Below are 114,403 nucleotides of genomic sequence, written 5' to 3' on the forward strand. Positions count from 1 at the left end.
AAATGGAATAACTCTGCTAATATGTGAAAACATTGAGAGTAGTACATTTGTGTGAATTTTTATAATACACCTACACGTATTCATTCTCCTATCAAATTGCATCCAAAATTAAACTACAATGTTGTCTCGTTTTAAGTCCGGCTGCCTTGTTTCGTTAAAAGTACATTTCTATCCCCACTACTTCTTTCGTAGTCGCCGCAGCGAGTGCGCGAGACTGTGCATGGGCGAAAAGCCACTCGACAGCGACAGGCCATAAATTTCGGTCGAAACAACAGCGATATCGTCTTACCGAAACAAGAAAGGCAACCAGACTAGCATACAGTTTTATTAGAAGTTCAGCTTGTCCCCCGAGCTTCGTACCTATTACACAAAACTGTACTTCAATTCGCAGCGTATCAATGTCACAAATGGCGCGGCATTGCCTAACTCAGGATGACGCGATCATTATCTTCGCAGTCTCCTTCCTCACCAGCTCCAGCTCGCCGATACAAGAAGAATAACTGCCTCGCCTCCCATTAATAACTCGAGCGTCGTCCACTCTCGCCGTCCGCTTAAAAACGGACTTCCCCAACTGACCCAGCCGCTCACCATTCGCAGTGTATGTAACTGGTTCAGCCCGCGTCCCGGCCGGGGTGGCGGCCCTTTTGTGCGTCGGATTGATCGATGACGCCGATGACTTTCCTCCCCTGCTCGCGTTTCGTGCCCGCATTACGGCGACCTAAGTTATGAGGAGCGCGTGGCGACGTACAGCTCGAGCTTCTGGTGTGTGACAGCCTTCATCGTCAGATGCGCGGGTACACGGTCGCGCGCACACACGCTCTCGTTCGTACGGTGGATATTGTCGAGCGAACTAGCGAGGCACGGGCATTCAATTGTCCGCTGTGCCGTCATTGTTCGCGCCGGGTAATGAAAAACATTCGCGTAACGCGCGCACCCCACCGTCGCAACTTAAACGTAGCCCCCATTGTTTCACACGACATCCGATAAAAAAAAAAAAAAAAAAAGGAAAGGGAAGCCTTCCTCCACTCGTTACGGTGCACGAGGGCGGGCTGGCGGATCGCGTGACGAGCGCTGGACACTTTATATCGAACGGAATGCCGTCCATTATCGTCGATCCTCGTTTGAATTGCAAGGAACGCCGGCGAAAAGTCGAACGAGAACGGAACGTCTAAAGTGCCTCGCGATTACGCGAGCCCGGAATTAGGGCAACGGTGGAAATCCACCCTTGCGAGAGGGGAGGAGGGCCGAGGCTTTTAATGCTGCTCGGGTTCGCGGCGCAGGTGTACGGATTTTGTTAATTTCGGGATTTTAGTTTGGAGGGGACTTGGATGTTGAAGGCGATCTTCACTTTCGGCACGGACATCGCATTCCTTGCTACCCGGAGCGGCGCGAGAGAAGTGGAGTTGTAGAATGTTCGTTTGGAATTTGGAGTCTTCTTGGTTCCGAGTGGTGTTTAATGGTTGTTGGTGGTGGGCCATTTTTTTGTGCTGCTGGTGTGTGGATTCTGATTGCGCGGTCAGATGTTTGAGTAATGGTGGAGAGCTTCTTGTATGGAGGCTGGTGTGAAGTGGTGGTAATTCAATATAAGACGCAGATATAGGAAGTTTATTAATTTTGGGCTTCGTGTTGGAAGGCAGAGAATTATCTCTGAACGTCGATCTTCACTTTCTGTACGAAGCTCACTTCTTTTATATTCTTCAGGGTAGTAGGAAAAATTGCAGTTCGATCTTCCTTTTTAATGGTGATTAATGGTTGCTGCTAATATTGACTTGTACTACTGATATTGGATTAAGGGTTTATACCTAGTCAGGCGGCCGAAAAGAGGCGAATGTTTGCGATTTTTTTTTTGAAAAAACGGAAGCGTATATTTTTGCAGAACCGTTTGCATTTAAAAGAGCAACATTTAAAGAGCATTTGGTAATTTTTTCGTGGAAAAATATTTCTGTTTATAATAAAATAACGACCGACATCCAAGAAGCCTTATTATAAATTTGGTTTTGCGGTGAGCACTGCCATTCGGGACCAGATTATCCAAAATCAAAAACAAAAAAGATTTCGTTAGTATATTAATGTGTCCTCTAATTAATTGAGGGAATTTCCGAAATATTAATTGAAAACAAAATTGGGGCTATTTAAAGTTGAAATCCTGATTTTATCGTGCAAAAATTACGCGAAAAAATCAGAATTTTAACTTTAAATAGCCCCCACTTTGTTTTAAATTAATATTTCGGAAATTCCCTCCGTTAATTAGTGGATATACTCGCAGAAATCCCACAAACACATACTACAGTTCTACTAAAACCATAGATTACGTGAAACTGGCACTGTTATTTTGGAAATCGAAATAGAATTGATAAACCAAGTCGACGACGAATTATTTCTCAAAATCCTTCCCTCGTCAACCCTCTTGAGAGCTGTTACACCAAGATTGCCATGGTGGCAGTTTTCCTTCATGTCCAGGGTGTTGCAAGTTTTGATCGTCTCTCGTATTTTCTAACACTATCAGGGAAACTTCTACTTCCGAGGAGAAAAATAGTCGCTTGATTGCTGCATCGGGATTTAAAGTTCAACTTTTCGTATATCAGATCACTGGAGTACCAAACTGCTAAGGTGGTCGGCGAATTCTTTATCCATATTACTCGAAGTGTTCGCCATTTATACGTCGACTAAGTAGTCTCATGAATGTGATTGTTCTTGATTACGTGGAGGATTCAGAAACTAAAATAATACGACAACGTGGTGTAATTAAAACACGGAGACGTAAGTGTCTCACTTTTAATGCTAGGAAGAGAAAATTGGTTAATTGGACTTATGGGTCTATAATTCGAACTCAAACCTCTTATTTATCAGATAATTATTGTAATCAATAGGGCTGCCTTATTTCTTAATAAATTCTTTCTCTCTAAGCCTAGTATTCAAGTGTCTGCAGAAAATCACAAGGATATCCTTGATTAAACTATTAAATATACAAAGCAGAGCCACATTACAAAATCTTAATTCAAAAGCACTAAACTAGTAGCTTTAAAATCTACCAGGGTTGTCTTCGTACACGTCCATTCGTCTTCAGAATAATTTTTCCTCTTCAATTGGTTTTCGTAAAAGAAGCCAAATCTTACAAAATTATTATTACTATATATTAATACAATTAATATTACTTCTGATCGTAAACTAGCATACCGAGACACAGAATCATCAACTCACTAGTATTAGCAACATTCAACTAAATAGACTGCGGATGTTTATGCAAATGCCTATATCGATATACAAAAATTATTTCACATATTGCAAATATGCTTTTTTAAAAGGCATATGCACCAATGTTACATATTTCTTTTATATCTATCTCACTGTACTTGGTTGCGATCATAGATGAATTATCGAGCCGTTACGCGACATTAGTGATAACTACCAGTGTTGATATCATGCGATAGAATAAGTCATTAGTAGAGACTAATTATTCATTCATACCATCGCCCGATACACATAAACAATTTCGATAAAAGTAAAGAGATTCGGCCATTTTTTCCACTTAACACCCGAAAATAGTAAAATTATTAATTTTCACTCTTTACTGTATTTCTGCAAATAGGCAGTCGAAACTTCTAATATAAATAATGTTTTCCAATAGCCACAAGTTGCTCACAATTTAACATTTATTAAAGCACATTTACAAATCCTTCCAGTCACAATAAAGAAATTGGGAACAGTCGGTCTACCCTTAACAAATTCAATAAAAATAAACACGACATATTTGCATTTGCTTCTTGCAAATATTACGCGCGTAAACATCCACAGTCTACTTATTAAGAACCCTCGATTAAACCATCAATTCATAATCCAGATAAATCAAATAATACAGCAGCCTCCAAAATCTAAAAACAGCAGCGCCACTTCTCCTTATCTGCATCTCTGGTCCCCAAAAAACATCGCAGCAGCAGAAAATGGCTCTTCTTCGTGCAACCAGGCTGGAACACGATGCATCCGCGTTTCAATCCTGCTGCAAACGCGTTCAAACCACCTCCAACAAGTCGAGCCTCCCGTCCACACAATCGCGCACTCTCTTCCCAGTGCTTAAGTCAATTTCGAACAAATTCCCGCCATCAAAGCCCGACAGCGCCGTCAGAACCGCAGGCTAGGCCCTTCAATTTTGCATGCACGCGAGGACGGGAATAGCCGGCACGCCATTGAAAAATATCGGTGAGCCGAGCGAAACGACGCGGAAGAGTTTACATCAATAGGGATTTTATTGGCCACCATTCGCGTATCGGTGTCCATGAACCAGAGGTAAAATCCCCCAAGTACGGGCGTAAAATCTGCGCGTTAGATTCGCAGCGCGTTGCGAAGCATCAGGGCCGCTGGTTCTTACAGAGCACGAGCCATAATGGTCCCTGGCCAGTTTACAGGCTCTCACTCCTTTTCCTCCGAAGCTCCGAGGAGTGGCGCAACTAGTAGCAAGATGGTGTAACTCATTTGCTGTTGCTGACGTTCAAGATTGGTCGCAGGCTGCTGACGCTAACGCTGAAGCTATGGAACGTAATGCTCCTTTCTTGGGAGATTACAATCTATTGTACGAAATTTCATAGAACAAATAGACTTGGCGAGAACTCGCGATCCCACCCCCTCTGCATAATGTTTTCGAACGAGCAACGCCCAGGAGGTTCCATTTACCGAGCTCGGGGGTGGAATGGGTCAGGAGATCTTCGTTCTCACGCGGTCCCGCAGGAGGGAGAGCCGGAGTCTCATTACCCCGGGCAAAATTCTCGCGCTTTCCGCTAAACGTCCGTTTCGTGTTAATGAACGACTTATCTTCATATTTGCTGTCACCGCGCGCGCCCGGCCAGGAGCTCGTTTACGGAAGTTGGCTAGCCGCTAACTATACCGGCTACGGAATTAATTGAGACCTCCTCGCCGGTCTATCTTGTTATCCGAGTAAATTCTGGATTCGTGTAACTGCTCGTCGGTGTCCCGGAACGGCGAGCCCGCCCGTCTAATTAGAAACGGGGAAAAATAAGGATACCGAGGGGAAGACGGTGCTCGGTCATTGCTTCGAGTATTCGTTGCCAAAAATTCCACCTACACCGCAGTACGCCATTTTTTTCGTACGTAATGGAGATAGTTAGGGAAAGCATAATTACTAATTAGGTCATACTGTCGACGTTTTGATGAGTGAACTGTTTAGTTCACGTTTCGACTGTTCTGTGGAGTCGATGAGGAGTCAGTTGATATAAAGGCTCCTTCATAAGTTTATAGATTGAAAAGTGTTAGTTAGGCTGAAATTTTTAGTATATCTGGGCCTAGTTATGTAGAAAGCTACCAACCCTCGATGATCTGAAACTGACAAGGGAAGTTAGGCACCCTGGAAATTCGGAAAATTGTGCAACTTTTTGTGGAAGTAGAATAGTTCGTGCATAAGACAAACCTGTTTTTGTTGGTGCCATATTGCGGCTTTAGGGGGTGATATCAACCCCTGGAACAAGGCAGAATGTTCTTTTATTTTTAGGAAGATCTCGAGAACGGTGAGAGATATTGGAAAGAAGTTTAATGGAAAGTTGCATATATTTTTATATCGATAAAACTGTGTGAAAGTAATTATCGAAGTAAGGACTGGTGGCGGGGGTAACTTGAAAAGTATGGATTTCTAGATAATTATTTTTACGCAGTTTTGTAGATATAAAAGAAAAATGCAAGTTTTGTTTATACTTCTTTTTAATATCACTCACCGTTCTCGAGATATTCCACGAAAAAGAAAATTTGCCTTACGCATGACCTACTCTACTTGCACACAAAGTTGCGTAATTTTCTGAATTTCCGGGTGGCCTGTGTTAACTTTTGGGGAAATTTAATTTGAAGACTTTAATTGTTAAAGAAGAGTAGCTTTATCTCTGTTGGGTATATTTTATTTCGCGTTATTTTACAGTGCTTTTTAATGGGTCATTTAATATTATAATTAATATTATTTCTACTTTTCTGTAATTTTTATTTTTTAAACCTAAAATGAAACTATGGCTTGGTAGTTTTAATAACTGTATAATGTAAGAGTTGTTCTACGGGTTGATAACTTTTTACAAAATAAAGATAACAAAATTTGTGGATTTCTACTGTGTTTAAATATATTTTTGTTATTTTAAGGGTTGGTAACTTTCTGCATTACTTTTCCGAATTGTCCCATGCTACTTACAGTAATGCATTGGATGTATAGGTTGCAGTACTCAGAAATTTGCGAGCAAATTAACTGGATAGTTTTATCTGTAATAATTAATAATTAGTATGCTATTATTATATGTATGCTTGGAATAATTATATCAATTTCAGTTGAACTGCCATTGCAACTCGATTACAGTTTCGATCTACATACTGGCGAACTCAGAATAATTGTGACCCCAATTTTGTAGAAAACCTTTGAGTAGTACACCCTATGCGCTTTACGCACAATGGCACAGGCTCTACACTGGCTCTGATCAGAACGGGAACCAAATTAATAAACGAAATCAAGATCCCCACTTAAGATCTACAGCCCTCGGTTGCTCTCATCTCTCAACGCAATGGATGCTTGCGATAGAAAGCGTTCAGAACTGAAGAACCGGTGTCTCGAGAGGTATAAACACTTCTCCAGACAGTGGACAGTACTCCGTCTGTGGATGGAGCGGCTCTTCTCCTCGCAATCGCGAAAAGAAATTGGCGAGCTTCAAGCTAACCACGGGAATTAACGGTGACGCGAACGCTCGTTCGGTCACGGAGCAAACTGGTCGATCCTTAATCGCGTAAACTGTTCCCGTTCGTGCAACCTCGCGAGATTATCGATTAAATTACATTGTCCAGCGTTGCTTTCCTTTTCCGATTGCGTGACAAGATTGTCAGCTCTTGCGTCCCAGCTAAAGCCTACGCAATACGGAAACGTTCCTCGACACCTGGAAGCAGTCGCAACGCCGAAAACACGGTGCTGTTGAATCCTTCTGAAATTCTCGTGGCGAATCGATCGCCTCGTAAGCCGCGTTAATCGCGCGAAATTGGCTGGTTGCGAATACCTACTTATTCGCGGGATGTTCCATATTCCCGTCGAAACATCCATTCCCCAATGATAACAGACGCGTTTCGTTTTTACGAATCAACGTTATTCCTACAAAATTTAATTACCTTTAACGTATTGCTTGTTTGTTTTTCTCGCGGGATTATGCAGCGCTTGATTTTTAACGTATTTGTTTGGTGAAATGGGATTCCGATTTTCTGTATCTTTGAGCTTGGTGAAATTCATCGGTATATCTGTGCAGCACAGTTTTCGTAGTAAATCTAGGTATCGAGGAAAGGAATTTTAACTCTTTTTTACAGTGGGAGCGATGGTATAAATTTTCAGTGGAACTTTGATACATTTTTAAGTTTTCACGCTGGTTTCCTTAAGTTCAACAACTTTTACATGAAACGTTGTTTAAAATGAAGTCCACGTTCAGTGATAAGACAATATGTGAGTAGATTTTATTTATCCATATGTGTTAAACTGACAGGGAGACGTGAAGTTTTGGAGAATAAGTGGAATAGGTCTGTATATGGTCAGACGCACAATCCACTGTGCTGGCAAGTAGTACAATTTTTTGTGACTCTTCGTACAGGAATCAGCTTAAAAACTAATTGAAATAAAAATGACTTACATTAATAAGAATCTTCGAAAAATATTTAAGCAGAATTTTAATGAATTTCATTATATAAATTCTATATTTCATGCTACGAACTTTAATAATCAAATTACGCTGATATTATTAATAAATTTTTGACGTACCTTTCTCCTATTATCGAAAAAGTAAGAATATTGTATTATTTTCTGCTGCATTACGGAATCTCTAATACCCAATTTAGAAAATAATAAAAATGAAATATAACCAATCAGTATGCCTAGAAAAAATTTCTTTAACTTATAATTTCGAGGATTAACCCTCTGCTCCACACATCCCCATGTTGGGTTCTGGATTTACTTCCCCTCATACTGACTTACAGGTGGAAGTGAGTGTGCAAAGGGATGCAGGGCTCCCAGTTTCCCCGTAAAAATTCTTAATAACTCAACTGATTACAGAAACAAATAAACGCCACTACTTTGCAACGCACTGTACAGAGAGTATTCAAATCCGATGAGTCGATTGGCAGCGGGAGAGATGGCAGGGTGAATTAATCAGTCACTGGGTACAAATCCATGTCTCGTTTATTAAGAAATACTGTATCGTTCCGACAATCGCGAAATGGTGTTACGAATATCATGGCCCTTTAAGCTATTACGCTCCGACGCAGTCGCCTCGCAGTCGCCGACTCCGTATCCCGTCGAGATGCAGCCGAAGTCGCGACGCCACGAAAGGATGTTACCGCCTCCGCGTTACCGATCGAATCGGATCACTTTCATCCACACTTTCATTACGTCATCGCTTGCGACACGCAGCTCGCGCTATAATATTCTCTCGTGTTAAAACAACGTACACCGAACGTTTAAGAGAAGTAAGTACAACATCAAGGACTGTTTGTTTTTTGTATTTTTTTTTTTCAAAACGATTCACATCAGACGACCCCCTCGGTCTCCCCCTCGTTCCGCGATCGCGTCGGATCGTCGCGTCGGCTTCTCCCAGCGGAACGAAAGCCACCCCTTCGATCGAACCACTCGCCACCGATCGCACGCCGCTTGCGCCGGGGACCGTGAAATTTCGCGGGCCGGTTAATTAAACGACCCCTGGATCGCCGGTCGCGCGAATCGACCGCGCTCGTTCCCGCCCGGCGATCAATCCCCCGCGGTGCGCGTGACTCCTGATCGCCGCTGTTGAGGGGGGCCTTTCTTTTCCCCTTGACATCCGCGAGCGGTTCGCGCGTCACGACAGAGAGAAGACGTAGACAAAGAGACAGAACACAGAGACACAATGGATCGCTCGCTGCGACGCGTATCGACGCTCCCTCGCCTCCTCCACCCCGTCCCGCCCCAAAGGATCGTGCAGCAGCGGTCCCGTCGATCTTCCAGCGGGAAGATCCAGCGGATTCAACGTCCGTGGGACGCTGGATGGTCGTGCGCGTCTGGCAGAGAGGACGCCCGGGGCGTCGGGGTCGCGGCCACTCGTCTCGCAGCTGTCTTTCGTTTCGACGGCGGTGCAGCGGCCACCTACCGGTCCCAGAGCAGCCCCGCGCAGACCAGCAGGACGAGGAGGCGCAGCGTCCGGTGGAACGACGGCGGCGACGGGCCGGCGGACGCCAGCGCGTAGGCGTAGGACGAGTAGCACTCCTTGTACGACTCGGGGTTCAGCCGGGTGACGGTGCAGTAGTGGTGGAGGGCGCAGACCCCGTTCAGAGGGCCGCCGCAGCCCCAAATCTGCTCGACGTCGCGCGGCAGGAAGACCGTGTTCGCCGCGTAATATCTGCGTGGACAGAGGCGCGGCATGCGCGGAAAAGATAATCAGCCGATTAGCCGGGGGGGGGGCAGGGGTATAAGCCGCGAGGAGGGGCCCTATCGAGGATCGTAATTAGCATCGTAATGGCGCGATTGCGTTGAAAAGGGTAGACAGTTATCAGCCGTCAACCGGCCCGGGAATTATCGTGCCGGATAATTACTCGAGAAATATGGAAATTATTAATCCACCGGCGGCTAGCCAGGATGCGATCGTGTAGGTATCTCACGCAATCGCCGCATCGGATCATGTAAATGCTGCTGGACGGTGTCGAGCACTTTGCCACCCTGCGCACAGGGGAGGGGCAGGGAGGAGGGGGTGCAGGTGTGCCGCGTTGCAAGGGGTTACTTTGTCACGGGCAATTTGTGTCAGACATTTGTTAGCTGGGCCTCGGGGCCGGAGGAAGATATTTCAAGGCTCCTCGCGCGGGGAGGTTGCACGTTTCGCGTTATTGCGAACGGGGGTGCGGATATTCCCGGTGTGCGGAGGAATGTCGAAGGGAGTTTTGGGGATTATTGGACGGCAGGAGTTTTTGCAGAGTTTTGGGAGCTTCGGAGTTCTTGGGGGTTGTGTGGAAGGAGTTTTGGAACTTTGGAGGTTTTTAGTGTTAAGGGGACATTCTCATTAAAATTTGTGAGAAAATCGATTTTTTGGGATATTATATCTGTAGTACAGTATCTGGAGAATACTCAGTAAAAGTTGTAAGACGAAATTCGTGACGGTATAGATTCTGTAACTATAGAAGTGACTCGACCTCCGAACTAGGGTTATAACGAATATTTGAATAATCTAAGTATTCTATGTACCAAGTCAACTTAAAACAGAAAAGAAGTTATTTAAGAATTAAAAGTTCGATAAATAACTTTTATTTATACAAGGCAACAGTTCCATTCGACCCCTGACAGGGACGCACAAATTCGTGCGTATAAAATTAGGGTGTGGAAATGAAAATAATTACGAATAGGGTTGCATTTTGTGACACGACTGAAATATCATTTCTGGTCTCCTTGATCGAAAGCTACGTAACATTTCTGGGCGAATATACGATCACGGTCAGAATTCTTACCTCAGGATTCGAATAATCGAACTGTCCAAATAATTTTCAATCTGAATAATTCACTCGAATAATTCGAATATTAGAATAATTCTAACTATTCGAATGGTTCGAAGTATTCGACTAATTCGAATATTCGAATAATTCTAACTATTCGAATGGTTCGAAGTATTCGACTAATTCGAATATTCGAATAATTCTAACTATTCGAATGGTTCGAAGTATTCGACTAATTCGAATATTAGAATAATTCTAACTATTCGAATGGTTCGAAGTATTCGACTAATTCGAATATTAGAATAATTCTAACTATTCGAATGGTTCGAAGTATTCGACTAATTCAACGTATTCGAATTTCGGATCGTACCGAATACGAATCTAAACGTTTGAGAAACCCATATTTATAGAAGCCAATCTGAAAAGGCTGACAGTAATACAATTTTAACTAAAAGCAACGACTTATTACAATTCTCGTTGCCTGAAAACGATTGCTCCGAAACAACACACCTTAGCCAAAGAAATTAACCATCCCCTCACGGACACCGTCCTCCACAAACCTTAAACGCAATTCCACCCAGCGCCAGAAACCCGACAGCAAAAAAAAAATACCTCCCATAACAAAGTCGAAAAAATGTCGAAACATATCGCGTTAAAACGCCCAGAAGTAACATTCCATTTTCCCGCAAGCGGGGCGCTCTAATTCGCCGAAGTCAAACGCAGATGATCGATGACTCTTGTCCGGTGATACGATCACGGTCACGCGGCCACCGCCCAGCACGGGGGACGAGAGAAAAATTTGTCACCGACAGAATTCTATACGTACCTGACGAAAGCGTAATCATTGGATTGCGTGAATCGGTCGGCCAAGTCGTGGAGAGTGATCGCCGTTATTTCCTGAAGATCGTAGTACTCGAGCATAGAGTACTCGACCAACCAGTTCGCCTTCCCGTTTAAATTCGCTTCCGGTAGATTAAGATAGTACTGCGTATAATCCAGGACCTGAATGCGACAGAGAACGGGGTTTCGGGGGGGGGGTTGGGACGTGGGAGGGGAGGTGGGCGGGACAGGGTAGCGCATATATTCCCGGCTCTTTCAATCGAGACGTCACATAAATAGACTTTCACAGACGTACGAGGATTATGGAAGCTCGCGAGCGTTCGCCCACCTACCTGTCCGGTATTAGTTTCGAACTTGTACAGCCTTAAACCAGGATTGTTGGGCCCTCCGGGCGAGCTCGGCGATACACTGGGCGCCATCATTATCCAAGACACAGGCAGACCTGGCAGGCACGTATATGACGTTTCACGATCGCAATCAATTCGACGAATTCCTATTATCCCTGTTTATAAAGCGCCAGACCGCGCGGCCTTAATGTCACCGATGTACGGTCTACGTATGCGCGGATGTGAATAAAAAAGTAGGGGACGGGACGTTCTAGAAGCGCATCGACTGTCGTAGCGTGACCAATAAAAGAGGCCTGTAAAACGGGCAGGGAAATATTCCGCTACTAAACGGCACACGCGGGGAATTTATTGATTATCGTTTCTTGGCTGCTGGCATTCGCGAAGGAATTCCTTGGGAATATGAGTCGACAGGCGACCCAATAGATATACCTCCCTGTATTTACATCTATTCGCACGCTGTCGCTGGCTCGGGTGTCCGGCGAGAAAGCTTTCGACGATTTTTATTCTAATTTAGGCTCGCAGCAAGTGTTCGGGGAGTCTAAAGGCTCTAGGCACGATTTTACTATTTATCAAGGCGCGGAGAAATAATTGCATTGTAAACTCTTAAGATATGTCCATTTGGGATTCCCCCGTGAGTTCTGTCCCAGCTGATTTAGATCTTCTTTCAACCGCAAGTCGTTGAAACCCCCCGCATTACCACATTCAAAGCGGCACGGTTACGCAAATAATAATCCCGACGAGGCTGAATGCGCTTCATGGATCTCGCTGTCAACGGGTGTCCGTGACAAGTTTTAATAAAGGAATCGAAGCGCCCAGTTCCCCGCGCTACCCTGTGCCTGAAATAGGACACGCTCGAGCTCAGCCAATACACGCTGTACTCGTTAAAAAAAACCTCAAATAACGGCCACGTTTCAATCTGCCAGCGAGAAAGTCACAATAAAACAAAGCCCACCGGGGGGGAAAATAGGGACGGGACGATATTCCAGAGCGCGTTAGTTTACGACTGGCCCTGCGAGGACATCGATTCCATTTCGATGCCGGCTAGATTAAACGTGCCCCGCGAAAATTCCGAGTTATTAAAGCTCGGACCGCGAAGGAAACCGACGGGGATGCCGCGGGGATATGCTGTAAAATCGGGGAGAATGTAGCGTGAAGCGAGCGTAAGTTACACGGGGGCGACAGAGAGGTGGCCGCTCGGCGAGGGAACCGCAGAGTGTAAAAGGTTGGCAAATCGATTCGACTGGCGGTCGATTCAGCCCCGATCCACTGCCTACGGGCAAGAAAAGAGCAGAGACGTACCTGTATCGCTGTAAACCACGCGGAACGTGTCAGAGTGCCAATGACCGAAGAACTGACCGCGAATGATGTCCGAGTGGAGGGCGACCAGTTTCAGATACTTGGCGTTGTGCCTTTCGCTGAGAGACGCCGCGCCGCTCACACGATCGTCCACCCCTGGTGGCGTGTGGCCCACGATGTACACCTGCGACAATCGTGCCACACATTTATTATGAAGAGGAATGGAACAGTGGAACGTAGGATGTAAATGTTGGTGGGTGTGCAGTAGAAACTTGGGAGCCTGAAATTTGCAATGCAAGTGGTTGTTTAAAATCTTTCCGCTAAACAGTGTTTTAGTTTTTGGCGTTGAAAAATTTATTTCAAAAGGGCACTACTTGTTGGTTAGTAGGGGAAGGACGAAGCTCGTGTTTGTCGTAGTTTTGCTGAGAGAAATTTATTTGGGGTCATTCGGGGGAATATGCCACGGTTGACTTTAAATCGCGATGTCTCGCAAGTGTAAGCAGAAACAGGGGTAAATACAATAGTTATCGAAAGTGGCATATTACCCAAGTGGTGGGTAAATATGCCCCAAGGTCTGAGGTAATATATGCCACCACCTATGAGTGGCGAACTAATCACTCAAATTTTGGAGAATCGACAATATTTTAAATTATTTAAGCTGTTAGTAACTAGTAATAAATATTTCAACTCAATGGAATGTAAAATGTATTTGAAAAATATAGCTACTTCTTTCAAACTAAACAGTCTCCAATCTCTACGCAGTCTTCATGGACCCACCTTTTGCAACAAGTAGTTTTTACCCAGTCACATTTAGGTCAATTTTTTATCGTAATAATACAGTTGACATATTGTACAGTAGTTGCACATTTTCTGCATCACTCGAATTGTCATAAAAATTATCTACGTTCTCAAAATTTGTTCTATATTTTAGTACGAGCCACCTTCACCATTCGAATGGCTTCCTTTAAACTTTCTTCTGACCACGCAGCACGGCTTGAAGTTCGTAGATACTTCTTAGGCATGGTTTTAACACGAAAAAACAACCCGATTGCATTAAATAGAAGGAGTTATAAACATGTGGCATATTCCTCCACACGGTCATAAAAAAAAGGAATGAAAATCTCTCCGCAAAGTACATAGTTTTAATGAATGTGTGAGAGGATATAAATTCGTTTGTTAGTATACTTTATCATAATCTACTGAATTTTTGTAGAACTGTTCACACAAGTGTATAATCTGCATTCTAGTTAACGTGGAATTAGATCAAGACGTTACTTTTACAGCTTACCAGGATTTACTGAAAATAAAAAAAGGTAAATGCCAAAATCTATCGTCGTCTTAGCAATTACACTAAATTGAACGTAATTAGTGCAAATGTAATGCCATCTGTGGATTATTAAAAAAATTATTAACAAGCGACATATTACTCCGAGTGACGCGAAGGAGATTGTTTTTATGAAAGGGGAAAAATTGAAAACTTTAAAATAAATTCAGAACCAGTTAAATGATGACTTAAACCCCGCTTAATTTCACGCGAGCTAGATTATATTTCAATTTCCTCAAAATCCCTGACGTCGACCGCGAAGAGCGATTGATTTGGCGTGGAAGAAAATGTTAAACAAATATCTAAATAATAAAGGAAACGTGAAATCGACTAGTTTCCCGTTCCAAAAGCAACTGTCAAACTTAGGCGAACTAGTTTTAGCGCTTTAGCCTATTTCACCAGCCGTTAAAATCGATACTTCCCGAGGATTTCCCGTATCTCCTACCATGAACTCCTCAATCTATCAAGTTCATCGACGTTATCACGTGCGTTCCGAGCAATTGGTTGCGTCTAGCGCCGCGAATCGAGAGCGTAAAATGCGAGCAGCGTCCCAGCGTGGAGCACTCTCGTTAGCATCCGCAAACGGAATATCCTGAGCATTATCCACGCCGCGGAATCGGCTTAGGATACGAATCTACTGCGTAAGGAGGCACGAGGCAGCTAATGGAGCACGTACACGAAATTAGACGTAGCTCACGATGATCTCGCAACCCGGAGGCTCCTAAGCCAGCTGGTTGCGTTCGCCGAGGCGTGGCACGAACGAAAGGGAGCGAGGGTGCAAAGAGCGGAGGAGGACGGAAGCAATCGTACAGGGGAGGGCGATGAAGATAAAGTCACCCAGAGATCAGAGATGAAACAGGCTTAGCGAGACGACTGGAACAGCTGAGAAATAAAGAACAAAAAAAGAAGCCCGAAGATCCAAAAACCTGGGAAATAGGGGTTCGGCGCTAAGTGTCCCAGGGATAGCATAACAAAAGGGGTCCCCTTTGCGCAAGAATAAAAGGAAGTAGCGAAAGGGAGACTGTTGAACGAGAGGGGAGGGAATGGAAGAATAAGAGAAGGTGGAAAGATACACAGAAATTGAATCGTGGGGGACAAGAAAGAGTAGTTGTTCAAGGGACGGTGGAGTGGGACGTTATCGGGGTGGATAAAGAAGGAGAGCTCGTTAAGCAGATAAGAGAAAAAAGGGGAGGAAAAGTTCTTTACCATTCGCACGGAGATTCTTTCTCAACGAATTGCACCGTTGGGAACAAGTAGATTTCTTTAAACGGTGAATATCGCCGATCGGCCAGCTGAGGAGGGGGCGAAACTTTGTAGGCCGAAAGAGATAAGTGTTACGCGGTTCGGTAGGCACGGCTAGGTACCTTCCGATATTACGATCCCCGGCTCTTTCGTATCGCGGAACGTTTCGCCGATCAGTTTCTGCCGGGCAGCTGAATTTCACGTGGTGGCGGCTGGGTATTGGACGTCGAAGAACTGCGTTTAACGAGAACGTTTTTAACTTCCACGCGAAGTTCACGGGAATTCGCAGCTCGTCGCTGAGGCAGCAAATTCCGGGACGCTTTTCTTTTCGCGCCCCGATATTTAATATTCATGGCGGGATTTTAGTAAAGAGTTTCCATTTTTTCTGCGGCGTAGGGCAAAGTTCAACTTTGTTAGAATATATAAAGTCTTTTGTTCGCTTCGTTCCAAGGACCTTTTCCGAATAATTTCCACGGTTGGAACAAATCTTTGTTTTCGAAGGGTGGAGCCCAGTAGGGCAAGCAATTAATTCCTTTATTTCTACCCTTAATGATTGATCTGCAAGTTTTAAAAAAATGTATGCAGTAGAGCTAAAAAGTACTTACTACGTGCATTTTGAAACATTTGAATATCTTAAGTACTTGTTGAGAAAAAAAATGGTAAAGTTTAGGGTTGTTATCCCCATATCGTTAGGGAACGAAAGGGGGTGGAGATCTAGAATTTCCCTCAGTGTGTTTTTAGGCATTATTTGGTATACATAAATACTAAAATTGGTGCTGGGACTTCTCCCCTATGCTTATAATATTTATGCTTGAATATTTTTATAAAATTGCTGATAAATTTGTGTATATTTACGAAGCTTACATTTGTTTATGCGAGGAAAGAATTCATAAGAAGTGGATGTGCACAGTTCAATGCTGTATGGTGTATATATCGTATTGATTAGGTTTGAAACTGGGAAACGCGTATTAAAGCACACGTACATAAGTTTTCCTTGGGGCTTTTGCTACTTGCAAGTTCAGCAACAATTTTGTATTCCCAGTACGTATCGTTCGATGCATTCATCGCCTTCCGAACAACTTCCATCTCCCCTTTCAAGAACTTCCGTCCCGGCCCGAACATATTGGCCCCGTTCGCGTTGAATCGAAACGCTTGTATATTAGAAGAAGCCCGAAAAAATCTGGTTTGCAGCGTGAAATTGAACTATTTCAAGCGCAATGCATGGAATCGATACACGTTCCTGGAGCTTTTGCGGCTTCTCTGAGGTAAAGGGAAACTGGCGCGGGATTCCGTGACACGCTGTTCACCAAAAAAGCTCATTTTTTTCGTTCGAAACATGCAACGGTTCCTAGCAATATCGAGAAATTAATATCTGCGAAATCGTGTGTTACAAACGAATGGTAATGGATTGGACGACTTTTTTTAAAAACAGTCGTTTCCGATTTCTGGTTCCTGCGTTTTAATTAACAAAGTTCCTGAACTTGAATGAACGAAACAAACACGTTCTTATGCACGAAATCAGGCTGCTGGTTAATTAGTTTTAATTATTTTCAGATTGGGCTGATATATTTCTCTGTTCTTATCTATCTATGGTTTAATGTAAAATGGTATCTTGGTAATCAAAGATATTTCATAGAATACAGAAGGGAAGATTTAAGAAATTTTTAAATCAGATGACAAGATTTCTGCAGGCTTAAAAAGTTTTTGTGAACCTGAATAATTTTCAGTCGAAACGATTTTAAAGATAATCCATGTATGAAAAGTTAGGGAGAGGTGTTTCAATCATATTGGCTTGCAGAGAATGTCTGATCATAGACAATCTAATTTCCCTTCTTCTGCGACCATTGGGCTCTTACAATCTAGTAGTACGAGTCAACAATTTCTGCTTCGACGTTGTTACATACAGAATACTGCGACGATGGTTGGACAATTTGAAATAGAATAACTCCTTGTCAAAGAGTAAACACAAATTGTGGAATAAGTTTTTCTCAATCGGGGCTTCCTTTTCGATATAATTGATTTTGATTAAATAAGAATTCTTTTCGACAAGTTTGCAGTGGTCTCCTATACGTTAGTACTGATGCCACTAATATTTTAAAATATCAAACCGACTGAAAATACTAGTATAATATGCACAAATGAAGTCCTTGTAGAAAACACTGTAAATACCAAAAATAAAATTCGCCATTGGAAAGTAGAACATTTTCCGATACTTTTTTTTTAATTTTGGCACTTACAGTGTTTTCTACATAGACTTCAAACATGTGCGACTATTAATAAAGTGCAAGAGTACCTACTCGTCATATTTATAAAGCCTATTTTCTAAAAAATGAAGTCAGAGCTCTAAAACCAAGTTATTTTCAAATCTGAATTTATTTCGCATAGGAAATCACCTAATTTCAAGTATACCAGCCATAATGCTACACTCGGTATATAATTTAACATATTCGTCGTTTAAAAATCGTTTTAAATAGTAGCTACTTGAATTATAAGAATTTCAGAAAGACAAACATTGCTATCTCAATAAAAATAATTTTAAAAAATTTCTTTCATTTGTAAAGATTCTTTGTACAGTGGATTTTGTGAAATAATTTAATATATTGGGAGGGTTACTTTATATCTAACAGTGCTTATCATTGCGGAGTAGAATCTCAAAACTTAAATCATGTTATCTGGCAATGCTCAGAACATGAAGACGTAAACTTAATTCTGTTAAAACTGCTCGTCAGATGCAAGTATTACCTACCACTGTGTGTTAGCTATTTTCTCTACGAATCGGATATCAAAGGTCTAGAACTTATCTTCAATTTTCTTAAGAACTGCAATGTAAGAATTTAACTACTGCCAAGTAAAACATAAATATTAAACACTAAATAGTGTAAACGTGATTATGTAAATTGGTAGTTTATTTCTAAGCAATTTATAAACTATATGTATACTATACTTGCTGTATAAGTCACATCTGGTTTAAAGCGTTAAATAAATAATATTCCGAGGATAATTTAATCAAATTGTATGAAATTATTATTCTACAAGAGACTACCCGAGGAAGTCAATATAAAACATGACAGCAGTTGCTAGTATAATGATTAGTGTACCCATATGTAATCGAAGAGAGAGACAAGATTGAAATTCTTGCAAGCCTGAGCACTCACCTTTCCACGGATCCTGTACATACAATTTGCGACACAGGCATACAATCCAAATGGGGGCGCAGCATGCTTTCAAAGAATTTGCATATGATAGCAAGGTTTACATGTCCGTGCTTCCGCATACGTTCATAGCAATCACTGCAGACGAACGACGCAGAGAAAACCAAGGCTGAACGCCCGACAAATACGTGGCTCAGGTGTTACACAGAAGAATGGAATATCGTTTACCTTCAGCGAAACACACTTCGGTTGTAACATCTATTTTAAGTATACGGCACAACACTTGTAAGTACACTTAAATAGAATAATAATTTCTCGATTAGATCCTAGAAATAGCGACCCTTTCTACTTCACCGATTGCTCCCTTTTCATAAACAAAAATTCAATACTGATTTATCTCGTTTTTATCCTTAATTATAGCTTTCTACAGCAATAGAAACTCCACTCACGTATCTATACGTGCCAAACCGATGTCAAAGTACGAAATCAGCAAAATCTTTTTATGTATATTTAGCATCAGTCTGAAGTGGGGGTTGATAATACCCCGAATCAGACTATTCAGTGAAATTGGCGCAGAAAATTCGAGAGGACTGAAAAGTTGAAAGCTAAATTTTGCTTTTCATAGACACTAAATAAATAGTGGAAATTCCTACAAAGAGATGCAGGACAAGCTCGAATAGAAAATTTCTACCATACAGTGAATGATCGAGCTCAACGTTGATTTGAAATCGTGAGTTTTACATTGGTGGGCAGAAAAATCACCGCCACATTCAACCGAGATCGCGAACGATTCGGGCGACAATGGTATCGTTGATTGGTCAGGCGTGTCTAAACGGCTCGTAATTTGTAATCGTATTATCGGCTTCTCGGGAATCAATTGATTCACAAGCATGTCGCTGGGATCGTTCCTGACGGCCTACGAGACCGTTCAATGCGAAACCCTTACGAGCCAACGCTGCGCCAGTGGCAGAGGAGGTTTGGGGTGAAAAGGATTATATCTGTCCAGGGGAAATCGGATTTCTATCTTCTGTTCAGCTGGGTACACACGGCCCGCAGGATTTCGGCGCATTCTACGTGGGGTCTCTGAAGATGCTGCGCGCGGTGCTATCTCGCGGACGGCTGGAAAGGATTTATCGTTGTTCCAGGGTTAAAAAGCTGACGCGCGGCTGATTCGCTTGTCAATTATCGTTGTTAATCCCATTCCTTCCTGTTCGTGTTCTTGCACAGCCCGTGGAGCTGACGTCGCGTTTCAATTGCTTTTTTTTTTGCACATTCTTTTGCTCTTCGTCCAATTCTCTGTCAGATTATGCGTTGAATGGAGCTTGTTTAAATTTGCGAACGGGTGTCGATGGATTAGTACACTTTTTTTCTAGTAAAATGTATAGGTACCACCGGAGTAACAACCTGCATTTCTATAGTGTAGGGGAGACCGGGGCTGGTTGACGCAGGGACAGGTGGAAACAGACGATATTTGTTTTTAAGTAATTAATTCAAATCAAACATGAACATAATTGAAAACAGAATAACGTATCAACTACTAGCCCCGCAGCGGGGTAAATTGATACACTTTGCCTTCGTACAAATAACATTTTTTCATTCATTTTGTATGTATTTTGTCAAGTTTTCGCTTACTGGATATTAAAGAGGAAGGGCTAAAGTTTATTTTGGCATATTTGTTAATAAGCGATTAATTCAAATAAAAATTACAAAAATTGAAAACAGAATAACGTTTCAACTAGCCCCGGTCCCCCTATCTATCCTGATAAAAAGTGTATTTGTGATAGATTTTGTTGGATATATTTTACTGATATTAGCAATTGCGAGATGAAACACTTCTAGCTTAATTGCTGTGTTATAGGTAACAATAGTCGTTCGCGTAACTTCATATTCAACACTGACATAATAATTTCATATTACCTAATGAAATTAACTGAAATTTTCTGAAATTGCTGGAAGGTTAAGGTTAATCAAACGTTATCTACACCTGTCAGTTCACCAACTACTACGAAACATTATCTCAGAGACACGGGGAGCATTAATTGAGACATTGAGGGTAAAAACAGCCTAACCCACATTTTTTGTGAAATTGAGTTAGTAGCAATAATGTATTCCAGCAGCCTGTACTAACCATATAAAACAGGAAAACTTAATTTCTTTTCAACGTGGGTTAGTCCGTTTTGGCTCTTAATGCCTTGCTTAACCTTTGTACAGAATTTGTAAATTTACACAGAAAAGTAAAGGTTCAAATTGACCCAATACATATTCACAAAAAACGAACATAAAAAAATAAAACACCGTTCATTTAATTATTACGCTCTAACACTCTAAGAACTGATTAAAATTCAACAATACAAAAAATTAAAAAAATAATTATCCACGCTTATTAGTTGTTTAAGAAAATAATGGAGTTTCAGTCGAAATAAAGCAATAGTCAAGGAGGAATGAGGATTTATGACTGAATTTCGTGCAAAAATGGCCCAATTCCCGTACAAGTGTTAAACTAATATTTCACTAACTTCCAATTAAGACCACCCTTCCTGTCATTCCCACACCCTAACGCTGTTCCCAAACACTGCAGCATCCCAGACGTACACACTCCAGTCGGTCGATCTCGCTGCCAGCCGTCCGCGGACAAAATCCTCGAACGTGGACAGTGTGATCCCTTCGGTTCGACCACCCCATCGAGCGTATTCAGCGCGCGACTCCGGGACGTGTTGTTTTTACCGCGGTGCGGTGAATTTTGATGACGATAATGCCCCCTCCCCCCTGCCCCTGTCATTCGATTCGACGCGATTCACGGGCTTATGCGTAACGGGGTGACAGAGGTCGCTTTCACGTGCACGCGAGATATTTTAGCGCGCCGTGAGGGGAGGGGGGCGGGCGATGTCAAAGGCGAAGGCGCGCGCGAAAAGGGCGGTCTATATACGATCGAGATCAATGGGGTATCGCCGTGCAACGGTCCCGGTGTATGGATCTTGGTAGCGTGTACGGAATTCAAAGTCCTTCCATAATTTATCACCGGGTGGTAGCACCCAGCCCTTGGGGGAGGGGCCACTGAAGGATTCGCCTCGTTCTAAACGCCTCGGGGCTGTAATCGATAACCGATATCTCGAAGCGCCCCGTTATCCGACAACCGATATCATCGAGATCGCGACGCTGGTTCACGAGGGGCCGGATACCACGATGCAAAGAACCGGGGACCGGGTCGTAATTGCCCCGTGGAATAAATTCGCGGCCGATCTCATTCCGTTTGGAGGAGCCAGGGGTTCATAAAGTCTGTCGCCATCCACCCTCCTCCCAGCCGGGTCAGGCTACAAGCTGGAGTTTCTTTCAGCGGCTACGACCATATGAAATAGACGTTTGTTCCGGATAGATCGATCTCGCGGAGAGGGGGGTGGGACTCGTTTATTGGAGCCCAGAGCAAATCTTGGGGGAGGCTCGCCTTTGGTCGACGAGACCCGTTGCCTGGGTTACCATTCGGCTTCTACGAAATCATTTCGATGTATGGGGAAAGGATCCTCTCAGGGGGGGGACAATTAAGTGTCGAGATGGCGATTAAAGTTTGTCGCGGGGAGTGAAATGATTGGAGGTGGTCGCGAAAGCTGTGGGAGGCATGTCCCTGGCATTGCTTTGTGAACTGGGAAAGTACACGCTTTCAACTGTTATATCCTTATGCTAACAACTCCGTCTCTATGAAGTCGTTTGAATGCGCAGGGGATGGATGCTTTGCGGGAGACAATTAAGTGTCGGGATGGCGATTAAAGTTTGTTTTCGAGAGTGAAATGATCGGGGAGAACGGCGCGCAAGTTGAAATCACCGATAGCTGTGGGAAGTATGCTCGTAGGATTATTTCGTGCTCTGGGAAATAAGGTGAATGTCCCAATTTCTGATCATGTCCCCACTTCTCATCATTTCGTATTTTTCTTATTATTATGTGCGTTACGTTTGTACTGTAGTTGCAACAATATACACTCCAGGACAAAAAGATAGCACACCTTAAGAATTACTCAATTTCTGTGTATTAAACATTACAAATTAAATTTTTGTTATATACATTTGTCAGACTGCATGTATTAACACATATAAATTAAATGAACTTAACTTTTAACAACGGATTCATTTTTATTAAAAAGAACAGAAATATTAAGGAAATATAGTGGGACAAAATGATAGCACATTTGTTATAAAACTAGGAATATGAACAAAGTAATTGGTGATATTGAATGATCAATATTTAGTGGCACCTCCTTTACATTTAATTACAGCAATCATTCGTTTCGGCAACGATTTATATAGTTTTTTAATGTTTTTTTGTTTTAATTGTTCCCACTCATCCTGAATACATTGTTTTAAATCATTCACATTTTGAAACTGTCTGCCATTTTGGTATACTGCTCTGGCAAGATTTCCCCAACAATTTTCAATAATATTAAGATCCGGAGATTTTGCTGGCCAGTCTAAAAGTCGATTTTTTTTGGTAGAAAAGTACTGCTTTATCACTTTCGCAGTATGCACGGCAGCATTATCTTGTTGGAAGATATATTTATCTCCGGCAATTTTTGTGGCATACGTATTTATTTGTTGATCAATCATTTCGAGATACATTTTGCTATTCATTCGGCCTGTAATGAATTTTATTTCCGTTTTACCACGATACCCAATACCGGCCCAAATCATTACACTACCGCCTCCCATATGGCGACGGCTCAAAAATTGTTCTTCCTTTCTTAAATCGTGGTAATAATAAGTAAATCCATCGGGTCCGTCCAAATTAAATCTCTTTTCGTCCGTAAATATCACTCTACGCCATTTTTTTTTCATATGTATATTCTTTTCTGCAAATTGTAAGCGTTGAAGTTTATGAAGCTCTGTTAGACACGGTTTCTTTTGCATTTTCTTTCTTATTAAATGTTTACAGTTTTGTAAAACACGTCGAACGTTCTTGACATTAGTATTTACTCCAACATTTTCAGCAATTTGCCTCGCAGTCATCTTTGAATTGGATGCAGCTCTTAATATTGCACGTTTTTCTCGAGCTGTTAAACTTTGTGGGCGTCCACAACTCTTTTTTTTCCCGTAGTTGTCAGGATTTTTTAATAAATTCATAACTGCCTTTCGACTTCTATTAACAACTTTGGATATTTGTGCAATTGAATACTGTTCTTCTTTTAATTTTAATACGGTATGTATTTCACTTGCATCCAGTCTCTTTGCACGGCCCATTTTCAATACTTTATTGTATTTTCTTAATAAATAGACACCACTGATTGTTAGTGCACACTTCGCTAACCTTTTTTTACAATAAATGTTAGTCACTCAATAGTTTACGTACAACTGAGGAGCGTAGATTTGCTATTTGTGCTATTGTTTTGTCCGACTTCCGACCTACGATGTTTATGTTTACATTCGTATAACTTTGTCGCAATGGATATTGTGGACGACATTCAACACGTTACACTTGCTACCATGCCCAGAGTTGCTGATATAAAAAAGTATGTATTTCTTTCAGTTTATAGTACAGAATATTAAAAAATATAAAATGTGCTATCTTTTTGTCCCGGAGTGTAATTCTAAATTATTTAAACAGTTTTCAAAATATTTTTCATGAGCAGACATACGAACATTTAGAGGATTATGTATTTAATTAGAGATTACTAATAGTTAACAATCTTGAAATATCTTTCTTAAATAGCTTTTGAATCGGTTGATTTATTATTAAAGAATTAATCAAGTACTCTGCAAATTTTCAAACAAATTTTTTACACCTTCTTTATGACGAGTTACCTCTTAAATCAGCAGAATTTGGGACACTCACCTTAACATGGTTTTTACCTTTGCTAGCTGTGTCTTTACCCTAGTTTTTACCCTTTTTTATTACCGGTTTACTGTTAATACATTAATGGTAGCAGCTGCGTAGGTTGTGTCACGAGATATGATAGTAAATATAAAACGTTTCCATGATATTCAGGCGAAGGGTATATATCACGTCTATTTATTGCCGTCCATAGCACAGACAATATTTTTAAGAGCACTTCGACGAATAGCGTAAAAAGAAATTTATGCTTCTACCATCACTGCCTTAGGAGAAGAAATAAAGTTATAATTTACAATCTGTAATATGTCTCTCAGGATGCACATTGAATACGTGTGCAGGTGAAGCCACTTTCGAACGCAACCCTGATTGAAGTGACGTTTTTAATAAAAATCTACCGAATTCTTGTGATTCGAATATTTTCTAGGTTTTGCGTTGCACTCGTAGCGACGCGGTTTTACAGGTAAATGATGTCTTTATGTAACAAACTGATAGGGAGCTGCAGAACCTTATTCCTTTTTAAAGTTCAGCTGGAGTTTAAGTACTTCGGGCTTACTGGGCCGCGCTAGTTTTTGTATTGTTTCCCGTAACTTATAAGCGTGGATATTAAATATCGATCTACGCGCAGAATGTTCGAAGAAGTACCATCACCTTTGAAAAGTAGTTCGATGGTCATAATAAGTTCGAGGAATGTAATATTTCAGAAAATTATTGGTAAATTCAAGACGCAGAATTTTAAATTCTGGGGATATTAAACAGGACTAAAATGAAATCCCTCTCTTCCATTCGAGCCCTGTGGATGCAACAATGACTCAGGTGCACGAGTTTCAACTTGCAGCACAAGAAGTTGCGAGCAATTTATTTGTTCATTGTGGTTACTTAAAACAACCTCCAACTACTTTAATTATGCAAGAATATTATCAACCAATTCCATCTGCAGTTTCAATTTAAATCACCCTCTTTGTTACGTATTATCATCTTGGCTAGCTATATCTGCTGGATTAGCACACGGCGGAGTTTGTTTGGCTTACACGAAAACTTGAAGCAGACCCTCCAAATTGAAGTTGTATGAACAGGAAGTTCCTATACTGTTTGATCAAATTTTACTCTGATACTTCACTAATCATATAGATAAGAATTTCTCTCCTCCTCTATCTCCGTTAAATTTATAATGAAACTACCCTCTTAGTACAATAAAGACGTTAATAATAATAATAACACCAAAATGTCGTACAAACATAGATCCACAGACCTATACACGATGACGCGCATCCCGTCGCTCTAGACGTTGTCCTATTCTACTGATTCCATTCGTTCGCCCATATAAAAGCTATATTTCTATAGTTTCATAGTTCGATATATAAATATAAATTATGATTCTTCGGAAAACGTTGTTATTATTGCCGCTACAATATGTTATTCACTTTATTTATGAATTAATATTATTATTGTTATCGTTATTCAACTTTTCACTGCGACTGTCTAGCATCCTATCTGAGCGATGATAAATAATATTCTAGCACCCTATCTGACCGAGCAATAGTGAGGTTTCCAATACGCAATCTCAATTAAAAAATCGGAACAAAAGATAAAAATATTCAATCTTCAACAAGTTAAGACCTCTTCCAAAGCAGAACCGATATTGAGAAGAGCTCGAAAGCACGTAACACTTCGACCGGAAGAAAAAAGACAAGAGTGTGTGAACAAGAGCCCACGCCATCCACCTCCAGAGAAAACGTGGACGGTAGCTCTGCAGACAGTTGGTTTTGCAAATTATGCAGAACTGCATTCAAGACAGATATGCGACAGTGTGTCATGTGTTTCACCTGGATACATGAGGAATGCGCTGGACTCGCACCTGAGGTCGAAGATGTCTTTGTTTGCCCGAATTGTACATATTAAATAGACTTTATTACCTGCACTACAGGAAATAAGGCCAGTTTACAAGGTTTTTAAAATCCCATTAATTTCCGTATTTCTTGTGTTCATATATTGTTACAAATATTACAGAGTATAGTTTAATGTCCATAGATTTCTACAAAAAAAAAGTTTTCAAAAATATGCACAAGTTTTTTTAAAAAAAAAAAATTAAAGAACCTTAAGGTGAGGCTTATTACCCGAACTTACCTTACCAAAAATTTGTTTATCAGAGCTATTAATTAAACCTGCCAGAATCTGAAGTCCCTTTCAATCCTTCCCATAAAGTAGCTCCAGGCCACACGTACTACAACGATCAGCTAAATCACAATACTCCACACGAGACGCCCCGAAAAATAGCGTTCGACGGGCACACGTCTGCTTCACGCGGCGTTACAATCATCGGGCTGTCGCACAAACGTCGAATGTTTAATGCCACCTTCGTACCCTCATAGACGCTTCGGAGAAAGCGGATCCGACGGCTGTTTTCCCGACTATAAAGCCCCGTGGCTGGTGGTTCTGCTATTGACTGATAGCCTGTCGTGCCGATAACCGTGCCCCGTGTAAATAATTTATCGCGACAGAGACCAAAATGGAGGAAACGAAGCAGAGTCGATATTGATACTGCGCGCCGTCGTAGCATTTTCATCCCCGGAAATTGACGTTTCGCCGATAAAAGTTCCGCGCGAACTCGTCGTTACGCCGACTGGATTTCCTTCTTGTTCATTCGAATCTCGCTAGCTCCTCCAAACGTACACACACACACACACTCTCTCTCGACCCTTTCCTATACGGCTGGCTTGATCCTTTTAATTATCGAGCCCGTAGCTGGGCAAAGAGAGAACCGTTCCTGCAAGTTAAATATACTTAACGGCTCAGTTACGCTTCCACCCTTGGAATATTCGCAATAATGTTCGCGCCCTTTGTCGGGGCGGCGACGTATCGTCCCTTTGCGCGAGACGAGGCGGGACCCGGCGACGAACGGAAACGCGAACAGGAAGACGCAAATAATACCCGTTTCGCGTAGTTTCCGTAGCTCGTCCTATATCCCTCCCTCTTTGTTTGCTCGTTAGAATTCCCCGCTTTAACGAACACGTCTGCGCTCGCGACGTAACGTTTGATAACAGAGGGTCGGTATCGTCGCCGTGGCGGGGAATTCTTTTCGCCCCCTCACCCCCAGTCCAACTCGCCGAGGATGCTCGTCCGAAAGGGCTGCTCCAAAGAAATGGCAATTAAAAGTTTACAGTCACCACTTAGTCGCGGGAGTTTCACGAAGAACGCCAGTCAGCTCGGGAAGAAATTTCATAATAAACGTCGATTTACGTCCACGTCGCCGTGTAGGGGAAAGAGCGCCCCGCTATCACTCCACGTTCCGCGAATTCAGACGCATCGAGGGGCCGAGTGGGAAGTTCGTTCACCAAGAATGGAACACGGGCAGGAATGCAATCATCCCGTGGTGCACAGATATGTTAACGGTCTGCGTTCTCTCTGCGTCCTCGGGACAACCTCGCTGCAGTTATTTTAAGAAAGGAAGAGATTTTTGTCTGCGGGGGCGACACGAGTGCTTACAAATTCTCCGTTTGCCCCGGGTCTTTCGAAACCTCCTAACAGCGCTGGTTCTCGGAATTATCGATTTACAATTCTCTTGGGACATTCGTAAGTCTCTGATCCACAAGCAAAATGTAAAGAAGCTCGGTTTCTTGGTCACGGGAAAAGGGTCGTTCCCTTTAAAGAGATACCTTTAAGGGAACTAGAACGATTTCCATGAATTACAAAGCTCTTCGAAACATCATATTCCCTTGCGTTGCTGATTCAGAGTTAGTCTCCTATGGTAGAGATCACTTTATAGTGAATAATTTTTAATCAAATCTCTAATTGATACGAAGACAAAACTATTTCCCAAAATTAACACCCACGTTAAAACAAGTGCTTCAGAACACTGAGAACATTTCCAACAAATATCTCACACCTTCGCAACCCCTTTAGCAAACCCAATGACATTTAATATGTAATATTAACAAGAGTATCATTCTTGGTAAACGTATCAAGAAGCCCAGGTGAAAATTATCAGAAGCGCTAGAAAGGCTCGCGAAAGCGGCGAGTAATGCGGTTTTAATTTCGCAAGGGGGATTAACTGATCGTTGCCTCGGCTCCGCGAAGGCACGGGCAACCTTTAAACGGCGGCTAGCCGCTGGGAAACTTATTAAAAGGGATAAAATTCGACGCGCAATCTTGTCGGTTTACGCGATGGATGGTGCCCGGGATAAACAGAAGTTTCGGGAGCGGCGAGTTTAATAGTGATATATAACTCGGGGGGTAGCTGGATATTATTTGTCCGGCCGCAGCGCCCGCTCGGGGAAGGATAATAAAAGCAGGGGAAACAACAATGCACGATAACAGCGCGCTTTAGGAGGTTAATATTACAGATTGAGGAGGATCGAGCTTACCGTCTCCTTCTTCCTCCGTGCATTCTCGATGGTCGACTGGAACCAGGACCATTGGCCGTAAGGATCTTGCGTGTTATCGATCGGGCTGCTTCCTGTGCGCTGCAGCATACGGTTGTCGGCTGTGTTCAACCACAGATTCGTGTTCAGGAAGATAATTCGATACTTCTCCGAGCGCTGTTCTATCGTATAATATCCGGCTGTAACAAGGGTTTGGAATCGTCGAATGAGTCTTCAGCTTGCGCTCCGCTTCCCGTTGTTTCTGTCAACGACTTTCGGATCGACGTTTTCTACGTCGGAACTCCCGCCGTTTTCGAAGTTTGTTATTTGAATACTTCATCGTTACTCGAACGTTGCGTAATCTGAATGCATTTGTAGAATATCCTCCCCTCTAGTGAAACTTCCACCATAAACGTTCAAACTAATTCGGATCGCAACAACTCCAGATGAATTTAACCGTCTACGTGTTCAATACCACTCGACCGGATCGTTCCATTGTTTATAAATTCAATTACCTTGGCTTTCACGTCGTTTTACCACTTCAGTTAACCAAGCTGCTATTGCGTAATACTCGTAATGATCTTAAAGAAAGTAGCTTCAGCTGAAGACAAGAACATCTTATTTCTCTGCTTCTGTTTCTTTTAATTATTTCTCTTTTGTACCTCCTAATTGTTTGTTCTATGCTATTTGTACTTCTTATAACTAAGGGTTTACCCTGTTGACATACTTAAATAAATAATAATAAAAATTAAATAGACCTTCGCATATAAATTCTGTTTGATAAAGTGTTTTATCAAAATATTTTATAATCAAAAAATGTCACACAAGCACTGTATTATTATTATATCATTATCATCCGCTTTAAAGATATTCATTAACTGAATAATTCCGTGCAAGGTCATGTCCTCTCCATTAAGACTGTGCCCCTAAATTTCTGCTTTCCGAGAGAAGCACACCCCCGATTTAATCTAATTTGCCCGCATTTTCCCAACGCCTTGTTTCCCATTACGAAACACGACTCTGAGCAAGCCTGCCCATAGGAACCTTTCCATTCCAACTGTACCGTTCACTCACGTCGAAGGAGTCAAAGAATAAACAAAAACGTTTCACCAAGAAGCGGCGCAAGACTGCACCGCCACCATCGTTCCCCTTCCCAGGCACGTACGCTGGCCGAAAACTCCTAATCGCGAGAGTCGTTGCACTCCCCAGAAAAATGGTCCCCGTAAATTTCAGTTATCCCGGGGAGCGCGTTCCATTTAATCCGATTTTCCCCGTGCCTTGTTTACCATTACAAAACACGTGCCCGCCCGGCAACCGGAGGCATTCGCCCCTGGCCAGCGGAGCCTCTCGATGGGGAACGCAATCAGAACGCTTCGACATATACTGCTCACCGGTTTGAAACGTGTCCAGAGCCTCCTGCGGCAGCCATTGCTGCCAGAGCACGGCCAGCTGGGAGAAGCTCACCCCGATGTCCTCGTGTCCGAGCGCAGGAAACACAAATTGTTCCTTGAACGTGCGGGACAACAGATCGGTCAAATTCCGCAAACACTGCAGCCGCTGCTCGGGGCTCATGCCAGCGGTGCGCGTCAGCGCGTCACTGCAACAAGTAGTTACAACCTCGTTAGCACTGGTTACATACGACGAGGGCTGCGAGAATTACTCCGATTCGCTGGTAAACACGAAGAAACGATAGTGCCGCGGGAATGCGTGCGCGCGCGTGTAACTACGGCTTAATCAGCAGACTGCAAAAGTTTCCACCCCGTATTTACTCAGACACTAGTAAGGTTGTTGTAGCAGTTGAGTTTGCTAGTTACTGAATGTCTTCTCTGCTAGTGGGGAGTATTTTATTGTACCCTGAGAATTTTTTTGTTTCATTCATTTTTACCGATTAGGGTTGCTTTGAGGATATTATTAAGTGCGCGCATGATTGCAGTGCGCTTTGGACTGAAATTGCACAGTAAATATTCTCGTTATAAGCGCCACGTTCGGGGCTGGCGGCGAACATACAACGCGTAGCATCGACGATCTCCCGAGGCATGCGAGAGACGACGAAGCGAGGCAATTAGAAACGTCACTAAAGATTTCTAGAAATCAGACATTTCCATCAGGTACTTTCTACCCGACGAATTACGGAATTCATAAAGTTCCTTGATCCCCATAAATTCCCAAAGTTTCGATTTCGCGCCGGGGAAACGCGAGATTTACGCGTGCCAATTTGAAACACGAAATTGAGCGGAAAGTTGGAGGAACTGCGCGGTACGAATCGAGAAGATTAAATCGCGGGATCGTAGATGTTGCGTGGAAAAACGTGACGTACAATTTAATCAGCGACGCGCGAAGTTCGAAGTGCGATTCAGCGGATGGCCATTTGAAAGATTGTCGCGATTGAACTTTGCCCGCGAAGCGAGATTTCCTTTCCGATATAAGCGGCTTTTTCTTTATTAAATTCCATTCGACTCCGCTGCGCCGCAATAATTTCACGGGAATTGTCCAGCCCCATCAATTTTCCCTGCCGTTTAAGCAGAGAAACGTCGAGGAATCTAAATCACAGCGGCTACGAGCCCGCAAAAATCAGAGCTGTGGGAATTTCTTATATATATATATATATATATATATATATATATCTGATTCGCTGAAACGTATCGCGGGATTAATGTAACGAAGCTCGAGGCACGAAATGAAAGGCTCGAGAAGCCAAATGATATGAATCGAGGAGTAGGTGGTGTCGCGTGAGCGCAAGTGTCGCTACAACTTAATCGGCAACCTGTAAAGTTTAGGTAAAACGCGATTTACTGGAACGCGCCGTTGAAGCGACAGCCGCGATTGAAGCCATTGAAGATTGGCTTGCCCTCTGTTACCAGTGAGCGCCGTTTATTTGCATGAATGCACGCTGATTCTGTGCCGTCGCGTTGATGAATACCGAATTTGTATTACATCTGCGGTGGCGATTTTATGTAGCCGTTTTCTAGCGTCGAAATTGGGAAACCTTATTCCAAAACCGTAGCCACTAATAGTCGCGTAGTTAGCGTTCCTTCAAATTTCTATAATTCCAGACCCACCGAGATTTGCCACGAGACTCACGTAAGCCAGTTGGGAACTGGTTTAAATCGAAGGTGTGGGAACCCGAGCGTTGCAAATCGCTAGAAATAAGTGGAGGAGTTGCTGAACTCGCGTGCGATTCTGCCGAAAAATATAGGTTGTCCGTGCAATAGTGCAATATCTGCATTCCGCTATAAGTTGACGATGGAACACGATATCGACGAAATGAATTTGGAGCATCTGCGAGCTCAAAATCGACCTGCAGCGAACATGCACTGTCTGATACTTCAGCTTCCTATTAACCTGAAACTACATTTCAGGTTTAACGGGAGTTCTGCTTTGTCTTTAACGTGAGTATGATCGAACGAAGCATTTCTTGAATTATTATTTACCCGAAGATGTATATTTTGTGCAGGGTACCTTAAAATTAAGGGAAACTCGATATATGCAAATTTCTAATTTTACAAGAAATTGAAAGGCCTTTAAGTAGTGCTATTGCATTCTGGGGACTCAGCTTCGAAATAAAAGCAGTTGTATAATTTCTAGTTGTAATTTCCGATCTGCAGTGACTTGTTTTTATTATTATTATTTATTTAAACGGGACGAAACCCAGTGTATACACAAGGAAGTAACGTACAATAGTGTAGAAATTTTTGTGGAAAATCGAATAAAGTAAATTATATCTTCTGTTACGAATGAAAATGAGAACATCAACTGATTGCAAATAGTGCGTTTGAATCCACGAGCGTAAGAAGAGCGATACTCCACGGTCTAAAGTTTCTGACGATTTTATAAACCAGTCGGCGAATTAAAAGGAAAGATTTAATTAATGGAATCGCCACGGAGCACAGTGGGGTGGGAGACCCTAAAAGTTGGCGAAAAATCGAAATACAAAAGAATGTTTACATATCTGATTTTTTATCCCTGGTATAGTTGAAATATGTGGGCACAATAAAACGTATAACCACAGCCTGCTACAGCTATTCCTTCCTTACCCGAGTCGGTCAAAAACAGTTAGCTGTAGGAACTCCATTACATAATTATTCCAAGCGATTTATCAAACGATTTTGTGTAGCTATTTTTTGTGTCTTCTGTGTTTTAAACTTCTGTTTCGCGATGGAGACGTCAATGTCAGGTGTTTATTTAATTACTTTTTGTTGTTATACGTTTGCGGCAGCAATCATACCTTCATAAAGTTTAATTAAAAATTGCCTCGTATAACCTTAATTACCACAGCTGATCTACAAAAACAATTAAACATTTAGTTAACTTCAAGCATTTTTATTTGCACAGTGGTCATCTCTGATTATCAAAGAACTAAGATTAACTTTCAGATTGTACTCGTTTTTGCTCGAATCCCTAAAATGTCAAGTTATTCAAAAAGATTCCGAGTTCATGAAAATAGTGTCTTTTTGCAATCAGGATATTTTGGATTAGTTTTTATTAAGTTCAGATCCCGTAAGAACCAGCAAGAGACGATTACCCCCCAAAAATCATGGATCTCTGCCCAAAGAAGCTTTAAACTTATTATTGCCTCCAGTTATAAGTCGTAATGATCATTAACACGATCACTGCATTGTTGTATCATCAAAAATAACATAATTCACTTAAATTAAATTAAATTTATTCAAATAAATTCGCAGATTGTGTTATAGAGTATGTAGAAAAATATATTAAATAATGTTAGAAGAGGAATAGTTTGTTTTATTCACTTTAAAATAATCGTTTTTAATTAAGTTATTTAATTGACATAAATTTCCACGACGCCTAGAAATTGACGCCAGCTTTTAAGGTCCTTTACCCCACTGTGCGGAGATCGCAATTCTCTAATTTAGTCTCTCATAAAATATGAACAAATTGTTGATAAATGGGAGACGTGAAAAATGAAGAGAGCCGTGGATGAAACTGCTATGAAATGCGCCGTCTGTATCCATTATTCTCCTCTGACAGTGGAAAGAAATAATAAAGACAGGCCGGGTAATAAAATTATAACAGTATTCATCAATCTTCATTACGATCCCGCGTGTCGCGAGGGCACTGCCGATTGTTCCAACAATTTATTCATAAGTGTATTAATATTCCCAATTCTGTGGCCGATGAATTGATCAAACTCCATTAAACCAGCAATTTGTACGGTTTAATTCATACAGGATACGCGGCTGGACCAATTCCGCGTCGTGCAAACACAAATGCTTACGGCCCATTGCATTCTTGTCCGTCGAGTTTGCAAATTATCAATCATCGGATTAGTGCTCAAAATTCCGCGCCCGGCATCGATCAGTTTTCGTTCACTTATCCAACCGATTCACTAATTGCTCGCGAAACAATTCGTGTAATTATACGTTCACCCAAATATCTAGGTCAAATTCCTAGTTTCACGTTCAGCATACATTAGGAGTCCTTCCACAATCGACTTATCAGACCTTCGTCACTCTTCATCTTACTACTAAACCAATTAATTATTGTCACTTTCATTAATCTCAATAGACTTGGCAGTGCAACTCGCAGGGGAAGATATCCCCAACCTGGAAATCCCAAAAATTATGAATCCTTTGTAATATGTAGAGAGGCAGATTCCTTTGCTGCCCTAATTCACTCTAAGGGGGCGAAATTAACCCTTAAAAATTCGGCTGTTTTCTGAGTCTCTGTTATAACTCGCGTATCACTTATAGCAAATAATATTCCTAATTAATGAAGTATCTATTGCCCGAAAACTTTTCTCTATCTCTAGGAAAATAGCTGGGTTTTCAGGGGTCAATTTCACTCCCCTAGAGTGAATTTGGGTAGCAAACAAAAATTGCGTAATATATGCCTATATATCCTCTAAATATCCCTAAAGTTTCATAATTTTTTGAATCTCCGAGTTGGGGGTGTTCCCTTGTCGGTTGCCCAGTGTCTCCCTCTGGTTGGCCTCGATAATCTTTCGATAAACGATATCCGTCTTTAATCCAGTTTGATTAGTAGCGTAATAAATCAGACTGTTATAATACTACTCCAATTTATTTAAAGTATCGCCATTTATACTCTTTCGTCGCGGATACAAAACGCCACAATTAAGCAACTTCGCCCGATTGAAACGATCTATCGGCCACTGATCAAACGCTTGTTAACCGTCCAAGCAGCCCCCTGATTCAATAACGCCCAGCCCGAGCCGATTATCCCCATAAGATTCGTTAGCCGAGTTTCCTGCAGCCGTCCAATTAACGTCTCAGCAAACATAATTCCCCGGCAGTATTTTTATCCGGTCTGCACGACGACTGAGGGATTTAATCGATTATGAGGAGGCCGATTCCTCAGCGTCACTTCAGGCACTGTCGCCCCCGTCGCCGCTTTCTCTAAGCGTACCTACCCCGTCCAGAGGACAAATTCGATTCCTTCGCCGCGATGCGATCTCATCGCCTTCGCCGCTGATTCGATCAAAGCCCACGGCGAGTCGCAGCTATAGTCGCCGAACTCTCCTGTCAGCTTCCTGTCGATGCGTGCCCGCCCGTTATCCATGCTGTTCCTCGTGTTCCAGCACACTGAAACATGGCGAAGGGTTCTGGGTGAGCTGGGCGAATGCCACGTGTACTCGGCGAGAGGGGCAAAAGGGACGTGGGAGACGCAGGAGCTTTGAAGGGAACACGGTCACGTCCCTTTCGTCGCTAACATACAAATGACAGGGAGTCAGGGAAAAGGGGGTGGCAGGCTTTGACAGTTTTTTTAAATTTCCTTTTAAACGACTGTTACAGGTATACCAAGCAAGTCTTCAAGTACCACGGAGTCGTTGAGGAAGCGCGATAAATGGGTGCGATATTTGGCGAGTCATCTAATGGAGAGCCACTACTATTGGTTGGCTGGGAACCAAACGCCTCTTATAGACTCTCTTGTTCCCCACTCCCTCCTCTTAACTCCTATGAATCTCAGAATTGCTTGGTAGGGTGGAATGTAGGGGCGACTGTAACGCGTTATATATCTTGAAATATATAATAGATGTTAACACAAATTTTGGATAGGTACATATGCGATGAAAAATGACATTTGGAATGCATACATTCGTGTTCTAGCAGTATCGATAGGCGATAACGTTTATAGTAAAGAAAATAATTTTTTCTTGTCGATTTAAAATTGTAAAATATATCTGCAAGTATGTGGTTTTCTTCTTTTTTAATCTTTAATTTGATAGTAAAGAAAATAATTTTTTCTTGTCGATTTAAAATTGTAAAATATATCTGCAAGTATGTAGTTTTCTTCTTTTTTAATCTTTAATTTGATAGTAAAGAAAATAATTTTTTCTTATTGATTTAAAATTGTAAAATATATCTGCAAGTATGTGGTTTTCTTCTCTTTTAATCTTTAATTTGATAGTAAAGAAAATAATTTTTTCTTGTCGATTTAAAATTGTAAAATATATCTGCAAGTATGTGGTTTTCTTCTTTTTTAATCTTTTAATATAATACTGATCGCTACTTAGCACTTTTAACTATTAAGTCGATTGTAACATCGGCAGTAGGGGTCGGTTGTACCGCAACAGAACCGAATAGTGCGACGAATTAGTTTTCACCATCAACGTGACGTTCAGATTTTAGTGAAGAAATAAATCCATCGGACGAATTTATTCCGTAATCTGTACGACCATTTCGTAAAGCTGCTCCCCGAAAGGTTTCAAATAGGGGAGAAACGGAAAAAAGGAGAACAGAAACGGGAGTCTGATATAAAGAAAAAAATTAAATAAATTATTTAGTTAATGCAGTGATTTCGAACCTGTAGGTCGCGAAGTGTTTTCTGGAGGGTCCCTCACAATTTTTTTTTTTTAATTATTAAATTAAAATTATATTTTGAAATAGGTACCTATTTTTAACTCGTTTCCTTTACCTTGTTAAAACCTTACTTTATATGGGGATGGGGGTTGCAGGTTATTTGAATATTATGAAAGAGGATCGCGACTCGAAAAAGGTTGAGAAACGCTGAGTTAATGTGTTACTATCGACCCTATGAAGTGTTGTGACCGACCCAGGGTCAGGGACTGTTGTAATACTTTCTGCACTTCTAATTTTTTATTAATAACGCGGATATTATTTGTGATACGGCGAAATTATTCTGACCCAATAATGTCAGATAAGTAAGTACCATTTTCGTATAAGAACTATTGTTGTAATAGTTCTGGCGTAATCGTATTTCAAAGTCAAAGAGTTACTATCGCCCCCGGTCTACTTTGCAACTATTGGTACTGTGGAATCCCCACAAGAGGGAGCCCGGAATAAAAGACCTCGGAGGGTCGGCCTCGGTGGAGTTGGTAAGGCGGCAGACCAGTAGGGGAGAGGTGCTATAAGAGGGACAATTTTATTTAACGCCCATTTCTGATAATATCACGACAGGTATTTAGAACACAAGTCCATTAATAGCAAGTATCTTTATTGGCCTTCAATAGAAATATCTTGCAAACTCGTTACTAATAACAGAAAATAACAATATCTTCGATTTTCAAATAAGTCGAAAATGTCCCTTTCGCGACTACAGGTAGGTAACCTTAAATGGGACATTAGACGTCACAAAAGCGACACGTTAATGAAAATAAACGAAGTGAGAACAAAATTGACATCGATTATTAAAATATCATTAATAGCACATGGAACAAACAAATTAATACACCTTTTATTCCGCATGACCTATTGGCCTATTTTTCGCAAATTTTTTACCTTGGAACCTATCTTCTTCACTGGTAGTAAATTTCTCTTCACAAACGCAGCACTTATTATTTTTTTAATTATTTGTTTATAGTATCGCTCGTTTTCGTAAGCCCATGCTCGAGTCAGAACAGTCATTCTAAGTAAGTATGAAAGGGACAGTCATGAAACGCACGTCCCAGACTTGTTATGTTGTCCCATTTAAGACTATAAGTGATATTATAAAATAACCACACAACAATGAAAATATTCAACTAAGCTTACTTGTTCTACATTATCGTTTCAGGTGAATATTGTCTCTTTTAACCATATAAGACTTAGTATATAACATTATCTCACAAACCGCCCCAGGAGACTAAGAAAAACCTTTCCTTTTATATCAGAAAAACATCACCCGCGGATTACTGATGTGCTGCAAGTGAGACCGCGGTGAAGTCTACGTCAAATGACTAGGCACTAGTGTTACCTTAAACAGGAAAGCAGCTTATACGTGCGATGCATTTAGAATTTTGGCAAATTAATAATTTGTTTCATTTAAAACCTGTCTCTTTCATAGCACCTCTCCCCTACGCAGAGGATCCGCAAGATCCGCCCGAGGACCATTTTTCCGTGGCTCCCGAGACACATACGAATTACAGAACCTACTCTTACGTTACGCTCCTCTGTTCTTTTCACTGAGAAATTTCCATCTGTCAAACTTGGATGTCCAAGCCTCGTACCGAAATCAGTTACACCTAGAATACAAGAAATGGTCCCCACGTCTATCAACACTTCCCTTCTATTCCTCTATTCAATGCGCAAACTTCACCCGTAGATTTCCCTCCCCTATCGCGGAAACACTCGCCGTCGCGGTAACCAACATACCTGCCACATTGAAACGCGCACTTGCCACCGTATACGTCGCGAAATACGCGAAGGAGCCCAAAGGCGCGCCATCTCCTCGCGGGCCGCGATTCGGTGCGCCGCTATTCCACGCGAGCCCCGTGCCAGCTAGGCGTGCCAGCTACTTTAAAACGATCGGCAAATACCAAGGGGATACAGGCTCCGTGCAGGGAACACCGGGGACCGAACATAAAAGAGGCTTGCGGCTGCCAGTTGGTGAACGGGGTGCGTGCGTGGCCCGGCGGCTTCGCGCACCGCGCGATGGATACTCACTGTTCGCTGCGTCGCCCTGGGTGGAGTACTTCGGGTCATAGTGGATGTCGGTGATGTGCCAGAAATACCCTGCAAGCAGAGAAACGACCCTCGTACCTTCTGCGTCTCGGCTTTTATTCGCGTACGTCCCCGTCGCATTTGCATATCTCCGTTACTTTTCCTACCCAGGCTGCCCTGTAAATTGACGTAACGTCGCGGCGTACGACGCGTACTTTCGCGAATGCAATCACCACGGCGAAGCTACCGCCTCCCTTTCCAACCCTCGCGGCTAGCCCCGTTGCGAGGGGGACGGAGGAAGCCGCGATGAATTTCCAGGCTGTCGAATTCAATTGCGAGACGGTCTCGATTACTTGATGCCACCGTGGATTGTTTTACATTAACTGCGCAAGCCAGCGTCCCGTGGGAAAGTGGGCGAGGCAGGGGGCCACTTTGCGAGGTACTTGGAATAGGAAATCGGGCCCGATACGGCGGCGGAATTTATCAAAACAAACGAGGAGGGCAACGGGAATACGAATGCGGAGGGAACACGCGATTCGCGATTCAGATCGCTTTCTTAGATTTTTTTAAAGGCATACATCGCCCCGTTATGCGGCCCTTTGAACGCTACTGTGCTTCGCTGATGCGTCTGGCCTGCTAAGTCAGCGAATTGTTAAATTGGAATGTGGACGTTTGTAATACAGTTACAGTGGGAAGTACGTTCGTTGTCTTGGCTTCTTTATTGACTTAACCCTTCGTTGACACTAAGGGTGTCAGCCACCCATAAGCTGATTCCCACGCTCTGTACCTTCTATATGCAAAATAAATAGCTTCTTCCTAAAGCCTACTTACAAACTATTTTTTTTTTTCTTACATCTGAACACAACTCTGTAGATTTTTAGCTTGTAATATTGAAGCTTGCAAGAGTTACAATTTGTTGAAGATATTCTTCGTTTTTTCTCGACATATTGTAATTTAGAATTTTTTACAAAAACTGCGACAAATTTTCAATCAGAAAAACTAGTGGAATACATTCTAGAGACCCCGAAATTGACCCATGATTTTTTTCATAACGATTGGATTCTGTAGATGAGAATGGCAGTCGTTCAAAAATTTCTCTGAGTGTGAGTCACCCATGTCAAAGTTGATCGAAAAAACAGGTGCGTCAACGAAGGGTTAATTCTTTATCTTAAGCATCCCCTTTTATCGTTGTTATTATGGGATTGTCTAACTTGTTAGACGTTCCACTTTTGAAGTACAGCAAGTTAGATTTCTGTCAGGCTTTTACGAACGTATCTTACTGTACTTTTATTTCCTTCAATGCTTCTAGTCAGGTGCCACGACCAACTGGAAAGTAGAAGTGACCGATCAATAAAGAAGACATGGTCGCTAAGGGGACATTTACCTCACAGGCATATGTTCTCTGAAGACCAGCAACTGTTTCAAAACATATCCTCACCCTTACTAAATAAAATCCTCCTGCAAAACATACCACGGATAAAGCCACTTTCGCGGATCAAATATACGTCCGAAAACAGATAAAGTTAATGAAAAACAATTCCCCCTAGCACCCACTTCCACGAGCGTTACACCCTGTCTATAATTTTCATCCTCCCTTCCAAGCAATGCCCCTCGCAAGTGGATACAACCAATTCGTGACAGACGTTAAAATTTTTTACCAGCAAAATTAATTCACGCCTCATCCTAACAATTTCCCCGTACAAACTCAGCCGATGCCGAAAGGAAACTTTGCACTCCTGGAAGTGGCTCGCGAAATTGGGTCAAGGTATTACTGTCGCTTCCGTAACGTTATTAGACCGCTCGCGCAGCGGCTTGTTAATCCCATCCATACTTAACCGTGCACAGTAAAGCTAACGTATGCGCGACTGTCGAATAAATTCCCGTCCCGCCGCGCTCGAAGAACATCGACCCACATCCGACAAAAGCTCCTACCCCCTCGGTTTTAATAATTGACGACTGCCATGTACGCGGCCAGTCACACGGCGCAGACCTGCCCGCGCGTGTGCACGTAACGCTCGCGGAGAAAGTTAAAGTGGCACAGTCACGTACAGCGTGCATGCATTTACCTATTTTCCCTTGAGCCGCGCACAGCCACGAGAGCAGCATCAGATAGTCGCGGATCATCATCCCGGGATTGGATCTGTAATCACGTAATGCTGGCTTGAAAAAGTCGGCCGCAGTCGGCTGGCGTCTGGCCCGACGCGCGGGAACGATAACCAGGACAATGGTAATCCCGTTGTCATTGGAATCGCGGGCCCTCGGATTAACATAATTTCGCCAAGTCGGAGAGCACGGACGAGAACGAGGCGGCGGTCTTATGAAATTTCATGAACCTTCGGGACGATCCGTCGCGGCGTGTCCCAGGGTCCCATCAGCGACGACAGCTTTCAATCTTAATCCTGAATTTCATTTGCCACCGCCTGGATGCCGACTCAGAAGAGGGCTCTGCTCGCTAGGTCACGAAGCCCCTGTCCCGTAAAACACTTTACAAGCCTCTTTTTAACTGCAACGAGACCCCGTAAAGATATCGGCGAACCAATAGCGCCGGGTCGCCGGATCGTTTGACGGCGCAACAAAGGCCCGACGCAATGCCCCGAGCGTATAAATAAATAACGCCGGGAGCAGCTTGCGGCGACGGGGAGGAGGAACGATAAAACCGAGTTTTAGGGGCGGCCGGGAGGAGGCGTAATTACGAAGGGCAGTCGGCGAAGTTGGAAATTGGAAAAATTGTGAAACTCTGGGGGTATTTAGAAGGCGCGAAGTAATGCAATAGAAAAGTGAGAATTAAATGGGGAGGGGAGGGAGATCGGGTGTTAAAATGTGATCGTTTATCACCGTGTATTTCCAATGATTCGCGAATCTTTGTAATTTTTGTAATTACAGAAATGTGACGAATGGATACTTTAGTAATTGGATGTGTTTATCGTCCAGTCTGCATGTCCCTTTATTCCCATTTTATTTATCGCGTTATTACGTCGCGATTATTATCTACGAGACCAGCGACGTTTCGTGACCGCTTGTCGCTGTTTTATTTCAAATTTTCACCCTCGATGGATTCTAACGTTAAAGCCAGATAATCGACCGCGATCATCTGCCTTTACCCTCGCCAACGCGCTGTGCCTTCTACTTAATAAACGCAACCTATCCTCTCGTACATTTGCTTTCATGATTCTTTCAAAGCTGCGTGATACAGAGTTTGAAGCACCTGTGGTAGTCTATTTTAGTTTGAGCCAAATGCCGTTCAAAAAGTCGCTAATGAATTAAAAGTGCCATTTATTCTTCTTGTCTGCAAATACTTCTAGTAATTGAAATACTGTTACTGGATAGTGGTTGGCAAAAATATTGTGTTTATTTTAAAAATGGCTTGCGGTGTTTTAAATACATAGTTGTTAGAATAGGCCACAGAAGTTTGAGTGGTAGAATTACTTGCATTTGAAGTTTAACAAATGGTTCGTCGGGGGTTGTTAAAAAATGGCAATCAGCTAAACAGGTGCCTAGTTATAAATGCAACACTATTTCATATAAGAGTGACCCAGTTGGTAATGGAAAAAATGTTTCACTTATCTTACGCGTAACTAGGTTGATTAAAGTTATTCATGAAATTAACTCGTTAGGTTTTAGTCACGAAGTGTCTCGTAAATATCTCCACACACGTCATTTAGATAAGCGTCCGCGATTCTATAATATTCTGGGTGTAAAAATTTTTACCATTAATCTCGCCTCTTTCATTAAAATCGCGATAGTCGATAAAATAAATTTATAATAGCTGGACACGGCGCAGCTGCGCTGTGCATATTGCAGCAACAATTTTATGAATATTGAAAACATTTAAATTTTATAGAAGAATCGAATTTAACCTACAAATTTTAAATTCCGCCAATGTCGTTTCAACATATATCCTGCAGCCGAAGCGTGTCATCAATTACAATTATGTATTAAAACTGGTGCCACGATGTCAGCTTTGATGCTAATGTGCATGCTACATTTAAATGTACGATATTTCATTCTTTAAATTGGAGCAATATTTTTACTGATTTCGGAAAATACTTCGCTCCTTAATTCCGTTTTTAGGTTAACTCCGCAATTTGCTAAACTTAAACTCGCATTTAGAACTAAGTCAAATGCTCGTGCAACTTCAACTATCCTTAATAACATTTATTTTTCATTAACTTCTCATGTATCGTATTAATAAGAAAATAGTCATCAAAGCTTTCCAAGACGCTCGCGAGTTTTAACATCTTGGTTATGTATTTCACACCTCTTACATATAACTACGTTTGAAGATTATTTATTAATTGACACATAGAAAAATATAAAATTGATAATACAAAGATAACCTAAAAAGTGCGCGAGCTGTACATCCACTCGAATTAGTAGTGCTACAAAAGCCCGACTCGCCCAGGGTTGCCAACTTCAAATCTTACGTTTAAGCCAAATAATACTAAACAAAAAATCAGAAAAAGCCAAATATGTTTGAAAAATATTCATAGTAATTAAATCATAATAAAAGTTCGAGATCCATATTCTCTTCGCTGGAATCATAAACATTTTTCATTGCTAAATTTTGAAGCATTTGTTTGTGATACACTAAAATCATTGCAACATTTGTTGGAGAACACTAGTTCTGCTCTAATCCTTATAATGACATCAAGAAGCAGAAGCAGAAGCTGCATTCTGCTCCTTGCCGTCCCTGATGCTGAAATATTCCAATCCAAAACTGTTCCATTTGAAATTATTAAAAAAAGTTATGTTATGTTTTATTGTTTTCCTGTGTTTTAAGCAGGATGGCGGTTTCAAGCTTATTTTTGCTTCTATTGCCCAACGAACTTATAGTCCCATTTTTCCCCTCCTCCTGTCTCCTTCGGATCCCAGCATCAGCAGCGCACCAGGAGAAAGGTGGTCTCCCATCTTTCTCCAGTACACCGCCCCGTGATGCTTAACTTCGGTGATCTAACAAGAACCGGTATTTTCCATCACGGCTACGGCCGCTGGTAAAAAAGAAAAGTTTTAGAGAAAGCATTGTAAAAAAGCCAAAAAAAGCCAAATGAATTTTCCAACGCCAACCAAGTTAAAAAGTAGCCAGATTTCTAGATTGTGGCGTCAAAAAAGCTAAGTTGGCAACCCTGGACTCACCTAACCAAACCTACTCGCGCGACAGATGGCGCAGTCGGACGCTAATGATCTTGGCGCGTATTTCAATACACACCAATCTCAAAGAGCTCTATTCAAAACACAGCACTGACTGAATTAACAAAAAATTGACAAACAGACAAATTCAACTGGCCTGGGTACATGGGATCGAACGAACCAAATGCGCGCGCGTTGTGTCTGTGCACAGCGACCTAAATAATTTCGATGCACTAAACCCCGATTTCCGCGATGCACTTTGAGATCGCGAGCTCCGCGATCATCAAACGCAGCCGCCCCTCGCGAAGATTGAAGCGCTCCTATCATCGCGACCGAGGCGGCAGGCTAGAAATTGCAAAGAAGATTCGATCGTGCCTCGGGGAGCGTCCTTATACCAGCTTCGTGCCTATCTCCGTTCGTGTAACCGCGATACATTAGCCAATGGGCCGATATGAAACACGCATCGCACGCAATTAATCGTCCGAGCTCGTTCGTTGGCCCCCTTTTTCTCCCCGCTGACAGCCGTAGTCTGCTTTCACGTAGGTACACAAGCATCGCCGAGTTTTACAGCAACGCGGCCAGTAGCGATCTAAGAGGCGGCTGCTAAATCTAACAATTAAATATCGCGTGTGATACGGTTACGTGCCGAAAGAATAAATGGACATCGACGTCTGCACGGCCGCCATGATTGCGTTATCGTTGTCGAAGTGGTGGCCCCTGGAAAGAAATTATCGGGCTTTGGAACCGCCGCGGAAATACGTGCATTAGCGCGGGCTCGCTGCCGATAAATACGCAATTTTGTTCGAATTTTCTTGCATCCCCCTGCGCAATCCAATTCTGAATGGTGGCGAGAGCGCGCTCTGGTGACGCGCGATAGCCAATGGGCGATCGTGTGCCCGCAACTCGCCGCGGTAATGGAACAGAAATGGCACATTACTGTACAGTTTAGTGGATGTGTAACCTGAAAATACCTTTATAAATGATTTAGTAAGCCGTAGTGTTTTATTTGCTATGCTTTCAAATATTTTACCAACTGGTTCTGACATTTTTTAATTAGATCCTTGGCGCTTTCTTGGGTCGAGATCTCGGTCTAGATTCTTGTGAATCGTTTGGATAATAAGGCGAAAGGGCACTTTTAATACTGTAATTAGAACCCAGCTTGAAATGCCACGGCTTGGATTATTGGTCTGCGCCTGACCACACACTGGGCGTTACTACTTGCGCGTTCTATCTAGCGAGGGAACGGTTAATTAAGAGGGAACAAAGTGTTACCGGGTGTTTGGTTGTAAAGTATACAAGAGGAAGACAAATTCGTGATCCAGGGCGATTTTGAATAATATTTATCAATAGGGTTAATACGAAAACCGACTTTTGAAAAAAACGAATTCCGAATTCCACTAATCCCCCAAAACCAGATAAACCGGTTTTCGATTTTTCACAAAAAATGTAATTAAAATAGTAAATAAATAATTGTATTTGTTTTAAAAAATTTCGGTTCAATTAGTATTATGGAATTACAAAAATATAACGAAATAAAATATACTCTATCTATACAAAACCAAATAAAAAAAAATTAAAATAACTAAAATTCGTAAAAAATATAAATCTTTTGAAAGGTGGTACCAAATTATAAAACTTTGTTCCATTTAGTATTTTTCTTTAGAAAGTATGAACTCATGAATGATAGTTTTACAGTAAACTGTTACCTACTACAATATGCTTGTGTCCGAGGCGATTTCAAGTCAAAATGTGAAGGTTTCTAATTAAACAATTAATTCATTTCTCCATGTTAATTCTAGTATATAAAATCGTTTTTTTGTCTACATTTTAAAACCGGTTTTCAAATTTTACAAATTTATAAATAAAAACCGACAAGCCCTAATGGTTAATAATACTTTCTGCAGTGTGCTTTTATGTTTTCGGGATGGAAAGTGAAATATCTTTATAAAGGACCATTTTTATGTTTTACCCACAACACAGCTTCATCAGAAGCCTGTGGGGACACTAACACTGATGGACTTCCTTTCTTTTACCCTCGTTTAAGTTGTCATTTGCTCATGGTGCTCTACTCTCCGCGGTTACAATTCAATGTTACTAATATTTGACGTCAGTGTCATTTTTGCAGACAAAATTGCTAGTGAACCAGATTGATTGTAAGACACTGTGAGCAATTTTCCAGAAAATTGTAAGAGCAATTACAATGCACTTGCAGTAATTATAATTTACCCAATTAACGTGTATACGTTAGTGTCGCAAAGACAGATTTCACGACCGAAGTTTCAATGGTGAAGTTGAACGTTACAGTAACTTGTAAAAGGGAAAACTAATCGACGGAAGCAGAACTACTCGTTAAGAGTTGATGCACGATGCCGAGCAAGATTAAACAGAAGATTAAGCCCCAGAAAGTTTCTTGGCTTAATACAAAGTGCTTTTTTTCATATAGAAAGTGTGCAGATAATATTAGAATTTTGCCTGTGAAGCAGAGCATAAAGGCTTTTATCGTCTACATCCCGACACTTGAGTAAGGCGATGGAAGTGCACGACAGTTACATGTCGATGCACGAGCATAAAGGGCTTAGAGCGACCATAAACTGACTGCAGTATTAATATCTGCACTGGCTTTGCAACTTCACAGCAAGATACTCAAGGAGCAAAATCTTCCCTAGCATTTTCAAAGCTGTTCGAACGATAGTGAGCAACGTAATACTTTGCTTCGAGGATAATTTGTACGCGAACTGCAACGTTGAATTGCTCGAGAATTTACGATGAAACATCGAACACCTGTACACTCTAACGTTCATGTAAAGTTTGTCCTTTACAACGGTGTTACCTGCCGCAGAAAAATAAATTTGAGTTAGAGTACTACGCGTGAAGAAGTAGAAAGGTAATAGGAGCTGTGTTTTACTTGTTCGATTTAAAAGTTTTTATGAATGTGCTCGCACTACTGGAATGACTTTCTGTGACATTCTCATAAAAATGGTACTTGCAGTTCACGTGGGAAAGAAACTGTCTAATCTTCCCTGGTTCAGTAAACGATGGTTCTTGGAAGTGGCATAGTTTCAAACGTTTTGTTAAGAACTTCTGCGGAAGTGTTATTCCAAACTGTTTTCGAAGTGACGTGTACAGAAAGTTTCGTTAACCTCTTTACAAAAAGATTGTGGACCACGTATTAATGATACTTGCACGATACATTCATTGCACTTCGTTAAATGAAACACATTCTGGAACGACATTGACAAACCAGATTCTATATTTTTCCTGAATGACTGATTAATGAAAAACGGTGTAAGTTAAGAATAACCCGAACAATTTTGTGAAATTATTACATGTTTCTACAGCTCGTATCAATCTGCACAACTTTTGTTGGAAACAGTTTTTAAAATAATGCACGTACCGAAAATTACAGGGAGATATGGTAGCAGTCAAGTGTGTCTGACTACACACGCACCCATTCCCCTTGCCCCCGTACACATTGCTCCTCTAGCTCATCAATCATACCTCGCTATATCTTGATGTCTGTCCCACTTAATGCATGCATTACTTTGAGAATCATTCCGACTAAACTTTGCTTACATCGCTAGTTATTAACAACGGTTTGGTTGCAAATATAAAAATAAATCCGCAATTCTATTCAAGATTTTCAAAGTTGCTCAACGTCCCCACGGTTAAAAAGGACTTCCGACTTTCTATTTCATACGAAATAAAGGAACCCTTTGTACGAGCAAGTTTAAGGGGAGGAATCCTATTCTTTAGGCTAAAAACATAGCAAAATTTGGGAATTTTTTTTTAAGAATCTAGCGTTGCGATTCATCTGCAATTTGGACCATGTTTTGATGCATCTTTGAAGAAGCTGCCGTTTTTTTTGTATTAATTTTTAACCATAGATATAATAGTTACACATTTATTCCAACTCTTCCAGAATGAAGGGTCGTTTGTTTCCATTTTCTCTTTCATATGAAATTGATCTAATCCACCACTATCACTAAAAAAACTATTTTTCTACGACCTCCAGTTTCCACTTCTCCCCCGCCAACTTTCCAAACCTCTCTATTCTAAAAGTTCGCTAGAAGCCCAATTTCAGAAGCAGCCCCCGCAGAATTTAATAACCGTCGATTCGAGGACTGAAATCGAGCGAAGTGCGCAAACCTCGCCGACCATTTATTGAAACGATCGTTCGAATTAAGATCCCTATGCTGTTCACGATACACAGAGGCGGGGGGCATTGAAACCGTATTCGGTTAGTCTGCTGGGAAACGCGTCACAGTTCACTGAATGGGAAAGCCCTCGCACGCGTCCCGTCCCCTTAATCCAGTCAGCGTCTCAATTGAAAAGCAGTAAAGCTCCGGTGGGAAGAGGGCGCAGCCATCGCGCCACTCCATTATTAACTCGCCGCGTTGGCCCCAACGGTTCGAACAAAGTACGTAATCTCCGAGTAAAACTTCGGAGATCCCTCGTATGGCAGCAGCCCCATACGTCACGATACGCTCGCGGAAAGCCGCCCAACTAATACATCATGCCTGACTAATTACTGTAAACTGCGCGATACGCGGCCCGAAAACGATCGCCCACTCCGGTACGGTAAGAACCATTCATATTACTGCCGCATCAAGCTTCGATCTACATACATCGCCACGTGTAACGAGCTCATAAATGTCTTTACGGTTGTGCGCCGGGCTAGCGATCGAAGCGATCGGCAGAGGATCGGATCGCGGAGAATAATCGTCTCCAGCTGAGCCCAGAGGAACGTGACTCGAATGCCACCGTGACACCGGGAAAAAGTAATTATTGATACTTCTCTGTGTTGATGGAAGGGCAGCGTAAACGGTTTGATCCGTGAATGTGTGTTTGGTAAAGCGATTTTAGAGTTGCTTCTGTAAGTGACGAATCGTAGAATACAGTATTGAGAATATTTATTGCATCGCTTGAATAAATATGCTATCGCTTACACCTCGCTTATTATCAGTACTGGGAAAATATTATTGCGAAATTTATTTATTGCGAAAATTTGTAGCTTGCTACTAATAAATTTAGGAGTGACGTAAGAAATATTTTTCCACTACTGTGCAAAGCTGGGAGGTGTGTTCTCGGGTATCAGGGAACTGTTGAATTTCGAGAGTTGTAAATCTTGAGAGATGAAATCGATTTTCTCGAAAACGGGGGATCATAGGGAAAATTTTTATTCCACATTTTCCATTTATTTTTCTGCGAGGATTCGCCATATGCTCGGCACTTAACCACCCCGTATATCTATCCGCTGCTAAATTGTGATATTTTTCTTACCCCGGGTATCAAATTTCCTTTCAGATATCACTGAATGCCATTCCGGTGTTAATTCTTGCCCCTAATGGATCCATTAAACATTCCAACTCCATTACACATCGCTTTCGCGAAAAATCGAATGAAAAATAGCCCCGGCAATGACCGATTCTATTCAATTCGAAGACACGCGAATGCTTTTACTCCCACCGGGGCGGGGCCTGCTTTTTTGACAAGTAAGCATCCTCGTAAATTCGTTCGTTATTTGCCAGGCGAAGTGATTCCGAAGCATCGACAGGGAAACACTCTTGACGTGCGGATCAAATTTTGATCGCGACAATCGATGGGATTCGATTTCGGCAGACGATGGCTTTTGCGGGGCAGACCTTCTATCCCCCCGCGTTCCCATTCGGTCGTTTTGCAGGAAATTATGCTCGGTTAGACTCTCCTTGCGATATAATTCCGTCGCGTTAAATCGGGACATAAGACAGCGAGATAATTAAAGCGTTTGCACCGAAACGCTCGGCAGCGCTGGCTTATTCAACAATGAGAACCAGAGACGCTATTTAGCTAATGCCCTCGACGAAGATCTTATTTCCGGGAAAATTTGTCATTAGGCGTTCTTGCTTTAAGCTGCGAAGGTTATACGCTGCAACGATGTGCGTCGGGAATTTCAGAGCTAACCGAGAAACTGGATTCTCCAATTAGAATTAAATTTCTTAAGAACGGACGTGGAGCCCGAACGTAATGCATTGAAAGCTGAATCAGAGCATTGGATATAATTCCAGAAATGCATCTAGAGGTTAGACATTGCTGTTTGCTCTTTTTTAACAGTAAAATCTCTGAACAGAAATTGAAAGAATGCTAATAAATGTGTAAGGAAATAATTGAAGATACCTTTCTGTCATTTTGAAGTGAATTCGAACGAGTGTTTCAGAATGAAGTTTACGAAATATCATCTTACCTTAAAAAATTTTATTCATTATATTCGCCTACAGTATTGGCTCTTGCAGAACGAATTTACTCGCACTGTACTCGCAGCACAGAAAATTAAAACTACCCTTCACTTATCCTTAAAAAAAAATACTTCCTAATTTTGCAAAATATACCGCAGATTTTCACTTATACGCAGAAGAAATTTAGTAAATAGGAAAAATGTGCCACATGCAAAGGTGCCACGTATGTCCAGAATTTAGCATTAAACTGAATAAAAAATATTTAAATCACGGATCGAGTAAAAGTTACTTTGGATTATTTGACGATTTTAAATTATAAAATTTTTCAATATGAACTTTAACTGTAATTGTACCTTTATCCAACGTCGAAAGTTAAATTTAAAAATTTCAGTGGACGCTGAAGTTGAACCGTTCAAATAAAAAAACTAACAACCCGGGTCAACATTATTCGACACGTGACAAATATTATCTTTTAACTTTCACTCGTCATTCGAAATTTTCTTTGAATAAAAATTTCGCCCATTTCTGCATGCGTCTGACGGGCGGGCTCTCGCGAAGAATCAACCCGTCACGCATACGTGACGGCGGGTTCCCATGAAGAATCGGCGCGTCACACATCCGTGACGCGTGGTAGCGAACGTGTTAAACTCCGTCAAGTTCCCCGTTATACGCGCCAATACGCAAACGTATGCAAATGGGGGACCAAAAGACATGCACTTCGGGTGGGGGGGAGAGGGTGGTGTAGACGTCGCGATAGGGCTCGTTTCGCGTGCCGTAAATCATAGTGGAAAGTCTCGTCGACTTTTCGACGCGTTTCGAGCGCCTTAAAACTAACCATTAATTATCGCGACGGGGCGGTGTGCGTGGCGCGGGCCCCGTGCGTGTGCCCCATTCCTCATCCGGGGGTCACGTAAATCTCGAGCGTACATCTGTCGCGCCCTGTCAAGCACGTTCGAGAAATAAATTCACGGGTAAAAAGAATCGCGACGGCGCCGGGGACCGCACGCTGCCCTACGTGTCCCAGGGAGAAATTAACGCCTGTTGAATGATCAAGCCCGGCGACGCCACTTTCTCGACGTTTCTCCTTTGAACGCATTACACCGGAGGGCCTGCGTTTCCGGGTATCGCTGCGCCAGGCCGCGCTCTACTCTTTGGCGGCCGGCAGGCAACGTTGATCGTGTTATCTTTGATGTGGCGCACCTGCGCGCCACGGTATACAAATATTACGGGGGTGTAATATTTGCGAGGCTTGATCACTTATTTGCCTCGGTGGCAATTGTTTGGCGCGGCTGGCGCGCGCCTACTACGTTCGCCGCTGATTTTCGGGAACGGGCTCTCGCTTGTTTGGCAGCGCCTGCTACTTGCGGCATTGGTGTTGCTGGGCTTCTTGACGTTTATTGAACGTTTTCCTTTAACGTCAGTGGGCTATTGCTTGGATAATACCAGTGGAAACGTATCGGCACTGCAACTGCAAGTTAATGCTACAAATTGTGGGTTGTTTGAATCCACAAAAGCCTTGGTGGCTTTTCAAATGAATGTGGTTGTTTTTGTGAATGAGGCATTTGATGGGGAAAGGGCACTTACGCCAAAATCCCACTTCCAGAAAGTCGATTTCAAAGCTTTCGTTATAGTGTAACTTAATAAAAGGTAATGCAATTAAATCCAATTTTTTTAAGCAAAATACAGAAGTCATGAATTGAAAATGATACGTGTTTTTATTTATAAGTTTCAAGCAAGTGGTTTATGTGCCCCTTTTCCGTAAATGTGGTAAATTCGTAAAAAATTGTTTTTTTTTAGATATTTGGATATAAATTCGTTCACTTACTTAGTCACACTTTTTTATACATTGCTTAAATAAAAAATACAAAATGAAGCACAACGATAAACAAAAAATGTAATGTTTTAAGTGTGTATTAGTTTCTTCGATTCTTCACAGAAAGCTGTCTTACAAATCATTTTTTTTCTATCTTAAATTAGCTTCTTTCCTTGGAGATTCGATACTCGCCTGACTTCCTATATTTCCTCGCTTGCACAAAATCCTTAATGAAACAAAAGTAAGTACATATTGCGTGACAGCGCGGCAGCGCGACCGCTCAGTCACTATGCAGCTGCGTGTCGATCACGCTACGTAACAAAACAGCATCTAGCTAATCTAAACGCGAGATAAGTAATGTCCTGGTATATTATATATAGAACGTATACCTTTGTGGATTTAAAGGATTTAAGGAAATGTGGTACACAGGCTTATCAAATGCCTCAAATATTTTCTTTCTGATGTTTTGAAGGGTTACAGTTTCAGGAGTGCTGGCAAGGGATACCTGTAAGTATGCAATCGTAGAAACACCGTGTAACTCGAAAGTCGTCCCTAGTTGGACAAAGAAAGCTGAGGTATCTTAGGGTTGGCCTGCATTGTGTGAGGAATCGTTCTGTATAATCTTAATTGGACAATTAAGATGATCAAATTCCACACCGACAGTACCCAGAACGTCATTATCTACTTGACTGTTGGCTGCGATTCAGGCGTCTAGCAATTAAGAACTACTTAATTAACTAGGGAAATAATCGTTTCCCTGATATCAACGCCGCGCCGGGTCCTAATCTAATCTGTTCGTGGATTCCATGAGAAGCCTGCTCAAAAATTCTGTCTTGGACCAGGTTTAATATTGCAGAAGATATTCTGAAAGTTGGAACACTGTCTACTTATATAATATTCCCACTAATTAGCTAATATTAAGATTGATATGAATATCGTTTAATACTTAAGGTACTGTCTCCAGTCCAAACCTAATTGCAGTAAATATATTATGACCAACTAATGTTTGAAAATCACATATAGGAAATATTTTCGCAAACAAAATCTGAAGAAATTTCAAAAGAATACGTAAAAAATTCAGTTCTGCCGGAAATACTCATGCACCTCAAAATTGGAAAACTCTTGCGGAAGTAAATCATGTATAAATTATTAATTTAAATTTGAAGTAAAAATGCTTAAATTATATTATGGGAGACGAGAAGACCCTATAGAGTATTATAATTTATTTATATTAAGTATAAATTTAATTAAAATAAATTATTCTGTTGAGAGGATATTTAAATTTATTAAACCTTAAAAAATTATATCCAATTATTTTAAATTAAATTAGATAGTTTATTAAAAATTATTAGATTAAATTACCATCGTAATATCTTGGAGAGCTCATATTTATAAATATGATTGCGGTGCTTTCATCATCCCTAATACACGAAGCATCATTTAAATAACCTCGATAAATCCCCCACCTCAAGCAAAACCTTTAAATTGCTATGTAAAATCAACTTGCCCAACGTGCTATCCTTTTCATTTCACATCTCCAATTAATTACACGCGCATGGTTCATTCGACATTTAACTAAAAGAACCACCCCGTTTTTATATTTCATCATCCCGCTATCCGTTTCATTTTTCAACATCCCCCAGCGTGATTGCATCCGAGGCTACGTTTCCAGTTCGTCCCTCACGATTTGTTCAAACTTTTAATTACGCAGCTGTAACCATTATTAATTTGTTTCGGGGGGGGGAGAGGTGACTGCCTGTACGTCGGATAAGTACGCTCGATGGTGGATGTCAGAGGGGCGGCAATAAAGCAGGTTGAACAGGGGCGAAATGACTGGGAAATAAATTCTGAAACCGGCAATATCGTCGCGACATGCCGCCCAAAAAGGCACCCGACCCTCTAATGCCCGCGATTCCGCCGATGCTAATGCGTTTTTTCCCCTCTAATTCACGTTCTACGCCCGATAACGACCCGCCGCGAGGATTCTACCCAGCCACCCTTATTCGCCCGCCTCGCCTGGCGGTTATCGCAACGGCATTAATCGATTGATATCGACGCGCGGCGTATACTTTCTTGCTCGTTGAGCCGGCCGCGTCATTACCGCGCGGAAAATCTGCCGCGATATCGAGTCTTATTAAGCGGAAACGCGTCTACATGCAAGCACACCTGGACGCTCGCCGAGGCGAACCCGATACCTCGTTGGGAGTTGTAGCGTGATTTCATTCGTTATCGCGGATTCGACTTTCTGCTAGGGCGGCTGAGTGAAAAATTTCAACGCCGTTGAAAGCAGAAGCCGGTGGAGTTTTCTTTCACCATGAAGGTTTAAGGGCTGAGAAATGCACGCTGCATTGTGTTACAGCTGAAGCTCTCAGGCCTTACATCGTAGCTTTCAATAATAATGATATTAAAATAAGTACGAGTTTCGAGACCAGCTGAAACCTAAATTTAGGATAAAGTAGTTGAAATTTCTAGGTATGACGTTCATCATCCAAAGTATCCCCTTTGTAAGTTAAGTTGAAAAACAGTGCCTGACTGAGCTTCGCCTTTGCTATTGTCTCTGTTTCCTTTCTTCTCTGATTATCTACTTGTGCTGTACAATAAAGACGTTTGATAATAGTGAGAAGAATAGTTTCATTCCAAGATCGTATCGTGGTATTCATACGCGGCCCAAAGCAACACTTGCTGCCTCTACGCGACAAAAATTTAGAAGTTTCCGCGAGGACAAAGCTCGTTCCGCCCACCCCCGGGGGGAATATTCAAACGACCAGTGCATTCGTTTTAAACCTTTACAAGCTTATCAACCGAAAAGCTGTGCTAGCGCAGAACAATGCTACCCAAGCATTTCCCCAACTTCATTCCCCAATCTCCCCTTACAGAAACTAGCAAAGAATGCGGGTATTACGGAATCCAACGATCAGCGTCTTCCCGAGCCCCACGTGGATTGTACACTTCCAGCCTGGCGTTGGTCTCTGGGCAGCGTTAAAAGGAAACGATATAGATAGATCTGGCGTGTTAGAATGCGGCGCAGGAAATTCTTCAGCCTGCCAGCGGCTCCTCCTCCTCGAGCTTCTTACCCCCGTTTCGCCTGCGAAACGGCACCAACCTGTGAATCCCGAGCCGTGCTCTAATCGCGATTCTTTTGAGCCAAGCACACCTCCCCTGCATTACCCGCTTCCCACCCCGGCTGCTCTCGAATTTACTGCACCGTCGCCGGTTAATTGGACAGCCATCTCGTGACCCATCAACGTGTTCGGTAACGTTGTGTTTTTGTTTTTTTTTTTTAGCAGGAATTCCGGTAGAGACGAGGCTCGTTGTTTACGCGGCACGCCGTTCGGGGGCGTTATCGCGGCAGCGTATCGGCAGGAATAAACTCAGAATCGCGGCGTGTTTTCAATTAAACGAACGTAACACCATCGCCGGACGGAAATAAAGCCCGCGACCGTTCCAGCGTCCCGCGTCAACGTCGGGCAGCGATGTTTTCGTTTGCCGTTTTTCCACCGGTTTTCCCTTTCTTTCGACGTTTTCACGCCAATTTCACGCCGATACGTTGCTGCACGCGTGTCCCCCGGCTCCCGCCGCCGCGAATATTCCTCGCGTTTCGCCGCCAGATCAAATATCCCCGTTCTTTCCGGCCCGCTGACAATTGCGCCGCGAACGACCGACGAGGTGCCGCTAGCAATTATCGATCGGATATTGGTGTTTGTTGATGGAAGCGTTCGCGATGCTCTTCCACGAGGGAAAGTGAAATTAAACGCGGGTGGTTTTGCGGGCCTCGCAGTGCTTCTGTGACGCGATTAGGCGCGGAGCGAGGCGCTTGGAATGTTTACGGTGATTTACGCGAATGCTACTGGGGAAGGATGGGTTGAATAAAAGTTGCGTGCGCTCAACGGGTGTGTAGAGCCAGCGGAACGGAATTTTTATAGGTGGAGGAGTTGCAGAGATTTCTGTGATTAGACATGTAACGGTGCCGTTTAATAGCACGCTGCGAGTGGGGAGTTTAATAGAGTGCAACTGCAGCTTACAGTCGAGCCATTGCGCTTAGAAAGGAACTTAGGTTGTATGGAAACATCTATATACTATGATATAACTTTGAAGTATGATATAACTTTGAAGATTTTTGTAACTATAGATAGCAATTAAAATAAAATTGAAGTTAAAACTATTTTTTGTAAATAAACAAAATGACTACTCTATATTTCTGTCTTTTTGTCCTCCTAATATCATGTATATGTCTATTATTCAAATACATTTCATTATTTAATCAATAACACTGCTAGACACATAATAATATTTTTTCCGCGCTTGAAACATGGTTTGGACGCCGGGAACCTTGAGATAGCTACGAAAATGGGAATATCGTAAACATCGATGTTGTGTGTTTTTTAAACAAACTCGAAATCAAGAAAATGAAGACTTAAACACCCCCTAACTTCACGCGAACTATTATGCATCATACTTCAGTTTCTCAGAATCTCTCAGGCCAATTGCAAGAAGTGATCGATTTGGCATAGAATCACCCAAACTATTTCAAACACGAATTCATCAAATTGATGACTTGAACCCACTGTAATTTGCCACGAACTACATCACAAGATAATTACATCCGAACCCCTCGCACAGCTTGCAAAAACAGATCGACTAGCCGTGGAATGAACCTACACCACCAAGAACCAATCCACGCACTTGTGACACGACAACTAACAAGGGAACATCCCGAACCCAGAAATTAAAAAAAAATCTGAAACTTCGTGAATATGTAGGGAATTTCCCCCTGATTACAACGCAACTTTTGTTTGCTGCCCAAATTCAATCTAAGGGGGTGTAATTGACCCCTGAAAATCCGGTTATTTTCCGATTTTCTGTTATAACTGAACTGTATAATAATTTTTTTACCTTATGCTAGATCTAATTAAAAGAAGTAATTTTTGTCTGAAAACTTTTCTTCCATCTCTTAAATTTCGCGGGTTATAACGCAAACTCGGAAAATAGCCGAATCTTCGGGGGTTAATTTCACCCCCTTCGAGTGAATTCGGGCAGCAAAGAAAAATTGCGTTGTAATCAGGTGAAAATCCCCTACGTATTCACAAAGTTTCAGAATTGTTTGAATTTTCCGGTTCGGGATTTTCCCTTGTAAGTCTCACAATCTCCTTAATCCTATGATCTCCCTGCGCCGCCAATACCTAAACGACATTATCGCCAGATACGCAATCAGTAACGCCTAACAACGTGTCTATAGCGAGAACAGCCATGCCTCAGGGTCTCGACACGGCGTTAGAATCCGTCGCGTCGCCGGATGTTTTCGAAGTCGCTGCACCGTGAAACGATTACAACTTGCGAGCACGGGGATCGCAGCACCGTTTGCGCCCCGGGTAATTGCATGCAGGATATTCGGTCGCTCAGTGCCAACTGGAAGTTTCTGACGACTTCCGTCCCCCCTCCCGTACAAAGCCCGCCGCTACGTACGTACCCCTTTGATTGGCGCCAGGCCAACTTAACGAGCACCGGAGTCATAACGTCGGTAACGGCCACGTGTCCAGCGTGAGAATTCGGGAAAAATCGGGCGAGAGAACGTGGACGAAAGGGGCGATGAGACGGAAGCCCCCGGCTGCGTGGAAAACATCGCGCGCCGAGTTTAATTATACGCCGTCCAAGTTGGGCCGAGTTGCGTATTCGAGGAGCGGCGAAATCTTCCGGGCGGGCTGGCGGAGGGGCGCAGAAGAAATTTAAATTTGACGGGGAAAGATTCATGCACGGAATTATTTGTTACGAAGCGCGATAATAATCCGCAGCTGCGGGCCGGCAGGAATTCTCGAGACGGAAGTGAGTTAAGCAAAAATTACAGGGCTCCGTCGGGGAAGAGGTTGCTGGGGTAAGCTGGCGCGGCAATAAATCAACGGTATACGTTTTCAGCAGTCGGTAGGTGGAAGATTCTTGGCGAAACCGGGGACAGATCTTGCGTGGTGTCAAACGGCTACTGATTTATTCGATAATGAGGATGTAGGCGGTGAAACAGGAAGGAGTCTGTCTAAAGAGGCTTTTAAGTTAAGTGTGTGTGTTTAAATGCATAGATTTGCACCGTGGGCATTCGGCGCTTGGGAATAGCTTATGGTGTGATTGGTATTTGTAGAGATCGGAAAAGAGTAACATCGCAGAGTCGGTGTTGGAGTTGGTTAGGTGGTTGGCCAGTAGGGTTGTTTCGATACCACCATGATATCGATACTTGTACTCGTTACTCGGATCGAAATACGTGTATCGGTACTACTCGGGTGGGGGTGGAAAAGTATCGACACTTTTCACCATTTCGCGGCGGCAGATTTTTATACATAATGCGTTTCCCTTTTTCTATTATGCTTTCTACACTAGGGTGGCCCTTATTTATACGTGCCGATTTTTGTTTTGTATTTCTTTGCTCTCACCCCCTAGAACGGTGCCATTTAATAAAAGAATAGTCCCTGAAAAAGTTTATTGCAATCGTACAACAGGAAAGGGCGCCGAAAATTTCTCAGAAATGGTAAGCCCTATCGAAAGTTTGTTCAAATAATATTAAAAGAGCATTCAATTTTCTACAATTACTGTATATATAATTTTTTCGTGCTTCCAACCAAAAAAAAAAAATTGAAAATCACAGTAAAATCATAAGTATCGATACCAAAAATAACCGGTATCGAATCAGAAGTGTCTAAACCACACTACCGGCTGCAGTACTGCATCTGAGTTACTGTGCAAGTTCGCCCTGTGATCTGCGATATTTAGTGAACTGGGGTTCCTGGAGTCAGGAATAATAATCAAATGTTAAGCTTCAAGATTTCGAGGCAATCAGTAACATCTATACAATACCTACACTGTAAAACACTGCAAATCACATTCGGATACATTCATCGCTAAACTACCAAAATACCTAATAAGAAAATATTTCGGATCTGCATCCAACACTTCTCGAAAGAACACGTAATGACCCACAAATCGAACAGCAAACGTACACCCCCAACACCCACCAGCATGCACACCACACGTGTCCTCATTTGCGCACACTTGTTTGTTGTAATTTAAATAGAGTCAGTTGTTTCGTTAAACAGGCCCGCGTGCGGCACATCGAGATCATTTAACCAACCTACATAGTCCACTCCATTTCCTTCATCCACCTCACACTGGCCGGTATTAATATAAAGAAAGACCACTCTCAGTGCCTCTATTCTCTAATCTATCAATATCATTTAACTTGTTCACTATTACCTCTGCCGTATAACATTTACTCCAACAAATAAGAGCTTCATCTGCTCTATACCCAGCTTCGTGGATCGCGTTAGAACTAACTACTCTGCCATCGCCACGCACAGTGGACCGGATTCGAGAATTCAGTGACACGTGGGTATATCCTTTAAGATATCGGAATGAAATTTGCGCCAAAAAATAGGATTCAATTATTCCTTTCTAATGATGTATAATTTAATATTTTTTACTGATAACTTGAAGTTTCCTTATAACTTGAAAACGAAAAGTTTCCCTAACATACAAGTTAAACCACTTAAGAGGGCATTAAATAAATTACCAAATAAACAGTTTCATTTTTTTTTTGGCACAATTAAGATAAAAAAAGTTTTAAAATAAATACATATATAAATGTAAAGAATAGTAAATTATACATCATTAGAAAGTAATAATTTTATCCTATTTTTGACGTAAGTTTCATTCCGACATCTTACAAGATATTCTCAAATACTCACTAACAAGGAAAGATCTCGAACCCGGAAATTGAAAAAAATCTGAGACTTTGTGAATATGTAGGGGATAACCTCCTGATTACAACGCAAATTTTCTTTGCTGCCCAAATCCACCCCTTAAGTTCCGGCTATTTTCCGAGTTTGTGTTATAACTCGCGAACTATAAGAACTGCAAATTACCAAATGATATTCCTAATTAAATGAAGTAACTATTGTCTTGAAACGTTTTTTTCTATCTCTTACAGATTGCGAGTTACAAAATAAAAACAGAAAATATCCGATTTTTCAAGGGTTTAACTTCAGCCTCTTAAAGTGAATTTAGGCAGCGAACAAAAATTGCGTTGTGATCAAGAGGAAATCCCCTGCATATTTACAAAGTCTCAATTTTTTTTGATTTTCCAATCTAAGTATCTCTAATCCCTGTCTACAAATCACTGTTTGCTGTCAACACCAAATAACACATTTGTTCTGGTCACGAACAAAATTTTTATCCGCTCTGTACTCAGATTCGCGAACTGACAATGAGTTGTACCTGCCAATGTGCTCCTTAGGGCACATAAAATCGTGTATTTGCACTGTCTCAGTGCCGGCAAAATAGCTCGGACACTCCGGGCTCGCTAATCCCGTCCCGGAGCCGTGACCCAGGGTCCTCAGGACAGATAGGGAAGCGCAAATTCCCACTAACTAGCATAGAGGCTCGGAATCGAACTTTTAACCGATACCTTTATCCAGCAGGGACGTATCTCGCTGTTAATGAGCGGCGATGTGGTTTCAACGGGGGGATGCAACCGGCCATCGTTCGCTCTCGCTCGATGTATTTCGATGGTTGCCCCGCGCCGCTGGAGTTGTCGGTAAATTTGTTCGATGTTATTTGCGCACCGTCGCGAGGAAGGTACTGTTGAAAGTGCGGTAGGTTGAAAGCGTTGTTTGATATTTAGAAACTTGTTGGGCTCAGGGCGCGGGGGCCATAGCAAATACGCTTGTGTGCAGGGTGGAGGAAGAAGATTCGAGCAACAATTCGCTTGAAAAATAATGCGAGCACACCGATGGAGCGGTACGAACAGAGCAAAGTCGTGGTGGTGTTTGGAGGCTGACAATTTCAGAGTTGTTACTCGTTCGTAACGTTCTATGTCAGTACAAAGGCCTAAACTAATTTTACGCGGCCCCGACATTTTATTAATTTAAGAAACAATCGTCCAGGTCATGTCTTCGTAATTGACTCTTTTATAAAATGAAAGAAAACTCAAAGAATAAAAATAAATTTGGAGCAGTGGAGCAGTAAAAATTGTCCATGCTCCGGGCAAACCCCATTGCTCCGCTGCTCCGCGCTCCAGCTCCGCTCCAACGCTCTGGATTCTACTACAGAAGCCTGTTCTAAGGTTGAACGAAAATATGGGTCGAAGTAGATCCGCCATCGCTATAAACCATCACCCCAAAACTGTCTCACCCTAGCATTCACCCACGTTCCCACACCAAGCAGCATTATTCACCTCTAGCGATACACCTTCGTACTCGCCACAAGAGGGCATTTCAACCGATCCCGTTGCTCCTCAACTAGCGATTCCTATATGGACCTGTTTCATCCGACCTGCCAACATCTCCCGCGACTAACGCAGGGTCTGCTAGGTAAGGAATCACCGATGAGCCTTTCTTTCCTTTCCTTATCCTCAGCTCTACCTTCACCTCCACACCTCCCACACGCTTTCCTCCTCACAACCTTTACCTGCTGATCTCCCATCAACCGTCCCTAAGAGCGCGCAGCACGCCCCTTCGCCGTGCATGCTCGATCAATGCACACGCTCGAACAATTGCGCTGGTATTTATAAAAAGCGAAATCGATACCGCGGAATACTCGGTAGCCGGTTATAAATTATGCCGCTTATCTGTCCATTCGTTACGAGGCTGTATCCACACTGTTAGCCAGCCGCGGCAACAAAAGAGCCCGGGCGAAGATAAACGTGTCAAAAATTTCTTGCTCGTTTACGAGGAGATCGCGTGTCCTCCCCGTCGCCCGGGCGTCCGTACCTTAAACGCGTCCCGTCACGTCAAGCCCTCCAAGGGACGTGGGCGCGTACCCAACAACACCGGCACGGCCCGGGGATTTAAATCTCGCAGAAATCAGGGGCGGAACACCATCGACGGCCGGTTTTCTCGCCTCTACTAGCTCCAAACAGCCGGCTATCGTCGGCTCACGTGACAATTTCTTAACTCGCTACCGCGGCACCGCTATGTTTTACAGCCGGGGCCTTGCCTTGCCTGTCTGCCTCGCCGAGTTTACGAGCGACACTTTCTGTCCCACTCCTCCTGCCATCCTGGAGCCCTCGCGCCTTCACGCCCGCCACTTGATCCACCGTCTTTTATGCGCCGGCAGCTTACGCTCCTGCCAACTTTATCGGTAATTGACCTCTGGGCAGTGCTCGGGAAACCGTGCTAGGACGTTCGCTTGATTTTCCAACGCTGGACGTGGCGCGAGCGCCTCGGCGTCCACGGGAGTGGACAGGGATGGAGGATGTTGCTTGGGTGCTGCATGCGTGGCAGGTTTTCTTCGAGCTTTAAAAGCTTCCCTAGCAAGATATTGGGGATTCTGAAGTTTTTAGGAATGGGAATGCTGGTGACGGGAATGGGACTTACGTGCCTCTTTATTTTTTAATGGAAATCTGAAGGTCGACTGAGATGATATTCGTGAATCTGAGTGGGGGAAGCTGTATTTTGGAGAAATTCAGTGGAATTGGGGGTTTTAGGTGTGGGAACAGTGTTACTGTGTTTCACACGAGGTTCGGTGAATTTGTGAGACAATGGCGGGATATTGAAATTAATTTGTTATTCGGGGAGTCCTTGTTGAAAGTGAGACGATAGGTAATTCGTGAGCAATGGGGGAAATTCTTCGTGAAACTTTCAGTTAGGAGGGTGTACCTACGATTGACAACCATTTGTCCAGTGTAGACACCGATCGATAAATTTGAAAGGATAATAATTTCTGTCAACCCTGTCAGGGTGTGACAGGGTTGACGGTATCGAGTTCGTGATCTAGTCGAAATTGTTGGGTTGAGTAGCAAGTCCCTTTAGCCTTGTCAATAGAACGTCAACTTGTATTAAGTCTGTGTAAACACTTTAAACAATATCTTCGTTTAAACTGTTCAATATGCTAGGATAATGCAAATCCTTTGAACATTTTCAGGCAAACCTCGTCAATTTTCAATTGATGGCATTGGAGTCTGACTTAGATATCAAATTTATGTAATTCCTATTCGAATATGGATATCAAATTCGTTTAATTATTATTGTTATCTTCCTCAACTTTCGCATTCTCCTTTCTTCTAATTTTCCCAAAGTGCTGTGTTCCCTCCACTCAATCATATATTTTTCCAAGCATCCTACCAAGATTCTCTCAAATGTCGATTTATTTGTGGCAAACATTTTCTAGTGGCTTCATGCGTTCAATAATAATTTCGCAAGTGACCACTGTGCAAATATGCATCATCCTTAAAAGCTGCTTAGAAAATCGACTTCTACTGATAAACGAAACCTTCGGAAATGATTTTAATAGAAGATTACAACAGCTAAATATCTCTAAATATAAGGAAGCTCGGTATTTATTTATATCACTTAATATCTTACATTGGAAGCGTGGAAAATGTGATGCAGGCAACAAGAGAAGCCTGTAATGTGTGCAGTGACAATGCGATTAACGGACACGCTACTCCAACCTAATTTAAGAAGATTGAAGAGGGTGATTTCATTTCGGAAGGTAAAGAGCGAAACAGTAGATCAACCAAGATTAACGGTGACGATATATTCACGTTAATTAAAAAGAAATCTACAGCACACGGAAAGAGTTATTGTCCGCTTGTTAAGCATTTCCCGGGTTTCAGTTTCCTTATATTCAAAGAAGTTTGGAGCGATAAATAATTTTTAACTGCGCGCGTATTAATCAAACATAAGTCGTGAGCTTGCGATTTTTCTTAAAACACGGAAATGCTCTAGTTCCAACTAAAAACACTGTGCAGAATAACAAATCATTTTACGAATAAAAAATCATAGATCTAATTTAATGCATAAAATTAAACAGAAAGCATCAAAGCACTGGTTTCACAAAGGCGTTGTCCTCAACCCCTATTGAAAATCATGGACTCAAATATTATCGACGACGCACAGTTACTTTTTGCCATTAAAGGGTTGAACTACATCAAACCTAAATATTCCTGCGCCCTTTAGCAGTAAAATCTAGTTTACCACTTTATAGGAATATTGAAAATAAAGTTGCAAACAAACTAATCCCCCAATTTGTATGAATTATTCTGATACGCTGTATAGTACGTTTCGTTTTAAACTAAATCTCCCTGAAACGAGACCCCGGCCACAGAGTCATCGAGCCACGATTTTTACGGCTTCATATTGAATATTTTTGAAGGAAAAACATGGGGACACAAGCTCTATCTCCCATCCGTTCTGGAAATGGAAGCGACGCAGGTGCGCACAAGCTTTTGATCGGCAGTGTACGTAGACAATTTAGTCGCATCGTGTCTGCATGCCCTCGCACGTACGTCGGTAATTTAGGCGTGTCAGCGCAAAATCGTCGGGGCTCGTTCGGCGCGAGCTCTAAGGGAGCATCGAAAATCGCTGGAAAATTCACGTGGTAAATCACTTTCGCTCGTGTTACGTACGAATTAACCCCGGCCGCAGATAAGGCCGCCGTGTAATCACGAAAATAGTTGCACCAGTCTCAGTCCAACTTATCGCCCCATTATATGGATTTTTTTAAGCACTTCTGCGGTAATCAAGAGGTCACGATACGCGATGGATCGTTAGGCCACCTTCCTATCGGGGAAGGAGCACGACTTGTTAGTCGTGTTAAAAACACATGGCTGCGTTTGTTTTAGTGGCTATCGTTATCAGGGATACGTGTATCGTTTCCAAGGACTTCGGCAGAGCTTGGCAATTTAATAAGTACAAGCACAGTGTTTGAAGTGACAAACAGTGGTTATCGCGGTAGCAATCGCTGTATTCCACCACACTTCCTATTGATTGGTCTCGAGTCAGTTTATCTACCTCATTATCAGAAGCAGGCAATTCGTAGACACAGCAGAAGCGATTGCGTGGTGGAATGAGAAATTTCAGTGGAACTGAATTGGTGACGTTTCTATTTGCACTACTGTAACTAAGAGCAGAAATGCACGGAGTTAGAAATATTCTTATTTTTCGTTAGAATATTGGCAAGATCGTGTTGCGAAATATGGGAAATGATGGAAAGGAGATTCAATATAGTAAGGAATTCTGTGAAACTATGTGTATGAGAGCAGAGGAACTTTGTGGAGAACAAAGGCAGTCGCAATAGAGGAGTTACATGCATCGGCAGCACGTTTCCTCGTGTAAAGAATAGAGGGAAATCACACATCATAATGGAAAAGCAGTGATTACAAAGCGGGAGACATTAAATTCTTGCTGCGAATAACAAAGAGTGAAATTTTCGAGGTAATAAATTCAAAATATGACGTTTAATATTGAAATGGTCCGTGCACTGGTCGTGCATTCATAACTCAATCGGAAATGTAACGTCAGGAGCGTGTACATGTGAATTACTGACAAGTCTGACCAAACACTGGGCGCTTCTACTTGCCATCCCGCCTGGTAAAGAAACGGTGAACGGAACGAACTAAACAGCAAGCTTTTTCTCCGCCCTTTATTCACTATTTTTCCATTACAATCCATGCGTAATCTTGACCGTGTATCAACATTATAAGTGTGAAATAATTAATTTACAAACGTAGTGCCTAAAATCACACGTCACCATTCACAAAATTCAGATCACCTCGGTGTGATCTATATTTTTCCACCCATGGGAGTGTAATTTTTTTATAAAGCACTGAATATATATTCCAAATATTATTGTTAATCCTCCTTCAAAGCTTATCTACAAGCTGTTTTCAATCTTCCAATAAATACCCACTAATATAACTTCCAGTCCCTTCCATAAATTGCAGAACACTGTAATTTTCACGCAGCATACGTTTGACCCTCTTCCCTTTCGAATACGTCCATTACTCACAGCCCAGCGTCCGCGCAAAGTTTCATTTCTCGCGGATACCGACACATTTCCTCTTCTAAAAATTTCATACGGAACCGGACGGGGGTGGCGAAGTACGAAGTACCGCGGGAATCCAGATACATTCAGATAGGATTTTCATGGCCTCCCCTATCTCAATAACTTATATTGTATTCCGTCAATCCGTCTGCGAGGAAATTCAGACTCCTCGAAAGGCACGTGGCATCAGCCACGAGCGAAACGTCTCCACGGACGAGGGAACCACACGCAGTGTTCCGAATTTACTAAACTTTGTAAATAAATAGCGGAGCGAGAAATATTTCACATGGATACTCGATAGTTTACAAGTTATTTAACAATAAATGCCGTGTCATAAATTCTATACAAAGAAACGCGAAACATTTCAATACTTCCAGCTTCTCCCTCCAAACGTTGAAAAAAGAAATAATTACAAAATACTAGATTCTGTGGTTGATTTCTGTACTAGGTGCACGCCTTGAACCTTCCCACAAAACTATTGTTTCCCTTAAAAGAACATTGGGCACGTAAAAACTTAAGGGTTGCTAGAATTATACCATCTCTGTTGTTAAGGGGAATCCTATTTTAAGGACTAAAAACATAGCAAAATTTAGGAATTTTTTTTTAAGAAACTAGCATTTCGATTCATCTAAAATTTGGTCCATGTTTTGATGCATTTTTTAAAAAGCTGCAGGTTTTTTTTTATTAAGTTTTAACCATAAATATAGTAGTTATGCATCACACCGCGCAAAATGTGTCGTCCGCTGGTGTGCATGATATTTACCTTTCAGATAATCCAAAACAGAAAAATGAAACAAACGGCGTTTTACTTTGTACATATGTAGCTGCAATTTGACGAACCAGAATACCGCCAAGTTCTATACTTTTTTGTTACATAAGAAAATTCTCGTAAAATTAGATCGCAAAAATTAAAGGTTCAGACCTTTCAGTTTAAAAACTCTCCACACCGCTCAGTAATTTTTTGTTTTTTTGCTGGTTCATCAATTTCAAGTTACATATGTATAAAATAAAACGCCCTTTCATTCTTCTGTTTCAGATTACCTGGTAGATAAGTATTACGCACACCAACGGACGACGAATTTTGCGCGGCGTGATGGTCGATCATCCATAACTACTATATTTATGGTTCGAACTTAACAAAAAAAAAACCGCAGCTTCTTCAAAGATGCATCAAAGCATGGTCCAAATTTGAGATGAATCGAAGCGCTGAATTTTTAGAAAAAAAATCACGAATTTTGCTACTTTTTAGCCCAAAGAATAGGATTCCCCCCTTGACTATCCTATACTCTCTCTCTTTAAAATCGTTCCGCGACAGTCGATGCTCCCCTGGCGAAATCGACGGCACACGGTCGACCAGGTTGTCGCGCCTAACCGCCCCTCGTTCCACTAGGCGGGCCCGCGCGTTCCGAACTCTCTTAATTACGAGCGTTCGGTGGCCCCAAGCGCGGCCCGCCTCCGTTCGCGTGCCAAAATTTCGAAATCTAATAACGCTTGAATTATGGTCGCGGGCACCGAGAGCTGCCCGCGCCCGACAGCCTTCCAATATCGTCAGAAGGGCAGGGGGCCACCGTCTGTATTCTCTCGTCGGCGGTTAAATCCGCAACGAGACGCGAGAGGCGACGCGGCAGAGGTGTTCCGCGAACGCGTTCAAAAGCCGCGCCACCGACGGCGCGAGATTTATGGCGTGTAATATCATTACGCCCAATCGTAGAGATTTCCGATCGCGACGGCTGCTGGGGCGAGCCGCTGGCTGCGGTGTTCGAGCGTCGTTTCACCCCCCTCGGTTTCTCCATCGCGAGGCAGGGCGAGAGAGAGAAAAAAAGAAGGCTTTCGAAGGAGGGAGCCATAATATCAGGCGGAAAATTTGTTCGACGAAATGAAATTATCCAGCGACGATCTCGCATTATACTCGCGGCTCTACGTGCCCGGCATAACGCATCGGCGCTTCGTCCCTCTAATACGTGGAATACGTATCGAACGGTCGTGCCGTAACTTTCACCCTTCGAGTGGACGGTATAGCTGGAATTACTTCCCGCTAGTATAGCCTATGGCTGACTTTACAGTTCTTTTACGGTACACCAATTGATTCGCTCTTCGTCAGCCGTGCGGTGGAGTACCAGGTACGCGGGCGTTTGGGATTTCGTCGTTCCCCGACGGGGGTTCGATCGTCGGAGGGATCGGGAAGCCAGATTGGCGTGCGTCGCCGGAACTGCGACGAAAGTTACACAGGGATTAGCCGAGGCTTTGATCGGACGCTAGTCGCCTGGTAAGCGACCGGCCGCTACAGATGCTAATTAAGTACGGACGTTTCGAGACGACGGGAACTTTCGACGGGGGTCCTGATAGAGCGCAGAAGAAACGGGATTAACGAGAAAAAGTTCGAAGGGGGGCGCCGTCACTCGAACGGTTTTAATTAAGGCGATGGACGCAAGCACAGCGCGCCCGACAGCAATATTTTTGCATGCCCTACATTCGCTTGACGTTCGACCGTTATTCCTTCTTTTTTCTTTTTTATCGTTCGATCAATCGAACCGTTCTTCCTTGAATTAATTCCCCTCCCTCCTGATCCGACGTAGCGAGCGGTAACCGCTCCTTCCCGAGGATCCCTCCGTCGGATACGGTAGAAATATCCATCCTCGTTGCGGATATTGCGGAAATTCGTCCCGCGGGACTGATACCAGAACCGTCGAATCGCATTGCAATAACCGTTCGGTTATTTATCCCCGATGGGTAAGCGAGTGTGCCCTACACCGGCGTGGAAGCGTGTCGGTGTTAAATACTCGTTCGCGTCGGAATCTCTCAGGCCGCGTTTCTGCTGTTATCGCTGCGATCGCCACGAAAAGGGCAATTGGCGGAGAATCGCTTTAAGCGGCGGCTACGCTCGCAGCGTAAAGAAGAGGCGGCACAGAAGTATTACTCTTAGCTGAGCGGAAGCTGCCGTCGCGAGACGGGACCCGCGGTTAACCCGCTCCAAAAGGCGAAGAGATATCTAAAGCGTAACAGCGTGTATGGACGGACGTCCCGTTCTCAGCCGTCTGCAGCAGACGGCAGCGTACAATCCATACCCGCGTGGCGTAACCGAGACGCCGGCTGTTTCATCGCTGCCAGCGTTCGCGGAGCAATCGGTACTTACGTGTTCGTCGGGGCGGTACGAGAGAGCTTCGCGGCAGACTCAATCGTAACAGTCCATAGCAGAATACACACCCATACGCGCACGCTTTTCACTTCGACGATGCTTTACTCTTGGAAACTTATAGCCTCGCCGGGGACGTGGTCGCCTCGAGGTTCGCGGTTGGAATCCTTCCAGTCTCCCTGGGCGACGCGGTCCACTGTTTTGCCGTCACTATCACCCGGCTCCGCTAGATCATTCTTCCTTGGACGAGCAGTAAAATCCTCCTTCCGTTGTTTCCCTCTTTAGAAGAGAGCCCTCTTCGAATTAACCCAATAACGCGCGACCGGAGCTGGTCGGAGCAGCGCTCGCGTAAACCACGGATGCTCGACTCGACGGTCACGATCACCGAAGTGTCGGTCGATCCGATCGATCCACCCGACACGATCAAACACTCCTGAAGTGGGGGTGGGGGTGTAACAACGAAGCGCGCCGTTCGTCGATGAACGCTCGAGGATCGACGCTGTACCGTGTGCGGCCTGCAGCTTCGCGCGAGACGAACTCAGTCTCCTCGGGGGCCGGTGGAACGCCGACGACGAGGACGCCGACGCCGGCGCTGCCGCCGCTGCCCGCCGGGGGTCGAGGACGGAGGCTCTCCCCCGGCCTCGCGGCTGCGCCCTTTCGCCTCTCTTCAACCCATTACGCTTCTCACCCGTTCGCGCGCACAGGGACCTAAACACACGTACATGCAGGACCTTATTCGCGCGGGGGGAGAGGCCAGGGGCGAGCGAGATGTAAGGCCAACACGCCGGCGACCGTGCGCGCTCGCGCTCCCCTGTAATAACGTTCCCCGCCCTTTTGTGTGTGGGTGCGCGTTGATTCTTCCCTGCCCGTCCACCCCCCAGCGTCGCGGAGCCGCGCATCCCCCTCGGCCGCAACACGTAGCCTCGCAGCCGCCCACCCTTCGCCCCGCGTGCACTTCAGGCACGATACATCATCCCATAGCTTTACGTCTTCCGTAACGTTTTATTAACCAGAAATCAAGTGCGACCCTCCCCCAACGCGGCCCCTCGCAGCGCTGCGAGGGTGCAAGACACCGCGACGACCGCGCTGGAATCTGGCTCGCCGTGTCGCGGGGTGTGTCCGGTTAACGAGCGAGCCGGCGGACAAGATTTTCGGAAGAAGGGGCCGTTTCGCCCTGCGGGTAATTCACTCCTTGCTTGGGGGATGCACGATGAGAAATCGCGTGTCCCGATCGCGAGCTGACAGAGGGGGGGACCACGTGACGGTTGACAACTGGAGGGACGGTGAGATGCGGCAGTTTTCCGTGGAAAAGGTGTGTTTTGGTGATTGGGCAATGGAAATTAGAGATGGGCAAAGTTTTATTTAAATTAATTTCGAATAGTGAATACAAGCTTTAAAAATTATTCGTCATGTATCGATAAAGTTAGTTTTTTATTCGTCGAACGTTTCTACTTCAGCGTCGAATTAATTTTTCAACTTTAACTTTAAACTCTGACTCTGACTCTGACTCTGACTCTGACTCTGACTCTGACTCTGACTCTGACTCTGACTTTGACTGTAACTTTGACTCTAATTTTAACTCTAACTTTGACTCTAACTTTAACTCTAACTTTGACTCTAACTTTGACTCTAACTTTAACTCTAACTTTAACTCTAACTTTAACTCTAACTTTAACTCCAACTTTAATTCTAACTTTAACTCTAACTTTAACTCTAACTTTAACTTTAACTACGTAGTTAAAGTTGAAGTCGAAAAATTTATTTGACGTTGAAAATGAAACGCTCGACGAATAAAACAATTAACTTTATTCGTCAAATAATCTAAAGTAAAAGTAATTATAATTTGAGCCGTTATTGAAAAAATTCTTTATTTAGTTAATGCCCAACTCTGCTGAGAATTAGGAATTCGGGTGATGAACGATCGATGGGAATTATTAATATCTTGTCTTAATGCTCCCATGGTGGCGATGGATTTTGTTGGGCTGTTTGAAGTGTTTGAACACTCGTATGAGATCGCTGAAATTTTGTACGTCGCTTGGTATCTAGTTTGTAGTAGGTCGATTAGTTTGTTACGAAGTTTAGGTCGCAAAATTTGGATAGTTCAAGAGTTGGAGGACCCAGTGTTTCTAAAGTTCAGCAATTTGATAATTGGAATACAATGATAGAGTATTTCGTTCTAGAAAATGGTATTAACTTTTCTTGTTCAGGGGTAGAGTTGGTGACGCGATGACGCCGATAGGAGGTCTTGGGGGTAGTTTTCTAAATTTTACGTACGCCATGCACGAATCCCCTGCATAAGATGTACAGGTATGCAACGCATGAATGCTGCACGTGCCCCTAATTTAGGAAACAGGTCAGCGATCCCATATTCCCTGTTTCAAATCTGGCGCTGTTCTTGCGATACTCCAATGACTTAGCAAGGGCCAGGAGGGAATGCTTTGTCTTTCAAGTCTTAATATCAATTAACAGCACTTCAGGTAAATTGCAATCTATTATAAGGATTAAGAAGAATGTAATAATAAAAGTCAAAACTACGAATAAAATTAAATAAATTGCTGCTAGGCCTTTCAACAGTTCACGCGAAATCCAAGTGGTGTATTTTAATACAAATGCGACCTATAGTGCTTCGTGAAGAATTTTTTAATTAACACAGGATAAGACGTGCTTCATACTTTGATTAAATTAAGCCTAGCTGCTCACTAGCTAAAGCCTAATTGCTTGAAAGAGATAATATCTGAGCACTTGCTTTGGGAATATAAATCACTTAGTTTAAATTCTGTCTTTTCTGAAACATTGTCATGTTTCTCTCACTAAGACTCTCTAATTCTCCAATATGTATTACGTTCTAAGTTTGACAAGTACCTCCGCCAATTACAGACGATAAAAAGTGACCATTCCGAATTTTAGAAAATGAAATACTTTCTCCTGTCAGATAATAATCTCTACTTTTACTGAACTGCAAAATAATTAAAAATTCCAGACCCCAAAGTGGCGGATAATTCATGGGCTTGTTGCAAAGCCAACCGGCTACCAGACTTGATAAATTGGGCAGCGTGCATTTTTTCTTTACATGCGAAATGCCTGGTTTGTGGCACAAGCACGGAAAATTGGTGGATGCTAAACGGTTACGATTCACGCAGGCCACTCTGTTTCACCCTGAAATGTAATTAATTTTAAAAAGTTCTCCAATTTTTAACAAGTGTTTGGAGGATCACGATTTTTGATAAAAGAAAAATACGCGTGTAAGAGGATTTCCCTAAAGAAGTGTAGCTGGATGTGCAAAGAAGCTACGAATAATGGGAAGAACTTTCAGATCCTCTAAGGATGCTTTCCGGTAAAATAAAATTTCGCCAGTTTACTGGTGCATTACAAAGAAAATTTTCTGTGAGTTGAGCGCAGAGTTTCAATCTGTCTTGGAAATTAAAATAATAGTTCTTCAAATCCCTTATACCTTACATATTACTAACGTTTCATGGATCCTTATTTGCCAGAGTGTTCAAAAGTCATTCGAAAACATTTTCTATTTGAGCTCGGTCAGAAACGTTATTACTTATTGTGTCACAGCGTAATAGTTAACTTATTTAGACTTATAATGCTCGATACTATTTTTCGCCGAATATGTGGTTATTGAAACATAAATGCCAAAGAAAAGGCATATACAATCTCCTTAAAAATCAAGTAAGAAGTAAATAAGACAGAGAAAAAAATTTACTTACACAAAACTTACATACAACTTTAGAAAACTTATAACGAGGGCTAATTTATTGCGACACATTTTTTTCACGATAAAGTTTGTCGCTTTGAATAGTCGCTTGTTTACTGATTGATACGCCCTCTTCTTCTAACTAATAATTGACAATTTAAATACTATACACGTATCAGATGATACACTATTTACTTTACAGAAATTTCGTTTAACTTTTCACGTGATCGATCGGCAAAAAACGGTGTCCAGCAATACAGTTAGACTTATTAGGAGAATTATTAAACCACGCTGACGTCTGTAACTCGATGCTGTCTTCATTATTTCAAATGATAAATTCACCCCTAAATATACGCCCACATATTAAACACCTCGTAAAGTGACATTTCCCAAATAATTCCCAATGAAACCACTATCAGAATTTCAATTTCGCGTGTCTGTCAAGCACCACTGGATGTAGGCGTCGAAGTACTCGGAGTATTTTAGTAGCTCGAAATTATCGGAAAACGAAGCTCCTTTCGTCAAGCCCAGTACCCATATACTCTGTTATTCCGAGAATCATTCAAAGGCTCGCAAAGATTCACAACTAGCGCGGGGAAATCAGTCGATCGTTGCATTCGTTCTTCAATTTCCCCCGAAGCTTTGCTCCAAAAATGTCGCGCAGCTCCACCAGCAAATTACCCCGCACATTAAACTTTGCCCGACACGAATCCACCGCGAGTATCACCACGTCGTTCCGCGCCCCCTCGTTTGTTCTAATAAAGAATTTCCCGCGGCCGAAAGACTTTTTCCCCCATCCGTCAACGAACTGCACCGTCGTTAGTCGATGCCCTCCCGCGCGAATGCGTGGAGCTGCGTGTACGCGGGTACGAGCACGAAATCGCGCGTCCTGGTAAATAAGAGAGACGCGTCGTAGATTGTGGCCGGGAAATAAACGCGGAGGCGTTCGCTGCGACGCGACTAACCGACGGTTATACAACTGCGACTCTCACACGGACGCTCCAGGACCTCCACACACCAGACGGTATTTACACGATTCTGCTGACACTTCGTTGAACCGTGTTCATCCTTAAAATATGGAAGGAGAGGTAAACGACTGAACGGAAGTAGAGAATTCATGAAGGGTCTCGAACGGGAAAGTTCACGATGTAGAGACGCCGCTAACGCTTCGGCTATAAGATAAGGACGGTTGAACGATAAGCTTCGATTTATCGGCGATGTTGTTAATGTAACGGATTGACAGCCAGAGGTGGGGATATGGGAGAGTTGATTTGCTGAGAATGTGTTTATTACGTTTAAAGGCGGAGCGCTATGTTTGCTGAGTGATCAGCGTTTTGTTGCCTCCGAGAATGAGCTGGCTAGCAGCTACGTTTACCATATATTATTTATCAGCGTGCTCGTTTCATTCCATGACTCAACTTCGTGTAAAGTCCGAGCTGCTTGTACGATAGCTAAGGGATGTGGTTATACAGTGGTCGCGAAACATTCTTGCGTACAGGGGGTTTCGAAAGACCCTGAAGGGTTGTAAAATTTTGAGATGTATTTTAATATTGAGTAAATTGAACAAAAGAGAGTTTGTAAAAGCTATCTCTTTAAGACGATGAACTGAAAATTAACAAGAAATATAAAACCATTTATATTGCAATAAGCATTGATTTTAGGATATACATTTACCAAACAAATTTGCAACCCTTTCCTAAAACATCCGGCGTATATTACTGCAAATGTATCCCGGATTCACAACTCAATCTGTCCTCAATTTGTCCACTACTCTAATACTATTTACATTCTCCATTACGAAATCTATTACCCAATGACATTTCCACCTACACTCCCGAAATATTCTACGTATGCATCTGTGCATAATTGAAACTTAAAAATCGCTTCTATGTATAACAAGATCGACACCTTCCGCGTTTACATCCATCAAACTCGCTTTGCACCCCCGATATTATTTTCTGCGATTAAATCAGCCGGTAAACACACACAATCAAGATACACATCGGCTACCCATTAACGGCGCCTCTACGTTTCCCTGAAACGCGTGGTTTTTAATTGTTTCCCGACGTGAACGGTTCTATCCGCAGATATAGCGGCGGAAACGGGGGGCCACCGTGAAACGCGGGAATTCCCAGAGGTGTTGCAGCGGTCTGTATAGATCCTCTCCTTGTAGAACCGACCAAGCCATCCAGAAATCAAAGTCACTTGACGCGGGACAGGAGGAATTTCATTTACCAGATTCTGCGCTGGAACCTTTCGGCTGACTAATTCGCGCGGCGCTGGGTACAACTTTCTAATGGCTCCGCCAAGCTCCCCCCGCCTATCAATTCCCTGCTATTCATACCAGCGACGTCGCGCCACCGTCTAGCAGAGTGTTTTTCAAGAATCCCCCCCGATCACGTCAAACCGGGAGACGATGTTTGTATCGCAGCGACGAGCCCCGTCACGTCTTATTACCAGCCGCCTGGATGCATATCGCGATTGTAACAGAGGTACATAGTAAAATCTGAGCGTCGCCCTGGAGAGTCAGGTGTGTTTAAGCTGGTAGGGGATTCGCCGTTGGTGTCTGGTACCTTCCGCATGATTTATGCCAAGTGATGTGTATTTTGCGCAGGGGAGGGAAGGAAGAATTGCAGGTGGGTAATTGTAGTGACACAAACAACAACTCTCAGGCGTGAAGGCGTCTGTGAAGGTCCTAACTCAAGTCTATGCTCGTTGAACTGGAATTAAATATTTGTAAGGGTATTTAATATAGTTGGCGAGAATGTTTAGATGAAATTGATCGTTTTCTTGCTGGTAAATGGGGGAAGAAGTTGCAATGCAATATTCTGTGTAAGGAAGTAGTTATAGAGGGACATCTGCAGGAAGCAATTTTTGTTAATTTAAATTGTATATGGTATAAATTTGAAGAGAAAAATTTAAAATCACCTCTCATGAGTAGTATTCGAATCCCATGAACTGAAACTTTTGTACTGAAATTTACTCGGATTCGTGAGTATATATTGAACTTGATCCGATTCCTACGCTTCATGAAATCAATCTATTCCCAAAGATGCCCCTAAACGAGCAACGACCCACCTCCCAGAAGAACATGCAGCCGCACAATATGCAATCCACTATCGATACCTCACGTGCACACAAGTCCACAGCCACGAACCCACCCAACACCCTACACTTCATCCTCTCCACAAATAACACCTCCGAAAGGCACAACGAGACTTCCCATTAAACCCAGCGGAGCGTCACGAATAAAAACAACAGGGTCGCCTGGCAGTATATCTCAGGATTAATATCCCGAAATCTTTATTCATTCTCCGGGCGATTCGCATTCGTTCCCCCCATCACCTCCTACGGCGTGTTATTTATGCGAATATTATTACTCCGCCGCTGCAGTCACGGGGGTCGGATGCCGCGAAGCTCCAATTTCAACCGCGGGCCACCCCCGGATAGAGGAGTGTCCCGAAACTCATGGCGGTGCCCCGTTGGAAAACGTCACCCTTTCGAGGACACGAGAAGCCCCGATAGAACTTGACATACCGCGCACGTATAATCTTTCCAGATTCGCCTGATTCCTCCTCTCCTCCTGCGCTTTCGGCCGTGCCCGTCCCTCCTCAAAGCTAGGCGGAGGGAAGCAGTGGGACTGCAGGAGGGAGAGCGTATACCCACCACGCAAATACTCGATTCGACGTGCACACACGTATTTGCCGCGTGTTTTGTACCACCCTCTCGGCGTTTCGCCACAATTCGATGCGCGCTGCTGCAACGGGGAGAGCAAACTGTTGGCCGGAATTAATGCCGATTCACAGGTACGCCCGCCTGCGCACACATCCACCGGCAGAAACATCCGAGCCCACGAACGCTCAGGACCACCGTCGTCGCTTGAGAGCGAGACGTGCGGCGGGCACTCAGCGTCACACCGATTGATACGCAACGCCGATCAGCCAATGCTAATAGCCACGGCATGGGCAACGCAGATAGGGATAATCGGAGGAGCAACTAAGACGATTACCGCTTATTGTTGCGTCGCGGCTGCCCGATGAATTGCCATTACCCGCGCAAAGGGATACGCTGCTGTCGGCGGGAGCTGATCCCACCAGCACGGGGTCTGCAGCGTGATTCGCCGCGGAGATGCAAGAGGCTGAATACTCGTTATGAAAGCGGGGCTAAGTGTGGAACCAGAGGTCTTCGTGTTTTAGAGAGAATTGACTGTGGAGGTTTGGAGGATTTGTTTGTTATTGGGCTCACGTGTTTGGTTATGGAGAATTAGCTGTACTTGGGTGCTAGTGTTTGTGAGTGTTGGTGGATCGAATGCTTTTGTGTAGTATTTTGCCAGGTTATTTGGATTTCATTGGATGAAATGTGGGTGGAAATTTTAATAATGATAACGTTAGCAGGGTTTTACTGACATGCAAAGATCACGAACCAGGAAATTCAGGAAAATCTGAGACTTTGTGAATGAGTAGGGGATTTCCTCCTGATTATAACGCAATTTTTGTTTGCTGCCCAAAATCACTGTAAGGGGGTGAAATTAACCCCTTAAATTCCGGCTATTTTCCAATTTTTCTGTCATTACTCGCTGACTGTAAGAACTGCAAGTTACCAAACGATAGTCCTAATTAAAAGAAGTAACTTTTGTCATAAAACTTTTTTTCTAACTCTTACAGATTGCAAGTTACAAAATAAAATCGGAAAATAGCCAAATTTCCAAACCGTCTGCAAAATTCTATATTTTCATATTAGATACTGTTCTGACTATTAGTTTATCCTATTTCAATACCAACGATTACACGATTAAGTTTAAATTAGTAATTCTCCAAAAATAGTGTGTCATTGAGTCATATGACAAATTGAAACAGCAAAAGTTCTTCACCCTTTTGTCATGTAAAATATCGGACTAACCCTCATTGACAAAAAAATAATTTTTCCTATTTTATATGATTAGTAGAGCCTATTGAAATACAATATTGGTACTAACTCAATTTCACAAAGAATGTGGGTCAGTCCGTTTTTGTTCTGAATGTCTCAATTATAAATGGCGAAACCTTCGAGTCTTTCAATGCAGATCTCTGTACACTAAGTAAGCAGATTAATATCTCGTTACGAATGTAATGAATTGAAGCAATTAGCAAAGGAAATGCCATCTCAATTTCCAAACTTCCTCCAAGCTCAGCGTAAACGAAATTCCAGGTTCCCTCATGTGCAATAAAGAATTCTGAATATTCTATTGGATCATGTGCGACGATTTCCAATGAAAATTCTGTCGATATTTAGAATCGAATATGTGAGCGGCGCGAGACGATACCGTTACCTTTCAAACGGCGATATACATCCCTGAATGACTTGCAAGGCAATTTCCTCGATTCCTCCAGTACTCAAAACCATTTTATCGAGCAATAACATCGATGTCACAATAAGGTGACGGTAATAAAAGCGACGGAACTCCTAAACCAACTTTCTTCCGCGATCTTCGCCGAGAGACAAAGCTCTGCATCTTGCTTTATTCCGTGGAAAGTTTCGTGTCGGTTCTGTGCAGAAAACGTTTCAATATTATTTCAATAGCAACCTCTTTTCGTACGACGTCGGCGAAGTAGATATTAATTAACAGCATCGCTTTGTGTCTCCGGGGTAGTCACGTTTCACATTGTTATTTAAAAATCGCTGACCCGTAATCGCGACAAAGGAATCCTTAAATTTCACGTTTCCAGAATAAGCTGAGTTGTTTCCTTTTAAATGCACACACTCGCGCGAGGTGCGCCACGAAAGTTGTTACAAAAATTTCTCGAGAAATGTTTCGATTGTGTTCAAGTAATTCTGTGCTTAAACTTTGTAATACGGTTTAGAATTTGAAATGGAAAAGCTGCGAGGTATATGCTGTTTCTACAGTTCGTATTGCTTTCAATGTCATTTGTTTCAGATAGTTCGCGTAGGAAGAGGTACAAACGTCTGTAATTCCGCCACGTACTAGCCACACGAGGCGTCTGACAGCATACGTACTTGCTTCCCTTATCTGCCTATACCTTTTTTTTAAATATGTATTACGCTTTAAACGTTCGAATAAATCATACTTTCCTATACTTGTTATACCATTTGACATCTTTACTATTTAACATTTTTTTCGAAATCGTACTGTTTTAACAGATCAACAAAGGCCTCGTAAAAACGCAAAAATTTTCTGCAATTCCGTCCCAAATCCTCAAGTTACATTAACGTTTACACAGCAATCTGGAATTTTTCTTTCCATATGAAACTGAAACGTGGAGAACCCCTTGTAACTGAGTTATTGAAACAACCCACATAAAAGCAAAGCTGCATATTACTGGAACCCACGTTCCCCTCTTTCTTTACCTTCAGAGGGGAAAAAATACGAGAAGTTATTCGAAATGAGAATTGAAAAGGAATGGTTGAATATAGGTTCTACAGAGTGAACGGAGTGAGAATGTTCGTTCTAAAAAAATCTTCATACTTTTGTGAAAGGTATTACACGCCTGCTTTCACGTACAATTAATAACTTTTTGCGATTCATTTTTCAGACTACGGTGTATGTTTATATTATCTTTGGCACGGTTATTTTCGTCCTGTTAAAGAAACTACAATCCCTCAATGCCAATGTTTACGTGTTTTGAGGGGAAACAACAGCAAAGCAAAAGCACCCCCTGGCCATTAATTTGAGCACGAGTCGTAAATATACAATGAAAGTGACGTACGTGGCACGAAAGTGATTTAAAACGAACGTTATTTACTATTACACGTTTATTATTTCATCTACACATCCATGTTTCCTGCCGGTTCAAATAAATTCTTGTAGTTTCTCATATATGGCACTTCGTAACTGAACGTTGCATTCATCCAGCGATATATAGGCTGCCTCTTAATTACAGGTCAATACGTCAGGATGAAAATTAAGCCCACGAAGCAAAACAAATATTTTATACGGAGCAACATGATTGTAGTCAATTCACGAGTAGCTTTAATATTCCGTGCTCTTGGGAGAAAGTAATTTCGTACATTGTTGCTATGAAATCAAAGTACCATTAGGGTCGAGTATGTTGTCATTCACATATTTTAAAATTATCATGAAATAAGATTACACTGGAGGTTCTACTGCAAGAAGAATTACATTAAGTAACTGCCTAAGATCTAATAATATGTGATATTCAAGTAGGTATTTCTAATTTCAAATTAACTCTCATGTATCATTTCTGTATAAGTATATACAATTAGCAAAATTACGTTGAGATTTTTATAAAGCCTTTATTAAACTCCTGCAAGAAATGAAATAGATTTCCTTGCGTTGATGAAAAAAGATATCTTGTCCAAAATTACCCTTTTCTTTCTACGATGCTTCATTTTCAGAAAAAAGAATCTCTTCACCGAAAGTCTGAATGTAAACTGTCTTATTATTTTATCTGAGTCTTAAAATTTTTTAGTAATAGTTTTAAATTTTAAGGACTATTTCAGCTTAAAAATATCGATATTTTTTATTTTACTGCTCCTGAAAATCTTATCCTTTACGAACATTTTGAACAAATGTTCATGAAAAAATTCAAATAATTGTCGAAGTTATAGCAGCGAACGTAACACAGTGTACCGCCGACTAACCGCGCGATAAAGGTAACACACCCCGAACTTTGAAGCCGGTGTTCTCGAAACACCATTTCCAGAAACGTTGCACATCATAACTCTTGAACGAATGAATATTTTCACTTCAAATTTTAAATGAAGCTGCAGAATTCCATTCTCTATCGTGTAGAAATTCCGCATGAATATTGGATCTTTGTAAAACATTTTATAACTGATTAAAGACGATTTCTCCCGTAAAAATGTTGAAAGAAAATTGATTAGTGTGTAACTTCCACAATTTTTCTTCAAATTCATCGGCAAGTTTCCACACAGTAGATATTTGTGTATAGAATAATCACCTCAAAGCATTTTGCTTTCAAATGATTGGTTCACCTGAATCGATGTACACCACTTGCAGCGGCGCGTCCGAAAAAGGCCTATCTTTAAAGATTAATAACTTCGACAATTTTATACATTCCGACGATTTCTTTTGTTGTAAATACTCGCAAATATGCCCACAATAGATTTTCAAAAGCACGAGTATAACGATTGTTTGGTATCAAAGTAATTTAGCGTCAAAGAAACTAACGATTTTACGTTTCCAATATCCCACTACCCCTTTAACACACCATAAAACAATTACCTATGAGACTGTTGAAACTTTCGATCTGTACCGTATCCACGAGGGTCGCTAAAAGTGCCTTTCATCCGAGGTTATTAGTCGCACCGAGCCATCTGATTCTTCGCATTTTTCCTCAGCCGCGACTTCTACTAATTACATATCGCGCTGGAAGTCGGTGGTAATCATCCAAGTTCGAAACTCGGAGGGCTGGTTCTTGCATGACGTTCGTTATTCAGAGACTTCCAGCCGAGTTCGCGGATCAAAGTAGCACCCAGCCAACTTTCGAAGGCTTATGAAATTTCAGCGGTCCCTTTTGCGCGCGGCTGTCCCTCAAGCTTTTTCCGTTCCGTTCTAATTAGAGCCTCCAAAATGCGCGTTTTCCAGGCGAAGGTTTCCCGCGCAGACCGTCAAACCGCCCGCCCCACGAGGATCGAGGAAGATTAAAGCTTGGACATAAAGCTCGCATCGGAGGGAAGAAACGTATTTATCATTCGCTGATCAGATTAACCGGCCTCGATCGATGAACGCTTCGCGTGCACGCCCAGCCAGAGCTAAGGAGAGGCGGCTTAAAATTCCACGGGAACCGATGCCGTTCCACGGGCGGATACGGAATGACAAGCGTGTCTCGTAACAACCAATTCCCTTGGCGGCGCCTTGAGAAAGCAGACGGAAACTAACGCGTCCCTTGAAAGACGGTTCGTAACTCTGTGGAACTCGTTGGAACTCGTAATATCTTTGCTGCTTCTCGAGTGACAACGAACGGAACAGCTTGGAAATGTATAGAGGGAGATGAAGCTATCTTCCAGCGGCTGCCTTCTCACACGTGCAAAGCCGTAGTTGTGCTCGTAGTCGTCGAGGTGGTCGCTAGTCACTGGAGCCCTTTGATCTTTTACCTCGGCCGTCCATAGCGGCCTGTCCTGCTCGCCTTCCGACTGCAGAACATACGAACCAGCTCCTGGCAACACTTTTATCTCCGCGCCCTTTGATTTCATTAAGCCTGCCGCGCTGTATCGCGGCAGATGGATCACCCGCGAGTTAGCCTCTGTACGCAAAGCTTATCTGAATCGTTGATTTTTTTCCTGAGGTGTTACGCTCCTGGATGGATTGAGCACTCTTGTTGCCTTTTCGCGAGGTTCATAGTAGACGTCTTGTGAGGAATATAATATAGGATAGGGGATGGTAATTATTGTACTTCTAATAATATTTCTGTTCTTAGGGAAGTGAAATCTGTGAATAACGCACGGATATTGTTTGCATAAGGAAATAGAAATGAGAATTAGAACACTTGGCGAAGTATATTCTATAGTTCGTAGGGTAAACGTATGTTATTGCATATGTAAATACGATTATGCATTAGTTCCTACGTCCCCTTGTGTCAGTTTTATTAAAAAACAAAGCAAACTCCCCTACCTTTTGTAAGTTTTTGAAATCAGGTATCTCATATTTGAAATATGAAATCAAAAACTTACCAAAGGTAGGGGAGTTTGCTTTGTTTTTTAATAAAACTGAGACGAGGGGACGTAGGAACTAATGCATTTCATATTTGAAATATGAGATACCTGATTTCAAAAACTTACCAAAGGTAGGGAAGTTTGCTTTGTTTTTTAATAAAACTGACATGAGGGGACGTAGGCACTAATGCATAATTGTATTTACATATGTAAATGTAAAAAATTCAAATATTTGGAAGTTATACTGAAAAAACTGAAAAGAGTGAAAAGCGACAGTCCGAAAAAGTGGTATCTAACATGGGACAGCTTGTAAACTTGCAAAGAAAACTGAGAAAACTTCAGTTTAGTTACTAAAAATAAAGATTTATTGAGTAGAAGATATAAATAAATAAATACATATCTTTTTTGTGGAATTTCGTTTTAATTATCGCACAATCCATCTCACGAAAATTCTCACTTTCGTAGAACTGAAATCTTTAGAAGACACTGGATTATTGTTTGCGCAATACAGCAGAAAATTTGGGTGCACAATTACAGAGGTAGAATACCTGGGGAATTATATTCGGTTGAGAGACGCTGATGCTTTTGCCTGATTGCTACATTGTGCAGATCGCTTAAGAGGGTGCTAGATAACACCTTTCAGGGATGATGATAAATAAAGGTGGTGAATCTTGAGTAAAGAAGAGTGAACAAGCAGAAGAAATTTTAGATCAAGAACTTGGTCAACCCTTAGAACTATGTAACTATACATTTAACAGTCAATTTCCCCATCTACTTTTTATGCTCACTATTATAACAAAAATACCCCACCCTTTTACAAAAATGCTGATACCTTTGACATCTCGAAAATATTCCATTTTCGAAAGAAAATATTCCGCACTGTTTCCACCAAACTATTTTAAAATACAATAAAAACGATCTTTATAAAAATATTTGTCGAGCTTTAGTTTAACCTCTTTCCCTGTTCCCCTTTCATCCCCCGAAACTTCATCACACATTATCGTCAAAGAAAAACAGGAATTCGTTTGTCCCGTCCTCAGCTCGGGGCCGATGTTTTTAATCGCCATTAACTTGTCGATAAAGGTATATTTTACGTACGTGCAAGAATGCAAGCCACCAAGGCGCATCGCCCAAAGAAATTGAGGCATCGCGCGCGGAAAAAGAAAGACAGACGGAAATGGCTCGTACAGGGGTTGTGCGCGCGGGCGCGCGAGTGCAATAATCCCCGAGGGCAAACGGCGGCGGCAGTCAGAGAAAGGGGGAGGAGCAGGGTTATATAATCGACATTCGGTCGGTTTTAAATTTATCACTTTTGGCTTGAACCCGCGCCCGTAAAATACATCTGCCTTAACGGGATGATATCGATGAAAGCGATGGCCGGTTTTCGAGAACAGTGGTCCAATGGCGGGTCATAAAGCCCGCGGAATGTGTTATGAAGTGGATCAATTAAGGCGGGAGCGACGGAAATTTAGGTGATAATTACCCAGCGGCGCCAAATGTGAATGATGTTTGAGTGGCGACAGGTTAATGTGGCGGATCATTCGCTTGAGTGGAGGGGGAAAAATTGTTTTCATAATGGTAATAATCGGGGGAGGAAGAATATGCAGTAACTTGCTGGATAAACGAGGGAGTATTACGCGACGACTTTGATGTAGGGTGTGAATAGGGGCTGTTGTTAGTGGATAAGATACTGGCCCAGATGAATAGTAATCCAGGTGCATTCTACTTAACTCAGGTCAGTTCGAATTCGAAATCTTCGGTAATACCGGAGGGTTCTTTTGAGGGTCATTTTTGATGGTTAAAATTGTTACAACTAGTTTGAAAAAACAAGTAAAATACTGTTATTATTGACAGCACGCGTGTGAATATGTGTAATGATTTTTCTGGCCTTTTAATCGCTGCCAGTAATTAATGTGTTAATATCAATACTTAAGGGGACATTCTACTGTCTCGACCGAAAATTCTACCACTTTCCGGTGATGGTTTTTATAATGAAATAAACACTTAACGTTTTCGAATTTTGGGGGTGTATTCTACTACCCTTGAAACACAAGAAAAAATCTTTGTTGTTTGTTTATTTCATTTGTTTACTATAATAAAGGACTCGAAGCACAAGTTTGCATTGAAATGAAGAGTCTCTGCAGAAACTACTGTAAGTGCCAAAAATCAAACTCTATACTATAGTATTACCATTGGCACGTAGAACACTTTTCGATAAAAATTACTTTCCTTTATAATTTTGACACTTACAGTATTTTCTACAAGGACTCTTCAGATAAACTCCAGCATACCCAGTGACCCAGATCTTACGCACAGAATCAGCGTCTTCCCTACAGTATTATTACAGTATTTCGAAATAATCGATACACACAAACATCTTGAACACTTTGAACAACACACGGAAAGCTACTCATATTCCAAACGAACAATTCCTCAATCACCTCTGCTAATCTACGTAATAGAAAGAAACCATTGCACTTTCCAAACAGCCGAAGCGATTCTTGTCGTTAATCGTGACAGGAAATGTACGGCAGTAAGCCACAAGCCACCGTTTCGATATCACCGCCAAACAAGCAACGCTAACCGCGCCCCGCGACGAAAAAGCCCGCGATGAAAAAGCAAAGCCGGCCATCGAGCCCATCGAGTCCATCGAATTATTCATAGCCTACCGAACAAAGCTATTTCTACAAATGAAATATTCAAGCCGGTGTATGGGAATCCCAGCGAAAATCCCAGCGTGGCGGGTAGTTAAGTCCTCCCGGTCGTACGTAGAAACGCTGGGAACGCGCATTTTCGCGAGGCCACCCACGTCGCAGCGTTTCGCCCCGTGCTCTTTCCGCTTTCAAAATAAATTTTAAACCCCCATCCGTTTCGCGGAAACGCGTGTACCCGAACGACCCGCGCGCGGCTCTCGCAAATAAAGCATCGACGACACGTAGGTGCCGGGCGGGCACGGAGCTACATAGGTGTCCATCATTCGTCCGTCGTTCCTGTATTCTAAACGAGCGAAACGCGAGAGAAAGGGAAAGGACGCCGTTAAGTCCGTAGAGTGATTTGCGAGCAAACAACGCGCCGCGATTCATCTGCATTGCTGGAGAGCTCGCGTCAAAGAGGAATCGAGTGAACCCATTTCGATGGGAATCGTGCGGGGACAGTTCGGAGGATCCACTTATTTCGTGGAAAACGAGCTGCCATAAAGACGAGGAACGCGAAGGAATGCTGGGAACAACGTGCTGTTGTAACGAAAATTCCTAGACGGGGAAAATCGGGGTTGATGGTTTTAATTTTGAGGATATCGTTGACTTATGAATTGAGCAGTCGAAGTTTATCCACACGGGTGCTAGTCTGTTACTGGATTCCTTTGTGGGCAGCTAGAAATGTTTCTACTTCGACACTCTTTATTCAGAATTATTATTATTATTATTATTATTATTCGTTTTTATTACTTGACACATCCAGAGAAGAAAATAATACATAAAGACAAGCGAAGTAAATGGCGAGGCTGCAGTACAATGCTGTTTGAAGCCTAACCATAACTAAATAACTAACTAAATGACTAAAAAAAAAAAACTAACTAACATTAAGAAACTAGAAAGTTATTGTGACGCATAATCTAACCTTATATATCGCCGAGCTTTACATTTAAAATCAGGAAACGAATTTAAACCTCGAATATCAGGTGGGAGGGAATTATAGTAATGAGCCGAAATATAAGCAAAGGATGATATATTCGCCTGCAAGTAGAAACGCCCTGCACGCGGTCAGACATATCGTTAGTCCGGAATTTGAAGTCTACGCAAATGAGATTATTATAGGTTTCCTTTGTCGACAAGCTCGAAATCACCAAATCTGTTTTCTACAGTGTTTCCACCTGATTTTTATGGTAACAGTAGTCAATGGAAATACTTGGTTGTAGTCCCTGCGAGAGTCATAGGTGTGCAGAATAAGCAGCAGAATTTATAACTCAATCGGTTCGAAAAATTTGGAGATTTTATCTTCACGATGTGAAAATGACGTTTCGAGAAAAACGCGTTCAAAGTTTTCATCTATAGAGGCCCACCCTCTGCAAAAGTCCTCCCTACAAAATGCGTGTGTGGAAGCTAAAATAATCGGAATTTTTCCATGAAAATTTAACAGTACATTCTTGAGGATATGTACTTTCGAAGAATATTTAAGAAAAAAAGTCGATTTTTTCAACCCATCTAACCAAAATGACCCCTTAAATAATCCTTTGCCACGTTTCGTAACAATTCATAAAACCAGCGCGTATTTTACACATAATCACTGCGCATGTTTAGTCAAATATCTTGAAAACTACTACCGCTAGGAGAACAATATAAATGGCAAAATGTTGTAATTTCTAATAAGGAATACAACTGTGCAAACAGATTCCAAAAAATTTCGTTTTTTTTTAATATATACTGGAGTTATTAGTGACGTTGCGAAGCTGCTTTTGCATGTTTTGTTCAAAGCCACTGAAACCTGCCTTCGTGGCAAAAATATTGTAAAACAATTCGGAATGAAAAGGACGAAAACATAGGAAAATTAATTCCGCAGTAGTCTTCCGGACTCGACGTCACCGATTAAGGGTTAACAAGAAAGCACCATCAGTCCAGCCTCCGGAACAGTCTCAGCACTGGTGAGCCAGCTCAGGCCCCGCTTCGAGGACATACTTCCATCGAATAATCACCCGGGAAGCATGCCCGAAACCCTGTGGATGAACATTTTACCGCAGCGATGGAAACGAATCGCGGCTATCTCAGATAGACATACCGCAAGCCCGTGACACGGCGCCGATGGGGCGAGAACGATCGCCGCTATTCCATTTTCCGTCCGAGTGGATCGGCGCTCGCCTAATCGATAGCCATAGCGCAGACACACCCAGCGTGATAACGCGGGGTGGGCAACGGGTGTGAGACCCTGCTGGCGGGCAGATGCAAAATCATTCCACGACGTTATCGACGGTCGGCCAGGCACGCGATAACGGCTATCAGTGCCATTTTCGCGGATTTAATGGGACACGCGCGGAACCGGAGGAATCGCAGCCTCGTTGGAGCCAATCAACCAGCTATCGCGATGGTCGCCGCTGGTTATCTCGAGAGAGGGCCGAGAGTCGAGCGCGTGGTCCTGGTAGGAGACATTGGGCAGGGTGTGTCTTGCGAGTCGTCTCCAGGATCGGCGCTTGAGGAAGCTTGCTGCGCTGGGGAAAGCGCCCACGCGATCGAACGCGTGCGTGGTACCAGCCGTAGGTACGAAATCCGCGCGTCGCTCGCGGCTTTATCGTACGTTCCGTCTCGTTACGCTTTCAACGGATCGAGCCCCGCGGCATTCATTAGCCGTTCGAGTCGCGGGCGCGCAAATAATTGATGGAATCGACCGATCGACGGGTATTACGCGCGATTCCGGGCGGTCAAGGGGAACGTTGGTGGGACCGCGTCGACGTCGTTGCTGGAATTTTTCTGGCGGCCTTTCGAGGGGTGGAAAAGGGGCGAGCTTTAACGAGAAGCAGCTAGACGGAGTGTAAAATTAGGGGAACTCGTGGTAGTGCTTTCGAAAGTAAGAGATATGAAGTTTTACCGGGATGCAGTCCCAGGCATCCTGGCTTGCGGAGTGTGTCTGACCATGCACGGAGTTATTTCCCTTGCTTTGTTGCAAGGGGTTTTCTCTAGGTTATTAAGCATATTTTTTTGCAATTTTTCGTAAGCGTCGTTTAATACGGGGCTTGATTGGAAAAGTATTGAGGGAATGGTTTGTTTATATTAACAAGACTTAGAAAAGAATAAAAGTTTATTAATGATTCTTTTTAAGGATTTAATATCATGTTGCATTAATCAGAATTGGGAGATTAAGGGGCAATGCCACTGTAGAGCCTGGAAAAAAGTTTTAACAATTTTTCACGTCACTTTTTACCTCAAAATGAAAATTTCTGTTCAATCACGCACAATTCTGAGAAAAACAGTATTAAAGAATACTGTTTTTAGTATTCTTTAGTACAGTTTTTAGTATTCTTTAGTATAGTTTTTAGTAGTATATGTAATTAAAGAATTACTTCGTGTACTTCTCGAGATAATCTTATATAGAACTCAACAATTTTCGGTTTTTTGTTCTAGGTGAAAAATTGAAGGAGAAATCTTTCCGGCCGCGGAACACAGCTGTTTTCAGAAGAAGCTTCTTTTGTTGAGCTGTGGCACCGCCATATGTATTCAAGACATTAAAAAAAATTGTGATCATACTTCAAGGTATGTGCAATAAAGGCCTTCAAATAGATTTCGTATTCCATTCCCTATACTCGCATAAAAAATTCTCTAAATCAGGCTGCCTTTCCGGCCTCTACAGTGGCATTGCCCCTTAATAATTTGAATATTCTGTGAGCTTATATTATACGAGGTGAATATTACATTATATGACATTTGAAGAAAATAGACATTCGACTTCCTTGAATACAATAGTTGGGAACATTCTTTAGAAATGAATAAAAGCAATCGGATTTGTATAGGATTTTAAGGCACAGAAAGTGTAAAACGTAGGGAATGTTTAGCGAGCAATTAGTCGCCACTAAAGTGTGAAGTAGCAGAATAAGCAATTTCTGATTTTGACAAGGCAAATGACTTGTTTGCATCAGCTACCAAAGTAATATTAAAACATAATAAAGTACCTAAATACAGTTAACGACTGTAACTAATTAATATCACAATTACTGCGTTAAAACTTTGTAATATTATAAGAAACAGCAATTTCTTGCTCCGGCGAGCAGAAAATACCTGTCAAGCGCAGGCGAGGAAGTTTTAAAGGAGAATACAATGCTACCAAGATATGAAGCATGTGTGAAAATGAATGAAGTGCCACTAAATCATCTATCACTGATATAAATATAAATTAATCACAAGATTACCGTCCACTTATGCCTGCGAGGAAGAGGAGAAGGAAAATCATTTACTAAATTAAAATAAAAATAAAATTCATCCCTCGTCAAGCTATATCCCCTAAAAATACCCTCACTTTAACAAACACTTCAAACCCTCTAAATCCCAAACCCTCTTTAAATCCCCCCACACACAACCACAATTTCAAGCATATAAATCTACAAATGCGAATACACACATATAACTACCAATAAAAAAAATCCACTAAAATAATGTAACACTCAAAATTCGAGCAGACAATATCCACTCACCTTCGCTGCTCTTCCCTCTGCGCATTTACCAATCCCTGTCAGCCAAACTTATTCCATCCTCAGCATTTCGACGACTAATTGCGCGTATGGGAGTGTGTATCATCGAGAACCAATCACTCTGTCCCCAATTACTCGGTTTCATTGTCCCAGGCATTTCGACGACGCATCGCGCCCCATTTCGGCGTGGCCACGCGTTCACGGTCAACGACTGCTCGATAACCGTTTAGATAATGATAAATAACGAAAGCGTTTAAATAACGAGCAGCACGTCCGCGAATAAATTGCACGCGGGCCAGCGCGACGACGTGGCGACGCGCTCGCTCGCGACCAAATTACATGCTCGTTCGTCGAGTAATCGATGCTTCCGTTTGCCCGTGACACCGTTTAAAACGCCGCGTTTTGCTCATGTTAAACGCGGGAATAATTGGTAGGACAGCGGGGTATCGTTTCAGGGGGTGGACGAGGGCACGTCGACGCTCCCCTATGAATTTATGAGCGGACCCCGTCGTTGCACATTGAAATGGCGCGTGCTGCGACTCGGTTATCTTACGCGCAGCCCCGGTGCGTTTTCGCAGGCAATTAAAATTATGTCACAGTAACGAGCCGCGTGTAATTGTCCGGGGGAAATGAGATCGTGGGTCAGCGGTGTTTTATTGATGACAGTAATGAAAGGAGGTTATTGAGATGAACGGGCGTGGACGTCCAGCGAACACTGTGCCAGTGTCTGTATCGTTGCGTCGATGTGGGGATTGCCTGTTTCTAGGAGGGTGACGTAGCGAGGGACTATGGGGAATCAATTTCTTTTGCAGTTTCATGTGGGGTAAGGTTATTAGAAATGTGCTTCTAATGGATTTTATTAAAATTCGAAAGGATAGTGAAGCTAACAAGGGGAGGACAGCATGTGATATACACCGATTTTGATGAGCCCTGGCACGATGGATCTATGTCGAAAATAAGTAAATAGGTGTCCGAGCGTTTCTGCCAATAGGCCTTAATAATAGAGATATTTATAAGTAAATTATTAAAAATTTTATAGCGACCGTGGGGTTTTGGTGGGTAAAAATCCCGCAACTACCCTTCTGGAGGCATCGGGGTGCCTTTTGATGATATCTCCACGTTAAAAAATTTTTTTTTTTACAAATTGTTTTTTTTTATAATTTTTTTTTAACTTGGAGAAATCTTCAACAGAGGGGAATTCCAGAGGGGAATCCCCCGGAGGCGTCAGGGTAGTGTGGGATTTTTACCCACTAGAACCAAACGGCCATTATGTAATTTTTAATAATTTATATGTAAATATCTCTATTATTAAGGCCTATTGGCTGAAATCTTCGGACACCTATTTACTTATTTTTCACATAGATCCATCGTAGATCTCTATCACATGGTGCCCTCCCCTTGTAAGAGGGTTTGCTTCGAAGTAGATTATTAATTGCCTTTTTGATTATGATAATTGCCTTACGGGCAATTTGAGTAACGAGGTTTTGGATGTTATTGTGAAATCGAGTTTTGTTAAGGGGAGATGAATAAGGGAACAGGAATATTTAGGATTCATGAATAAATGCCCCATTATTCAGGCGAGAAACACTTAATTCTTTAAAAGTGTTTCTGTCAAAACCTTGCTTTCTGAGCTTGTTGACTTGATTTTGTGAAAACTAATGCACGATTGAAATCACAATTGAGCGCAATAGTGGCGTAAACCCAAAACTTTTGTTTTCAGATTACGACTAATGAAATTATTAAAGTTCTAAAATTGCTGCTTTAATTTCTATTTTTACGTACATCGGTATGATTTTGTAAACATATAATTGCTCAGGGGTGTATTATTATACAACTGCAAACGTATGAATATTGGAGAATTGATATTGCGCGGCGTAAAGCAACAAAGTGCTCAGTGCAGAAACACGTTTTTGTGCTGCTATTTTGTAGTTGTTTTTTGGAAGGTTGCTCGGGCCACTATAGGATTAAATTTTTGCTGTATGAAAGGTAGTTTAGACTGAAATGTCAATCCACTAGAAATGATGGGATAGACCACTATTGCGCTGATACCCTGGATTTTGTGTAGGTGCATACGAAATAAATGCGATCCAGAGGAAAAATTCTAAATTCCAGTTAAATATCTCTACAGCAGACTACGTATTAAAATTGCATTTTGCACAGCGTCAAAGCTCGACTGTCATCGCGTGTAGCGAAAAGGAATATGGAATTGAGACCAAATTACCTGCTCGTTCTTTCTTTTTCCGTTTTTTTTTTTGTGTGACTTATTCTCCCAGCCTTCTGTTTCTGTCGCGACACAATAGCAGCTGAGCAAATGAAAATTTATGGACGCGCGATCGTGCCAATTTTGCTTTAACGGCGCCGGGTTATTTAACTATCGCGTTGTTACTGAACCATCGGCTACGCTGGGCAGATTTTTCATCGTGTCCAGTAGCGAGTTCTGGCGTTTGAAATAAATCAGGCTCGAGTCACCATGTAATTCAGTGAACGAGCTTTTTAAATGCAATTCCCTATTCATATATTTCTGAGAGTCCACGAGTGCAATATAGAACGCGGTGTTGTCGGAAACTGAGTGAATAAAGTGTCGCTGGATCCTTGCAAATTTCACGCTTTTTTTTTCATTTGCAGTTAAAGCTGCGAAAAAAAATTTTGAAACCGAATTTGAGAAGCCAAATGTCATTTCTTTCCTAGAGTACCTAATCTTTCGAAATTAAAATTGAAATACGAGGCAATATTAGTATAAACCTGGACCACTCGGATTTTTATGATTCAATTAAGATAATTTAAATTTCTTCTATTTTAATAACGAAGGAAATTAATATGCATTATAAACTCAAATTCGGTTCCTCAGTGGCGCATCACCACTCTGTTACTGCATATTACAAATTGTTTTGATTAGTCTACGCATCGAGCTACCGCATGAATTACTGAGCATCTAATTACAACATCTATTGTGAGGGATATTGAATAAATTATTGTTGAATGAAATTGCTGGAATTTATTACAAGTTCTACCGCACATTGTACGTGTTTAATTCAAGATATAATTAATCGCGCGAGAAACTTGCGAGTAGCATGTATATGTATATTAAAGTGTTAAAGCTTGACGAACTGCAAATTGGTGTATTTACGCTAAGGTAACTCGCTAATAAAGTTTCGAATTTTTTAACACACCGGACCCGATTAAAATCGAGTAAAATATTGGAGATTTTCGTTTGCCCATAAGAATTGCCATCTTCCCAATGTACTCATATTTAACAATTTTTTCCCTCAACATATGGTCATTGCGATTACAAAAAGGATCCAAACAGCACCCTTTTTGCAGATAACGGAGAGAAATTTCCATATTTACATACGTTCCAACGCCATAATGTATTCAAATATTGAATCAAAAGCTTTCATCGTGTATTTTCTATTAATTTTTATAAACGAATTTTTTACGCATTGTTTACAGATATTATGTTCACAAATCTCTGACATATGGTCTGCAATTGAAAATATTTTTCGCAATGGTACCAATATTCAAAACGAGACCGATACAAAACACGTTCCTACAATCGCGTGCACAACGTACCCCAGCATGCGTTAATTCATGAACTCACATATCAAAGCGACTACAATGCTACAATAACATTGACTGCGATTCGTGAATGGTACTAAACACTAGAACAATCCACGGTCAATATTTGTATAGAATCTGTTAAGCCCGCAACTACCCCGTTTTGCGAAATACATGCCTGCAGGGGGGGGGTCCTAGGATTCAATGGCCTTCGCGTTGTTCAGAGATTAAAACGATTTTCTCTGTCTACTCGTCAACGTGGACCAGCAAGTAGTGATGGGAGCAATACGAACCTGAATTCTACTTTTATGATTTCTGATTCTACTACCTACGCAACATCGCTATTGCAATCGCACGTGAACCGTTAAAAGTTTATTACATCGAGGGCTTAGTGCAAAAATATTGTATGTCCACTTTTTGTGAAATTTGAGTTTTTTGGGACTCTTCTTCTTCTTCTTTCTCTTCTTCTTCTTCCTTTTCCTCTTCCTCTTCCTCTTCCTCTTCTTCCTCCTCTTCCTCCTCTTCCTCTTCTTCCTCTTCTTCCTCTTCTTCCTCTTCTTCCTCTTCTTCCTCTTCTTCCTCTTCTTCCTCTTCTTCCTCTTATTCCTCTTATTCCTCTTATTCCTCTTATTCCTCTTATTCCTCTTATTCCTCTTATTCCTCTTATTCCTCTTATTCCTCTTATTCCTCTTATTCCTCTTATTCCTCTTATTCCTCTTATTCCTCTTATTCCTCTTATTCCTCTTATTCCTCTTATTCCTCTTATTCCTCTTATTCCTCTTATTCCTCTTATTCCTCTTATTCCTCTTATTCCTCTTATTCCTCTTATTCCTCTTATTCCTCTTATTCCTCTTATTCCTCTTATTCCTCTTATTCCTCTTATTCCTCTTATTCCTCTTATTCCTCTTATTCCTCTTATTCCTCTTATTCCTCTTATTCCTCTTATTCCTCTTATTCCTCTTCCTCTTCCTCTTCCTCTTCCTCTTCCTCTTCCTCTTCCTCTTCCTCTGCGTCTTCCTCTTCCTCTTCCTCTTCCTCTTCCTCTTCCTCTTCCTCTTCCTCTTCCTCTTCCTCTTCCTCTTCATCTTCCTCTTCCTCTTCCTCTTCCTCTTCCTCTTCCTCTTCCTCTTCTTCCTCCTCTTCCTCTTCCTCTTCCTCTTCCTCTTCCTCTTCCTCTTCTTCCTCTTCCTCTTCCTCTTCCTCTTCTTCTTCCTCTTCCTCTTCCTCTTCTTCTTCCTCTTCCTCTTCCTCTTCCTCTTCCTCTTCCTCTTCCTCTTCCTCTTCCTCTTCCTCTTCCCCTTCCCCTTCCCCTTCCCCTTCCCCTTCCCCTTCCCCTTCCCCTTCCTGTTCCTCTTTCTCTTTCTGTTTCTCTTTCACCAGTTGAATGGTGAAATAGAATATAATCGAAAAATCTTCATAATTTAAAAGCAAAGTAGAGCAGACGTGTTTATTTCTTCTTAGCACAAGATCCAACCCTAAAAGGCGTTCCACCACTAAAAGAGCATCCCCCGCATCCCGTGCGCCGTATTATTCCCATCGCTACCAACGAACCGTTGCACGTGCAGGCCGTATGTACGTTTCGCGCGACACCGATAACTTTCCTGTTCCAATCGTGACCACCTGAGGGGTTGTTTTCACATCGATCGCCCCTCGCCTCGTAGTGGAAGCCTTCGAACGTATCCGGCAATGTCATCGCTACACTTAGACGCTTATGTTTTGCATTACCGCATCACTATGGCAACACGATGTACCATTCGACTCTGTGTTTACCTCGCTCCTGGCCGCGTCCGCCCGCAGAAAGTACGGTTCCCCCGCGGTGATACGTACAAGGTAACGCAACTTGCTCGCGGTTTTCAATTAATCGATCGATTCGGCAATCGGTTACCAGCGCGGCCAACCGAGCCCTGTTACCGATGGGGGCTGAAAGGTGCGAGCGAAAGTGTCGGGGATCGTTTCGATTAAAATGTGCCCGACGGAGGGGAGCAAACGGCTCGCCGTCGAGATGCTAATTAATTAAAGGATAATAAAAGCAGCTGAACGGGATGAACGGATTCCGTTCTGCGTTTGACAATTTTCCGCCGCGGAACGCTGAGTTATAACAAAGGGGAAGTGGTCTCCTCGAGAGCTCATTACATTTGCCCCCGGTTCCCCGTGTTATTTTATCGCGATTTTTTTTTCATATACAACCCCAACGGCAGACCGCGTGAATTTTTCGCCTTCCGAATTTTTCGCCGGGCTGCGGCAGAATCGAGCATCCCCGGTTGCGCCCTTAATTAATAGAAGTTGCTAACAAGTGCAACAATGGTGATTGTTTTACGCGAAATATGGAAACGAGAACGAGCTTGAATGGAGGGTGAACGTAACTTTGCTTGGAAAGTAAATTCGAATTGTTCGTGTAATCACGTTGTTTCTCCAAAATAGAGCGAACTTAATGTCTAAACCGCGGAGGTAATTTAAACGGAGTCGTTTACTCTTGTAAGGGGTTTCATAAAATTACTTCTTATATATATATATATATATATATATACATTTTACTTGCATATTTCTAAAGGATCGCTGTTTCTGTCGGGAATTTTATAATCTATCGAACAATTTTGAAAATTGAGACAATTGTTTCTCATGCTATGAACGTTTCACTTTCATTTTAACGTTTAAAATCTTTCCCAGAGACTTAAACATTAAAAGATAATAACTGTAGCTCGAAAAAGTACGTAAAAACGTACACTAATAATTTGCATAAACGGGAAGACGCAGAAAAAGCACTGCTTATAATGAAAATTAAGGTGAAAATGGAAGTTGAAAATTGACTAAATTTAATCTGGAGAACTTAAGCTCAGCTAAACAGAAAAGAAACCTTGAAATTTGACTTACCGAATTTCTTCCGGTTGCCATGGAATGGCTTATCTGAGAGGTTGTTGCGTGGTACGAAGAATTCTTCATTCTCAATGCACTTTCACTTAACTACACTTCAACGCAATTAATACGATTATAAATATATGGGAAACTACCTGGGTATCACGTAGTAAACGCGTTCTCAGCCCCCACGTTTTAACAGATGTTGCCTGCTCGACTTATTTACTCGTAATGGCCTGCTGGTATAAATCCTCTCCTTGAACGTGACTTTGCCTTCTTCTGTTGCTCGATCGGTGGTACAAAGTGGGGACAGTCCCGCAGGCGATCGTCATTTGATTGGGAATTATATTTTGATGGTGTGGGTAAGGAATATTGGACAAGGATAACGATACAGCTCGTGTAAACATTGAAAATGACTTGGAGGAGGCTGGGCGATTTATGAATAGAAATAAAATTGTAGTTTCAGTGCCAATGGGATATTACGAAAATGTAGATGCTTGTACAAATACATATTCTCTTAAAATAGAAATGGTAGAAAAATCTTTTAGCGAGCTCATCCAGTCAGAAAGAATTTCATTAAAAAACAGTAGGGTGGCCGTACCAAATATAGCCCACGTTCCTAATATCCCCACTCGTTATATCTCGCAAAGTAAGCTCTAAAATTTATCGGTTATGCACCGAATTAGTACCTAAACATATGTAGAAAGACATACTGTAATTACAGCGTCATGTGATCAACAATTACAGAGAGGGAAGTGTTTCAGTGAATCTTAATTCTGTGAAAATTTATTGGACTGCCACAATTTTTTACATCACATTCGGAGAAGGTAAGCTAAGAATTCTGTGAATGCAAGAATATCTGCTAGAAATACTTGATTAATTATGTACTTAAGAAACGAAATCGAATGAAATATTTTTCATAATTAAAATAGCGTTTTTCTTTCAGCAATATGCGTGTTCTCAATACCGCCTATCGGAGAACAATGGTTTCCATGTAATGTTTGTTACATATAAGGGGTTACGAAATTTGCGGAGCAACCGAAATGAACTTTATTTGTCCGATATGTACATCCGAGCGTAAAATATAAAATATTTTAAAAATCCTATTTCTATATTTTTGTAATAAAAATAAAATCAAAGATTTGCAAAAAAAACATTTATTTAAAGCAAGAAATAAGAACAGCACATGTGAGAATGGCTTTAAAAACTCATGTGCACATGAATTAATCAATGTTTCTTGAGTAGGCGATATTAGGAACACTTTCTTCAGGACCGGATATTTGCATGTCTTCCTCTTTTTAATTCCTAATTAAAAAATTGTAGGCTTCAACGATTATAACTTATGCTACGTGAAAGATGAATAATTTCTCTTTACTTCAAAGCGAATTGCATGCAAAAATATAAATTATTATTCAATTGACAGCGATTTAACTTTTGCTAGACGATATTAGGTACGGTCACCCTAATCCCTTAATTCGATGTAAAGAAATATTTGTACAGTCATCCGTCTAATACCGTTGTATGCAGAAAATTAAAGAAAATGATGTGATTTCTATAACACACCCTGCGAACTTGTAGGGTGTCTGTAAAGTTTCCTGAATAATTATAATTAAAAGTCACCCCTTTGTCGATTACAGGGAGCTCGTTCGTATACGTCCGCTCTGCATATTCCAACGCAGCCGTATTCTTCAGACGGGGACCCTCATAAAAATCCCTGCGATCTAGTAGATGGCCTTCCAATCCATAGGATCCCAAACAGAGCAGTCGGGTAAATTTGTATGCGAACAAGGTACACGGGGGATGCAAAGCCCAGAGATTCGAAAGTTTTTCTTTACTCGGTGGCTGCTGTATAAAAATCTCGTTTGCGCAGCAACGTTACGCGACCGATAGCAGAGGAGAAGCTTGAAGGGGAGAAGGAAGGTAGCGAGGGAAGAGCACGATGCCGATTGATTTTTACTACTTTCCACCTAGTCCGCCGTGTAGGTCGGTTTTGTTATTGGCGAAAGCGGTTGGTGTTCACTTGAACATGAAGTCGGTCAACGTCCTGAAGGGAGAAAGCATGAAACCGGAGTATGTAAAGGTTCGTTTCGCTGAATTTTTGGGGTACAGCATAATCGAGGGGCTTGCTTTTTGGAAATACTGATGGTATATTTTTTTTTCAAACGATGGAGGATGGGGGATACTAATAATAAGCAGTATTCCATGTCTCTGGATATGTGGGAGTATTCTTTGAATGAGAACACTACTACCTATAACAAATGATTTGAAAGTGACTTGTTATATGAATTCGTTTCCATTATTAGACGAAGAGATGAGTGAAAGAATATTAGAAAGGTCCATTAGAGTTATCTAAAATAGATAACAATTTTAATTAGCAGGTAGTATCACAAGTATCTAAAGTGATTCCTGATTCATCCTGTAGTATTTAGTTTCTATATATATTTATTTTCCACGTGTTTATGATATTCATTCTACGTAAAATTCTTAATATTGCACATGTACCTTACCAGATCTTAATTAACTATACACTGAAAGTGTATAATAGTATAAACGTCCGCTAATACAAATATATGAAAATTGCTCACAGCAATAATTCCAACTGATTTAATTTACTGATTACATCATATTCCCCTTACGAAATCCATACCTCGCTTGCAGAGCATTGACAAGTTTTTAATAAAGCAAAGTTTGCGCGTTACCTTTGCCTGTGATGCTTATCACACACTTTTGTCTTGTAGATGAATCCACAGCATATAATACCAGCGATAGATGACAATGGCTTCATTTTATGCGAAAGGTATTCAACGATCGTCACTGAGTTACACATACGTTTCGCCCATTAATACGACCATCCGTTTGTAGCCGTCCAATTATGGGATACTTGGTGAGCAAATACGCGAAAAACGATTCGTTGTACCCGAAGGATCCAAAAAAGAGGGGCAGGGTAGAGCAGAGGTTGTACTTCGACGTTGGCACCCTCTTCGAAAGCGTTCTGACATGCTATCTAGTACGTATTAGAGGACAGATTTTCAAAATCAAGGCACACCATTTAGTATTTGTAACGCGTTCCACGTCGAGCGAAAGAAGAAATTTTTAAAAGGATGCAGCTAAAAACAGAGTCGAAAGATATCGTTACTGGGGTAGATGTCCTAATTACTGCCACTTTATTTAGTTTACTTAAAGACAACGTAACGTATACTAGTGTTCAATAATAATAGGAATAAGAATAGTTCCAATTTAATAATAATTTTTTGTACACTATTCTTTATACGTTACGTATTTATTAAGTATACAAAATTTAAAAAAAAAACAATTAAAACCGACTTAAAAAAAATAAAAATGCACTAAAAAGTACAAAATAATTTTTTCCCTCATTTAATCTACGACTCTCATATTTTTAGAAATTCCTTACATATTCACGAAGTTTCAGAATTTTTTAAATTTTCGGGTACGGTATGTCCCCTTGTCAGAGAATTTTAAACGTTTGAGAAAGATAGATACATATACACCGATTGACAGGACAGTTGCATTATAACGCATGACTAATGATCAGTGATGTATCAGATACCAATATTTGGCAAAGCCCATCCTGTGCGCGAGGAGAATGTACAGGCCGTTGAGAGGTCCTGCGAACTGCTAAATAAATTCCTCGAGGACGAGGAGTTCGTCGCTGGCGACACTCTGACGATTGCTGATTTCGCCATCAGCACTACCATCGCCGTTCTGCTAGTAAGTATTCGCGAAGGGGGTATGAAACAGTCGTATAATGTTGAAACGAGCGATAAAAGGTAGTACACGTGAGACGTGTAGCGACACGCTCGGCAATAAAGAAGAAAGCACTTGAAGTACTTTAACACCTTTATGTCGAGAAAGAGCAAGAAGGATTTCGAAGACAGTAGTAAACCTGTGGCTATCCTCCGCTTCGGCTTCTTTATTTAATAAATAAAAGTCACGGCGTTGAAATAAAAATGCAGCAATGTTCGAAAGGTTCATTAGTCTCCTTAATTTCTACATACTAATATTTTAATTTCTACCGATACTTTGTTCTCTGCTTGAATCTAGAGTTTCAGAAAATAAAATATGTCCACGTGCTGCCAACTGAGTTTCTGAAATAATTATTTTTGTAAATGAAACTGCTAGAAATAATAGTTCGAATGAGATTAAAGAAACAGTGATTGATTAAGAACTAGTGGAACGGTGGTTCTACATTTTACTTTTAATTTCTCGCACTTTAATGATTCTAGTCGTTCCTAATTCTAATGTCCTAGTAAACATTATTAATCGTGTGTACCTAATGTACTCGGTTCGCAGTGCTTTGACTTCGACATCGGCAGATACGATAACGTAGAGGCTTGGTACAATCGTTGCAAGGTACTTCTGGATAAATTTGGGTTCGAGGAAGTCCACGGTCCAGGAACGAAATTCTTTACCGAGCTGTATCGAGACTATCTAGCTACCTCGCAGGAATCCAGTTAACAACGCTACTGTACTGTTCGTGGCTGTAGAAGCACGAAATCGATATCGTTCGACGTCGACCGAGATTAGACAGGAAACCTATCGAATCGTTTAATGAAGAATACTTTGTTTAGGATAGCAACACGCCGCATCTTCTCGTTTGCGTTTTCTGTTATTACAATATTGTGTCGCCTGCATTTATTAAAGCACATCCGTGAATCTTTTATCCTCCTCTTGTTGAAGCCACATGTTTCGAAACTTTAGTTACCCTTAATTGTTACTTTCACTTTGACGTTTTTAATTTGTACTATCCGTATTACTGTATTTATGGAGTAATTAAGTTAATAAAGAGTTGCTTCAATTCATCCACACGATGCGCATTTGGATTTAATTTACTAGCATTTTGTATTGTAAAATATGTGTGTAGGTGTATGTATAGGTAATGAACACGGGATCACATTGATCGCTGATGATCATTGTTGCCAGTGTTAAATTATTGCTTCATGTAGAATTGCTAGCCTTGTCATTGCACCATTTATTACGAAATAAGCTCTTCGTCTCAACGTAAATTCCTTAATTATTTTTAAGATAACGATAGCATAACGAGGAAAACTTTAAGACTGACAAGGGAACATCCCGAACCCGGAAATTCAAAAAATTCTGAAACTTTGTGAATATGTAGGGAACTTCCTGCTCTCAATTTTATTTCGCTGCCTAAACTCACTCTAAGAAGGTGTAATTAATTGACCCCTGAAAATCCGGTTATTTTTCGATCTTGTGTTATAACTCGTGAACTGTAAAATAATTTTTTTTACCTTATGCTAGATCTAATTAAACGAAGTAACTTTTGTCTTGAAACTTTTTTTCCATCTCTTACAGTTCGCGAGTTATAACGCAAAATCGGAAAATAGCTGAATTTTCCCCTACATATTCACAAAGTTTCAGAATCTTTTAATTTTCGGGCTCGGGATCTTCCCTTTGTGAAAGGAAATCTTGAATAATAATAACAGAAAAATACAATAAAGTATATTGAACGCACTGCATAAATCAACTTATCAGTTACACATTTCCTTAAAACATGGAAACGATTTGACGGCTCCAGGAGATCCAAGACTATTGTTTCCATCTCTTATAACCTACGTTAAATAATAAAGTATTTAATCAACTTTAGAATCTAACAAGGCGACGATCTAACGGCTATAGGAGATATAAGACGATCGTTTCTGCGTACGTTGCATACTGCAGGTCGTTTCGAAAAGAGACGGCTCTGTACTACCTGCGGCATTTAGAAAGAGACTCGGGAACTAACTCTGCTAGACAGTTTGCAATTATGCTGCTTGTTGGAGACCATGTAGATAGGTTTGCTTTACGTCCTCCCTCCTAACAGTTATCCGTCACAAATCATGCGCCTCAAGTTTCGAGTGTACCAGCTCCGAGACAGAGACAGAGTTCCGCTGTTTCGCCACCTCGCTGGCTATGCTTTCAGGTCGTAATAGAATCTATTGATCGATGTCGTTTGAACATTGTCCCGACTGGAGCGCGGGGTTCTATTAAATCGCCATTCGAAGTGGGGAACTCGGCCTGCCAGAATGGGGAAGTTGGGAACAATAATTATATGTCTGATCATAATTGCTATTGGTTCGCCCTGCTATGGCTACTTCATAAAGATTTGCTCCGTCTTCCCTGGATGCCATGGAAGAGTTGCTAACAAGGGAAGATCCGGAACACGAAAATTCAAACAATTCTGAAACTTTGCGAATATGTAGGGGATTTCCTCCTGATTACAATGCAATTTTTGTTTGCTGCCCAAATTCACTCGAAGGGGGTGAAATTAGCCCCTGAAAATTTGGCTATTTTCCGATTTTGCGTTATAACTCGCGAACTGTAAGAGATGGAAAAAAAGTTTCAAGACAAAAGTTACTTATTTTAATTAGATCTATCATTTGGTAAAATAAATTATTTTATAGTTCACGAGTTATAACAGAAAATCGGGAAATAACCGGATTTTCGGGGGTCAATTACACCCTCTTAGAGTGAATTTGGGCAGCAAACAAAAATTGCGTTGTAATCAGGAGGAAATTTCATACATATTCACAAAGTTTCAGAATTTTTTTAATTTTCGGGTTCGCGATCTTCCCTTATAAGTAATATAAAAACACTTGCTTTGAAAAATTTTTCAAAAACATTCACTTTACGATTCCTATTGCATTCGCCACTGCGAGTTACGCGGTCTCGTAAATCTAAATTGTAGAATATATTATAACAAAATGTAACGTCGAATAATCCATTCAACTTTCGATTAGGTACAATGTAATAAAGCATTTCAGGCTATACATTAAATTATCTCTTAGAATGATCTTTCAATCTGAATGGTTTGTTTTTTAATTTTATTCTATCTTTAATATTTGTTGCACCGTTGTTTCTCTGTTAATTGATTTCAACCTTTAATTACTTCGCTAACTGTCAGGGAATCTTCCATGCAACGATTCAACAATCCCGCGTTTACACAAACATTTTCTACGCTAGAAAGTGTAACATTCCTTTCTCTAATATACTACCAATATTTTCATCGCAGTTACTTCCTTTACACTATGTATCTGCAGATTCCGATATTGTAGCATTACGCGCTGAATAACCGCAGTGATCGTGCAGTTTTTCCTTTAACGATTGAGAAACACCACAGCCTTGACGGCCGTGATTAGTCATTTCTTGCTCTATTCCGCTACGTAAGAATTCCTACAATGTGCTATCCAGCACATTTATCGCCAACAACAATAACCTAAAAATAGCTTCTGTGGAGGTGCTAGCCGAGGCCAAAATTAATAGCCCAAAGCTTGAGCGACTAATTTGCTGTATTCAGTATTAAAATAATAGTACAAACTGCAAAGTCCACAGGCACTCAAAATGCAAGTGATTATGAAAAGAGGATCTGCAAATATTAAATTCAGCCTCCAAAGCGATACGTCTCCTAATCTTAAAAACTAGCTTTCGTTTCTCTTTTTTTTTTAAAAGACGTGCGCATAAAAGTACAAACAAAAAGCCACTTCCCTTACACATATGCGTGAATTAGATAAGCCTACCACAAATAATTACAGAACAAGCTAAGTGCCCCCATTATCAATCGTTGCGCAATGCTTTCCTCACGATGATAACTGTTTCGCACGATGATAACGCTTTGCTATATCATTTCCATTAATAAATCGAACTAAGCGACAATATAAAATAACCCCGGCTCCATGGAATCGGAACCACCGCGATGCCCTCATAATTTTTCGTTTAGTCAGACCCGCGGCCCAAGCATTTCGCGGAGTCACTCCGTCGGCGCGTACAGATACGTGTCAGGAATTACGCAACCGGCGATTTTTGGCTGATGTTTGGCGATGATACTGCAGAATTCGCCATAGTTCCCCGTAATCCTGCTGGAGCGCGGGGCGTGAAAAACCCGTTGCTTCCGTTCCCGGAATTCCTGCCCGCAGCATTCCCCGTTCCTGAATTTAATTAACCCGCGAACCATTTCGGGGATCCAACCGCGCTGGTCGGGCCGGAGGAATCATTGAAGGGCGGATAACGTTTTTACAGGCGAAATTGAGAGCACTGGCTAGGTAAAGTTCCGCAGCGCGTAGAACCTGCCGCAAAAATCTCCCCCCTTCCCCGCCGTTTCCAGCGATCTTTTGCTTCGCGTTCTCTGAAGATATTTTCATAACAGCCACTTCCTTTCCGGGATTATTATTTTAAGTTCATAATTTCTGAAGGAAATTGATTCTGCGGCTTTTTTTTGCGGCGTTGGGAATACGGGATTGGGGTGAGATTCATTTTTATCGCGTTCTTTGTCAGGCTGGAACTCGCGGCTCTTGATCGGAATTTAAAGGCAGACCGAAGCATTGGATCGCGATATTCAGTTATAAGGAAATTGAGGTTGCGTTAAATTGTTAAACAGTTCGTGGTTTCAGTCCCTTTTTTTCACTTTGATTTGTTAGAATATTGGTTAGAGGAGAATGCGTGTCCTTCGGATGAAATTTTCAGTTGTGATTGATATTTTCGGGGGGAATTAGTGACCCACTGTCTTTCTATCAGTTTCGTCTGGTTTTAGGTTACTTGCAGAATTTTTTAAGGTATTTCAATGATTGCTTGGTTTTATGCGGAATCCTCGAATCATTTGGAGTTACTGTAATATTTACAAATAGAGAGAAACATAATTTCCTTTCGACTTAAGGAAATGGCTTGAATTCTCGATCTTCTGAAACATCAGGCAATTGATTTGTCATTCCGAGAATCAGATGCGCCTTGATTGCAAATTCAATAATCCAATACTCCCGAACCTTCACAGATGACTTCACCTCTGACGGTTGCAACAAATTCTGGTATTTAAATGACGAAGAGAGAAACAGAAACACTCTAACGTCCATACTAGGGTGGTCGCAAGAAACAGATACCCGAATTTCTTTGACGGGAGCCCCTAAAAAGTTGACAATTTTTGTGAAAATGAGATTGTCGAAGTTTCAACTCGATTGGATAAACTTAAAACCTGCCTCATCAGCCCAAAATTAAAAAACAGCTATTTCTCTATAAAAAAAAACGGGGGTTTTCCGATATAAAATTAGAACGGTTCCTTGGAACGTTTATTAGTGCAAGTGGGCTTCAATTCTCTCAGTGGCAATTAGGATTCCACGTTCTCCTGGGTTGAGAACACTAATTGCCATTAATCGCCCAACTGAAATTAGGATCTAAGATTCAGTGATACGCATTTCATGATTATCTTTGAGATATTTAACTTGAAAATAATTTTGACCTGTATTTCTTACGGGTACATTTAAGGAAAGATACTGGCGCAATCATTTTTTTCCTGGTGTACAAACTGTAGTCAAAATAAGTTGATAAAAGCTGATTAGCAGTTCTGCCGATCATGTTGATCACATTCGAAATTGCAGAACTATCTTCGTACAGTTTTGATACGAACTGTTTGGCGATGATAACACGCTGCTTTCAAATGATATCTGCGATTACTTAACTGTAGCTTTGTAATGGGTTATCTAGTTGCGCTACAGCACTAAACCAATAGCTTAAGCGTAAGAATGTGTAAGTAAAAAAATAATTCAGTTCATGGTGATTAACGAGTGAAATAGAATTTCTTAGACTTCATTCTCAAATTGACTTCACCGCATCCTAGTTACCGAAAGTCTCATTTTCGGGTAACATCTCTTGAATATGCTTGCAAGATTTGATACTTTACGCTCTGAGAATTTCGATCATTGTGTACGACGAGCTCTCTATTAATCTGACCTGTGGGGCGTTCATTTCTCCAATTTACCGTCGAGAATAATGGCGATCCTTGTACCTGGGACCTTGGAGTTTCTGCTCAAGGCTGAATGGAAGGCCTCGCCGGTACTTTCACCTCGAGTAACCGGCTTGATGTGTATGAAAACCGTGAATGCATATTGCGATTGAATTCCTGTAAACTTCTCGTTAGAACAGCGCGTACATTTTATTTTGTTGTGGATCAAATGATATCTTATATGTAGTAATATTCCTGTGCTTGATTAACCGACCAATGCTCACACTCAATTACTGCCTCTGTATGTTATCTATAATCGCAGCACTGTCCTACATTCAATTTGGGAATGATAATTAAATATGAGATATAAAATCGATATGTTATTGTCTTCTGTAACGTGACACTACATTTTTATGGTGCTCCGAGTTTATGCAAGAGAGAATGATAGAACCGCTACTTTCTCATTTCGTGATTCATCGAATGACATTTCGTTTTAGGAACTTCGAATTTCATAAGATTTTACAATAACTTAGTTTCGACTTCGTTGAGTGGATTTTTTAATGAATTAGTTAGAAAATACTTAGAGAAATTTATGCTAAGGAAATCTTGAAAATAATATAAAAAGTAATGCTTACTTATCATTAGCAATTTGTTTTATCACAAGCTTCGCTGTAAATTAGAACTATTTCACTTCTGATTCCGATGATCTCATTTATTTACTTAATCTTACTTCACACTACATAACACTTTCAGGCTAATTTGTGTAAAAATATTTGGAACAAAATTAGAATTAGCATGTGCAGAGGGGAAAGTTAAATTAAATGAATCCAAATCCAATATTTTAACAGCACTTCAATGGTAATCAGATAGGAATAATTGTTCCGATAATTGTTTTGGCGTGGTAAATCGGTTTATGTAAATGTAACTTGAGCAGAAGTTCTTCTTATTTCTTCTCTTCAACGATTAACGATTTATTGCGAGAAATTCCTAATTTAATTATACCCAATAATCTATGCATAACTATTATCTACTCGTTTTCTGATAACAGCACATTAATTTAAGAAAAATATTTATTTATTTACGCATATGAATCAATATTACATTCGAAATCAGCAAACCACGATCAATTCATGAAAATCAATTCGTGATCGACTCCAAAACTGCACCTACCACGTCAAATCCTATTTTACGATCATTTATTTCCGGAATAAACAACAACCTTAAATCACAGTACATTTCAATGATTAACTATTCGATTCTGACTTCATTAATGCACCAATCGGTCTTTTACCTCATCTATCACGTGGATGTCCCATCCGTTAACATCTATTTACACATCTGGATTGCTTTCGATCAAAAATTCCTCCGCTGACAAAGTACCAGAGTACCATGTTCTCATTTTTATTAAACGATTTTATTTAACTTCAATCCTCTGTCGGTTTGTTTGGCTTAAATCTTGCAACTCAATTTTAACTCACTTCCACGCATCCAATCGACTTGAAACTTTGCATGCGTACGTAGCTACGATGACAATACAAAACTTAGAAGAACTCACCCCTGAGAGGGTAAAAAAAATTGCATCCCTGCAATTTTAAACCATTTCCACAAATCTAATCGACTTGAAACTTGATAAAAAATAATTGCAAGTACATTCTTACAAATTAATTCTAAAATAAAATATAAAAATAAATATTAATTGTAATTGCTGAATATTCACACACATATACCTCTTTCTTTCAATTCTTTTAAATAAATATTTCAGTGGAGAATTCACGAGAAAAAATTAGGTGCGAAACACAAATACTAAAAAGTAACAAATACAAAATATATAATAATCATATTTTCAAGCGAATCAATTTTATTTAACTTCATCAACAATGCACTAAAAACTAAAAAAACAATTCATCCCTTGTACTTCAATTTCGATGATGATACGTGGCTTAAATAAAATCATACAAACTCTGTGATTACCCTGTAGAATTGTCCAACTCAATTATTGTCAAAGGATACTCACAGAGTTCATATGACTTCAATTAAACTCACATATCACCCTGAAAACTGTATCACAAGAAAACAATTATCTTTCACTTTCTAGTGCACTATTGGCCAAGTTAAATAAAATCGTTTCGCTTAAAATGTTTCTTTCATACATCTCTTCCATGAATCGTGTCCGTCCGTGGGTAGTGATTCAGCATTATCGCAGATCTATCATCGCAGAGGAATCGAATCGAGGGGGCGACGCCTTCGCGGCCGCAACGTAACAGGTTGAAGTCGGTTGGGGCCTGCGCGATAACGTCCCGTCCTCTGCTTGAAAAGGAGGCGGCATAGCAGCCGGCGTGGCATTTATAAAGAGCCTGGGGAACAAACTTGGCTAGACAGTTTTCCATTATCTTGTGCTGCGTTCTCAGATAAGTACGTAGTCTGATTTTCTTCGCGTTCCCGCCCGCAAGTTTCGAGTGTGCCGCCGCGGCCGTTGCGGTGGATTTCGGCTAACAGTCGGTTGTGCTTTCAGTTCGTAACGGAATCGATCGATCGACGAACAAACGTTTACCTTCGACCGAGCGCGCCCGGCTCCATTAGATAAGCATCGGGACGGAAACTTTAGGCAAACTTGTTGGTAGAACTCAGCGTATCGCGTCGGAAGAATTGCGAGAAACAGTCGCAAAGCCTATTGCGATACGTAGCTTTCGGTGGTACATGTTCGTTACTTGAAAGACAGAGATGTTATTCGGCAACACGGTTATCGACTTGCTGCACAGCGGCCTTGGTAACGCTTGGATTCTTCTATGAACTAATCGAGCTGCCCCTAATGGAATGATTGAGTTGTTACATTACCAAGCCGCAGTGCCGGCACGAAATTTTCCACGCGCTTATTGCTGAGAATGACACGCGGTTGTAGTGAAAGCCAACGACCAGTACATACGACCTATAAAACTGTTATCTGCTTTGCAGTTAATAGTCGCGGTACAGATACGTGCAATTAGTCCCGCTTCGTATAAGCGTGCAATACGATGGCCCTTATTTATACGCGTCGAAGTTTTTTTTTTTGTATTCCTTTGCTCTCACCCCCTAGGACGGTGTCGTTTGATAAAAAAATAGTTCGTGGAACAGTTTATTGCAATCGGACAACAGGAAACGGTGCCGACCAGGCCTCAAAGTTTAGAATTCATCAATAGTTTGGATTTAAAGAATTTCTCAAAAATGGTAAGCCCTATCAAAATTTTGTTCCAATAATATTGAAAGAGCATTCAATTTTCTACAATTAGTGTATATATCATTTTTTCCGTGCTTCTTACCGTTTCTTAGATAATAGCGTTTGAATGTAGAGAAATCAGCACTGCGCACGTATGGGCAATACGTCACGTCGTACAGGTGGGACGCGCGAGGTGCGGATTTCTCTATATTCAAACGCTATTATCTAAAAAACGGTAGGCAGCACGAAAAAATTGTAGATACAGTAATTGTAGGAAATTGAATGCTCTTGCAATATTATTTGAACAAAATTTCGATAGGACTTACCATTTTTGTGAAATTCTAGAAATTGATGAATTCTAAACTTTAAGACCTGTTTGGCACCCTTTCCTATTGTCCTATTGCAATAATCTTTTTTCAGGGACTATTTCTTTATGAAATGGAACTGTATTAGGGGGTGAGAGCCAAAAAAAACGCAGGTTGAAAATAAGAGCCACGTTAGTGTGCAAACACGAGGTTATTTTCGGGATTGTGCGTACCAGTGAACACTCAGGTTTTGCAATTTTTTGTTAGCTCGTTGCAAGGCCACGCTATGTAAACGGATGGATGTGGGGACGTTAAGTCATCGGTATATCCTATCTCGTTATCTTATACTTCTGTGAATATAGACTAACGTTGAAGCAAATATCAGTCGAAAAGGGGGAAACGACACTGAAGGCTCAATCCGTCTTCCCGATAACTGGCTAATATCGAAGTAGAGTGTAGTTGAGGGAGGAAAACGATACTGAAGGCTCAATCGACTCTCGCGGAGAATTTTTTTTTACTGACCTACATACTGTTAATTTAATTCGTTGTTTCATGGCTGGATGTGTCTAAATAATTGGCATGTTACCACAGAAATTAAGATGCCGATCGATTTCTATCAGCTTCCCGGAAGTGCTCCGTGCCGCGCTGTTGCTTTGACAGCCGCCGTGCTTGGAGTTGAATTGAACGCGAAGGAGCTCGACCTGCAGAATGGGGAACACTTGAAGCCAGAGTTTTTGAAGGTGCGCCGGGCAAAGTGACATTTTCATTGTAGGCTGCGTAATTAAGATATATGTGTCATATTGATCTGACCGATTTAAAAACAAAACTATTTTGGTATAAACGTAGAAGTAAAATCTGAGTAATTTCGTTAATGTTCCGCGTTCAATATACATGTACAATTTACATTATTCTCTGTGCAGATAAATCCACAACACACGATTCCCACGATTGACGACAATGGCTTCCATCTGTGGGAAAGGTGAGAATTGTTTAAATTAAATGTTCCTTTTTTTACTGTAAAATCCTTGAGTCCCTCGAATAAGCAATTAATTCAGATAATACTGTATAAACGTCGTGCTACATAGAGAATCTTCTTCGCTGAAGGAAAGAGATTGTATAAAATTAACTTCTATGATAATTCATATTTGACTTTCTCATTAAACTTCATTGATTTTCCGATTTTCTGGGGATTTTGCAGGATAAAATTCAGAATTCAAATGTTGTGTAAAATTCAACGAGATCTACTATTTAATTTTAAAGTAAGATCAAGTAAACCATTCAAGAAACTTCCTTTTGTTGCACAATCGTCTGTTATGTATTAATTTTCTCTAAACAATTTCTTTCACTCGAAGGTAGTACTGTTGCTAATCGGGAGTATAAGAGTATTACAGAGCAGTCACTATTTTTAAATATCGTGCCAATGATCACTAGAATAATGAATATTTCCTTACTTCCCTCATAGTCGCGCCATTATGACGTACCTGGCAGAACAATACGGAAAGAACGACTCCTTGTACCCAAAAGATCCGAAGGCACGTGCAGTTATTAACCAAAGATTGTACTTCGACGCCTGCACGTTGTACAAGGCTTTCGCTGACTACTACGTAAGTCCCCAAACGATTTGTCTATAGAAATTTTTTAGTGCGTAATATAAACAGTGAGTCCAGAATTTACATTACTTTAATTGTTTTATTCGACAAGTACGAGTGAAATTTATTTAATTTATGTATCTCTGAAAATTTTTGAATGGCAGAAACTTGTGATGTTCATTCTTAATAATAACGTTTCCTTTTCAGTACCCCGTGCTTTTCCAAAAAGCGCCCAAAGATCCGAAAAAAATGGAGAGCATAGACACGGCCTTCTCTTTACTCGATAAATTCCTCGAGGGACAGGATTTCGTTGCTGGAAAGGCTCTAACGCTTGCCGATTTGTCCATCGTTGTCACCGTTGCCACCTACGAGGTAATGTTCTTGAAAATACCAATTCCGCCAATTTTTCTAAATTTTTAAATAAGAATTTAAGAGCACCTTCAGCAGTTAATAATATCGAATCTTCTCTACTGTGATTTTCTATTGGAATTCATATAGGTTCTAATGTTATTAATAAGATGTATTATAAATTGTAGATGTGTTCATACGTTCGCGATTAACAAGTAACACATTCATTTACGAAAATAAATGATATTTATAATATTTTTGCTAGATATAAGAAATAAGCAATTATACAATTTCTCGAGAAATTCTCGAGCAAGTATTCTCGAGAAGGAACACTAGCATACACGAAGAATTTATAAGAACTTTGCTTATCTTCACACAAAGTGTATTAGAGTGTCCTTTAGAAACTAATGGCATTGGGACAAATGTTAACAGTATATATGTGTGTACATATGTTCACCTCGAGCTATGCAATTGTAGTATACAAATCTTCGCGTAAGAATAGGCAAATTTGCACAGTGATAATACAGAATTTATGCATTAATGCAACGTGTGATTTTCACAACAGATAGTGAACTACGACAGCAGCAAGTTTAAGAACGTCACCAGGTGGTACGCGAAGGTGAAGTCGACAATTCCAAAATACCAAGAAATCACTGAGAACGGTATAAAGGTGTTCAAAGGCTTCGTCGACCAACTTTCGAAGTAAACGACTCGATAAGATAACACCCTTATCCGTACGCGAAGACTCGATCAATACCGCGTCGCTAATTTAACATAATTTTAATACAGTTTTGTGTATCAAATAATTTCTTACGAATAAAATGCCAGTTCTGATCACTCATTCGAGAAAATTTCTACTTCCATCGATTCCAGTTCAATTACTTGTTAACGTTGATTGCAAATGCCCATTGTTATTCGTTGATGCGAGCTTGCGAATTTTTACGAAGGGTGTTTGTGATTAACGAAACACCATGGAATCTGTCAAGGACGAAGAAGACGTAGAAAACGAGAAGCATGAATTTTCAAATTATAATTAATATAAATATATTTAAAAATTTACGTTATAAAAATTTATCTTTCGTAAAGGTACCTATATGTGGCTTTCACAGGAATTGCATAATGGATGGGTGTAATTTGTTTCTAAACAGAAGTGCCTTAATTATCTCAAAAGGGTCCTCGATCTTTAAAAAAAAGATTCTATAATATACTTTGCAGGTAGCTTAATAACGTCATAGGGCGGTATTCTCAGTGGCTACTTATTCTTAAGCAAATGCTTAAGAATTTGCTAAGGCATTTGCTTAAGAATAAGTAGCGACTGAGAATACCGCCCATAGTCTTCTTAAATAACAAGAATAATACTCTGTTAACTATTCCACAAGCCTTATCGATCTACTTTCTATTTTCTTCTCTTCTATCATTTTTGCTACACGATTACAATTACACCTTCTATTAAAATATATTACCCATATCTGTTAAACAAATCCTCACGAACGCTTCACTTTTAGGACGAACATTTAAATGAAGAATTTAAGAGTACCTTAGCTCTTAGTCATTAGCTAAGTAGAAAATTAGAACTCATACGAATCTCGATTTCGAAATGGAAAGTGAGCATGAGTAATGCACTCCGAAAGCAACCATCTCCTTCGCTTCTGTGTAGATATTATCTATAACGCATAAAATCAACATCAATCTAATGTTTGTTAAATAATTATTCTTTCTGTTATAATATATTATCTATTTATACAAATCGTACAAGAGTAATTAGTAATATATATATAACCATCAGATATCAATCATTAGATCAGAAGAGACTGAAACTTCGTACGAGTCTAGACTTTGGAACGGAAAACGAGCGTGACTAATCCGTTCGAAAAACAACCCCCAAGCGAGGGTCCCTAAGTGATCACTCTAGCTGTTCAAACCTGCCGGAAAATTATCGGTGCGTAGGAAAGTATCCCCAGTGTTAACAGAGACATTGTATGAACGATAATTGGAGTCCCGGTGTCGCAGTCTGTTGCGCAACCGCCCCAGTTCTAACAGGTGTGCCATGCAATAGAAGGTTCGTCAGCGCTCCATGACAAATGAGAACCGCTAGAGAGAAAATCACGGGTGCGACGACCTCGCGTGCGCATTATTTATGCGATACACAATCGCGTAAGTGCAGAATGGAAGCGGGTCAACTTACCTGAATGTTTAAATACATCTCTGGTTATAGCACCCGTGCCGCGCGTCCATCCGTTCGGCGTGCGTCTCTTCAACCCGAGCCCCGTAACTTATCGCGCGCGCGCGATTATCGAATGGGACCACGGTGCGGCAGAGCCATTAATCCCTGTTACATTGATTCACTTCTTTTCTTTCACGCGCGACACGCAGAACACGAGTGGTAACAATTAAACGGTGGCATAATTAGTGGGGAACGTTGGAAGTCACTTTCGTTGCGTGACACTGCGGGAAGGGTAGGTTCCCTTTAAGTTGGTAAGGAAATAATTCGTCTTATATTTTACAGTCAAAGGATTCCGCGTGGTTTATGCGCAGATAATATCGTTAAAGATTCGTCACCATTTATTAGAATTTATTCTACCTTGAAATCAGATTACTTTGGCCTAACGATTATAATATAATACACTCGCGATAACGGATTCGAGTCAGGAGTCGGGGAGTGATATTTTCTGAAATTTTCTAAAAATTCAGCAGGACACAAAATTTGTTCTACGCCTAGTAGTTCCCGAGAAATTTCAGAAAATATACTTTCCACCAGGAAACACTTGTGACATATATTTTTAATTATTCTGCAAATCTGCAGTCTCATCAAAATCTGCGTCTGCGGGTCCGAGATGTTCCCTCATTAGATGAAATTGTTACGAGAAGCATTGCCATTTCTGTATGAAGGAGGTATGACTGTTTCGATCTAGCTTGAAGTGAAATTAGTATTACCGCAATGGGATTCCGTAAATAGTACAATCTGCGTCGGACACGAATTAATGAACCTTGTAATTATGGTGGCCGCCTGTTGTTTGCAGCGCGGCCAATTTACTTCAACGGCAGTTGCCCTTTCGATTCGATACTCATTTGCTAATTATCCTCCACCTCGGCTTTACATGCGTTTTAATTACTGTGTAACGGCCAGCAGGTATCAGCCTCTAATCGACATTTGCCTTTTTCGCGAAGCCACGGGAGGGAATATCCCCGTTTACAGCCTCCGTTTGTGTCTTTCTTTTAATTATAACGATCTAAACAGTCCAGTTAGTCTTTACCTTAGAGAATGCTGGGGGTGTAAGCTGCTTCTGGGTGTAATTGTTAATTTACTGCGAACCTCGGTGCATGATCGATCAGTTCACAGATATAAATTGTACCGCAGTATAATTAATCGCGATTAATTAATCTAGAGGAAAAGTATATGTCTCCACTTAAAAGGCATTAATGACCGTAATGAATCAAACTAACAAGGGAAGAAATTTTGGTTGACTGCCCAAAATCACTCGAAGGGGGTGAAATTAACCCTTGAAAATTCGGCTATTTTCCGATTTTGTGTTATAACTCGCGAACTGT

General features: G+C 41.6%; 3 protein-coding genes across 5 annotated transcripts; 2 read left to right on the forward strand and 1 right to left on the reverse strand.

Annotated features, from left to right (window-relative positions):
- Nucleotides 1-8,170: 8,170 nt before the first annotated feature.
- LOC143374325 (cyclic GMP-AMP phosphodiesterase SMPDL3A) lies at nucleotides 8,171-96,027 on the reverse strand. Of its 3 annotated transcripts, none has more exons than XM_076822373.1 (10): nucleotides 95,711-96,027; nucleotides 40,756-40,829; nucleotides 38,693-38,761; nucleotides 35,221-35,392; nucleotides 30,224-30,429; nucleotides 28,836-29,032; nucleotides 12,945-13,125; nucleotides 11,631-11,740; nucleotides 11,285-11,460; nucleotides 8,171-9,377 (listed from the first exon to the last, which is right to left on the reverse strand). In XM_076822373.1, exons 2-10 carry the CDS (start codon nucleotides 40,814-40,816, stop codon nucleotides 9,125-9,127), a joined length of 1,425 nt encoding a protein of 474 aa, XP_076678488.1. In that variant the 5' UTR covers nucleotides 40,817-40,829; nucleotides 95,711-96,027; the 3' UTR covers nucleotides 8,171-9,124. The 3 variants fall into 3 exon arrangements, with proteins under 3 accessions (XP_076678488.1, XP_076678487.1, XP_076678490.1); XM_076822372.1 differs by lacking the exon at nucleotides 95,711-96,027 and adding an exon at nucleotides 68,778-69,383; XM_076822375.1 differs by lacking the exons at nucleotides 38,693-38,761; nucleotides 40,756-40,829 and having other exon boundaries at nucleotides 95,711-96,024.
- Nucleotides 96,028-97,333: 1,306 nt separating this feature from the next.
- LOC143374329 (glutathione S-transferase D1-like) lies at nucleotides 97,334-100,465 on the forward strand. Its single transcript, XM_076822384.1, has 6 exons — nucleotides 97,334-97,481; nucleotides 97,563-97,772; nucleotides 98,431-98,489; nucleotides 98,555-98,699; nucleotides 99,257-99,421; nucleotides 100,004-100,465. The coding sequence occupies exons 2-6, from the start codon at nucleotides 97,632-97,634 to the stop codon at nucleotides 100,166-100,168; spliced, it is 675 nt and encodes a 224-aa protein (XP_076678499.1). The 5' UTR covers nucleotides 97,334-97,481; nucleotides 97,563-97,631; the 3' UTR covers nucleotides 100,169-100,465.
- Nucleotides 100,466-107,688: 7,223 nt separating this feature from the next.
- Nucleotides 107,689-111,695, forward strand: LOC143374330 (glutathione S-transferase 1-1-like). The gene is made up of 6 exons (XM_076822385.1): nucleotides 107,689-107,831; nucleotides 109,509-109,657; nucleotides 109,838-109,896; nucleotides 110,380-110,521; nucleotides 110,714-110,878; nucleotides 111,420-111,695. Exons 2-6 carry the CDS (start codon nucleotides 109,517-109,519, stop codon nucleotides 111,558-111,560), a joined length of 648 nt encoding a protein of 215 aa, XP_076678500.1. The 5' UTR covers nucleotides 107,689-107,831; nucleotides 109,509-109,516; the 3' UTR covers nucleotides 111,561-111,695.
- Nucleotides 111,696-114,403: the final 2,708 nt, after the last annotated feature.

Source organism: Andrena cerasifolii, chromosome 10 (assembly GCF_050908995.1).
Source record: "Andrena cerasifolii isolate SP2316 chromosome 10, iyAndCera1_principal, whole genome shotgun sequence".
Classification (NCBI taxonomy): domain Eukaryota; kingdom Metazoa; phylum Arthropoda; class Insecta; order Hymenoptera; family Andrenidae; genus Andrena; species Andrena cerasifolii.

Excerpts from the sequence above, each read along its gene's own strand:
- LOC143374330 (XM_076822385.1), top strand. The coding sequence starts at position 109,517 with ATGCCGATCGATTTCTATCAGCTTCCCGGAAGTGCTCCGTGCCGCGCT. Across the intron at positions 109,658-109,837 it reads TGAAGCCAGAGTTTTTGAAG|ATAAATCCACAACACACGAT; the intron begins GTGCGCCGGGCA and ends TTCTCTGTGCAG. Across the intron at positions 110,879-111,419 it reads TCACCGTTGCCACCTACGAG|ATAGTGAACTACGACAGCAG; the intron begins GTAATGTTCTTG and ends TTTTCACAACAG.
- LOC143374329 (XM_076822384.1), top strand. The coding sequence starts at position 97,632 with ATGCCGATTGATTTTTACTACTTTCCACCTAGTCCGCCGTGTAGGTCG. Across the intron at positions 98,490-98,554 it reads GGCTTCATTTTATGCGAAAG|CCGTCCAATTATGGGATACT; the intron begins GTATTCAACGAT and ends ATCCGTTTGTAG. Across the intron at positions 98,700-99,256 it reads GCGTTCTGACATGCTATCTA|ATACCAATATTTGGCAAAGC; the intron begins GTACGTATTAGA and ends GTGATGTATCAG.
- LOC143374325 (XM_076822373.1), bottom strand. The coding sequence starts at position 40,816 with ATGATGATCCGCGACTATCTGATGCTGCTCTCGTGGCTGTGCGCGGCT. Across the intron at positions 29,033-30,223 it reads TCTGGACACGTTTCAAACCG|CCGGATATTATACGATAGAA; the intron begins GTGAGCAGTATA and ends CCCTTGTTACAG. Across the intron at positions 11,741-12,944 it reads CGTGGTTTACAGCGATACAG|GTCTGCCTGTGTCTTGGATA; the intron begins GTACGTCTCTGC and ends CGTGCCTGCCAG.